At 46.7% G+C, this 144,179-nt stretch overlaps 1 protein-coding gene across 5 annotated transcripts; it reads left to right on the top strand.

Annotated features, from left to right (window-relative positions):
* Positions 1 to 47,345: 47,345 nt before the first annotated feature.
* Positions 47,346 to 132,201, top strand: LOC146835324 (uncharacterized). Of its 5 annotated transcripts, none has more exons than XM_085602903.1 (4): positions 47,346 to 47,563; positions 89,405 to 89,533; positions 100,288 to 100,361; positions 124,068 to 132,201. In XM_085602903.1, the coding sequence occupies exon 4, from the start codon at positions 124,729 to 124,731 to the stop codon at positions 126,115 to 126,117; it is 1,389 nt and encodes a 462-aa protein (XP_085459029.1). In that variant the 5' UTR covers positions 47,346 to 47,563; positions 89,405 to 89,533; positions 100,288 to 100,361; positions 124,068 to 124,728; the 3' UTR covers positions 126,118 to 132,201. The 5 variants fall into 5 exon arrangements, with proteins under 5 accessions (XP_085459029.1, XP_085459030.1, XP_085459031.1 ...); XM_085602905.1 differs by lacking the exon at positions 89,405 to 89,533 and adding an exon at positions 84,023 to 84,139 and having other exon boundaries at positions 47,364 to 47,563; XM_085602906.1 differs by lacking the exon at positions 89,405 to 89,533 and adding an exon at positions 84,023 to 84,158 and having other exon boundaries at positions 47,364 to 47,563.
* The last annotated feature ends 11,978 nt before the right edge of the window (positions 132,202 to 144,179 follow it).

The following is a 144,179-nucleotide window of genomic DNA, read 5'->3' as shown; positions in this document are numbered from 1 at the left end:
CTTCTGTATATTGTAATACTTTCTTGTTTAACGATTTGTGCTCCTGTGCTCATAAAGAATCTAGGGGATACTTTGAGTAATAAATACATATGTATTTTGAATATATATCTGTGTGGTGTCCTTTCATTGGTATAAAGGGGGGTTACAATTGGTAAAACAGCTTGCTTCACATGCCTAAACGAGTTTAGCCTCAAAGACTGCTTAGCCTACGCTACCACTAGGGCAGCTGGTCCGAAAAGGTTGACTTACAACCACACCATAAGGGTTGCTTGGCATGGTACAAGGTGGTCACTTTAACTAGTGAACATCATATACCAGGCCAACTTCTCACATGGACTGTGACAGCGGACCTTTTAAAATGTTTGTAAATCATAACTTTACTTTTACAGGATTGCTTACCTATCGTCCTCCCGGGCCCTCTAAAAAGTTTAGGGATTTACTCATTAATTTCATTTCTATACTGGCTACGAAATCTGCTAACTTAAATATCTTAGGGGATCTCAATCTCCATCTTGAGGACAATCTAAACGGGGAGACTGCCGATTTTGTAGCAGATCTCGCTGCATGCCAACTATTACAATTTATCCCTAGCTCTACTCATCAGGCGGGGCACCTCCTAGATCCAGTCTCTTTTAATATACTGTCTCTCAGAGCCCTGCCCCCCTTCCCATGGCCTGGACCGACCACTTTCTCATTTCGATAGCGCTTCCTTATGAGAATTTGTCTCCTCGCACACCCCCTGAGCCTCTGCTAAAACACCCTTGGCACAAGTTAAATGTAATTCTTCTAGCTGATACTCTATGTTCCCAAACGCCCAACAGCCTGATGATGTAAAGGTAGCTAATAGTTGTGTTCATGAGTGTCTCTCACAGGCCCTTGATGAACAATAAACATATCCCTGCTAAATTTACATCGCGGCGCAGAACCTACACAAATCCCTGGTTTCAGAGACGTTTTAATGCATGGGCCAAGTGGGCTCTGGCCCCAGGCCCCAGCCTTTCAGGGGGCCCCCTGGCAGTCCTCTCCATTCTCCAGACTTTTGCCCTCATGACCTTGCAAATTTCTTAAACAGATTGTTTTAAATACTGTTTTCCTTTACTTTATTTTTTATGTAGCTGGTGTGTGAGAGTCTAGTACAGCCATTTTGCAGAGAAATTTTGTGTTTGTTTCATGCAATATACATAAAAAAAAGTTTCTTTTATATCAAACAAGGCCTAACATATAAGAAATGGGAGGGCATCACAGGGATTATTTGCAGTAATATTGGTGAGCTGCTGGTGTGGTACAATATTTAAAACACACATAACTATCCCTGAATATTGGCTGTAAACACATTTAGGGCCTTATTTATGAGAAGTGATGTATCGCTGTGTGAAAACAGGGATGCGTCAATTCTTAGTGCGCCCTCCTTGCGACATGATGGATGCATCATAGTTACTGTATGACGCATCATGTCGCAAGGAGTTACAGATACGTCAGTATTTCTGACGTATCTGTAAGCGCAACAGTGATGCATTGCTGGGGTGTGTTTCAAAATAGATACAAATCCAGCGATGTGTCTTTTCACATGGGACAGCCCCACGTGAAAGAGAATGCATCAGTCTTACACCTGCCGTGAGGCAGGGGTAAGATATTGACGCAATGGGGTCCAAGAAGCGGCGCACTGAGTTCTCATAGATTTCAATGCGCCACTTCTGCAAGGCTTCTTGCGGGGTAACACCCACCCTGCATACATTATACCTGGCGCAGGTATAATGCGGTGCAGGGGTTTACAAAGTGACGCATCTGCCTAGATGCGTTACTTTGTAAATAGTGTGCAACATGCACATTTTTTACGCTGCCGGTGCGTCACAAAAAGTGACAGTAGGAGGAAAACATTCATGAAAGACCCATCAGTTATTAAAAAGCCAGGTTTTTAAGTTCTTCCTGAAAGAGAGTAGGTCTGTGGTTAGTCTCAGAAACTCAGTGAGTCTTTTCCACAATTTTGCGCCTAGAAAGGCGAGGAATCTGCCTCCAGTGCAGGCATGGCATATTTTAGGCACGATGGCCAGGTTGGCATTGGAAGATCTTAGGGGTCTAGATGTTGTGTAGGGATTAGCGCGCTTATTTAGTTAGCTGGCTCTTAAGCCATGGAAAGCTTTAAAGAAGATGGTCATCGCTATGAAGTCGATCTGTTCTTTATGCGGAGCCAGTGTAGAGACTTAAGAATAGGGGTCATACTAGATCTGGGTTTAGGTCTCAGGATGGCTCTGGCTGCCGCATTTTGTACCACTTGTAGGCGCTGGATTATGGATTTGGGAAGACCGAGGTACAAGCTGATGACATAGTCAAGCTTTGATGTAATCAGAGCCTGCTCCACAATCTTTCTACTCTCAAGCGGTAACAGTGGCAGGAATTTTGTTGGCATCCGGAGCATGCCAAAGCAAGCGCAAGTTTTTGACTTTCTCCTTTTCTGCGGGCGGGGGTGGCTGATCTTTTTGTCACCAAGAGCGTTTCTGGATTACCAAAGAAAACAACTTCAGTTTTGTCAGGATTGCACTTCAGCTGATTGATCTTAAGCCAGTTAAAAACCTTTGTGAGGAAAGTCCTAATCATTGCTGTGAGAAAGTGGCTCTGTATATACTGTTCCCTAATAGGTACAGGGTGTACAGAGTCCACACTCCCCCAGAGGCTGATAGAGGTCAAAGTTAGGTATGACCTTACTCTCTAAAGTGCTAGCTTGGTCGAGCAGTAAGGCAGTACCAGAGGACAGTGTAAAGCATTTGTTGTACACACTCAGTCAGCAAATGGTTTCACACACTCAATAACTGAACTCTAGGCCAATGGTTTATATATATAAAATATATGCTTGTTTTATTTTTAGAACGACAAAGGGGGTAAAATATACTTTCTCAGAATGAGAGGTTGAATATAAATACTTTTGTCTTGAGCAATAAATTTGTGTAAACAGTCACAGTTGGTTGCAATAAACAATCCTATTTTCTAAACATAACAATGCATTGAGCTCAATGGTAAATTCAGGTTATTTGTAATAAAATACTTTTCAGATTACTTTTGGAATTCCAGGTCTGGCTCCTAGATCCAGCCTTGGGTCAGTATTCAGAATCAAGTGATGAAAGTCGACTTAATAACTGTAATTATTTTTAAATAATATTTAGCTATTTCAAAAGTTAGCACTTCGAAAATATTTCAAAGAAAACATTCAATGGATCTCTATGGCAAGAAATTCAAATTGCAGGTAGAGTACTTTATCGTTACTTTAGTAATCCAGGACTGGGCACCTAGACCCAGGACTGGGGTCCTTATCAAAAACAGGTAAGTAATTTCGTTTGCAGAAATGGTACGATTTTAAAAGAATATTTCAAATTTGCAAAAATAGACACTTAGAAGAAATTTCACAGAAAAGCAGACAATGGTTTCCTATGGGAGAAAAATGAGTTAGAGGTAAGTATAGTTGTGAACACTTTTCAGGGTCAGGGCTGGGCACCAAGATCCAGCACTGGGAGCTCACCTAGGAGCAGGTGAGTAAATTCGTTTTTGTCACTTGGCTGATTTTTGGTGAATATTTGCAGTTTTGAAAAGTTTACACTTAGAAGATTTTTGAAGAAAAAGCCAGTCAATGTTACCCTATGAGGAAAATGAAGTTAGCGGTTTAAGGGTAAGTACTCGACTGGCAGAGTTGAAATTCCGGGCATGGACTCAGGGGTCCCCCAGTGTCAGGTAGGTACAGTTGGTTCACCCTCAGCGGTTTCAGGACGGCCGGGTGCAGAGAGAGTTAGGCCCAATGTTATCCTATGAGGGATAGGGGGGCCTTGGTTGGTGGCTGCTGTCTGGCAAGCCACGCGGCTGTAGGAGCTGGGCTCCTGGTCACTTACTCAGGGCAAGTGGGGAAGTAGATTAGTGTAGGGAGTGCACTGCCAGGGCCACTCGGGCGGCTGGGTGCAGGGTGCTTTTGAGCCTTCGGGCACTCAATGGAAATCAATGGGAATGTTCCGGTTTGGAAAAAGGCTGCAGGCTCGGGGACGAGAATGTTTCAGGTGCCACCACCACTTCGAGAGGTAAGTTGGGTAGTTGTAGGTTAGGTGGGTACCCCGGGATTGGGCACAGGGGGCCGCAGGGCGCCGGGTGCAGGGGTGCCTTTTGACGTCGGGAATCTTACCCTCTGGTTGATCGCGGTTGGGGTGGCACTCGGTTCTGAGGCTGCAGGCTTCTTCCGGGATGTCGAGGGGGGTCCTTGGGTGCCGGACTCGGGGTCACAGTTGCCGTGGGGTCGTTCTCAGGGTCTTTGTCCACTCCGGCACTGGCCAGGCTTGGCTGGTGCAGAGTGTGTTGGGTCCGCGGTTCTGGGCTGCTGCCAGGGGTTAAAAATAGGTTTCTTGAGTAGAGCCTCTACTCAAGGGAGTCCCAGGGGCTTAGAGCCAAAAGGTAGCCAGGTCCTCCGGGGTTGGTGAGGTTGCTGGCCACGAGAGATGCCGCTCTGGTGCAGGTTCGAGAGTCGACAGGCCGGTAGGGCTGGGGCCAAAGCAATTGGTGTCTTCTTCTCTTTTTAGCAGCTGCAGGGCAGGTCCTTGTTCTTCTTGCTCTTCTTGTAGTTTTCTATCTGGAATCTGAGGAAGGAAGGTTCAGGGTGCCCCTAAATACTAGATTTAGGGGCGTTACAGGTAGGTGAAGGCCAGGGACCAATGGGTCCTGGTCCTGGGGTGGGTACACCCCCTATCCTGCCTCTCTCCTGTGGGAGGGGGGCAGTAGCCTAATCCTGATAGGGTAGGGCCTCCCATCTTCAAGATGGCGAGAGCCCGGAGATGTGCTTCACCTCGCCTCCCCCACCTGAGGGGTGGGGTGGGCATGCTGGCACATCCCCTGTCCTTGTATGGGGTTTCCGGCCAAGCTTCCCGCCAGAGTGGGGGGTTGCAGTGGCCTGGGGAAACTCCAAATGGCGGCCTGCCTTTGAAGCTTCCCTTTGCTCATCCTGGGGGAGGAGATTTCTCACCTCACCCAGGATGTGCATTGTTGCAGGCCCGGGAGAGCAGGGGCTCTCCCACCCAGGGGTCCAGCAACGTGTCTGCTGTGTGGCAGCCTGGGCAGCCTCAGAGCAGACGTGGATTGTAAGTTAGCTGTAAGGGGGCATCTCTAAGATGCCCTCTGGGGTGCTTAGTACATTAAATCCTACACTGGCATCAGTGTGGGTTCAATGTGCTGAGAAGTTTGATACCAAACTTCCCAGGCTTCAGTGTTGCCAATATGGTGCTGTGGAGCACGTGTTTGACAAGCTCTCAGCACCATGTACTCTTAAATGACAGCACTGCACTTACAGTGCCCAGGAATGGACCCGGGTACTGTAGGGGCACAGGGCTCCTGCTCCTGTGCCCACACCATAGGCGTAATGCACCCAGCTAGAGGGGTGGCTGACATATGCCTTGGCAGTGTAGGTGATGGGCATGGTACACCGTGATGTGTGCCATGTCGACTCTTTGTTTTGTCCTGCACCCAGACACTCAGCCTGCAAGGGCAGTGTGTGTGTAAGGGTACAGGGCCTCTGAGGGTGGCACAATGAGTGCTGCAGCCCTTAGAGGCCTTCCCTGGCCACAAGGCCCTGGGTACCTAGGGTACCATTTACTAGGGGCTGACATGTGGCTAGGGTTTGCCAATTTGGAGTTTGTGTGGTTTAAGGAAGGAACATAGGCCCTGGGCACCTGATTGGCAGGAACCCAGGGTACACTCAATCGAAGTACATTCAGCAATTTAGCAAAAAGTGGGGGCATACCATGCAAGAAAGATGGCACTTTCTCACAATTGCCCGTCAAAGTTGGTTCCTTTTTCACATGTAAAACTCAGCTGAGTGTCATCAGCACAGGAAACTATTTTGACGCCCTCTTCCTCTACCAGAAACTCAAGGGGAACAGATATATATTAAAAAGGGTAGGACTGAGAATGGAGCCCTGAGAGACACCTACATTCATGGCCGGAACTGGGGATAAGAAAGGGGGGAGCCAGATGTCCTGAGATCTATTTGCCAAGAAGGATGACATCCATGTTAAGGCGGTCCCCCCAGGCCGATGCTAGCAAGTCTCTCCAGGAGCCTCTCATGTGGGACTGTATTGAAGGCCGCCGACAGATCGAGCAGTATCAGAACAGCCTTGCCTCCCTGGTCCAGCTTACCCTTGAGAAATTCAGTCACTTCCAGCAAAGCGGACTCCGTACTGTAAATAGCCCTAAAACCGGATTGGGACTCAGGAAGGAGCTTCCCATCTTCAATGTGTTTTTGGAGGGCCTTGTTTACATGCTGCTCTAATACTTTGGAGAGAGCAGGAAGAAGGGAGATTGGCCTGTAGTTGTCAGGGTCCGTCAGTTTGGCGTTAGCCTTTTTTATCAGTATAAGAATCTTAGCATTCTTCCATAATTTCAGCATGTTCCCTGAGGAGAGGGAAGCATTAAAGAGCTGGTTTACCATGGGGTTCATGGTGGGAGCTAATAGGTTCAGGATATTCGCTGGACATGGGTCGATAGGAGAGCCAGACTTAATGCTTTGGAGAAGGGTCAGTGATTCTTCAAGTTGAAACTCAGGGAAAGCTAGTAAAGATGGAGGATCCCAGAGGTGAAATTTGTTATTAGAACTAAGGTAGAAGGTCAGTTCTTCCTCTGAGATGTTAGTGAATGCTTGTTTGATCACGAGAGAGCTTTTTGTGGAAGAATTGAGCTATTTGCTTAGACCATTCTTCTGTGCATGGCCCTTCCTTTGTCCCGGCTTTCGGGGCGGTAAAGGATTTAACTATGCTAAAGATTTCCTTACTCTTATTTTGGGCATTTTCTATCTTGGATTGAAAGAAGTTTTTCTTGGCTGCCTTCACGAGAATGTAATGAGCTTTTAAGTTGTCTTTATACACCTTCCTGTCCTAAGGTGCATAGGATTTACGCCATTTCCGTTCCATTTTTCTACAATTGTTTTTGCTACATCTAAGGGAACCGTAAAACTATGGAGCTGGTGGGGCCCACCTCTTTGAGGAGTGGGAAACCACCGATACCGCTGCACCGATGTTGGTTCGGAGCCATGAATCTATTGAGAGGGCGTCCGAGTCGGGGCAGCCAGACAGCTCCGGTGAGGAATAACTGAGGGCGTCTGCTAACATTGGGATGGATATTTTATGGAATGTCCTGTAATTAGGGACCCTCTGCCCTGCGTTAGCCCGAAGGGCAGTGGCAGAGTTGGGAATGATGAATTTTAATAGGTGGTGGTCAGACCAGGTAATGAGAAGAAGTAAGCTTACTGATCTGTCAAAGTTGTGAAAAATGTGGTCGAGGGTATGGACCTTCTCATGGGTGGCTGAAGAAATACATGGAAACATGTTGCAGGCCTGCAGCGTCTCCAATAAGGGAAATTGTTTGAGGGTCTTTTCTATTATCCATATGTATATTGAGATCTCCCACAACAAGGCAGTTGTTGTATTTTAAGGCCAGGGAGGTGGTGGATGTATTAAGCGTAGTAATAAAATTTCCAATTGCACTGGGAGGTCTGTAAATCAGAAAACCAGCTATGCTATGATGGGGGGATAAGGTTTGATCGGAAGCCTAAGGACTCTGCGCCCTCAATGTTTTCCATCGGGATGGGAGAGCAGTCTAGTTTTTTTTTGTAAATTATGGGGACACCGCCCCCCTTCCCACTCGGTCGTTCCCTCCTAAGGATTTTATAACCTGTAGGGATGGCGGAGGTGATAGTAGGGTTGGTGGTTTCAGACAGCCAGGTCTCAGTGAGAAATAAGAGATAAGGCTGTTCATCTAAAAGTAGGTCATAAATGTGTGATTCATGAATTTGCATGGAGCGACAATTTAAAAGTGTGGCCTTTAAGTCCTCTGTTTTCTTATTGTTTTTACACTTATTGTTGCGTGGGAGGATCTTGGGTACACGTTTCCTTGGCTGGAGGAGACCAGTTGCACTTATTGCGTTGAAAGTCTACCTCCAAGCTCGGATCAGCCGCTGTACACTGACATAATGGTAGCCGCCTAAGGCTAAGCGGTTTTTCCCTAATGTAATATAGTGGAAGAAACTCACTGGGGGGGAACTGGGCAGCATGGCTGGCGCCGGACGCCTCCAGGATGCTGACGGGCGTCTGTGTGCATCGGGAAAATTTAGGCTAATGCCTATGATGCAAACTGGATCGCTAATGCAGCTGAGGAAGCGGAAACTGTGACGGCGGAAGTGAGGGGCCCAATAGTAGCCCCAGCCCTCCGCTCAATCGGTGTATCAGCCGCGGCGGACAAGGACTGGAGGAAAAGCGAGATGCGAATCGGAGCAGCTAAGGAGGTGTAGGCAAGCAGAATCAAGTAAAGTGCAAGTGCGCATAGGTAGGAGAAATTGTTAAAAAGCACAGAGTAATTCAGCCACATATATACAAGTTAAAAAGTATTAAAAACCTAGTAGCAGGGCAGGGAACACTAAATCCTACCGCTGTCAGCTGCGCGCATCTGTTTACATCGGGGAAAATATAGCCTAATGCCCATGATGCAAACTAGATCGCTAACGCAGCTGAGGAAGCGGAAACTGCGTGGGAAACAGGGGCTCAATTTGTATCATAAATTCAAAGCTGTTCTGCACAGGGGCCCCCAAATATGTTTGGCCCAGGGCCCCCAAAATCCTTAAGATGTCTCTGCCTGGTTTAATAAAAACCCAACCCAGATGAAAAAAGACTTGAAAGTTCTTGAACAGGCCTGGAGATGCAAATACGATCCTGTCCTCAAAACACAATATCGTCCTGCTGTCAAGACCTATCATAAGTCTATACGCAAGTCACGTGCCGACTAAATTGCGGAAAAAATAAAGAACAGCACCAACCCCGCTAAAAGCATTTTTTCTTTGATAAACTATATCAAAAATCCTCCATCAGCAAGGGCCTCCACTATTCTTTCCAACTCTCAATGTGAGGCCTTAGCTACTTTTTTTGTTAAAAAAGTTAAGGAAATCTACAAATCTTTTCCGCCCACTGCTAAGAGTGAAGAGCGTACTGATCGCATCAGTCCTTCGGGCACTTTTTTATTTTCCTTCCCGGCACTTTCCCGTGAGACATTAAGGACTCTCTGCCATAAAATTAAATCGGGATCCCCAGCTGATCCTTTCAAGGCTGATCAGCTTTTACAATTCCTACCTCTATTTCTACCCACGCTTTGTGAATTGATAAACCTGTCCCTGACTTCCGCAGTTGTTCCTTCTTCATGGAAACATGCTAAGGTTATTCCCTTGCTAAAACAACCTACCTTAGACACTTCTAAACCTGAAAGCTTTTGCCGATCTCACGCCTCCCTTTCGCTGTTAAAGTCACAGAGTCCTACATCAACTCTATCCTTACTAAACTTATAGAGGCTAATAACATTCTTGAACCAGCGCAGAACAGTTTCAGACCTGGCCACAGCACTGAATCAGCGCTACTGGCAGTGACTGAAATCCTCGGAACACCTTAGACGAAGGCCATACCTCTGCACTGATTCTCCTTGATCTGAATGCTGCCTTCGACACTGTATCTCATAAATTCCTACTGCAGCGCTTACAGGAGATAGGCTTATGAGACACTGCTCTTAACTGGTTTGGGTCTTTTCTATGTGACAGATCCTTTCAAGTAATTTCGGCAACTTATAGTTCCCAGAAGCATCTCGTCCATCATGGGAATCCCCAGGGTTGCTCTTAGTGTGCCCGAAGCTGGCATCATATTGGCTGGAGGTGGTCACCATACTCAGAACCGCAACTGGGATCACTTTCCCAGATTCCCCCACCATTTGCCTATTGGGGCTGACCCATCGTCCCGAAGTGCAGAAAGTACAGTTTCGCTATATGCTAATGGCCAAACGCACTCTCACAATGAGATGGAAGTCCATTACACCCCCAAAACTCTGTAGCTGGCTTGGGGAGGAAGCCAGGGGTCTACACAAGAAGTTAATCTCCCTTGAATGGGATACCATTTTAGAAGCGCTCAAAGCCCTTGTGCAGCCGCCGGTCCCTCTAGCGCAGGCGCAATAGACACCCGACTACCCAACCCCGCACTGGACAATACGATACATGAGTGATAGGCCCTGCTGATCTATTACTACACAACTTGAAATGGTAACTATGAATATTGGAGCTTTGTTGGTTATGGAGAGGGCGGTTAATGGAGTATTTCACTGTAAAGTGCAATGTGGAACGGGGCCAGGAAAAGTTGGGTTATGGGGGAGGGAGGGATAGCCTTTATTTACTATATTGCATAAACCTGTTTGTTAGATGTTATTGGCATTAAAGCGCAGACTGTAAGATACCACTTAAGGCTCCCCCTAGGGACCATAGACTGCCATCTACGGCTGAGCAACGAACTGTTATGCCTTATTGTATTTTGTGTGTATCTCTGTTAGCGTAACTGCCTATTGGATTCTTGGATTATATTGCGTATATACATGTACACTTTGTAAGGGCTTATATGGTATGGCTGCTGATTGTAACCCGACAAAAGAAAGAATGAAAAATCTAATAAAATATGTTCTAAAAAAAAAAATGGGGTTCCCCAGGGTTCGGCTTTGAGCCCTACACTTTTTAATATCTATGTTCAACCCCTGGCGGAAGTGGCAAAAAGCAGGGGCATTTCAATGGTCTCATACGCTGACGAAACTCAGCTGGTTATTTCGCTATCCAATACTTCTGATCAACATGTCACTAAGTTTCGAAATGACATGGTGGCTATTGCGGAATGAATGACAGATAACTGTTTGCAGCTGAATGCAAGTAAATCGGAGATCCTCCTCGTAGGTAGGGATACACAATCTTTGGAGTGACCAGCGGTTGCCGGTTGCGCTGGGAGTCTCTCTAACCCCTAAGGATACTGTAAACAACGTGGGCGTGTGGCTAGATAGTGCACTTACCTTTCAGGCACAGACAAAATCTGTGGCAGGCTGTTGCTTTGGGCTCTTACGCAGAGACATCTTAAGGATTTTGGGGGCCCTGGGCCAAACATATTTGGGGGCCCCTGTGCAGAACAGCTTTGAATTTATGATACAAATTGAGCCCCTGTTTCCCACGCAGTTTCCGCTTCCTCAGCTGCGTTAGCGATCTAGTTTGCATCATGGGCATTAGGCTATATTTTCCCCGATGTAAACAGATGCGCGCAGCTGACAGCGGTAGGATTTAGTGTTCCCTGCCCTGCTACTAGGTTTTTAATACTTTTTAACTTGTATATATGTGGCTGAATTACTCTGTGCTTTTTAACAATTTCTCCTACCTATGCGCACTTGCACTTTACTTGATTCTGCTTGCCTACACCTCCTTAGCTGCTCCGATTCGCATCTCGCTTTTCCTCCAGTCCTTGTCCGCCGCGGCTGATACACCGATTGAGCGGAGGGCTGGGGCTACTATTGGGCCCCTCACTTCCGCCGTCACAGTTTCCGCTTCCTCAGCTGCATTAGCGATCCAGTTTGCATCATAGGCATTAGCCTAAATTTTCCCGATGCACACAGACGCCCGTCAGCATCCTGGAGGCGTCCGGCGCCAGCCATGCTGCCCAGTTCCCCCCCAGTGAGTTTCTTCCACTATATTACATTAGGGAAAAACCGCTTAGCCTTAGGCGGCTACCATTATGTCAGTGTACAGCGGCTGATCCGAGCTTGGAGGTAGACTTTCAACGCAATAAGTGCAACTGGTCTCCTCCAGCCAAGGAAACGTGTACCCAAGATCCTCCCACGCAACAATAAGTGTAAAAACAATAAGAAAACAGAGGACTTAAAGGCCACACTTTTAAATTGTCGCTCCATGCAAATTCATGAATCACACATTTATGACCTACTTTTAGATGAACAGCCTTATCTCTTATTTCTCACTGAGACCTGGCTGTCTGAAACCACCAACCCTACTATCACCTCCGCCATCCCTACAGGTTATAAAATCCTTAGGAGGGAACGACCGAGTGGGAAGGGGGGCGGTGTCCCCATAATTTACAAAAAAAAACTAGACTGCTCTCCCATCCCGATGGAAAACATTGAGGGCGCAGAGTCCTTAGGCTTCCGATCAAACCTTATCCCCCCATCATAGCATAGCTGGTTTTCTGATTTACAGACCTCCCAGTGCAATTGGAAATTTTATTACTACGCTTAATACATCCACCACCTCCCTGGCCTTAAAATACAACAACTGCCTTGTTGTGGGAGATCTCAATATACATATGGATAATAGAAAAGACCCTCAAACAATTTCCCTTATTGGAGACGCTGCAGGCCTGCAACATGTTTCCATGTATTTCTTCAGCCACCCATGAGAAGGTCCATACCCTCGACCACATTTTTCACAACTTTGACAGATCAGTAAGCTTACTTCTTCTCATTACCTGGTCTGACCACCACCTATTAAAATTCATCATTCCCAACTCTGCCACTGCCCTTCGGGCTAACGCAGGGCAGAGGGTCCCTAATTACAGGACATTCCATAAAATATCCATCCCAATGTTAGCAGACGCCCTCAGTTATTCCTCACCGGAGCTGTCTGGCTGCCCCGACTCGGACGCCCTCTCAATAGATTCATGGCTCCGAACCAACATTGGTGCAGCGGTATCGGTGGTTTCCCACTCCTCAAAGAGGTGGGCCCCACCAGCTCCATAGTTTTACGGTTCCCTTAGATGTAGCAAAAACAATTGTAGAAAAATGGAACGGAAATGGCGTAAATCCTATGCACCTTAGGACAGGAAGGTGTATAAAGACAACTTAAAAGCTCATTACATTCTCGTGAAGGCAGCCAAGAAAAACTTCTTTCAATCCAAGATAGAAAATGCCCAAAATAAGAGTAAGGAAATCTTTAGCATAGTTAAATCCTTTACCGCCCCGAAAGCCGGGACAAAGGAAGGGCCATGCACAGAAGAATGGTCTAAGCAAATAGCTCAATTCTTCCACAAAAAGCTCTCTCGTGATCAAACAAGCATTCACTAACATCTCAGAGGAAGAACTGACCTTCTACCTTAGTTCTAATAACAAATTTCACCTCTGGGATCCTCCATCTTTACTAGCTTTCCCTGAGTTTCAACTTGAAGAATCACTGACCCTTCTCCAAAGCATTAAGTCTGGCTCTCCTATCGACCCATGTCCAGCGAATATCCTGAACCTATTAGCTCCCACCATGAACCCCATGGTAAACCAGCTCTTTAATGCTTCCCTCTCCTCAGGGAACATGCTGAAATTATGGAAGAATGCTAAGATTCTTATACTGATAAAAAAGGCTAACGCCAAACTGACGGACCCTGACAACTACAGGCCAATCTCCCTTCTTCCTGCTCTCTCCAAAGTATTAGAGCAGCATGTAAACAAGGCCCTCCAAAAACACATTGAAGATGGGAAGCTCCTTCCTGAGTCCCAATCCGGTTTTAGGGCTATTTACAGTACGGAGTCCGCTTTGCTGGAAGTGACTGAATTTCTCAAGGGTAAGCTGGACCAGGGAGGCAAGGCTGTTCTGATACTGCTCGATCTGTCGGCGGCCTTCAATACAGTCCCACATGAGAGGCTCCTGGAGAGACTTGCTAGCATCGGCCTGGGGGGACCGCCTTAACATGGATGTCATCCTTCTTGGCAAATAGATCTCAGGACATCTGGCTCCCCCCTTTCTTATCCCCAGTTCCGGCCATGAATGTAGGTGTCTCTCAGGGCTCCATTCTCAGTCCTACCCTTTTTAATATATATCTGTTCCCCTTGAGTTTCTGGTAGAGGAAGAGGGCGTCAAAATAGTTTCCTGTGCTGATGACACTCAGCTGAGTTTTACATGTGAAAAAGGAACCAACTTTGACGGGCAATTGTGAGAAAGTGCCATCTTTCTTGCATGGTATGCCCCCACTTTTTGCTAAATTGCTGAATGTACTTCGATTGAGTGTACCCTGGGTTCCTGCCAATCAGGTGCCCAGGGCCTATGTTCCTTCCTTAAACCACACAAACTCCAAATTGGCAAACCCTAGCCACATGTCAGCCCCTAGTAAATGGTACCCTAGGTACCCAGGGCCTTGTGGCCAGGGAAGGCCTCTAAGGGCTGCAGCACTCATTGTGCCACCCTCAGAGGCCCTGTACCCTTACACACACACTGCCCTTGCAGGCTGAGTGTCTGGGTGCAGGACAAAACAAAGAGTCGACATGGCACACATCACGGTGTACCATGCCCATCACCTACACTGCCAAGGCATATGTCAGCCACCCCTCTAGCTGGGTGCATTACGCCTATGGTGTGGGCACAGGAGCAGGAGCCCTGTGCCCCTACAGTACCCGGGTCCATTCCTGGGCACTGTAAGTGCAGTGCTGTCATTTAAGAGTACATGGTGCTGAGAGCTTGTCAAACACGTGCTCCACAGCACCATATTGGCAACACTGAAGCCTGGGAAGTTTGGTATCAAACTTCTCAGCACATTGAACCCACACTGATGCCAGTGTAGGATTTAATGTACTAAGCACCCCAGAGGGCATCTTAGAGATGCCCCCTTACAGCTAACTTACAATCCACGTCTGCTCTGAGGCTGCCCAGGCTGCCACACAGCAGACACGTTGCTGGACCCCTGGGTGGGAGAGCCCCTGCTCTCCCGGGCCTGCAACAATGCACATCCTGGGTGAGGTGAGAAATCTCCTCCCCCAGGATGAGCAAAGGGAAGCTTCAAAGGCAGGCCGCCATTTGGAGTTTCCCCAGGCCACTGCAACCCCCCACTCTGGCGGGAAGCTTGGCCGGAAACCCCATACAAGGACAGGGGATGTGCCAGCATGCCCACCCCACCCCTCAGGTGGGGGAGGCGAGGTGAAGCACATCTCCGGGCTCTCGCCATCTTGAAGATGGGAGGCCCTACCCTATCAGGATTAGGCTACTGCCCCCCTCCCACAGGAGAGAGGCAGGATAGGGGGTGTACCCACCCCAGGACCAGGACCCATTGGTCCCTGGCCTTCACCTACCTGTAACGCCCCTAAATCTAGTATTTAGGGGCACCCTGAACCTTCCTTCCTCAGATTCCAGATAGAAAACTACAAGAAGAGCAAGAAGAACAAGGACCTGCCCTGCAGCTGCTAAAAAGAGAAGAAGACACCAATTGCTTTGGCCCCAGCCCTACCGGCCTGTCGACTCTCGAACCTGCACCAGAGCGGCATCTCTCGTGGCCAGCAACCTCACCAACCCCGGAGGACCTGGCTACCTTTTGGCTCTAAGCCCCTGGGACTCCCTTGAGTAGAGGCTCTACTCAAGAAACCTATTTTTAACCCCTGGCAGCAGCCCAGAACCGCGGACCCAACACACTCTGCACCAGCCAAGCCTGGCCAGTGCCGGAGTGGACAAAGACCCTGAGAACGACCCCACGGCAACTGTGACCCCGAGTCCGGCACCCAAGGACCCCCCTCGACATCCCGGAAGAAGCCTGCAGCCTCAGAACCGAGTGCCACCCCAACCGCGATCAACCAGAGGGTAAGATTCCCGACGTCAAAAGGCACCCCTGCACCCGGCGCCCTGCGGCCCCCTGTGCCCAATCCCGGGGTACCCACCTAACCTACAACTACCCAACTTACCTCTCGAAGTGGTGGTGGCACCTGAAACATTCTCGTCCCCGAGCCTGCAGCCTTTTTCCAAACCGGAACATTCCCATTGATTTCCATTGAGTGCCCGAAGGCTCAAAAGCACCCTGCACCCAGCCGCCCGAGTGGCCCTGGCAGTGCACTCCCTACACTAATCTACTTCCCCACTTGCCCTGAGTAAGTGACCAGGAGCCCAGCTCCTACAGCCGCGTGGCTTGCCAGACAGCAGCCACCAACCAAGGCCCCCCTATCCCTCATAGGATAACATTGGGCCTAACTCTCTCTGCACCCGGCCGTCCTGAAACCGCTGAGGGTGAACCAACTGTACCTACCTGACACTGGGGGACCCCTGAGTCCATGCCCGGAATTTCAACTCTGCCAGTCGAGTACTTACCCTTAAACCGCTAACTTCATTTTCCTCATAGGGTAACATTGACTGGCTTTTTCTTCAAAAATCTTCTAAGTGTAAACTTTTCAAAACTGCAAATATTCACCAAAAATCAGCCAAGTGACAAAAACGAATTTACTCACCTGCTCCTAGGTGAGCTCCCAGTGCTGGATCTTGGTGCCCAGCCCTGACCCTGAAAAGTGTTCACAACTATACTTACCTCTAACTCATTTTTCTCCCATAGGAAACCATTGTCTGCTTTTCTGTGAAATTTCTTCTAAGTGTCTATTTTTGCAAATTTGAAATATTCTTTTAAAATCGTACCATTTCTGCAAACGAAATTACTTACCTGTTTTTGATAAGGACCCCAGTCCTGGGTCTAGGTGCCCAGTCCTGGATTACTAAAGTAACGATAAAGTACTCTACCTGCAATTTGAATTTCTTGCCATAGAGATCCATTGAATGTTTTCTTTGAAATATTTTCGAAGTGCTAACTTTTGAAATAGCTAAATATTATTTAAAAATAATTACAGTTATTAAGTCGACTTTCATCACTTGATTCTGAATACTGACCCAAGGCTGGATCTAGGAGCCAGACCTGGAATTCCAAAAGTAATCTGAAAAGTATTTTATTACAAATAACCTGAATTTACCATTGAGCTCAATGCATTGTTATGTTTAGAAAATAGGATTGTTTATTGCAACCAACTGTGACTGTTTACACAAATTTATTGCTCAAGACAAAAGTATTTATATTCAACCTCTCATTCTGAGAAAGTATATTTTACCCCCTTTGTCGTTCTAAAAATAAAACAAGCATATATTTTATATATATAAACCATTGGCCTAGAGTTCAGTTATTGAGTGTGTGAAACCATTTGCTGACTGAGTGTGTACAACAAATGCTTTACACTGTCCTCTGGTACTGCCTTACTGCTCGACCAAGCTAGCACTTTAGAGAGTAAGGTCATACCTAACTTTGACCTCTATCAGCCTCTGGGGGAGTGTGGACTCTGTACACCCTGTACCTATTAGGGAACAGTATATACAGAGCCACTTTCTCACAGCAATGATTAGGACTTTCCTCACAAAGGTTTTTAACTGGCTTAAGATCAATCAGCTGAAGTGCAATCCTGACAAAACTGAAGTTGTTTTCTTTGGTAATCCAGAAACGCTCTTGGTGACAAAAAGATCAGCCACCCCCGCCCGCAGAAAAGGAGAAAGTCAAAAACTTGCGCTTGCTTTGGCATGCTCCGGATGCCAACAAAATTCCTGCCACTGTTACCGCTTGAGAGTAGAAAGATTGTGGAGCAGGCTCTGATTACATCAAAGCTTGACTATGTCATCAGCTTGTACCTCGGTCTTCCCAAATCCATAATCCAGCGCCTACAAGTGGTACAAAATGCGGCAGCCAGAGCCATCCTGAGACCTAAACCCAGATCTAGTATGACCCCTATTCTTAAGTCTCTACACTGGCTCCGCATAAAGAACAGATCGACTTCATAGCGATGACCATCTTCTTTAAAGCTTTCCATGGCTTAAGAGCCAGCTAACTAAATAAGCGCGCTAATCCCTACACAACATCTAGACCCCTAAGATCTTCCAATGCCAACCTGGCCATCGTGCCTAAAATATGCCATGCCTGCACTGGAGGCAGATTCCTCGCCTTTCTAGGCGCAAAATTGTGGAAAAGACTCCCTGAGTTTCTGAGACTAACCACAGACCTACTCTCTTTCAGGAAGAACTTAAAAACCTGGCTTTTTAATAACTGATGGGTCTTTCATGAATGTTTTCCTCCTACTGTCACTTTTTGTGACGCACCGGCAGCGTAAAAAATGTGCATGTTGCACACTATTTACAAAGTAACGCATCTAGGCAGATGCGTCACTTTGTAAACCCCTGCACCGCATTATACCTGCGCCAGGTATAATGTATGCAGGGTGGGTGTTACCCCGCAAGAAGCCTTGCAGAAGTGGCGCATTGAAATCTATGAGAACTCAGTGCGCCGCTTCTTGGACCCCATTGCGTCAATATCTTACCCCTGCCTCACGGCAGGTGTAAGACTGATGCATTCTCTTTCACGTGGGGCTGTCCCATGTGAAAAGACACATCGCTGGATTTGTATCTATTTTGAAACACACCCCAGCAATGCATCACTGTTGCGCTTACAGATACGTCAGAAATACTGACGTATCTGTAACTCCTTGCGACATGATGCGTCATACAGTAACTATGATGCATCCATCATGTCGCAAGGAGGGCGCACTAAGAATTGACGCATCCCTGTTTTCACACAGCGATACATCACTTCTCATAAATAAGGCCCTAAATGTGTTTACAGCCAATATTCAGGGATAGTTATGTGTGTTTTAAATATTGTACCACACCAGCAGCTCACCAATATTACTGCAAATAATCCCTGTGATGCCCTCCCATTTCTTATATGTTAGGCCTTGTTTGATATAAAAGAAACTTTTTTTTATGTATATTGCATGAAACAAACACAAAATTTCTCTGCAAAATGGCTGTACTAGACTCTCACACACCAGCTACATAAAAAATAAAGTAAAGGAAAACAGTATTTAAAACAATCTGTTTAAGAAATTTGCAAGGTCATGAGGGCAAAAGTCTGGAGAATGGAGAGGACTGCCAGGGGGCCCCCTGAAAGGCTGGGGCCTGGGGCCAGAGCCCACTTGGCCCATGCATTAAAACGTCTCTGCTCTTACGAGGCCTGAAGCCGCTACTCTGGTTTGTTGACATTGAAACACGCCAAGTCATCATCCAGTCTACTATCCTTTCTAGACTGCATTACTGTAACGCTCTGTATCTAGGTGCAAATAAGGTAGGTATCATTAGATTACAGAGGCTGCAAAATGCCGCTTCCCGAACCCTCTTCGCCCTCCCGAGATCCTGCACCATGTCCAAATATATACACAGACTACATTGGCTTCCGGTGGAAAAAAGAAGTAAGTTCAAATCACAGACTTTTTTATACTCAGGCCCCTTCCATTTTAGCCAATCTCCTCATCCCCTATGTTCCGGAACGCACCCTTCGCACCAAAATTTGGTGTGCATCCCCTCTGTCAGAAGAGCTCGAATCGGTGGTCGCTCCTTCCGCGCTCTGGCTGCTTCTCTCTGGAACACTCTTCCAAGCACTATCAGGAACCTACAAGATGATAAAGTTTTTAGGAGGGCAGTTAAGACCTGGCTCTTCCCTCGATTGTTCCTCTGTTACCATCTCGCCCCTTTTTGGTCTTTAACTGCAGATTTAGCGCTGGGACGCCCCGTCACTGGGCAGCCATGCGCTTTATAAATCTGCTAACATTACATAGCATAACAGGGTGCAAATTCGGCGTTAGGCACCCAATGCTTCTCAATGGGGAATCTCGATCACACAACGAAGGCTGCACGCTTGGACGAGGAAGCTGGATGAAGGTGACCAACAGGTGGGCAGGTAAGTAGAGATGTTGATTTATGCCTGGGCACAGTCTGCAAAATCGGGGGGCGGAGGATGCAGGGGTGCCTTTGGTGTTGGATTTTCTTTATCGAAGCCAGTCGCGGTCCGGGTATGCCTTCGTATTGAGGCTGCAGGCTTCTCAGTGGAGTCCAGGAGAGGTCAGCCACTAACTGTTCGAGATCAGGATCGCTGAAGAGACTTCACCAGACAGGTGAGGCACTCAGACTCGGGCCAAGGACGTCGGGTGCAGATTGGGCAGGACTCACGGTGCAAAAAGGAAACGGGAGTCCTTGATATTGGTTTCTTGTGGACAGGGCCGCTGTCCTCTGGAGATCTGGTCTTTGGTGAAGAGCAGGCAGTCCTCCACAGGTATCTGGAGGACGCTGGCTGCGGACAGACGTCGTCTTCTTTGCAGCTGGAGACAGGCCAGTAGAGCTGGTGTCAAGTCAGTGGGCATCTTCAGGCTATGCTGCACAGCATCTTCTACGTCCTTCTTCTTGTCACGGGAAACTGAGGATCAAGATTCAGGGGTGCACCCTAAATACTGAATTTAGGAACGTTACAGGTACGGCAGGTAGTAGCCAATGGGCAACTTGCCTTTAGGGTGACTTGCCTTTGTATGTCACCTCCCTTTGGGGAGGGGTCGTCCCCTAACTTGCTAAAATCCTTCATTCCAAGATGGAGGATTTCCTAAGGAAGGGGTCACTTCAGCTCTGGACACCTTATGGGCGGCCCTGGCTGAGAGGGGGCACACCTCTCCTGACTTCTAATTTTCCTGCCGACCTTGCCGCCAAAAGTGGGGCTTGGTCGGGGGGGAGGGCATTTTCACTGGCTAGGGAGGCCCTGGCTACCATTACAAAGGGCAGGAAGCCTTTGAGGCTCACCACCCTGAATGCTATCCCTTCTAGGGAGTAGGTGTGAAGAACCTCCACCCATGCAGGCTTTGTTCCTGACTCACAAGGGCCCAAGGGCTCTAACCTCAGGGAGTCAGAAACATGCATGAGTGTGGCAGGCTGGTGCAGACCAGTCAGCTGTACACTAGTGTGTTGGTCATTTTTCAGGGGGCATCTCTAAGATGCCCCATGAGTGCATTTTACAATAAATCCACACTGGCATCAGTGTGGGTTTATTGTGCGGAGATGTTTGGTACCAAACTTCTTATCTTTCAGTGAAACTATCATGGAGCTGTGGAGTTCGTAAAATCAGACTTCCAGCCCATGTACTCAATATGACCTCAGTGCACTTACAATGTCTAAGAATGGGCTTAGACACTGTGGGGTCATATTGCTCATGCAACTATGCCCTCACCTGTAATATAGTGCACCCTGCCTTAGGGATGTGAGGCCTGCTAGAGGGGTGACTTACCTATAGCACAGGCAGTGTTTGTGGTCATGGCACACAGGCATGTGTGCCATGTCGATTCTTCAATTTTGTCTGGACCAAAACACGCAGGCCGCAATGGCAGTGTGTGTGTATGTGTGTTAGGTGAGGGGTCTCTGAGTGGGCTTCAATACATGCTGCAACCCGCTCTGGCCACAAGGTCCTTGTTACCACAGGTACCTTTTACAAGGGACTTATATGTGTGCCAGAAGTGTGCTGATTGTGGAAACAAAGGTACAGTTTTGGGAAAGAACACAGGCCCTGGGAACCTGATTGGTTGGACCCAGGGCACGTTCAGTCAAAGTGCATCTGATATCAAGCAAAAAGTGTGGGGGTCACCATGCAGAAAGGGGCACTTTCCTACACTATGCAGTTGCCAAAGTATAAGAATGTATTACGTTTCAGTGATACCAATACAGTATAAAGACCCTAAAAATAAAGATACAAAGCTTTTTTTATGTATGAGTGGCTGGTGTTTAGAATGATTGAGTATGGGGGATGTGTGAAAGAATGAGTAGATGTGTGCTTTTTTAGAGACCTGCATTCAAAGTTATTTTGGCTTGTTTCATGAACTGTAGAAATGTATGGTTTGCTATTTGAATGTTAATGTATCAATCATGTATTGAATACATAAAAGACCAAAATTAAGACAGACTCATCCTGGGCCTTGATTGTAGGAAGCTGGCCCTCTATATAGTGTACCAAAAAGAGGTGCACTGTACAGAGAGTCCAGGTATCCCTTATTAGTGCACAGCGGCTTGCTTTAACAATCCTAGCGTGCTCTATTTTGTGGCAGTGTGGTCGAGCAGCGTTAGGCTAATCAGAGGGGAGCATTGCATTTGCTGCATACACAGTCAATAAAAATTCTACACCACTCAACTCTACGCTAGTCACCTTTATCCCACTCCACTACATTTCACTGTGTGCTATTCCACTGTAGGCTACTTCACTATACCCCACTCCATTGTACACTTCTCCTCACTACGCCACTACACTGTATACACGGCTCAACTATACGCTATTTCAGTGTATGCTACTATACTGTATGATATTCCACTGTAGGCCACTCCCCTTTCCACCTTTCCACTGTACATTATTCCACTTCCTGACCCTCCATTCTGTGCCAGTCCACTCTATGCCACTCCCCTGTATGCTTCTGTACTTTACGGTATTCCACTGTACACCACTCCGCTATAGAGCACTCAACTGTTCATTGTTCCACTGTACACCACCCCACTTTACGCCACTGCACTTATGGCCACTCCACTGTATGCCACTACACTCTACAACACTGCACTCTAAGCTATTCCACTGTATGAAACTCCTCTACACCACTCCACTTTATGCCCCTCCACTCTATGCTATTGCACGGGATGCCACTCCACATCACCCCACTGCACGCCACTCTATGGCACTCGAGTGTATGCTGCACCACTCTACGCCACTCCACTGTACATTATTCAATGTATGCTACTATACTGTACGCTATTCCACTGTATGTCACCCCACTCTAAACCACTCCCCTTTACAACACTTAACGCGATTCCACTGTACTCCACTCTACCCCACTCCAAACTACTATTTTCTATGCCACTCCCATGTACAATAATCTAATGTATGCTACTCCACTCTACCCCTCTCCACACTCCACTATTCTACTGCAAGCAATTCCATTCTATGACCCTACACTAGCCATTTACACTCTATGCCACTCTACTCCATGCCACTTCATTGTACAACAGTGGACTGTACGCTATTAAAATGTATGCCCCTCCACTCTATAGCACTCCATTGTAGCAATTCCACACTATGCTATTACTCTATATGCCACAATAGTATATCCCACTCCAAAGTAAAACACTCCACACTACGGTATTCCACTCTACATCACTACACTGTGCACCACACCACTCAGTGCCACTCCGGTCTATATTATTCCACTCTACATCACTATACTGTACCTCACTCCGCCCTACTACAATCCTGTGTACACTATTCCACTATGTGCCACTCTACATTACTCCACTCCACGGTGTTCCACTCAACCCCACTCCACCATATGCCATCCCCTCTACTGCACTCCAGTGTACACTATTCCACTGTATGCTACTCCATTCCACTCCACTGTATGCTATTTCAGTGTATGCTACTATACTGTACTCTATTCCACTTTTTGCCACTCCCCTCTACACCACTCCACTGCACCATGCTACCCCACTGCAGTTAACGCAACTCTACTGTATGACACTATTATCTACAACACTGTACTTTACAATGTACCACTGTACGTAACTCCACTTTTGTAATGTATGCCACACCATACTCCACTGTATAACACAACACTGTCCGACAATGTACTTCTCTCAATGCCGCTGTACAGCAGTGTAATTCATGCTATAGCACTTTACAATACTCTATGCAACTCCCTCTACGCTGCTCCACCCCAGTTAATATACTCTATTCTGAGACACTACTGCACTGTACTCCACTCTAAGCCACTTTGATATAAGCTACTCTATGCCACTCAATTCTACAACACTCTATCCCAATCCATTCTACCATACTGTCCTGCACGCACTGCACTCAACAATAGAAAACAACACTCCTCTCCACTGTTCGAACACCTCTCCACTCTACAACACTTTACTCCACCTTATACAACGCCACTAACTGTATGTAAATCAATCCCACTGTGTTCTAGAATACGCTACTCCACTCTATGCTGCGCCACTCCACTGGACTCTATTACACTCCACTCCACTGCACAACATTTTACCTCACTCTAGCACTGTACAAAACTCCACTGTACACCAGTCCACTGTGGCACACACTACTCCACTGTATGCAAGATTCAACTACACACAGTGCTACTATACCACACTGCACTCCACTCAACCCTCAATTCCAGTGCATGCCCCTCCACCCAGTTTACAACACTCTAAGACACACTTTATGCTGTTGAAAATCCCACTCCAATTTATAACAATTTACTCAACTCTACAATATGCCTTTCCACTCTAGTGTACTCTACGCCACTGTACTATATGCATGCCACTATACTATATAACAATTTACTCCACTGTACGCTATGCCAGTCCACTCAACTCTACGATACTCCATCCTATCCCATTCCAATGTACACCACTCCACTCTACGCTATTCCACTGTACCACATTCCATTCTACTCCATGACACTACATGCCAGTACACTGTACAACACTCTCTCTCACTCTACCATAATCCACTTATTAGCACTTCACTTGACAACAGTAAACTGTATGATTTGAAACAAATTTCTTGTTAAAAATAAAGCACCATTGAAATTCATTCAAAGAGACAACCTTTTCTTATAGTTAGGAAAGCTTTAGTCATTCTATACAAATCAAACTTAAAATGCACAAACATTACAAAGTCTTAAGTTATAGTTATACCGTACATTTATAATTTACAGACCACCTTTAAATTAATATACATTTATTTATTCTTTATCTGCAAACCAAACTTAAACTATACAAATTTATATTTCTAAACGTGTATCTTTAATTTATAATTTACATAACAACTTCAAATTATTACAAATCGCGCACCTCCATAGACGGTGTATTCAGCTCTGTAATCACACTAAAGTAACAATAACTTGTGCCTTCTCCATGCACTACTTCTACTGTTTTATATTATCTAACTTATATTATCTAAAATATTAGTATTTACAAGAACAGTTATGACATCGTAATCAAATCTTTTGTGAGAACAGAGTGCATGGTAGAGTGGCAAGTCATAGTTGAGTAGTGTGGCTACTGAATGCACACTGTATGGAGGTGCACGAGTTATAATAATTTGTAATATATGTTGTTCATAATAACGTTCTCCAGTTAGGGTTTATTTTTCCCAGATGTAAGTCCCCTGACAATTAACCATAGTGTCTCATGCTTTTTAGGTCTTGCTTGATGGTGCTGCTGTTTGTTTACCTGTTGTTATCAAGTTGTGCATAGATTGAGCTTTGACTCCACCCAGAAGAGAATTTCGTGTTATTATTCTTCCTCCTATGGAATATTTGCTTTCCAATGCATGATGGACTATTTCCCATCTGAATAGTATACTGAATTATTGCATTATTGTTTTAATCTCATAGATGCATGGTTTACAGAAAACAATAATTATTTTGTCTTTACCCTACAGCAGGATTTTCTTTACTGTGTTAGCCGGGACACAAAATGCAAGTGTGACCTATTAGCTTTGCCAAAGATTGTTGTGATTTGGTGTAAATTTGTTGGGTAGTTTTTAAGAAATTAAAATTCAAAAGTTAGTTATATCTGAACAGTTGGCCTGGTGGGAGCCCCGCTGTACTGGGAAATTTTAAACAAAAGAAGAAAATAATTCTAATTGGCTCTGAGTGCTTTTTTTTTCCTGTTGGTCAACTTGAGACTGGTACCATGAGAGTGAGCGGTGTGACTTGGTGGGCGCAACATCAAGAAAAATATTGTGCAGAATGTATGACCTGGGTGATAAGGCCGGGAAACTGATAGCATGGTTGGACAAAAAAGAGTTGGCGTCCAGGTTGGTACCAGAGCTAATAGATAAAGATGGCCATTCCATTACTGATCCCCAAACCATCGCTAACTTATTTGCTTCTCACTATAGCGACATTTACCGCACAAGTACATCCTATACCGAAGATGATTCCCAGTCACTACTCAAAGACGTTACATTTCCCACTCTATCGGCAGAGGAACGGAGACTATTAGAGAGTGACTTTACCAACTACAAAATTGCACTAGCGATCAGGAGTCTCCAATCAGGCAAGGCTCTGGGTACCATCGGCCTACCTATTGAGCTTTACTAACTAAGGCCAGACAAGCTAGCCCCGCACATGCGGAACATGTTCGAGGACAGCAAGAAGCAAGGGACACTTCCACTGGATCAGAGGGTAGCCACACTGATTACTATCCACAAGAAGGGCAAGCCCAGGATGGACTGTGCCTCTTATAGGCCTATCTTCCTACTTAATGCAAAGCCCAAAATCCTATCCAAGCTCCTAGCAAACCGCCTCGTCAAAGTAATAAGCGGGTTGGTACACCCGGACCAGTCGGGTTTCATGCCCCAGCGCAATACTGCGCAGAATTTGCGAAGAGTACATGGTATGATGGGGAGGATCGCCACAATCCAGGAGAAGGCAATTATAGTTTCACTGGATACATCTATGGCATTCAACACCATCGAATGGCCATACCTCTTTGCCGTCCCAACAAAGATGGGGTTTGGGCCTAGTTTTATTCAATGGATCAGACTCCTCTACTTGGAGCCCCTGGCACAGGTTGTAGTTAACAATAAAAAATCTGAAGTGTTTGCCCTGAGTCGGGGGACCCGCCTGGATTGTCCACTGTCTCCGATCCTTTTTGCCCTTGCCCTGGAATCCCTCAGCGGCATGGGTTCAAAGGGATCCAGTGATACATGGCCTGCGGTGGGCAGCAACATGGAAGGACCGCATCTCACTATATGCGGATGATATTCTTCTGTTCTTAGCCTCCCCAAAAGTGTCATTGGGAAGGGTGCTCGACATTTTTGCAAGCTTTAGTAGATACTCTGGGTATTCCATCAACTGGAGTAAATCTCTCCTATATGTCATCAGCGGGGATCCACCCACCCCACCCCAGGGCTGCCCTATACAAATTACCACAGTAGGCTTTAAAAAAATGGGAATTTTCGTCACGTTGGACCAGAAACTCCGATACGACTGCAACCTGCTCCCACCACTACAAAGATTAACGCGAGATATAATAAACTGGAAGGCGCTCCCTCTCTCACTGCTGGGCTGGGCGGCACTTTTAAAATGATGTCCCTGCCTCGATTTCTTTATGCATTGCAAAACTACCCCGTCCCTGCACGTTATTTCAGGGAAATAGAGGGCCTGCAGAGGGACTTGCTGTGGAACGGTAAACCTCGTATAGCACTGACCAAACTCACCCTCAACTGGTATGACGGAGGGATCAGTCTTCCCGATCTCAAGAAATACTATTGGGCGGCCCACCTCGCTGCCATTAATCATGGCACCTACCGCCGCGCAGATGACCCGGGATATGCCATGGACTGGTGGCTCCTTCCGGGGGGGAACTATAACAGGGCCCTTTATTCTAAACCCAAGCGGTACCCCCTAACTGGGCCAACTAGACATTCGGTTCAGGTCTGGCACGCAGCAACTAAAAGTCTGGGGTGGGAACGGAAACTGACATTGGCAACACCCCTCTGGGATTCCGAGAAATGAGGGAATCTGTGGACATCAAAAGGGTTCGATAAATGGGATCTCATTTGAATCTCGAAAATAGGGGACATGTGGGTGCAGGGCGACGTGGTGACATTTGCCTCCCTGCAACAGGAACACAAATTCGCTAACCCAGAATACTTTAGATACCTGTAAGTTCGCCACACACTACAGACACACCTGCCAAAAGGTTCCTCCCCTCCAGAATCTTCTCCCCTCGAAGATAGGCTGCTTGACGGATTGACCAGAGAAAGCCATCTCCCTGACCTATAAGAAATTGATAAATAACATTGCGGACCCTCTCCAGCACACCAGAATGAAGTGAGAAAGGGATGGTCTAGAGTTGGATGATGAAGAGTGGCAGGAGGCAGTGGCCTCCCCAAGGGAAGTGGCAATCTCGGCCAGACTGATGCTCGTCCAGCTCAAAATACTGCGCAGAGTGTATATCGTTGGACCCTGTCTGGTCCGCATGGGGAGAGCGGAAGGGGGGATCGCAGACGACAATGTGGCGTACTGGCGCAAAATACATAATGTCCTTAGTGAAGTGCTAGAACTGGTCATCCGCCCTGAAGTGAAGAAATGCCCTTTGAATGTATGGGAACCCACAGACCTGAACAGTAAGATCTGGGTCACCCTAGGCCTCATGATAGTAAAGAGAAACATTGCGCAGTTGTGGGGAGCTGCATGTTCACCCACCATAGACGACTGGATGAAAAAAATGGAATGCTGTATGTTCCGAGAAAAGACAGTATATCTAGCGCGGGCTGCCCCAAAAAGTGGTCCTTAATCTGGGATGCCTGGAACACCTACTGTGGAAATATCTGTAGCCCCTCATGTAGTTCCCTTCCTGATGATTTGCCCTCACCGTAAATGATGTACCCCAGACCACTCCACTCCACTGCCCTGTTCCTGTTGCTAATGTGATTACCACTGTACTATTGAATGAATTCCTCTTACCTGTAATGATCTTTAATGAATAGAATTATTAAAAAAAAGACAAATATTGTGGCTGCCCTAACAGGACATGGAGATTTAGTCCCTGTGTCCTGCATTTCACACAAAAAATAGTACATAAGGAGGCAGAGTAGGCATACCCTAACCCCCCTGTTTGGGGCCACGTTGATTAAAAAAAAAGAAATTCGGGCCATCATTTGAGATGTCATCAGTGATGTCATTTAACATGTTGTGAGTGATATAATATGTGAGGTCTTAACCTGTGATTGACGGGGATGCAAGTTATAGTGAGCTAAGTACACTACACCTGGTGAATGTCAGTGGTTTTTGAGTTTAGAATGTAACATTATAACTGACACTATCATCTAACCATAGCTTTAAGCTTTGGTTTTTGCACAGTGATCATTCGAGCATTCAAAGTCTACAGTAGTTCGATGTACAATACTCCAGTCACTGTTGATGTTCAAATTCTTCTTATTTACACCTCCACTCTAGCCACATGTGCTTTATTCTTGATACAACTTCATCGGGGCTAGAAAACCATGCAACATGTACAAAAGTTCGGAACAAAATCTACCAAAAAATAGCAGAGTAATCATAACCAAAAACAGTCACCGGTATATCCTTACCAAAAGACCATCTCCAGGAGCATTTATCAGTTAATTTCGGTTATTAAGTTCCAAAGCACCTACTAGGTGTACCAATGTCACCATGTGTTCACTAGTCAGGTAGTAGAACCATAAGTAGAAACAAAAATCACCAGAAATATGTCACAACAAACAGGTTCTTTCTCGTCAAGAACTCTGTTGCCTCAAGAAGAAAAAAGCCACCCCAAAAAGTATATAACACCTAGAGCCCATGGGCATGAGGAACACAGCAAGTTATCCAGCATACGTGTGGAAAACTACCTACAAAACATCCACCTGGTTCAATCCTAATCAATTCTATGCAAAATCCATCCGAAAAATCTGTATACTATTCAGAAACTTTCAATATTATAAAACAAATATTTTATGTCATGAAATACACATTCACACTTAAAGCTCCACTCCTGAATGAATGTAATCACTCTCACAATCTCTCTCTCTCTCTCTCTCTCTATATATATATATATATATATATATATCCATATGCAAGTTTGACGAGAAGGGAGCCCAGCCTGGCAGGTCGGGGCTTGTAGGCGACGTCACCGCCAATACACACCAGACGACTTCCACGCAGCTTACAGCGAGAAAACAAGCCCTCCAGTCGGACATCGGGTAAATGTATTTATTTCTCCAACAGGCAAAGCATTACCGGTTTCGACCCTCACGTGGGTCTTCATCATATGCAAATGCGAGGGGCAGTCACATCGAGGTTTAAATACACTTGAGTCTTAAACAGTGAAGAAGGACTACGGGTGCTATTTACAATAAAACCACATTTTATACACATCAAAAGACGGGTTCGTTTTGTTTGTAGTACTCTTGAAATACTGTGGCTAATGCCCTACATTGTATAATGTTCGAGTTGCACCCTGATTCGAAATTCTGTATTGGTTCGGACTACAATGTCCATCATGCCTTGTTTGTGTGTTTTCGAAGCTCCGTAATGTCCCTCTTACAAAACCTTCAATTCTTTTGCCTCAGTGAGTTAGAATGAAAAACAGACGTCACATCTGGCCTCAAAAGGAACAGTTCCATGTCGGGCTAAGTGGCTATTATCTCTCACCTTCCCTCAAAGGCACTGCTCATCGCGTGTTCATTGTCCAGATCAACAATGTAACAGCCTGCTGGAAAGTTATCTTCATCCGACTGTGTAGGAGTCAATGACTCTCACAAACCCTGGCTGCACTTCAAATGCCGAGAAATCTTCGGCCCGCAGGTTTCCCAGAAAATCAGTGGCAAAGCCTCCCGTGTTCTCCAGTGGCACCAACTTAGCTAAATCCTTCCGAACAAGACTCTACAAGCCCCGACCTGCCAGGCTGGGCTCCCTTCTCGTCAAACTTGCATATGGATTTATAGCCAATGGGAGCCCGCCGGCTGCACAGAGTCTTGTTCGGAAGGATTTAGCTAAGTTGGTGCCACTGGAGAACACGGGAGGCTTTGCCACTGATTTTCTGGGAAACCTGCGGGCCGAAGATTTCTCGGCATTTGAAGTGCAGCCAGGGTTTGTGAGAGTCATTGACTCCTACACAGTCGGATGAAGATAACTTTCCAGCAGGCTGTTACATTGTTGATCTGGACAATGAACACGCGATGAGCAGTGCCTTTGAGGGAAGGTGAGAGATAATAGCCACTTAGCCCGACATGGAACTGTTCCTTTTGAGGCCAGATGTGACGTCTGTTTTTCATTCTAACTCACTGAGGCAAAAGAATTGAAGGTTTTGTAAGAGGGACATTACGGAGCTTCGAAAACACACAAACAAGGCATGATGGACATTGTAGTCCGAACCAATACAGAATTTCGAATCAGGGTGCAACTCGAACATTATACAATGTAGGGCATTAGCCACAGTATTTCAAGAGTACTACAAACAAAACGAACCCGTCTTTTGATGTGTATAAAATGTGGTTTTATTGTAAATAGCACCCGTAGTCCTTCTTCACTGTTTAAGACTCAAGTGTATTTAAACCTCGATGTGACTGCCCCTCGCATTTGCATATGATGAAGACCCACGTGAGGGTCGAAACCGGTAATGCTTTGCCTGTTGGAGAAATAAATACATTTACCCGATGTCCGACTGGAGGGCTTGTTTTCTCGCTGTAAGCTGCGTGGAAGTCGTCTGGTATATATATATATATATATATATATATATATATATATATATATATATATATATATTTTTTTTTTTTCTCCAATTTGCTCCCGCTGCTTTGAAGAAGCACATGACAGTCAGGTAAGTGAATAAACACTTTATTGCATAGATGAAGATGGCATCTCACTCGTTGTGTTCAAACCTCAGCCTACGCGTTTCGGAGCTATCAGCTCCTTCTTCTTGGGCTGTTGAAGGGTGCGGGGTCAGCTGATATCAAAACGTCCCGTGATTCACTGACCTTATAGTAGTGAGTGAATCTCGTTTCGGCTATAGTAGCGCTGTGGATCTTGGGACTCGTAGTTTTTTGCCGCTTTTCCACCCACAGTGGGTCCCACACTTCTCCAACTATTAAGAGGGGGAAACAGAGGTTCTGTGCAATCCTCTGCACTAAGGCGCTCCAGTGCGCCCCGGGTGAGTAATGACATCTCCATTAGTATAATGCCCCTGCTGCGCCGGCTAAAACAAGGAAGATTCCTGTTTTCACGGCCCCGGATTTGTTTGGCTCCTGCCTTTTTCCTTCCGTTGGTGCTTCTTCTACGACCGAAGCCGTCGTGTTGCAGGGTGCGGGGTCAGCTGATATCAAAAAGTCCCGTGACTTTTTGATATCAGCTGACCCCGCACTCTTCAACATCCCAAGAAGAAGGAGCTGATAGCTCCGAAACGCGTAGGCTGAGGTTCGAACACAACGAGTGAGATGCCATCTTCATCTATGCAATAAAGTGTTTATTCACTTACCTGACTGTCGAGTGCTTCTTCAAAGCAGCGGGAGCAAATTGGAGAAAAAAATGCAACACGACGGCTTCGGTCGTAGAAGAAGCACCAACGGAAGGAAAAAGGCAGGAGCCAAACAAATCCAGGGCAGTGAAGACAGGAATCTTCCTTGTTTTAGCCGGCGCAGCAGGGGCATTATACTAATGGAGATGTCATTACTCACCCGGGGCGCACTGGAGCGCCTTAGTGCAGAGGATTGCACAGAACCTCTGTTTCCCCCTCTTAATAGTTGGAGAAGTGTGGGACCCACTGTGGGTGGAAAAGCGGCAAAAAATTACGAGTCCCAAGATCCACAGCGCTACTATAGCCGAAACGAGATTCACTCACTACTATAAGGACAGTGAATCACGGGACTTTTTGATATCAGCTGACCCCGCACTCTTCAACAGCCCAAGAAGAAGGAGCTGATAGCTCCGAAACGCGTAGGCTGAGGTTTGAACACAACGAGTGAGATGCCATCTTCATCTATGCAATAAAGTGTTTATTCACTTACCTGACTGTCGAGTGCTTCTTCAAAGCAGCGGGAACAAATTGGAGAAAAAAATGCAACACGACGGCTTCGGTCGTAGAAGAAGCACCAACGGAAGGAAAAAGGCAGGAGCCGAACAAATCCGGGGCCGTGAAGACAGGAATCTTCCTTGTTTTAGCCGGCGCAGCAGGGGCATTATACTAATGGAGATGTCATTACTCACCCGGGGCGCACTGGAGCGCCTTAGTGCAGAGGATAGCACAGATCCTCTGTTTCCCCCTCTTAATAGTTGGAGAAGTGTGGGACCCACTGTGGGTGGAAAAGCGGCAAAAAACTACGAGTCCCAAGATCCACAGCGCTACTATAGCCGAAACGAGATTCACTCACTACTATAAGGACAGTGAATCACGGAACTTTTTGATATCAGCTGACCCCGCACTCTTCAACAGCCCAAGAAGAAGGAGCTGATAGCTACGAAACGTGTAGGCTGAGGTTTGAACACAACGAGTGAGATGCCATCTTCATCTATGCAATAAAGTGTTTATTCTCTTACCTGACTGTCGAGTGCTTCTTCAAAGCAGCGGGAGCAAATTGGAGAAAAAAAAAAAAATATATATATATATATATATATATATATATACATATATATATATATATATATATATATATAGGTATATATGTATGTATATATGTATATGTAAATATATAATACATAAATACCATCTGGGCTACTCACGCAAAACTGGGCTACTCATGCAAAACAAATATTATGTAACCCTGTGTTTGACTATTAGCATACATCGTAAAAAATACTCACCAGAGCCGGCACACTGGAAGCCCATAAAGATGGAAATCATGCAGGGAATGCTGGGAGCTGATACTGTTGTGGACTCAGTAAATGGCCTATGAACAAGGAGCTTGTGGCTCCGAAACGTGTCAGGCAGATGAAATGTTCGGGAGGAAACTGCCAGTTCTTTAAATAAATGGTTCTGTTAACCGTCCTTTGTGGAGTGTGTCCTCATTGCAAGGCATCAAATGGAAACATAAATACACGGCAGGTCCAGCTGTGGAGGATTCGCACCGCCTGGAAAATTGTATATGGGTCCGCAGGGTCACTGAACTGTTCTGACCCGGTGGGCGGCACAGAGGACAAATTAATTGGAAACTGGTCATTTCATCTCCTAAGGCCCACTGGAGGGCTGTGTTTAAAGAAATCATGAACAGTTGCAAATTATGGTAAACGTCCATTTGTTCGTGGTCATTACACCACGTACCATTACTACGCAAGCGTTACAACGCATGCATTGTAATAACGCGTAGCCTTTTCTACGTATGTTATTACTTCGTATGCGCTGTTACAGCGCATGCGTTGTAATGCGTGTATGGATGACGGGAGTCAGGGTATGGATTGGCAAGGTGGCAGCGATGATGAGGAGGCAGCAATGACGGCACACGCACTGAATTGCAGTGAGGAGCTTCGGGCACCCACCGAGGAGAGAAAGGTAAGAGTGACTGTTTATTTTTGAAGGGTTTGTGTTTGAGGAGTAGTGTTTTTAGTTTAAGGGTAGTGTTATGGGTTGTGTAGTGTAGTGTTTGTGTGTAGGGACACAAGTGGGGGATAGGGGAGGGTTGTGCAGGGGTTAGTGTTTTAAGGATTAGTGTAATGTTGTGGTGTTTGTGTCGTGCAGGGTAGTGTTTAAGTATAGGGAGCGGATTGGGGTAGGGGCATGGTCGTGCTTGGGGTAGTGTTTTAGGGTTTAGGGAAGTGTTGTATTGTTTGTGTAGTGTAGGGTAGTGATTTTAGGGTTTAGGGTAGTGTCAGGGGGTTGTGTAGGGAAGTGTTTGCGTGTTGGGGCAGGACTGGGAGTAGGGACAGGGTTGTGCTTCGGGTAGTGTTTTAGGGTTTAGAGTAGGGTTGTAGTGTTTGTGTAGTGTAGGGTAGTGTTTTAGGGTTTAGGGTTCTGTCGGGGGGTTGTGCATGGTAGTGTTTCAGTGTAGGGGATGGACTGAGGGTTGGTACATGGTCGTGCTGGGGGTAGTGTTTTAGGGTTAAGGGTAGTGTTGTAGTGTTTGTGTAGTGTAGGGTAGTGTTTTCGGGTTTAGGGAAGTGCCAGGGGTCATGCAGGGTAGTGTTTCAGTGTAGGGGACGGACTGGGGGTAGGGTCGTGCTGTGGGTAGTGTTTTAGGGTTTAGGGTAGTGTTTACTTATTATGCAGTGTTCACTGTTATCACGGATAGAGTCACTTTGTTACAGGAAATTTATTAAAATGTGGTAGGGAGTGTTCTCTATTCCGGGGGCATTTCTTAAACAAGCATTTACAATGCAATGGTCTCGGCATTGTTAAAGTTAGAGCTATTGGCATTGCTCATGACATTATTTTTGTTTATGTTTTTGTTTTTAAAACATTTAAAGAAACGGCATTGTTATTTACAATGTTAATAGCTTAATCACTCTCAAATGCGAGACCTATTGCATTTGCACCCACACACAGAGCCACACACACAAAGCCACCCACACACACAGAGCAACCCACACCCAAATAGCGCCCCCCACAGAGCCACCTACACACACACACACACACAGTTACCCACACACAGACAGAGCCACCACGCTTAGAGTCACCTACAAAAAGAGCCACCCACACACACACAGAGGCACCCATGTTAAGCAAATATTCATTTTGGAATTCTGAACATATGTTATATATTTGCATGAAGTTTATTTCACGATTTATGTGTCAAACATTTTCTTGATTCAACTCCACGCCAGACCCAAGGCTGAGCTCTGGTGCGACTCTCCCTGTTAACTGGTTGCCTCGTCCGCCTCTACTACACGCACACACACACCCCAGGGCAGATTATTGCGGTACACATGTCTAGTGACTGTGTGCTGCTACACACATGACAATACACTTACTCCCTATCCTGGAGTTGACAATGCGTAGGTTACGCTACGCAGACACACACGGTGGGCGCGCGCGCACACGATGCTGCCACGAGAGTTCAGCGCAGGGCTACAAGCGGATATTAACTACAGCCCCCGGCAACTCCAGCACCGGATGGAAGCAAAGTAAAGACGCCAGAAGAGTGCGAGTCCGGGGAGGCAGCGGGCAAGGGTAGTCCTGCTGTGCGCCAGCGTGCCCAAGGAAAGCCGCGGACACCTCCTGACCTTCTAGCGCTGCTTGCCCCTTCAGGGAGCTTGAGGGATGCTCTGCGTGGGGATGGAACGGACCCCACGCTGATTTAATGGCTCGAGCAGGGGAACATTGGGCAGGCTACGGCGGCCCCTTACCTCTCGGTCTTTGGTTCCCTTCGTCTTAGCAGTCCCCCTGCTCGCCTCGCAGTCTCCCGTGCTCCATGGCGGCTCCGCTCACACAGGCAGCCGGAGGGCTGGCGGCGCCCCCTCAGCAGCGCGAAAAACAAGTTAATGCATTATTATTGTACGCAGCATGCCTTTTGTAGAAGGAATTAAGCCAGTATATTTACTGTCCCTGTCACGTCCGTAAATGTGGAACTAGTAGATGTGTAGCGAATGTTTGTTTCCTTTAACAGTAGAATATTACAATCAACTTGATTCATTTTCGTGAGGTGTCTTACTGTTTAATTGGTTGTATTGGGACATATTTTATTTTTAAATATAATTCCAATCTTTCATATTTTAAAATGTGCAGTTGTCAATAGTGTAAAGTTGCTCAGAAATCACACGAGGCACGTTGTTGGGTTACCGCTATGTTTATTTAACATTCAAATGAGCATGTACCGAGGAGCGTCGGCCGGCACTCTCTCGTCTTCGCCCGGCGCGCTGATCTGCGCGCGCACCCCGGCGCCGACGGGGCCGCCTGCATCACGTCAACGTGACGTGAGCAACTAGACCGCTACATATCTCCCCCTTTTACCAAACCAAAGATCAGTCACTTACAGTTCGCAGGTTAGTTCGAAGTCCTGGAACCTGGAAGGCCTTACAACTCGTCTTCCACTCCTGGTCACCTTACCAATGTCCCCTCGAGCCCCTTGACTCTGCGTTTCCTCGATTTCTGTTCCTCCACTCATCGCTCCTTCGCTGTTCATATTGCCTCTCGGCCTGTCCATCTCTGCCACTGGAGCCTCACCCCTTAACACACCTTCTTGCTCCTCTCCTGCGCCTGCTTCTTCCATTAGTTCACTTCCACCTTCCTTGTTCTCTTCCTCCCCGTCTTCCGTGGCTTCACCTTCCGGATCCCACTGTTCCCATCTCAATATCTTGTTGCACCGGGCCATGCGGTCCTGCGACCACACGTTCCCATCACTGAGCAGGGCCGCTCGATCATAAACTTCCTTAACCTGCATCGGCTTGCTGTACTTGCTGTCTCCCTTTCTTTGTAGGGTCGCCAGCTTCACTCTCACCCATTCTCCTCTCTCTAAGTGAGTGTCCTTCACATTCCTCCTCTTGTTGTAGTTGTCGGTGTAGGTGGCTTGTGCTCTCTCCAGATTTGCTCTTACTACCGCCGGAGACCATTCGCTGGTCACCACCTTCTCCTTCCAGATTCTGTTGTCGTGCGTGAAGGGTTCACGTCCTCTCAATATTTGAAACGGGCTATACCCCGTGCTTGTGGGCGTTATTCTGTAGGCCCATACCATGTTCTCCAACGCTTTCTTCCAGTCTTTATTACAGGTGATGGCCGCTTGTATGGCCCCCATCACCACTCTGTTAAATCGTTCCACCAGACCGTTGCCTGCCGGATGGTATATGGCCGTGTGCTTTACGGAGATGCCATTTCTTCCCATGAATTGTTTCCATCTTTCCGACGTGAACTGTGGTCCATTGTCACTTAAGATGGACTTGGGAATACCTTCTCGGGTGAATGTTTCCGATAGAAACTCCAGGATGTTCTCCGTGTCCATGGATTCGCTCACCTTTATTTCTGGCCATTTGGAATAACGGTCGATGAGGACACACACGTACTTCTGTATGCTCTGGTCATCCAGCACCGGTCCCAGAATGTCTATTGACAACTCCTCCCACGGGTTTGAGGGAGTGTCGAATTTCCCAAGGGCTGGACGTAGTGGTCTCAATGTTTTGTCGGCCCCTTGACATTGGGGACACTCTCTGACATACCTCTCTGCTCTTACGTCCATACCCGGCCACCAGTAGTTCTGTTTCGACCTGGCTTTGAGTTTCCCTATGCCAAGGTGGCCTTCGTGTAATAAGTCCAGCAGCTTGTCGATAAGATTCGTGGGGGGAATTACTCTGTCTCCCCGGTAGATGAATATGCCCTTGTCTCCTACTGTCAGTTCTTCTTTCACTTCATAAAATGGTTTGAGGTTGGTTTTCACCTTTTTCTTATCAGGCCACCCTTGTGTGATGTGCGCTTTTACTTCCATAAGGTCAGAGTCTTCTTCATAGGCTTCCGTCCACTCTTGTATGCTGATTATCTTCTCTTGGTCCTCTATGAGAGCTACCATCTCTCCTTTGTCCGCTGGGTCTTCTTCTCCCGGCTCCATGGCCGCCGCTCGACTCAAGTAGTCCGCCACTCGGTTCTTGTTTCCAGGGATGTACTCCACATCATATCTGAATTCCAACAGTTTTAAGGACATCTTCGATATCCGGGGTGTGGCGCTGGCGTGCCCGCTCGAAGTTAGTACCTTCACTAACGGCTTGTGGTCCGTCTTGAGCTGGAATCGGGTACCCCATAGAAACTGCCGGAACCTCGTCATGGCCCACACAACCGCCAACATCTCCTTCTCTATGACGCTGTACTTGCCTTCCGTATCCGTCAGTGCTCTGGAGGCGAAACTTATTGTCTCCATGTCCCCTCTTCCTCGGTCTTGCATGAGTACAGCGCCTAACCCCTTGTCGCTGGCGTCGGTGATGAGTATGGTTGCGCCTTGTGGGTCGTACCCCTTGAGCGGTATGGCTTCTAGGATTCCCTTTTTGATGACTTCAAATTCCGCTTGGGCTTCCGGTGTCCACTGGAACACCGTGCTCTCTCTTGTCAGCCTCCTCATGTTGTAGGTCTTGGATGCGAAATGTACCACGAATTTGCTATAGTACTCCGCCATCCCCAGGAACGATCTGACTTCCTCCTTGTTCTTGGGGGGCGGTGCTTCCGCGATGGCTTTCACGTTCCCCGTCTTGGGCGTGATCCCCTGTCGCCCAATTTCATGGCCTAAATAGGTTACCGATTGCAGTCCCAACCGACACTTCGACCATTCTGCCGTGAGGCCTTTGGCTTCCAGTGTTTGTAGTACTTTATCTAGTTTCCGGTCATGATCTCTCCTATCTCTCCCCATCACTAGGATATCGTCCTGGAAGTACTGTACGTCTTTGCAGTCTCTGAACAATTGGTGCATCATCTTCTGAAAGACGGCTGCCGCCGAGGCTAGCCCGAACGGCATGCGACAAAATCTGTAGCACCCAAACGGGGTGATGAACGATGTCAGGCTTTTGCTGTCCGGGTGTAGAGCTACCTGGTGGTATGCTGATGTAAGGTCAATGGTGGAGTACCACTGAACTCCTCTGGTTCTTGCCAACATCTCCTCTATCTTGGGAAGGGGAAATTTCTCCACCACTATGTTTTTGTTGAGTTCTCTCAGGTCCACACAGAGCCTGACCTTCCCGTTGGGTTTCATCACGACCACCAAGGGCGCCAGCCATTCGGCGCAGGTAATGGGTTCTATGATGCCCTTCTTCTCCAGATCTTGGAGTTCTGTCTGGACGGCTTCCCTTACTGCAATGGGCACATTCCTCACTTTATGTGCCACTGGTGTGGCTCCGTCCTTGAGCACTATTTTATGTTGAAATTTCTCCATTTTTCCTACAGTGCCCCCAAACACTTTGGGGTAGTTCTTCTTCCATCTGTTCATGTCCGGCCATTCCTCCTGTTCTGTGAGTAGAATTTGCTCCTTCCCTCCTGGGTCGAGTTTTATGCCTAGGTCGCCTTGGTCTAACCATCCTAGGACGGAGGGTCCTTTCTCGGCCACATACAGTTTGCACCGCGCTGATCGGCCTCTGAACTCGAACAGTAGGCGTCGGAAGCCCAGCATGGGAATGCGATCCCCATTATAGGTAACCGGTCGTATGTCTAGTTTCTCCAGTTCAGGGCCCAACTTGGATTGGAACTGTTCTTCCCACACTGCCCTCTGTATAATGGTAAATGGGGATCCGGTGTCTGCCACTACTGAGATGGTGATGCCGCCCATGGACATCTCTAGGACTGGTTTGGTTGATCTCTCGGCGTCTACGCTCAATACCTGATCGTATATACATAAGACGGTGACCACTTCTTCCTCTGTGGCTTCCTCCAGGTCTTCTGCGCTTTGGTCAACATATTTCACCATTCCTTTCTGTTGTTTCTTCCGACACACCTTCTCGTAGTGACCCATGATACCGCAGTGCAGGCATTTGGCTCGGAATGCCGGGCAACGTCTGTCGTGGGCTTCGTGGGACCAACTCCCACACCTGTAGCACGTTTTCTTGTACTCACTGTCTGCTTGTTTCCCTTGCCATCTGCTAGTTCCTTTGGCCATGGGTTGTTTGTGTTTCGGGTCCTTGCGGTGGTCTCCCTCCTGTATCCTGTTCACCATGGTTGGGGTGACCGCCTCTTTTTTGGTAGCATCGGCGCACCTCTTTGAGAGTTCTGCCCTCTTCACTATGACCATTACTTCCTTGAGTGTGGTGTCCCCACTCGCCCACAGCTTGTCTTGCACGTTTGCGCTGGTGGTGTGCATGATCACCTGGTCTTTTATGAATTCATCTTCCCACAGTGCGTACTTACACGGGGCTGCTAGCTTTCTCAACGCTGCTACATACTCTTCGATGGATTCCCCCACCTTTTGTTTCCTTTGCTGGAAGTTATATCTATCCACTGAAACACAGATGGTGGGGCGGTATCGTTCATCTAGGGCCTCCACTGCATGCGCATACACATCGTCGTCTGTGTCTTCTCTCTTCGTTGGTACTAGGCTCTTGTATATTCTCAGACCTTCTGGGCCTAGATTTAGTAGCAGTATGCGTTTTTTTCTCTGAGGAGTGAACTGCTCTTCATTTTCGTCCTCCAGGACCCCTATGAAATTGTCTATATATTCCTTCCAGTCCTCCCATTTCATCAGTGGGTCTCCGGGTTTCGTTAGGAATTGCACTGGTGCAATCGCGTACCCTGCCGGGGTACTCATCTTCACTTCCTTGGCGCTCGTTCCGTCGGTGGCTTTGCTCGGGGGGCTGCCTGGGGTGTTGTTGTTGTTTCCTGTGTGCTTGATTCTCTGGGGGCTTTTGTTACTAGACCCCACCTCCTCCTCTTTGGTAGCCAGCGCAGCGCTCCCTGTGCGTGGATTTGTGTGAAGGTGGCGTGTGTGCTCTTGGCCGTTTGTGGGTAGCGTCATCCCTGTGGCCTATCTGCAGCTCGTGTGCTGTACTGTGGCACTGCCACGCTCCTCGGTTGCTCCGTACCTCGGATCGTCCGACGTGGTTGACTAGGACGTTTTCCGTGACTCCCCCCGCTCCAGGCAGGCCTGTCTGGTGTTCCGTTTTGGCCTGGTGACCTGCTTGCGTGTCTTCCTTCGCCTCGTGGGGGCCACGTGGAGTGTTGCCCTCTCCTGTGCTCCCGCGTCGGTCAGGTCTCAGTCCCGACCTCGTCGCCACTGTAAAGTTGCTCAGAAATCACACGAGGCACGTTGTTGGGTTACCGCTATGTTTATTTAACATTCAAATGAGCATGTACCGAGGAGCGTCGGCCGGCACTCTCTCGTCTTCGCCCGGCGCGCTGATCTGCGCGCGCACCCCGGCGCCGACGGGGCCGCCTGCGTCACGTCAACGTGACGTGAGCAACTAGACCGCTACAAATAGGAAATTCTAAAATCTAACAATCGCGTACTAGTGCTCTGAGCGTCCCTCTTTAACCACATTAGAAAGCTGTGTGGCGGTGAGGTGAGTGATGGTTTGTGGTGAGTAGTAGCTGTTAGGCAACGATGTGAGTTTTGACTGCATGGCGGTGAGGTGGGCTGGCTGTGTGTAAGTGAGGTGCGTGGTGACTGCAATACAAAGTGGGGCGAGTGGGGTCTGCGACGGCGTGCCACTGAAATGAGTAATGGATGTGTGCAGGTAAGGTGAGTGAAGACTCTGTGGTGGTAAGATGAGTAAAGACTAGGGCGGTGATGTGAGTGAGGGCTGCATGGCAGGGATGCCAGTGGTGGCTCCGAAGGAGTGAGCTTAGATAGTTGTAGGACAGATTTTTGTTGTTTCTGTTTTATATAGCACTAACTCGACATCGGAGTGCATTACAGACGTACACATTCATGTTTTTCAGGCAAGTTGAGATTACGTGATTTGCCCAGAATCACAGGATGCTTGAGCTTTCACCAGACTCGAACCTGGTTTCCCAGGGTCAAAGTCGGCCGCTCTAGCCGTTAAGTCACACCCTCAGTGTGGTGAGTGGAGGTGTACGGTAACCGGTGGCTACATGGCAGTAAGGAGAATAAGGACTGTGTGTCAGTGAGGTGATTGATGATTGCGTGGCTGTGAGGTGAATGCTCCGCCGGGAGTAGTGGGGTGAATGTTAGCCGTGTGTCAGTTAAGTGAGTGGCGGCTGTGTGTCAGATAGGTGAGTGGCGACTGTGTGACAGTGAGGTGAGTGGCGGCTGTGTGTCAGATAGGTGAGGGGCGACTGTGTGACAGTGAGGTGAGTGGCGGCTGTGTGTCAGATAGGTGAGAGGCGACTGTGTGATAGTGAGGTGAGTGGCGGCCAGGCAGTGCTCATCTGTGTACGGAGCTTCGCATCTGCTTTGCTGGGGCTGCTGGGCCTTGGCAATCCGCATCTAGGGGTACACAGTGCGTGCCAGGGTCAGAGGCATAGCCTGAGGCTGTGGAGTGGGAGGCCGCGAGCCAAGTGCCAGCTTATAGCGTCCCTGCCCCCTCTGACGCAGGCTGCCCCCAGAGGCACTCCCCTGCAGATGGGATGTGTCTGCGCGTACAGACAGGCTGGGGGGCTCTGCCGGAAGCAATCCAGCTCGTCTCCACGAGTTCCATAGCCATTCTGAAAGTAAACCCCCAGGCTCTCGATCATGCCCTCCGTGGCCAGCGCCCCGGGGACGAGGTGACCACAGCTCTGTCTAATGATCCGCGCCGGAGCCGCCTCGCAGTGCAGGACAGGAGTGAGCAATCACACCGGAGAGGACACTAAGTTCACAGGGCATCGCACGCATCTAGCGCTTGCTCAGTTTACTTAAGGCTTGTCACTATTTACCCACCAGTGCAGGCCAGAGCAAAGCCTTCTAAACGTTTTGTTTGCGCTTTTGAGGCACACTTATGTGGGACACGTACAGCTGGAAAACAAGCACACCACCGCCTTTCTCCGAGGCAAAGCAGAAATGCCTCGGAGAAACGCAGCGGCGGTTTCGGATTCGGGGGCGTGTTTCTTTTTCTCTCCTCTTGCCATTGGCTGGAGGAGAGAAAAACCGCATTTGTGAGGCATCCTGGATTGGATATGCCATTTTTAGGTCGAGCTTCGATCGGCCTGTTATGTCTCTTCTGTGGGATTTGGCAAACCCACCGATTGCCATTGGTTACTATCTTTGGAATTCAGAAATGCTGGCTTCTTATTGGTGCATTTCTGTAAAAGTCCCTCCTTTGTGTGTTTAGCTCTCTTTCCGGCGATTTCAATCAGAGAGCATTTTGGTTGCCCAGGAGCGGTCTTTTGGGACTGTTCTTCGGTCTGCAACCAGGAGAAGCTGAACTGTCATTCAAACAACCAGCCAGATACAGAAGCGGCAGTCTGAGCACGTAGCTGGTCACAGTTCTCCAGATACTAGAATAATCCAGGGTGTAAAGGGATGCGAGCACGACACGCTTTCATCACATGCACCTGCTGCTGGCTTTCGTGGTCATCAGCAATTCAAATGTAAGTACTCAACGTTTTTTTAACTTACAGTAGAATTTAGCTCGTTAGCAGTGCCAGATGACACAAATGTACAGACGTGGAAAGAAATGGAAGGAACTTTGTGGATACTTATGTCACCCTCCTGCAGTTGGAAGAAAATGATGCAGCAGTGATGGCACACATGTACAGATATGGGAGGAAGCAAAATTAACTATTTTGATTTTTCTATCACTCGGTGTAAAGCAAACAAAAAGATGAAGCCTTTTGTCTATAAACTGTAAGAGTGAAGCCGAAAAGAAGTTCACGAAAACTCGCTGCGAAATGGTTCTCTCTCTCTTCCAACTACAAACTGTTTACCGGCAATCTAGAGTTACTTTAATTTGGAGCTCTTTATCACTCTTCCCTTTTCTCCTCTCCCCTGCATGAAGGTTCTTGCGATGTCACCATCTCACCACCATTGGATCTAAAGCGTAGAGAAGGCCGTTTTGACTCAATTTTGTCTGTAGTCATGCAACAAGCACTTCATTTTTGTTTATTTACATTATTTACGTTAATGCACAAATCATCACCATAGCTAACTTAGTACATGAAATATGGGGTTCGTCCGAAAACCAGTCTGAATTTAGCACTTGCAATTGCCAAAGCCAAAGGAGGCACCACAATTGGACCAGATAAATATTTACTCTGCAAGGTAGCCCCGCCGAGAACATGTTGGAAGAAGCATGGCCAAGCAGTGCATTATTATTATTTATTTATTTTTTAATTTTATTTATAGGTTTTATATAGCGCTAGCTAGACCCGAAGGTATCAGAGCGCTTTACATATAATTCCAGGCCGTTCCATAGAAGTACATATCAGTATACAGATCAAAACATAAAGGTGCATCCAAATAAACATATCAAGGAAATCGTTATGCAGTCAAGGTGGTTACAGGACATTGTAACAGTACAAGTTTATGGTGTGAATGACAAAAAGGAAGCTGAAAACATCAAAGCTTAGTTAGATTGAGTATAAAAGTATTTGTTAAGCAGAAGGTATTTAAGGTCCCGTTTGAAGCATGGAAAGGATGGGTTACAGCGAGGATCTCTTGGGAGTGTATTCTAGATCCTAGGAGCATTTCCGGAGAATGAGCGAGTCTGTAAGGATTTCTTTTCCAGTTTGGGAGGGATGAGAAGAAGTGAGTTGCAGCTTCTCAGAGCACTGGCTCTTCCTGCTTTGGAGAGTTTGGAACCTAGGTAGTTTGGGTTATGGGTGTGAAGGACTTTGTGGGTGATGCAAGCAGTCTGGAAAATACATCTACCTTTGATGGGAAGCGCTGAGGTTCTTGAAAGCCGGCGTAATGTGCTCAAATCGTTTAACACCTGTTAGTAGCTGGGCAGCCATGTAGAGAACTGTTGTAAGGGGGGCAAGGTGCCATTTCGGAGTTCCTTTGAGGAAGGCGTTGCCATAATTCAGTTTTGCACTACCATCTTAAAATCATCTGGTGGAATAAAAGGTTTGATTTTCTTGATATTTTTAAGAGTGTACAGCGCTCCTTTGACTAAGTTGTTGGTGTGGTCTTTCATTGACAGGTTCTTGTCCAGAGTTAAGGGCGTCCAAGTTAGTGAGCCAATCTTGGATTGGAAGAGGTTTTTTGGTGGGAGAAAAGTAGTATTTCCATTTTGTTGAGGTTCAACTTTAAGTGGTTGGTGTTAAGCCAAGATTGTATCTTGATTAATGTATCATTCAGATGAATGATGTCACTCGGTGATTTAATATTGTAGTAAAGTTGGGTGTCATCGGCATAAAGGTGATATTTTAACCCTGCTTGGTTCAAGATAAGAGTAAGGGGTCCCATGAAGAGCTTGAAAAGAGAAGGGGAGAGAATTGATCCTTGGGGTACATTATGGGGAACTGGTGTTGGTTTTGAGAGATAGTTGTTGATTTTAATTTGTTGCGAGCGATGTTGTAGGTACGAAGTGAACCAACTAAGGACTTTGCCATTGATACTACTGCGGTTCTTGAGGGTCTCAATTGAAGCTGGGTGGTTAACAGTATCAAAAGCTGTGGATAAGTCAAGTAGGATTAGGAGACATGTGTCACCTTCATCCAAGGATCTGCAAATGCCATCCGCGATATTTAGCACAGCAGTTTCTGTGCTACAGCCTTTCCTGAATCCTGACTGGAAGGTGTCAAGGAGATGGAATTGCTCAATATGATGACTGACTTATAGAAGGACGCATTTCTCCAATGTTTTGGCTAGGAACGGGAAGTTGGTGATAGGTCGGAGGCTATTGAAGTCATTGGGGTTAGTCCCTGATTTTTTCAGTATGGGTGAGATGTGGCCTAGTTGGAGGGAGTCAGGTACAAGACCTGAGGAGAAAGAAGAGTTGATGAGTTTTGTCCAGAATGGGGCAATGATATGGTTGAGGCTTTGTACTAATGTGGATGGGAGGAGATCATTTGAGTGGGAAGTGGGCTTCAAGTTTGCAATTATATTGTAGACTTTACTCTCTGTCATGGGTTTGAAGTCAGACCAATTAGCATCATTTTTCAATTGACTGAGATAGGAGTTGACTATAGTTTTTCTTGGGTCCATTTAGTCAATTGCAAAATCTGGGGTGGGAGCAACCATTGGGGAAAGTAAGTCAACGGGATGGATTGGTAAGGAAGACGGATTTTCAACTAGGCTGATGAAGTGCTCAAATTTTGCTACTTCTCAGTAAAGAAGTTGGCAATATCTTCACAACGTTCGTAAGTGGCTGTTGTTTCGTGAGGGGATGTAAGGGAAGTTTGCCGTTTGATCAGGTTGAAGAGCGCCCTGTGTCTGTTCTTAGCTCGATCAAGTTGGTTACGAAAGAAGGTGGCTTTTTCTCTAAAGATGTGTTTCTTATAAGAAAGCCATGCAGATCTTAGGAGTGTGAGGTGCATTGTAGAGGGGTACTGTCTCCATATTTTTTCTGGCTGTCTTAACTGACTCCTTTCATTGTTGCCATTGGTGTTGAACCACGATTTCGATTGTAATTTTCTAGATTGTTTTAGTTTGAGCGGCGCCACTTGGTCGAAAACATCAGTCATCGTTGTGTTGTAGTGGGTGGTGAGGTCATCAGCGGTGATATTGAGAGGTTGATAATGTAGTTGGGACCCTGGATTCCAATTCAGTTATAGGGATTTGTTTGATATTCCTAGCACAAACGTGTATGTTTGTTGGAAGGGACTGTGTGAGATCTGAGGTGGGTCTTGATCTTGAACAGTATGAGATGGTGGTCGGACCAGTCGATAGGTTTGATGGATTGAAGGGAGATCAGCTTCTTTTTGCTGATTATAGCATCTAGAGTGCACTTTTGCAATGGGTTGGTTCATTGCAGAATTAAAGCACACTTTTCAAAAGGGCTAAAAAGCCACACGTTTTATAGGTATTCCCAAGAGTATTTCTTATATTTGTGCCTGCTACACAGTTATGGAACTGGATTTCTACATGGAAGATATTAATATTGTGAGCTCAAAACATAAATCTGAATGAGTAGCAGCACCATATTGCTAAACACCAGTAGTGTTCCATTAGAAACATTCTTTCTCGGTCCAGCGACATTGCTCAAGCACCAATAAATAATTACAATAAAGACCGTCTTTTTTAATGGGCGAGTTGGGCATGGGCCCAGGGCACCAATTTTTAGAGGGCCCAGTGATCTGTCTGCACGAAGGGTTTGCATGCAGCAGTCTTCTTCTGACTGGGCTCCAGTTATTATTCACTAACTGCTTTTCTCTTTTTTTTTTGTTTTAATATGCTACAGGCACCATGTTTAGCACCTATTAACTCCTGCAATAACCTGTGAAGTTGGCCACCCAGTCAACCCTTTCCTCCCTCCCAACATGAAGTACTCAAGCCGCTTGTTTGGAGTATTTAAAGTAACGAGCTGTAAAGCAGAGCACAGAGGGCACACCCCTTTTATACCTCGATGAACTTTTTTGCAATTTTTATTTAGCGAAAACTAGCTTAGGTACATTACGTGACTTGCCCAGAATCACAAGGCTTTGAGCTGAAGCCAGGACTTGTTTTTAAACGTCCTGTTACTCTCGTCCTCCCCTCCTGTTTTCACTGCCTGTGATTGCTTGTAACATCCTATGTAGAGGTCTGTGGTGCACGCATTGATTTACCACAAACGTTGATGTCTTTTATGGCTAATGTAATGTATAATGTGCTGCATGGATAAACACTTATAAGGTCCCAAAAACAAGACCTATTGGATATGCCACTGCTTTTTGTATTGTGCGCCTTAAGACCGCCCAAGTCTCGGACTAGCGTTCTGTTACCATCTCAGCTGGTTTTTAGATGGCAACCCTATCTGTCGCATCTTAAAATTCAGGCCTTTCCTGCACACAAAATGCTTGTTTGTGTGAAATGCATTCACGACTGGAGACTGTAAGCAGATGTTCTGTTAGTGACCAGCAGAGGACGCGCCTCACCTGCTAATGAAATCTCCTGAGCCCATTGTATCAAAGGGAGAAGGGCTTCCTCTTCCTGGTCAGCAGCGGCAGAGACAGCACCAGTGGTGTTGATCTTGACATCATTTCAGGTCTCTCTTCAGCCTGCTACAGAGGAAGAACCCCCTGCTTGTCTGTGCGGGTATCTTCAATTTCAGACCCTCACAGGCGCCCTTGAGGCCCCAAATCTGCACCTGCCCCACTTAAGCCCCAGGAGACGAGAGCCGAGGATTATCTGCATAGGTTTCTGCTCAGGTAGGAGATTGTCAGCACCTTCTGCTGTGTTTGCAGAAATAGACTGAATAATTCTGGAGGAAATCTCTGCCAGGAGCCGACTGAGCTGGGCTCTTCTATCCGGAGACCTCTGGGGGGCTTTCCAACCGGCCCTGGGGGTGTTTGTGTTCATCCTTTGTGTTAAAGAGGGGAATCTGTGCACACTGCAATTCATCTTCCTGCGTTGTGAGAAAAATGTGCACATACATTGCAATGCATCTTACTGCACTCTGGCTGATCTGTGCACACAGCACTGCTTTATACAGCACTGTGAGGAATCTGTGCATGCTACTCTGCATATTACTGCACTGTGAAGAATCTGTACATGCTGCACTGCTTTTTAATGCACACGCCAAGCACACAGCTCTGTCTCGTATGCACTATGAGAAATCTGTGCACACTGCACTGCTTTTTACTGTACTATGAGTAGTCTCTGCACTGCTTTTTACTGCACTGTGAAGAATCTGTGCATGCTGCACTGCATTATACTACAATATGAGGAATCTGTGCACACTGCACTACACTTTACTGCGCTGTGAGAAATCTGTGCTCATTGCACTGAATCTTACTGCACTCTGGCGGATCTGTGCACACAGCACTGCTGTGAGGAATATGTGCATGCTGCTTTGCATATTACTGCATTGTGAAGAATCTGCACGCTGTACTGATTTTTACTGCACTATGAGGAATCTGTGCACACTGCACTGCTACTTACTGCAATATGAGGCGTCTCTGCACTGCTTTTTACTGTATTATGAGAAACCTGTGCACACTCCACTGCTGTTTACTACACCGTAAGAAATCTGTGCACGCTGCACTGCATCATATTACAATATGAGGGACCTGTGCACACTGCACTGAATCTTAATACACCGAGAAATCCAAACAATAAGCACTGCTTTATACTACACTATGAAAACTCTCTACACACTGCATCTTAATACACTAATTAATCCGTTCACACCACACTTTTTTTCTGTGTGATGGGAACATATGGGCTGCACTGCTTTTTGCTGCACTGACATCTGTGCACACTGCACTGCTGTTTGCTGCGCTTTGTGTACTCACTGCATTGCATTTACTAGCATGTGATGAAGCATTGCATGCTGCTGTTTGCTGCACTGTGCGAAATAAGTGCATACTGCTCTACTGTTTATGACCCCTTGAGAAATAAGGGCACGCTGCACTGCTTTTTACTACACTAGGAGAAATCAATGTACACTTTAGAGCTGTTTACTGCACTATGGGGAATCTATACACACTACGCTGCTGTTCAGCATGAGACATGTGCTCAGTGGATTGTACATTCTGAATTGCTGTTTAATGCACTTTGAGAAATCTTTTAACACTACTCAGATTTTTTTGCACAATAAGAAACGTGTGCATACCTCATTGCTTTTCTGCTATACTGTTAGAACACTATTAGCGCCCTGCACTGCTTTTTGCTGTACTACGACAAATCATGAAACATATGTGCACTGCATTGCTTTTTACTGCACTTGGAGGTATTTGCAGCTTAAACAGGAAATCTGTGCACAGTGCACTGCTTTTTAATACACTAAGAAATCTGTGCACGCTATACTGCTTTTTAATATACTTTGAGAAATGTGTGCACACTGCACTGCTTTATACTGCACTGTGAGAAATCTGTGCACACTGACTGCTCCGTGTGGAGAATTTACAGTGCACTGGTTTTTTATAATCCAATAAGGGAGGACTTCCAAAAGAAGAAATGTGTGCATGCTGCATTCATTTTTACTATACTATGAGAAATGTTTACAGAAAAGGTAATCTGTACACAGTGCACTGCTTTATGCTCACTTTATATGTGGAGCTTGCAAAAGAGGAAGTATCTGCTGTAGGTCAGTCCAAATTTACCTTAAAGCGACGTGTCATCAGGTGCTCTCGTCCCTCCAGTTTAGGGTGGCCCCATCTGCTTCTGTATTTCAAAAGGTCATGACGAAAATGTTCAAGAACATCTCAAATGTAGCAATATTTCAGGATGACATCTTGATATTTGCTGATACGAAAGACGTGTTGAAAGAGTGCTGTCCACCTTGGAATCCAGTGGGCTTACTATCGGAGAAGACAAATGTATCTATGGAGTAAATTAAGTTGAGTACCTAGGCCATGTGTTGACATCTGATGGGGTTAAACCCAAACTGAGCTTTCTTGATGCCATTGTAAATGCACCGCATCTGACTGATAAAGACCAACTGTGGTCTTTTTATAGGTCTGTGTGAATTCTATGGAAAGTTTTATAAAAAAAATTGCAGACCTGCCTAAATGCTTTAGGCAACAGTTAAAAACAGATGTAGAAATTGAATGGTCTGCAATATGTCAACAAAGTTTTGATCACATACAACAAAGTATTATCTCTGCTCCCGCACTACAGTCGTGTGTGGAAAGATAAAAAAATGTTGTGACTGTGGATGCTAGTGCGTATGGCATGGGGCCCGTTTTGCCACAGATAACGGATGGCAAGAAATTCTCTATTGGGTTTGCTTCCAGAAGAACAAAAGAATTTCAAACAAGATATTCTGTAATAGAAAAAGAAATGATGACGTGTTTGGGGTGTTGACAAGTTTAAATATGGCTGGGAAGAAACTTTTGTTTAAGGACAGATCACAGACCACTCGTTGATATTTTGTCTGGAACAAAATTAAGAACACCATGGCCAGATTATCTATCAAATTATTAGTTATGTTTAAGTGTGATATACATTGCAGGAAGAAAGAACATTATAACAGACGTTCTGTCTCAGTTACCAGTTGAAGAGATTTGTGTGAGGTGGATGTACAGGAAGAAATTGAGGACTGTATCATTGCCAGAGTTCAAAATCTGGTCATTTGCTCCGATATGATGGGATTGTGTGATTGGTTGAGGGAAGGTGCTGAATTGATAAAGGTCATGAATTTTGTGAAATTTGGGTGGCCAAGGTAAAAAACTTTGCAGTCTTACTGGAAAGTGGTGGATGAGTTAAGTTTGGAAGGAGGATTATTGGTAAGAGGTGATAAGTTGACATACGACGTATGTCTGAGTTTACTACCCACCCACCCTCCCCTCCCCTGCCTCACCCCACCGCCCCGCAGCATGCCCTATGGATGCCACCACTGCAGCTCAAGTAGGCCATCTGGGTATAAGTGCCACTAAGCATAGGATAAGAAATGATTTCTGGTGGCCGGAGTGGATGTAGAGGTAAAAGGATTAGAGGGAAATTTTGCACAATGCTGTTTGTTTATTTATTTAGAGATTTATATTTAGGTCAGCCTATACCCGAAGGTATCATCTCGCTTTACAAGTAGTGCACATAGGATAATATGAGATACATGTGAGGTTACTTGTAGGTCAAATGCAGTTAACGGGAGGTATATGCAAAACATTGTTAAAATAGTGAGAACTCATAAGCGGAGTACATAACAATACAGCAAAAGGTAATGCTGTTACACAATGCAGCAAAAAGGTAATGACTTTATTGCTAAAGTAGGGACTGACTGGGTCAGGAGACTACAACGGAGTCTGTAGAGTAGGGCAAGGTCTTTGAGAAATGTAGATAACTTGTATGAGAGTTGAAGCAATTGTTAAGTATCAGAGAATTAAGGTCTCATTTAAAGCAAGAACAGAAGGGTTGCATCATAGAAGAAATGAGTTGGAACTTCTCAGTGCCTGGCATCTAACTGCTTTGGAAAGTTAGGTTTCTTTGTATGAAGGGCTTTGTGGTGATACAGGCGATCGGGAAGTTGCATCTTCCTTCAATGGGAAGCCAGATGAGACTCTTAAGTGAAGTTGAGATGTGATCAAACCGCTTTATTCCTCTGAGTCGTCTGGCTGCCACATTAAGAGTGGCTTTCAGGGGTGCAAGGTGAAGTTTGGAGTACCAGTGATGATGGCGAGTTTAAAGAGGATGAGCAATTGCACTACAGCCTTAACGTCATTGGGGGGGGGATAAAAGGTTTGATTTATTTGAGGTGTTTTAGTGTGAAAGGGGCTCTTTTAGCTTAATTGTTGTTGTGCTCCTTCATTAGCATGTTTCTGTCAAGGGTGATACCCAAGGATTTTACGGAGTTGGAAAGTGAAAGAGAGCAGTTTAGAGGGTTCAAGTTCTTGAGCCATTCTTGGATTGGTAGAGGATTGTTTGTAGGGGACAGGAGTAGCAGTTCAGTCTTGCTGAGGATCAGTTTCAGGCAGTTGGAACTTAACCAGTTTTGTATTTTGTTTAGTGTGGCTTTCAGGTGGAGGATGTCTCTAGGTGACGTTATTTTGTAGTAGAATTGTTTGTCGTCTGCATATAGGTGATATTTGACCTCTGCTTGTTTCAGAAGAATTGTGAGGGGTTCCTTGAAGAGATTAAATGGAGCAGGAGAAAGGATTGAACTTTGAGGAACACCTTGTGGTGCTGGAACAGGCTTCGAGAGACAACTGTTGATTTTTATTTATTGAGAACGATGTTGCAGGTAGGATGTGAACCATTTTAACACTGTGCTATTGATACCAGTGAGAGTCTTGAGTAAAGCTGCAAGGTTTACCTATCAAAAGCCGCTGGTAGGTCGAGTAGGATAAGGAGGCATGAGTCACCTTCAGCTAAGGATTTGTGAATGTCATCAGAAATATTGAGCATAGCCGTTTCAGTGCTGCAGCCTCTCCTGAAGCACAATTGGAATGTGTCATGAAGGTTGAATTCATCTATATGCTGGGTGAGTTGTATCAGGACACATTTATGTTAGTTTTAGCTAGGAATGGAAGGTTTGTGATTGGACTGAGGTTTTTGAAGTCATTATGGTCATTACCGGTTTTTATAAGGAGGGGTATGACTTGTCCTATTGGAGGGAATTGGGAACGCTGCCAGGAAAGAGAGAGGCATTTATGATTTAAGTAAGAAAAGGAGAGATGTTATTGTTAAGGTTCTGTTCTAAGGTGGAGGGGAGAGGGTCAGTAGTGTTGGTTGTGGGCTTCAAGTTTGCGATTCTTTTGATCTTCTGTCATCAGTTTGAAATCTGTCCTTTTAGCATTGTTTTTTAGTTGGAGGAGATCAATGTTGGTATTGGTACTTCTTGGTTCCCTCCTAGTCATTTGTTGAGTTTTGGGGGTAGTTTCCATGGAAATTTGCATATCAGTGGAGTAATCAGGATGGGTGATAGTCTTGAGTCTGGGATAAGCGATCGTTCAATTTTTGCAACTTTGTCAGAGAGGAAGATGGCTATTTCTACACAGCGTTTGTTAGTGGCTATTGTTTTGTGTTGGGGGTAAGGGTTCATTTGTTGTTTAATTATATTGAAGAGCTCCCTTGGTCTGTTCTTCGCACGGTCATGTTGGTTGTGAAAGAAAGTGACTTTTTCCTTAAAGATGTGTTTTTTTGTAGGAGAGACGTGAGGAGTGCGAAATGTGCCTGTGCGCGGTTCTGTCTCCATAACCTATCGGTCAGTCTTGGGTGTCTTCTCTCATTGTTAAGGTCTGAGTTGAACCAGGATCTGGACTTCAACTTTTCTAGAACTCTTTAGTTTGAGAGGGAACACTTGGTCAAGAACATCAGTCGTCACTGAGCTATAGAGGGTGGTGAGGTCATCTACAAAGCGACGGTGAGGTTGAGAGTGTAGATGAGCATTTATCATGAATTCTAGATCCGTTAGTGGGATTTGTTTGAAGTTCCTTGTCCAGTACATTAGTTTATTGGCTGATGCTGAGCATGGACTGGGGTTTGCCTTGAAATAGAACAGTATTAGGTGGTCGTTTGACCAGTCGATGGGTATGATGGATTGAAGGAAGACAAGATCGTATCCAGCAATTATTGCATCTATCACAGAGCCTTTATTGTGGGTCTGTTCATTGCAGAGTTGTTTAAGGTCGTTTAATTTGAGAAGGTATATGAGATTACTGACAGTGGTGTCTTCTGTCGACCCAGTGCAGATTGAAGTCACCTAGAAGTATATCTTTGATGTCAGTAAGGGAGAACTTTGTTATTAGGCCAGTTATTTCTTCAGTGAAGAATAAGCGATCACCATGGGGTATATAGATAGTGTGGAGTATGATAGGGGTGGGGCCTTTTATCGTGAGTTCAACTCCAAGATATTATAAGATTGAGTAGTCCATGGTTTCTAGTGTGTTCAGTCTAATTTAAACTTTGTGGATGATCGCTAGCCCACCCCCTATTTGTTTAGGTCTGGCTCATCTAATGGTAGAATGGCTAGGGAGAGTAAGCAAGTCTAGCATGGAGGTTGAGTGTTTGTTAAGCCAGGTTTCCGGTAAGAATGTGATGTCAATGCCGTCAGCGAGAATAGTTTCGGATATTTCTGTAGCATGTTTAACTGCTGATCTGCAGCTAAGAAGCATGCAGGAAAGGGAGTTCAGGTTGTTAAGGGTAGTGTGTAGTGTCTGAATCGTGGTGTATTGAGCGGGTGGTCTGGGCGGTATATTAACTCGAGGGATTCTATTTGTGCTCATGATTACTGGGATTGAGGACGGAGATTTGTGGTCCACTTGTTGAGTGTTTGTGTTGTATGATTTAAAAATAGATTCCACTTCAAGTGGGGATAGGGAGTTCGGTCGGGTCTGTGGTACAAGCGGCTCAGGGGGATGGAGGTCATGCAGAAGTGGCGGCTGACATAAGAAGATATTTTAAGGGGAGTCCATTTCTCTATCATCGGAGTAGGGTTGCGTATTAATTTGGACTGGTTCGCAAGATCGCTTTTTACCTGAGAGAGGTCTTTAGCTAGAGAATCAATTTTTTTTCTATTTGGTTGAAAAATTGGGTAAATATGTCGGGAAGGGATCCTGTTCTATATGGGGGAGGACAGGCGGTAGGTCTCATGTCTAGAGAGGGCGGGTGGAGTTTAGTTGAGAGGAGGGCAGTGTCATTAAAGCTGGAACTGGGGAGGGAAGGTTTGGGTTGGCAGGGTTCCATATTGGGTGTAGGGGTTGTGAGTAAGGTGGGTTCAATGGTGAGAGAGCTAGGCTTGGGATTGGTGCTATTGTGACCAGTTAGTGCATTGTAGAGCTCCGTGTTGTTGTGACTGTGCCCTAGTGTTGGTATAGTGGTGGGCATACAGGTGCTCTCTTGCATAGGGAGTGTGACCGGAGGTGCAGTAGAGGTACATATCATTGGTGTCCTGGGGGACAAAACAATATTAATATAGTGAGGCGAGAAGAGACGGGAAGTGTTGGTCAAAAATAGATAGATAATGGTTGGTCGCTTGAATTAGCATGTTAACCTTCCTGTAGATGGTTATGTAGATCTCCCCTCTGTAACTCTGGGAAGGAGCAGTGGTGAGTTTAGTGCCACAGTGAATTTTGACTGTTTTTGTAATTTGTAGGTGGAGGAGGAAGGTTTTCTCCATTTAGAAGGGGGTTTTGAGTAGAAAATGAAGTTGTCATTTTAATGCCTTTGTTTGTGCTATAGTAGGTATCACCAATTAGTTTCTCTGGAAGTTGTTTAAGTAGGTTGTGTTCAAACTCTTTTCTAGCATTCTTTGAGAGATGTATTGGATATTTTATGCTCCAGAAGTTTGGGCCATATCTCTCAAGTGTGGTGACGTGGGGTCTAAGGTGTGGGTTAGTCACCACTGCTGTAACCAGACCTCTGGGGCAAGGTCTGAGTGGGCAGCATAAGAGCAGACAAAGGTTGGTTCACGAGACAGTAGATTCTGACTAGGGATTCATATGCGTGTCTATTAACTTGTCAGATTAAATATGGAAGGGATCAGCAGTTTCTATATGAATGCTTGCCACATAGGTGTAATCCGTTTAGTGAAAGGGGTGGATAGCAATGTGTAATGAGGAGTTAGATATTATCTGCGGGAAATATACTGATTACCCCTTGATTTGCCCTATGTTGGTAATACCCCTCTTAGTGTAGAGGGGCAGCCATCAGGAGACTTTTGGCTGGTTGGAGAGAAGAGGGCTTAGGGGCATTGTTGCTTCCCGTGACACGATGTGGCACTTTCCGTGATGGAGAGGGGATCCCCGAGTCAGGAGGCATTTTCAAGGTTTAGAGTTCTGCTCGCTGGTAGGAGCTTCGGTGGATTCAGCAGCAATCGCGTCTCAGCATGCAGCCACTGGAGAATAACTGATTGTGGAAGAGGGATAGAAGTGTACTGAGAACTGATGCTAGGCACTGTCCTGAGTGGTAGTAGAAGAGGCTGCAATGTTAGTGTAGGCATAATTAGATTTGTTTAGAGAATGGATTAGAGCGATACCATTCCAAGATTGCTGCTCCTTTGTGGAGTCTTATGGTTTAAGATAGAGTCCTACTGGTTTTTTAGATTTGTAAAGCGCATTATACCCAAGGGTGTCAAAGTGTTAGCTGATTAAAAGCCACTGCCGGAGAGAGGACCATAAATAGCATAACGGAAGGGAGAAAAGCCGGGTCTTCAGTTGCTTGCGGAAGGCGGTGTGGAAGGAAAGACTAGCAATATGGGTGGGAAGAGTAGTTCATAGCTTGGCAGCAGCTACCCAAAAGGATCGCCCACCCCACCTGGCTTTACAAAATCCAATCTTATTAGAAAAGACCCACGAATACCAATTTTACTCTTTACCAAATATTCGCATAGAAATTCAAATAGAAATCCTCCGCCAGGAAGACCGATAGTCTCTGGTATCGATTCCATTTTGGAAGCGTTATCACAATTCACAGATTGGTTCCAATCACAGATGGTCAATCATTGAGAAACTGACCCCGGGCCACAACACTGTCAAAAGACTCCTGGAGAAGGAACAAAGAACAAAACAGGCTATGGACCAATATAATAGGACCAAATAATGCCATTCCATGGCACCAGCTAAATCTATAACTCTCATGAACCTGTCACACGTAATACACACACACTATCAATGTCACAATACTAATTTAAAAAAAAGTATGCCCCATGAAACGGGTGAAAAGGGGGCTACATTTAGTCTGATAGCCCACATATATCATGTATAAGCCCCCCGTTTTATCCAAAACGATCTAGCATGCCTCTTGTGACCAATAAATACTTTACCAGGAAATAAGACACATTAGCGTCTTACAAAGTTTGAAACTACTTCCTAAACGTCCTCCCATTACATTACACCAAGTTTAAAAACTATCTCTGAAACGTCTACCTATCATATGGCGCTAAAACAGCGTTAGGAGTGTCTCTCTAATCTACTGCATGCTGTAGGACTCCATAAACCATAATGTTCGGCCATGGCCTATTGACAACACATCTTGATGAAAGTCTGCAAGCCCGTATGTCGGGCGATGCCATGACGTGTGCTACACCCAAGAGTGTCGGGCACACAATCATGACACTAACTACAGGGTGAAGCACGGCAACATTAACTGATCCCAGCTGTGCTCAATATCCTTAAAATTGGGTCACCCCCACCTACTCTTTCATTGATAAGAGCAGTGAGTCATAAATGCAAGCGTAATCACGCCACGTGGGTCACATGGCTGGAAATTGAGCGCGAGTAGGCGAGCACCGGGCAGATCTAATGAGTCCCGCACACACAGCACACTACCAGCCAAGGGGAGCGGTCACGCCAGACAGTTTTGCTGCGGGTGGGAACCCTTGATGCAGGAAGTATGACCAGTCTACAGGCTATCGACTGGAATGAAGACTGAAAATAACGCTGTCACAAATGACAGACTATCCGAATTGGCGCTCTTAACCTTATGCGCTCTGTCTCTTCTTCCCTTCGATTTTACCTTCACCCCAGAGTTTGACCACAGGGCCAACCCCTCTGCCCCCTGAAAAGTATATTTTATTTAGAGCTGGGGTAAGTCAACAATTGAATGCATTTATATGTGTGTTTGATAATGTCTCCACGTGTTAGCGCTGGGAAACCCTAGGTGGGTAGCTCTGCGCTCTACAAAACTAACCTAACATAACATAACGTGTGTGTTTGTAATTTTGCATGTCACTGCTATTCAGCCTCCAATGGTCACTGTCCCTCTGAGTTTCTGTGTCTTTTTAGTGGTTACATTGAAAACCTCACGCTATTTCTCGCTTGTTTTTATGGCATTTGCTGAAGCCTATTTATGAGATTAGTCCGAAACGTGGACTCACAAAAAGTACAAAGTAAAATATGAAATGCTTAGCCTGTAGAGAAATTGGCACTCAAGCGAAACATGACAAAAATATAGATGACTTTTATCTGTCACTGTGTCATGATAAAGGAGTCTCGGGCAACCTGAAACCGTAATCATGCTACTGTTCTTTCTGTTCACAGGAAAATCCTTTACACAGCAAGGACATTGTTCTTGTTTGCATGCTGAAGTTGACCTTTAGCATAATATGCATCCACCTGTATAAGTTACAAGGTGACGTTACTGGGGGATCTCTTCTCTAGTACTGCCCTGAAGAATCACCAGGACCTATATGGGCCAACAGAGTAGGGCAGAAACATGTTGGCACTTTTACCTTAAGGTCATAGGACCACAATATCCTGGCTGCTCCTTCCCATTGCTTTTTTATTTAAAAGTCTTTTTATTAACAAACAAACATACAAAAATCCATTGTCGTAGATAGTTATTACATTTAACACCATCAGCAGTTTCAGGTCAGGGATACAGTGCCCATCACAGAAAGAAACCCCCGCTCCCTCAGTTGTTTTTAAAACTGTTTCTACTTTGTTCCTCAACACTTGTGTCTTCGTGGACCTAGGATCTATATTTGTGCCATGGAATCCATATTGTCTCCCATTTTTTAAGGCACCTCCTACTTTTGTATACAACTTTTTCTGCCAGGATGCACCTGTCTGGGTCTTGCTTCCAGTTGGTGAGCTTTGCTGGTTCTTGTGCCCCCCAAAGCAGGCTATGTTTTGCTTTGCCCCTCCGGATGCTAATGCCAACCAGGTTTTCATGTGAGATGGCCAGTTGTTCTACCCTGTGAAGCCCAGCAAGTGCCAGCGAGCATCTAGGGGTTCCTGTGTGCCTAGTACTTCGGACATTACTCCAATGATACGGACCCAGAACCGTTGTATCTTAGGGCATTCCCAGATAATGTGGAAAAAAGTACCAGTCTCAATGGATCCCGTGATGTAATGGTCCAAGTCTGACCAGCACAGTCTATGGTGGAGCGTCCGTGGGATGCAGGATCTATGCAGGATTCTCAGCGGAATCAATCTAAATCTTACCCGTATGGCAATTTCTCTGGGGCTCTGAATTGCTTCCTGCCAATCGTCCTCTATTAGTGCTAGGTCAGATTCTCAATTTATATTCAGCCTTGAGTTTCGCAAAAGTTAGCATTTTCCCACCTCGCCATACATCTCCAACGGTGTCTAAACCTATCAAGCTCTATTTGCGTAATCCCTGCAGGTGCCCTATGTCACCCAGTTCATCGCTCTCCCAAAGTGGTGTCTGCTGAGCCAGCCTCAAGTCCCACGCCAGCAGTCAAGTAGCGGAGTGCCATTCTCTTCTGACCTTGTGTGTGTGTGCGATGGCAATTCTTTCCCTCGTTGTTTCCAGTAGAGTGCCGCTAAGTGCCCTCCGCTTCCCATCGCATGTCTGTCGATCCTGTATGCAGGCTCTGTCTGCAACTCAAAAACCCAACCATTGATGTCGATCAGTTGAGACGCTAAGTAATAACTCCCAATGTCCTGAAAAACTTCCGGCCCATCTCTCTCCTCCCCTTTGCGGCCAAAGTCACCGAGAGACTCGTAAACGCCCAGCTGACCGCCTTCATAGAAGAAAACTCCATCCTGGACGCCTCCCAGTCTGGGTTCCGCAGCAACCACAGCACCGAGACCACCCTCCTCGCCCGCCACTGATGACATCCACATGCTACTTGACCAGGGACACACCACGGCCCTCATCCTTCTAGACCTCTCCGCAGCCTTCGACACCGTCTCTCATCGCACTCTCGCAGCCCGACTGCACTATGCAGGAATACAAGGAGCCGCCCTCGACTGGATCCAATCCTTCCTCTCCGGCAGAACCCAGAGGATCCGACTCCCTCCCTTCCTCTCCAAACCCACGGAAATCAACTGCAGAGTACCCCAGGGATCATCACTCAGCCCCACGTTTTTCAACATCTACATGGCAACCCCTTGCCGCCATCGTCAGACAGCATGGGCTCAGCATCGTATCCTACGCCGACGACACCCAACTCATCCTCTCGCTCACACAGAACCCCGAAGACACCAGACTCTCTTTCCAGGAAGGTATGAAGAACGTGGCAGCCAGGATGAAGGACAGCTGCCTGAAGCTAAACTCAGAGAAGACCGAGGTCCTCCTCCTCGGTCCCTGCACCTCTGCCTGGGACACAACCTGGTGGCCGTCCGCCCTAGGGAGCCCACCCCTACAGACCATGCTCAGACCCTCTGCATCATCTTTGACTCCTCCCTCTCCATGAACCGCCAGATCGACACTGTTGTCTCCATTAGTTTCAACTGCTGCCGCATCCTCCGTAAGACCTTCAAGTGGATCCCCCCCAGACTGCAAAAGGACCGTCAACCACGCACTCATTACTAGCCGACTGGACTACGCAATGCCCTCTACGCCGGAATCAACAAGACTCTCCTGCACAGGCTCCAGATCATCCAGAACGCCGCAGCCAGACTCACCCTCGGGACCCCGTGCCATGAGCACATGACCCAACACTTACGAGGCCTCCACTGGCTCCCCGTCGAGAAGAGGGTCACCTTCAAACTCCTCACCCATGCCCACCAATCCCTCCAGAACATCGGACCCATTTCCTCAACGAGAGAGTATCCTTCCACGTACCAAAAAGGAACCTGGCAGAGGTCCCCCACATTCGCAGAAACAGAACCAGCGGGAGAGCTTTCTCCTACATCGCAGCCAAAACCTGGAACGAGTTCCCTGTGAACATCAGATGCTCCCTGACCCTGCACAGGTTCAGGAAGAACCTCAAGACCTGGCTCTTCAACTGATCCGGAGCCGCCCCCGCGCCTTGAGACCGTCACGGGTTAGTAGCGTGCTTTACAAACGCCTGATTGATTGATTGAATGTCCGGGACTGCTAGTCCGACACCCTGACACTCCGCAAAGGTAGTTTGCGCAAATCTATTCGGGGCCTGCCTCTCTCCCACAGAAGGTTTCATTGCTCCCCCTCCATAACTTTGAAGATGGAATCGGGAATTCTGCATGGGGTGTTTTGCAGGACACAGAGTATGAGTGGTAGAGCCATCATTTTGAATAATGACACTCTGCCCATGTGGTAGATCGGCAAATTCCACTAGTGTTTTATGTCTCCACGCAGTCTCTCCCCTTCCCATAGCTTTTAATCTTCTCTGCTCCCCCACTAATAAAGGGATACCATGGGGTGAGAGTGGGATTTTTATTAAATGTAAAACCCCAGACGAAAAAATCAAGTCTTCTCTAAAGAGCTCCCTGGAAAATGGTTGAGCCCACTCTGACCTTTAGGAGTCAGGGTGAACCCAATGATGAAGCATGCCACTACTAGAGTGGGTGAGGGTTATACATAAAAAGAGATTTTCTCCTCTTCCCTCCTCTAAGTGCAGTTTTCTTTCTCTCTCTCTCCTTAATCATAGCTACTTGGAAGGGAGGGTACGTTTTTGAGTTTAGACTGTGAAGTAGCTATCCGAGATTTAGTGTGGGCTTATAGATTTGCACCTCATTTCATCGCCGGTAAAGCACCATTTAAACTCATGAAAGGGGGGAAAGTGGTGTCCTTGTTGTGTCTTTTTAAGTCTCGCCTAGGCAGCTCTTCTGTCTCTTCGAGACATGCTGTATTCAGGTATGAACTTTGAGCTCCGCCCATTTTCTGCCCATCTTTTCAATTGGCTTCTGTTACTGTCCTTTGTAAGTGGTGGCATTTTGATTCGTTAATACGCTTAGTAGTCCCTCCTTACTATCTCCTTTTCGCCTGTTGTAACCTTGCATTAGGTCTGCCCCTGTTACATGTGTTGTTACTCTAGATGTTTTAATTACAACCTGTGAGCATTATTTTCTTCAATCACTTTCTCCTGCCACTTTCTCCTGCCTGCTGGCATGCCTCAGCTGCAATAATGGCAGCCGCGCCTTTCTTTTCTTGTTTGCGGCTCACCAAACTCAATTTTGCCACTGCACACATATATATATGTTTTAAAGCAGCATGCCGCACTTCATCTTCAATAATGGCAACCACGCCTTTCTTTTCTTCGGCACAGCCACACTGCTTTAAAAAACATTTTTGTTGAGGGCGTGGCTAAGCACGCCAAGATGGCGGTCGTGCTCACCTAGAGCTCCACGTCGCTGCCCTACCATCGGCGTTAATCCACACCGGTGGGGCCTGCCATACCACTAGAAAAGAAGTGGAAATGCAGTGGATGGCGGCGGAGCGGCCGAAAACAGCCGCAATCACTGAGTAGAGGTCCCCACAGCATGCCGAGACATTCCATCCCGGAGCACGACCACGTCCAAAATGTCAGCGCGGGCTACGAGGGTTACGTAGCCGGATGGAGAAGCGTCACAGCTCGCGGAGAGAAGATCAAACCGGGGACCCAGCGGCAATAGGGACGACTGACTAGAGCTGAGAGCCGCCGCTGCAGACCAGACAGAAGAAGATCAGCGAGCAGGTACCGAGATGGCGGCCAGGGCCAAAGCTGCCCCTTCTTTCTTCTTACTCCCTTCCTTGCACTATTCGCATCATCCGCGTTTGGTTCAAGCCTTGCTGATCCACCTACATTCTCCTCCTCCATCCCCTGGCATTCAACACCTTCATTCAGTAACCTGGTCCTGATGATGATCCTAAATCGTTAGGATTGAAACGCCGTCGACATACCAGTGCAACCTCCGGTGCCCTTTACCATGGTTCACTAAAATGCCTAAAATCTGTAAAATTCCTGCAAATAATTCCCTGTGAACCAGAAGTTCCTTTTGTATTTATTTGTCACGTTTTCACTCTGCACCTTCGCTGTTTTCACTTGTCACTTGCGCTGTCGACCTTTGAGTGTCACAAGCCCTTGTGTGCACAAAGTTTTTTCGGGTTACTTATGTATTAATTGCTTACAGTGCGGTTTCAACTGTTCCCAATTTTCCCGTACTCTTCCCACTCTTGCTTGTCCTGCGAAATTTCTTGAATTCATCCAAATACATGCCGCCTTTGGCACATTCAAAGGAACTATGAGTCTCCCTACCTTCTTTTCTTGTAATGTTTTGTGCATGCCTAATTACCAGTCTTTTCAATAATACCGGTTGAGATATTGTTTTTTTATACTCCCTCACCCAGATCTCAACTAGGCCTATGGGTTTACTCCTGTTTATACCAGAGGAACAACAGGCATAGAGCCCCACGCCAGGAAATAAAAACACCAATCCCAGCGCCACGAACTAAACCACAGTGGGAACCCCCCGAAACTTGAATACCTACCAGTTACATCTCATAAGGCAGCTATAAAAACACAAAACGAAGATCCACCATTTAAGCAACACATAATGGGGAGGCTACGTTCAAACGCGTGGCAACAGGCGCTGCCAGCAACGCAAAATCCATCGCTGTCCACCAGAAACCAACATGCGAAGGAGGATGCGGTGCCCACGCTCTCAATGTCGGACAAACACAATACGGTGCTCGCTGCAATTGAACACTCTAGCGTTACCATGGAGGATAAGTTTGGGGCTTTAGCCACAGATCTCAATCTACTACTGGATGACCACCGTAAATTAGCAGACAAGGTAGCAGATGGGGAAAAAACTGCTACTACCCTGCAACCTATGGCCAAAGCACACCAGTAGATCCTGGGGGAGCTTCGGAGGTGAGTCACTCTTCTCGGGGGACGAACCAATGACCGGGAGGGTCACTCCTGAAGGAGCAACATCTGGGTAATCAATCTTCTAGAAGGAATGGAAGGATCTGACCCAATCAATTTTCTAGAGACATGGCTCAGATCGTTCACACCTGCCTCAGAACTAACTGCCTTCTTCTCGGTGAAATGGGCACATCGGGTCCCGGCGAGACGCTCACCCCCGGGATCACCCCTACAATATAGGGACGCAGTGCTACGGGCCACTAGACAGGGGGACCCCTCCAAGTGGAAGACAAACAAGTAATAATGTTTCGAGATTATTCCAGGGCAGTGCAGCGGCAATGAATGTCCTTCCTCGAAATAAAGCGCTTCCTCCGCCAAGAGGGAATACAATACTCCCTACTCTTCCCAGCTCAGCTCAAAATTTTACATGACGGAGTTACCACATTTTTCACGAACCCAAAAACTGCCTACGACTGGCTGGAAATCCAATAACAAGGCAATGCACCAAGGGAAACTGCACGTAGCGAACAGGGACAGAGGAACAATCGACGATGGGAGCAGGAGTCGCGCCTGCGACCCACGCCACAACCACGGGGAGTGATAACCAGTCCTCCCAATCTGGAGCAAATCCTAGCGGAACGAAAAAGGCCATGCAGGAGGCCGCAGAACTGGCCCCGCTTCAGAAGCCTCGGACAGTGAGAGAGGCCCCCACATCTTCACAACAGAAGATGAATCAAGCGACACTGGTGCAGCCAGAGGAGTCGGTGACTCCACTGCAAGTAACTCCCCAAACCACAGATACACTGATCTAATGGACAACTGTCATGGATTTGAAAATGTACCTAAACCACAGATACACTGATCTAATGGACAACTGTCATGGATTTGAAAACGTACCTACCTACACTATGTAACACCCTCCACTCAGTCTAAAGATACACAGAACACAGCCTGACCAATTTTGAAAAACACATAGCATACACCTTTAAATATAAGAGGTCCCACCGAGCACAGAGATTTTCTAAAGGACCAACGCATATAGCGAGCTCTTTGGATACGACAACACAACCCCCCCCTAAGTACACTAGTGTGATCGCACCATGTTTAGTTTGGACGTACTGCCGGTTGTGGTGCGTCCACAGAATTGGGATCTTTTTCCCACCACAGTTATTACCCACCTCAATGCTCCCCTCCCATCCTGTGACAGGATACCCCAATTGGGTTGCAGCGGCAATAATAAATGACAGGCAGACAGGGCAGGGGCCCCTTTCACGGAGGACCTCTGCGGATATCCCACATACCCACCACACCCACTCCACTATGGCGTCGATAACAGATATCCGTTTTCTCACCCTTAATATACGAGGGATGCATGCAAACCCTACGCAGTCTACTTTTACATCAAAAGACAGCAAGCACAGATCACCCTGCTGCAAGAGTCACACCGACAGACCTAGAACGATTACACAGACATTGGCAAGGCACTCTCTGCGCTACTACGTAGTCAGCCTACGCGCGAGGGACGATGGTGTGGCTTAGCCCAGGGGTGGCATTTTAGGAGGTCAGCAGGGAAAGACGATGTGCACTCATAGAAGGGCTTTTGGATGGCCAACTGATACTAGTAGGTAGCATTTGCGCACCAAACAATGAACAGGGAAAATTCTGCGACTCCCTGTCGGTAGTCCTGGCACAATTCTCAACGATACCTTGGATTTTGGGAGGAGATTATAACCCTAGACAGGTCTTATCCACCTGCCATGCACACAATGGCTCACCCACAAACAGGCCGATTTAGGACTTGGGTGAAACACTAGTCCTTAGTAGACGCATGGAGGGAGCGACATCCATCAACCAAACTATGCTCCTTCCTATCCACCCCCCACAACCTACATGTGCGCCTTGACCGTTTCTTCTGCTCCCCGTCAATCATCCGTATGACACAGCACACCGACTACCTGAAAAGAGTCATATCCGATCACGATGCACATCTACTGACTATTAGACGGCGACCCCTCCCACCCCGGTCTCCACTTGGAAGCTCCCTCGCAATTGCCTTGACGAATAGGTGTTCCGCCACAAACAAGAGGACAGCATTCGAGGTTACTTTGCAGTGAACACCCACAATACGTCCTCCTCCTGGAGATGGACGCCTTATTTTATTTTAAAGAGTTTTATATAGCGCAAACTTGACCCGAATCGGGTATAAAAGCGCTCTACATAGCACCAGTTGCGTTACAAGAGTACACATTCATTTTTTGTTAGGCACGGGGAGATTAGGTGATTTGCCCAGAATCACCGGATGATCAGCGTCGTTGCCGAGACTCGAACCTAGCTCCCCAGATTCGAGGACGACCACCCAAGCCGTTAGGCCAACTCCTCTCTTCAAAGTGGTTATCAGAGCAACATGTGTCAGACAGATAATAAAGGTTTGATGGACATTAGACCGACAGTTATAGGAAACAGAAAACAAACTGGCGACCCTAACTAAAGACATGGATGCTGGAAGGGCGTCACCAACTCAAAAGGCAGAAGTCAAAACGGCATACACCAAAGTACTAGCAGACCTCCGCAGATATAACTTCAGGGCATACGCAGCACGGGCGCATAGAGAGGAAAACCAAGCGGGAGCATTGTAAAGCTGGTTGGTCCAACAAGACCGGGACATCCAACCCATTACATCACAACAGGGGAGGTAGCCCAGAGACGTTTTAATGCATGGGCCAAGTGGGCTCTGGCCCCAGGCCCCAGCCTTTCAGGGGGCCCCCTGGCAGTCCTCTCCATTCTCCAGACTTTTGCCCTCATGACCTTGCAAATTTCTTAAACAGATTGTTTTAAATACTGTTTTCCTTTACTTTATTTTTTATGTAGCTGGTGTGTGAGAGTCTAGTACAGCCATTTTGCAGAGAAATTTTGTGTTTGTTTCATGCAATATACATAAAAAAAAGTTTCTTTTATATCAAACAAGGCCTAACATATAAGAAATGGGAGGGCATCACAGGGATTATTTGCAGTAATATTGGTGAGCTGCTGGTGTGGTACAATATTTAAAACACACATAACTATCCCTGAATATTGGCTGTAAACACATTTAGGGCCTTATTTATGAGAAGTGATGTATCGCTGTGTGAAAACAGGGATGCGTCAATTCTTAGTGCGCCCTCCTTGCGACATGATGGATGCATCATAGTTACTGTATGACGCATCATGTCGCAAGGAGTTACAGATACGTCAGTATTTCTGACGTATCTGTAAGCGCAACAGTGATGCATTGCTGGGGTGTGTTTCAAAATAGATACAAATCCAGCGATGTGTCTTTTCACATGGGACAGCCCCACGTGAAAGAGAATGCATCAGTCTTACACCTGCCGTGAGGCAGGGGTAAGATATTGACGCAATGGGGTCCAAGAAGCGGCGCACTGAGTTCTCATAGATTTCAATGCGCCACTTCTGCAAGGCTTCTTGCGGGGTAACACCCACCCTGCATACATTATACCTGGCGCAGGTATAATGCGGTGCAGGGGTTTACAAAGTGACGCATCTGCCTAGATGCGTTACTTTGTAAATAGTGTGCAACATGCACATTTTTTACGCTGCCGGTGCGTCACAAAAAGTGACAGTAGGAGGAAAACATTCATGAAAGACCCATCAGTTATTAAAAAGCCAGGTTTTTAAGTTCTTCCTGAAAGAGAGTAGGTCTGTGGTTAGTCTCAGAAACTCAGGGAGTCTTTTCCACAATTTTGCGCCTAGAAAGGCGAGGAATCTGCCTCCAGTGCAGGCATGGCATATTTTAGGCACGATGGCCAGGTTGGCATTGGAAGATCTTAGGGGTCTAGATGTTGTGTAGGGATTAGCGCGCTTATTTAGTTAGCTGGCTCTTAAGCCATGGAAAGCTTTAAAGAAGATGGTCATCGCTATGAAGTCGATCTGTTCTTTATGCGGAGCCAGTGTAGAGACTTAAGAATAGGGGTCATACTAGATCTGGGTTTAGGTCTCAGGATGGCTCTGGCTGCCGCATTTTGTACCACTTGTAGGCGCTGGATTATGGATTTGGGAAGACCGAGGTACAAGCTGATGACATAGTCAAGCTTTGATGTAATCAGAGCCTGCTCCACAATCTTTCTACTCTCAAGCGGTAACAGTGGCAGGAATTTTGTTGGCATCCGGAGCATGCCAAAGCAAGCGCAAGTTTTTGACTTTCTCCTTTTCTGCGGGCGGGGGTGGCTGATCTTTTTGTCACCAAGAGCGTTTCTGGATTACCAAAGAAAACAACTTCAGTTTTGTCAGGATTGCACTTCAGCTGATTGATCTTAAGCCAGTTAAAAACCTTTGTGAGGAAAGTCCTAATCATTGCTGTGAGAAAGTGGCTCTGTATATACTGTTCCCTAATAGGTACAGGGTGTACAGAGTCCACACTCCCCCAGAGGCTGATAGAGGTCAAAGTTAGGTATGACCTTACTCTCTAAAGTGCTAGCTTGGTCGAGCAGTAAGGCAGTACCAGAGGACAGTGTAAAGCATTTGTTGTACACACTCAGTCAGCAAATGGTTTCACACACTCAATAACTGAACTCTAGGCCAATGGTTTATATATATAAAATATATGCTTGTTTTATTTTTAGAACGACAAAGGGGGTAAAATATACTTTCTCAGAATGAGAGGTTGAATATAAATACTTTTGTCTTGAGCAATAAATTTGTGTAAACAGTCACAGTTGGTTGCAATAAACAATCCTATTTTCTAAACATAACAATGCATTGAGCTCAATGGTAAATTCAGGTTATTTGTAATAAAATACTTTTCAGATTACTTTTGGAATTCCAGGTCTGGCTCCTAGATCCAGCCTTGGGTCAGTATTCAGAATCAAGTGATGAAAGTCGACTTAATAACTGTAATTATTTTTAAATAATATTTAGCTATTTCAAAAGTTAGCACTTCGAAAATATTTCAAAGAAAACATTCAATGGATCTCTATGGCAAGAAATTCAAATTGCAGGTAGAGTACTTTATCGTTACTTTAGTAATCCAGGACTGGGCACCTAGACCCAGGACTGGGGTCCTTATCAAAAACAGGTAAGTAATTTCGTTTGCAGAAATGGTACGATTTTAAAAGAATATTTCAAATTTGCAAAAATAGACACTTAGAAGAAATTTCACAGAAAAGCAGACAATGGTTTCCTATGGGAGAAAAATGAGTTAGAGGTAAGTATAGTTGTGAACACTTTTCAGGGTCAGGGCTGGGCACCAAGATCCAGCACTGGGAGCTCACCTAGGAGCAGGTGAGTAAATTCGTTTTTGTCACTTGGCTGATTTTTGGTGAATATTTGCAGTTTTGAAAAGTTTACACTTAGAAGATTTTTGAAGAAAAAGCCAGTCAATGTTACCCTATGAGGAAAATGAAGTTAGCGGTTTAAGGGTAAGTACTCGACTGGCAGAGTTGAAATTCCGGGCATGGACTCAGGGGTCCCCCAGTGTCAGGTAGGTACAGTTGGTTCACCCTCAGCGGTTTCAGGACGGCCGGGTGCAGAGAGAGTTAGGCCCAATGTTATCCTATGAGGGATAGGGGGGCCTTGGTTGGTGGCTGCTGTCTGGCAAGCCACGCGGCTGTAGGAGCTGGGCTCCTGGTCACTTACTCAGGGCAAGTGGGGAAGTAGATTAGTGTAGGGAGTGCACTGCCAGGGCCACTCGGGCGGCTGGGTGCAGGGTGCTTTTGAGCCTTCGGGCACTCAATGGAAATCAATGGGAATGTTCCGGTTTGGAAAAAGGCTGCAGGCTCGGGGACGAGAATGTTTCAGGTGCCACCACCACTTCGAGAGGTAAGTTGGGTAGTTGTAGGTTAGGTGGGTACCCCGGGATTGGGCACAGGGGGCCGCAGGGCGCCGGGTGCAGGGGTGCCTTTTGACGTCGGGAATCTTACCCTCTGGTTGATCGCGGTTGGGGTGGCACTCGGTTCTGAGGCTGCAGGCTTCTTCCGGGATGTCGAGGGGGGTCCTTGGGTGCCGGACTCGGGGTCACAGTTGCCGTGGGGTCGTTCTCAGGGTCTTTGTCCACTCCGGCACTGGCCAGGCTTGGCTGGTGCAGAGTGTGTTGGGTCCGCGGTTCTGGGCTGCTGCCAGGGGTTAAAAATAGGTTTCTTGAGTAGAGCCTCTACTCAAGGGAGTCCCAGGGGCTTAGAGCCAAAAGGTAGCCAGGTCCTCCGGGGTTGGTGAGGTTGCTGGCCACGAGAGATGCCGCTCTGGTGCAGGTTCGAGAGTCGACAGGCCGGTAGGGCTGGGGCCAAAGCAATTGGTGTCTTCTTCTCTTTTTAGCAGCTGCAGGGCAGGTCCTTGTTCTTCTTGCTCTTCTTGTAGTTTTCTATCTGGAATCTGAGGAAGGAAGGTTCAGGGTGCCCCTAAATACTAGATTTAGGGGCGTTACAGGTAGGTGAAGGCCAGGGACCAATGGGTCCTGGTCCTGGGGTGGGTACACCCCCTATCCTGCCTCTCTCCTGTGGGAGGGGGGCAGTAGCCTAATCCTGATAGGGTAGGGCCTCCCATCTTCAAGATGGCGAGAGCCCGGAGATGTGCTTCACCTCGCCTCCCCCACCTGAGGGGTGGGGTGGGCATGCTGGCACATCCCCTGTCCTTGTATGGGGTTTCCGGCCAAGCTTCCCGCCAGAGTGGGGGGTTGCAGTGGCCTGGGGAAACTCCAAATGGCGGCCTGCCTTTGAAGCTTCCCTTTGCTCATCCTGGGGGAGGAGATTTCTCACCTCACCCAGGATGTGCATTGTTGCAGGCCCGGGAGAGCAGGGGCTCTCCCACCCAGGGGTCCAGCAACGTGTCTGCTGTGTGGCAGCCTGGGCAGCCTCAGAGCAGACGTGGATTGTAAGTTAGCTGTAAGGGGGCATCTCTAAGATGCCCTCTGGGGTGCTTAGTACATTAAATCCTACACTGGCATCAGTGTGGGTTCAATGTGCTGAGAAGTTTGATACCAAACTTCCCAGGCTTCAGTGTTGCCAATATGGTGCTGTGGAGCACGTGTTTGACAAGCTCTCAGCACCATGTACTCTTAAATGACAGCACTGCACTTACAGTGCCCAGGAATGGACCCGGGTACTGTAGGGGCACAGGGCTCCTGCTCCTGTGCCCACACCATAGGCGTAATGCACCCAGCTAGAGGGGTGGCTGACATATGCCTTGGCAGTGTAGGTGATGGGCATGGTACACCGTGATGTGTGCCATGTCGACTCTTTGTTTTGTCCTGCACCCAGACACTCAGCCTGCAAGGGCAGTGTGTGTGTAAGGGTACAGGGCCTCTGAGGGTGGCACAATGAGTGCTGCAGCCCTTAGAGGCCTTCCCTGGCCACAAGGCCCTGGGTACCTAGGGTACCATTTACTAGGGGCTGACATGTGGCTAGGGTTTGCCAATTTGGAGTTTGTGTGGTTTAAGGAAGGAACATAGGCCCTGGGCACCTGATTGGCAGGAACCCAGGGTACACTCAATCGAAGTACATTCAGCAATTTAGCAAAAAGTGGGGGCATACCATGCAAGAAAGATGGCACTTTCTCACAATTGCCCGTCAAAGTTGGTTCCTTTTTCACATGTAAAACTCAGCTGAGTGTCATCAGCACAGGAAACTATTTTGACGCCCTCTTCCTCTACCAGAAACTCAAGGGGAACAGATATATATTAAAAAGGGTAGGACTGAGAATGGAGCCCTGAGAGACACCTACATTCATGGCCGGAACTGGGGATAAGAAAGGGGGGAGCCAGATGTCCTGAGATCTATTTGCCAAGAAGGATGACATCCATGTTAAGGCGGTCCCCCCAGGCCGATGCTAGCAAGTCTCTCCAGGAGCCTCTCATGTGGGACTGTATTGAAGGCCGCCGACAGATCGAGCAGTATCAGAACAGCCTTGCCTCCCTGGTCCAGCTTACCCTTGAGAAATTCAGTCACTTCCAGCAAAGCGGACTCCGTACTGTAAATAGCCCTAAAACCGGATTGGGACTCAGGAAGGAGCTTCCCATCTTCAATGTGTTTTTGGAGGGCCTTGTTTACATGCTGCTCTAATACTTTGGAGAGAGCAGGAAGAAGGGAGATTGGCCTGTAGTTGTCAGGGTCCGTCAGTTTGGCGTTAGCCTTTTTTATCAGTATAAGAATCTTAGCATTCTTCCATAATTTCAGCATGTTCCCTGAGGAGAGGGAAGCATTAAAGAGCTGGTTTACCATGGGGTTCATGGTGGGAGCTAATAGGTTCAGGATATTCGCTGGACATGGGTCGATAGGAGAGCCAGACTTAATGCTTTGGAGAAGGGTCAGTGATTCTTCAAGTTGAAACTCAGGGAAAGCTAGTAAAGATGGAGGATCCCAGAGGTGAAATTTGTTATTAGAACTAAGGTAGAAGGTCAGTTCTTCCTCTGAGATGTTAGTGAATGCTTGTTTGATCACGAGAGAGCTTTTTGTGGAAGAATTGAGCTATTTGCTTAGACCATTCTTCTGTGCATGGCCCTTCCTTTGTCCCGGCTTTCGGGGCGGTAAAGGATTTAACTATGCTAAAGATTTCCTTACTCTTATTTTGGGCATTTTCTATCTTGGATTGAAAGAAGTTTTTCTTGGCTGCCATCACGAGAATGTAATGAGCTTTTAAGTTGTCTTTATACACCTTCCTGTCCTAAGGTGCATAGGATTTACGCCATTTCCGTTCCATTTTTCTACAATTGTTTTTGCTACATCTAAGGGAACCGTAAAACTATGGAGCTGGTGGGGCCCACCTCTTTGAGGAGTGGGAAACCACCGATACCGCTGCACCGATGTTGGTTCGGAGCCATGAATCTATTGAGAGGGCGTCCGAGTCGGGGCAGCCAGACAGCTCCGGTGAGGAATAACTGAGGGCGTCTGCTAACATTGGGATGGATATTTTATGGAATGTCCTGTAATTAGGGACCCTCTGCCCTGCGTTAGCCCGAAGGGCAGTGGCAGAGTTGGGAATGATGAATTTTAATAGGTGGTGGTCAGACCAGGTAATGAGAAGAAGTAAGCTTACTGATCTGTCAAAGTTGTGAAAAATGTGGTCGAGGGTATGGACCTTCTCATGGGTGGCTGAAGAAATACATGGAAACATGTTGCAGGCCTGCAGCGTCTCCAATAAGGGAAATTGTTTGAGGGTCTTTTCTATTATCCATATGTATATTGAGATCTCCCACAACAAGGCAGTTGTTGTATTTTAAGGCCAGGGAGGTGGTGGATGTATTAAGCGTAGTAATAAAATTTCCAATTGCACTGGGAGGTCTGTAAATCAGAAAACCAGCTATGCTATGATGGGGGGATAAGGTTTGATCGGAAGCCTAAGGACTCTGCGCCCTCAATGTTTTCCATCGGGATGGGAGAGCAGTCTAGTTTTTTTTTGTAAATTATGGGGACACCGCCCCCCTTCCCACTCGGTCGTTCCCTCCTAAGGATTTTATAACCTGTAGGGATGGCGGAGGTGATAGTAGGGTTGGTGGTTTCAGACAGCCAGGTCTCAGTGAGAAATAAGAGATAAGGCTGTTCATCTAAAAGTAGGTCATAAATGTGTGATTCATGAATTTGCATGGAGCGACAATTTAAAAGTGTGGCCTTTAAGTCCTCTGTTTTCTTATTGTTTTTACACTTATTGTTGCGTGGGAGGATCTTGGGTACACGTTTCCTTGGCTGGAGGAGACCAGTTGCACTTATTGCGTTGAAAGTCTACCTCCAAGCTCGGATCAGCCGCTGTACACTGACATAATGGTAGCCGCCTAAGGCTAAGCGGTTTTTCCCTAATGTAATATAGTGGAAGAAACTCACTGGGGGGGAACTGGGCAGCATGGCTGGCGCCGGACGCCTCCAGGATGCTGACGGGCGTCTGTGTGCATCGGGAAAATTTAGGCTAATGCCTATGATGCAAACTGGATCGCTAATGCAGCTGAGGAAGCGGAAACTGTGACGGCGGAAGTGAGGGGCCCAATAGTAGCCCCAGCCCTCCGCTCAATCGGTGTATCAGCCGCGGCGGACAAGGACTGGAGGAAAAGCGAGATGCGAATCGGAGCAGCTAAGGAGGTGTAGGCAAGCAGAATCAAGTAAAGTGCAAGTGCGCATAGGTAGGAGAAATTGTTAAAAAGCACAGAGTAATTCAGCCACATATATACAAGTTAAAAAGTATTAAAAACCTAGTAGCAGGGCAGGGAACACTAAATCCTACCGCTGTCAGCTGCGCGCATCTGTTTACATCGGGGAAAATATAGCCTAATGCCCATGATGCAAACTAGATCGCTAACGCAGCTGAGGAAGCGGAAACTGCGTGGGAAACAGGGGCTCAATTTGTATCATAAATTCAAAGCTGTTCTGCACAGGGGCCCCCAAATATGTTTGGCCCAGGGCCCCCAAAATCCTTAAGATGTCTCTGAGGTAGCCCACTCTCAGGCGCAGTTCCTGCAGCTCTTTCATGACTCCTACGCTAAGATATATACGGGAACCCAGAACAAGACTGCCAGGAGAGAGTGGACAGTTTCCTAGCCCCCTTAGCCATCCCCAGAGTCCAGGCAGTGGAAAGAGAATCCCTAGATGCAGTAATCACGACGGCAGACGTAAAACACGTGCTACAAAACATGGCACGTAACAAGGCCCCAGGCCTCAACGGACTGCCCCTAGAATATTATAGCACATTTTCTACTGAGGTAGCGCCTCGGTTGGAGGAAATCAATAAAGCAGCGCTCAAAGAACGGGAACACCTACGAGAATCTCTTTTGGTGTCATTTCTCAAGCCCGACAAAGACCTGGCACTACCAGCCTCATATCTGCCGATAACACTGCTCTCAGCAGACTGTAAGATCCTAGGCAAGATCCTAGCAGATCGCTTCGCCCAAATCCTCCCAACCGTAGTACATCCAGACCAATGGGGCTTCGTGCCAAAACATTTGCAGGCTGTTCCAGGACCCGGTACGGGCCGCTTCCCCCAGCCGGTGTGCCTGGTCCAGGACCTGGAAAAAGCCTTTGACACCCTGACACGGCCATATCTTTTCTCGGTCCTGCAGCGTGTTGGGATCGGACCCAGACTGTTAGCGTACACAAAACTACTATATACCAACCTTACGTCCTGAATGCGCCTGGGTCGATACATATCAGCACCCTTCCAAGTACAACGTGGCACAAGACAGGGATGCCCACTCGCTTCTCTCCTCTTTGCCTTAGCAATAGAGCCCCAGGCAATCCTCCTATGCCGAGAGGGGGAAAACTGGGAAATCCCACTAGCAGGTGTCTCTCACAGCGTGTCTCTATATGCAGGCGACTTACTACTGTACGTGCAAGATGTGACGATGGACCTGGACCCCCTATGGCAACATTTACGGATTTTGTAGCTGCAGCAGGATTGCAAGTTTATTGGGCGAAATCCAGTATATATCCCCTGAACTCAGACCTATGCCCTAGAGAGGTACAGTTCGGAGACATTAAGCTCGCCTGGAGAGACCAAGCTACACGTTACCTAGGGGTACAACTGTTATCACACCCCAGCAGACTTTTACGAAGGGAATCACCGGCAGGCACTGACGGGCATACGAAGCTCAGTAGGATTCTGGAAGACCCTCCCATTGGCCCTTATAGGTAGAATAGCCATAGCAAAGATGATTATAGTACTTAGACTACAATACCATTTTGGTAACATTCTAGTCATTCCCCCAGATCCTTTTTTCGAGAACTGGACTCTCTGCTTGGCTCCCTCATATGGGGTAATTGCCGCCAAAGAGTGGCCCTTGCAAAGATGCAACTACCTATAGACTCGGCGGACTAAGGGCCCCATCCTTCGAGACGTATTTTCTGGCGGCTCAACTTCAGTGGTTGTCCCGATGGACAGTGGGACGACACCTGGAGGAAACCAGTTTGGAAGCAGGACCACTGCTGGTATTGGCGGTATGCCGCTTACTGTTACCAGGAACCTGACCCAACCCAACGTATCCCATACAGGTAGAGATAGCCCCTAGATGTATGATAAGAATCCACGGTGTATCCCGAGAAACCCCACTCTATTCTCCTCTGTTGCCCTTGGCCGGTTTGCCCAGGTGTCAAAACCATTACAGAGCTCAAGTCCTGCAGAAGTGGACGGACCACTCGCTAATTGAGACGAAGCCCTTTTTCACAGACGGGCAACTCCTCCCATTCAATTGGTTGGCAGAGGAGAGCGGTCTCATATGAGTACAGTTCCTTCTCCATAGGCAGATAATCTCAGACTGCCGTAAACTGTGAGACATGTCCGAGGGAGAACCGGCGATGCATCCGGTACTTCACACAACGCTACACATGGGTTGCGGACGACACCTGATAACCAGGCTGTACAATGCCATATGCGAATTTACAGCCACACCATTAAGGTCACTACGGCATAAATAGGGGGAGGAATTCGAGCGCCCATTACATGATAAGGAATGGGAACAGGCCCTAGAGTACCCAAAGAAAGTCTCTCGTATTTCACGGTTTAAAAACATCCAATTTTTTATACTGCATAGAGCCTACCTATCACCAGCATGCCTCCAGAGATTCTACCCCACCACACACTTCTCCTGCACACGGTGTAGTAATGCAACATTCCATCATATATTCTGGAGCTGCCCCAACCTGGTACCATATTGGAATGCAGTACACTACATGATACAGGAAGTCACAGGGCTCACAACCATTAACACTTGGGAAGCCTGTGCACTGGGATTGTTTTGCCGCCGAAAACGACTTAAAACCAGAACACAATTCGTGTCACTGGCCATACTACTAGCAAATCAAGTGATAGCCATGCACTGGCAGGCCCCAACAGGACTCCCGATTCCAGCTTGGATAGGAGCAGTTAATAAATGGGACGCAGTAGAAGAAGATGCCATTAGGCAGGAAGAAGTAAGAGGGGTGCGCAAGCTCCACTTATCCATGGAATGGGCCGGACTCCTGCACAGCTTCCGACACAAGGCGCCACAACACCTAGGCACACTACCACCCACAGGAGAGCAGAGACAGACCCCGACATACGAGACCCACACGGAATCCCCAACATCACAGGACCCCCTAACATACAATGAGCAAACAAGAATCCTTCCAACAAGGATAGGCTCACCACGGCCCCAAGCCAAACAAGCATTGGGAATGCAATAGGTCCTGCATTTGCTTGAGTTAGAGCTATTGGCGTATAAATGATATTGTTTTACCCATGAGTTATGGAGTATATGTATGTGGTGTGTAGTTGAATTATATAGGCTGGATTGGAATTGTTGTGGAATTGTGTGGTGTGGAATTGTGTGGGGCGGAGTGCATTTTGTAGCCGAAATATGTGGCATGGTGTGCAGTGGAATTATGTGGAGAGTAATTATGTGGTATTGAGTGTACTGCTAATATGTGGAGTGGGATTATGTTAAGTAGTGTAATTATGTAGAATGTTTTTTTTGTGTTGTGGAGTGGTATGTACTGGAGTTTAATTATTTGGTGAGCTGTTGAATTTTGTGGCATGATGTAGAAATGTGTGGGTTGGATGTATGTGGTGTGTTGTGGAATTGTGTTGTTGATGTGAATTATGTGGCTTGGTGTAGAATTATGTGGTGTGGTGTGGTTTGGAAATGTGTCCAGAATGCACTGCAGCAGCTTGCAGCCCCTCTATGTAAAGTAGTGGGCCCCATATAAATGAATTAAAAAGACACAGATCATGAAGGAGTAGAAACCAGTCCTCCTGTTACCTGAAGCTGAGCAAATCTAAGCTAAACGTATGCTTATGTTTTGTTTTAAATATGCAAATTGCGTTGGAAGCCAACACAGGTGGTCTCCTTGTTTCCCAAATTTAAGTTTCAGCAGCCCTTGGACTGTTAAATTAAGATTTAAGCACCTACACTTTTAATAGTTGCTGAAAATAGAGCACTTCCCTAATAAATGCCATTGAATAAACAGATATAATTCTGAGCAGGGAGTAATTCCTTCTTTGCCCCAAAACTGTAACTTGATGCACTCCCCCCTCTGGTGTACTGTGACGTCAGTATCATTCGTTAGTAATCTGTTCATGGTCCCTTAGGTTAAGAAAGCCAAGGTTCTCCACTCAAACACAATGACCAGCCAACTATAGTATAGTTCCCATTGGTTATTTGTAGGAGTAATGTGTACTACAAGAAAGCTTTAAGCACTAGCCAATCCGACTGTTTTGGTATTATTCCTGCAGAATTAATGCAATGGCATGTTCGCAGAAATATCATTTAAGCATGCCAGCTTGAGATTGTAAAGACTGCATGCTCTGAGGCAGAAGCAAAAGTTACACCTCAGCCCCTAACCGCATTACCGTTTCCGTTCTTTGCCCTATAGCGCATATGTAAACACTACTATGCTTGAAATCGGGTGAGATGCAATCAATACAAAAGAGTAAATGCAACCCCTTCATTTAAAGGTTGCACAGATGTGGACGCTTGATTCCCACTGTGTTTAGTAGTGATTACGGTGTCTTGCACTTTTGCCCTGAAAATGAACCTGCTTTTAAAACTTGAGTAAATATTTAAGATATTTATTTAAAGGGCGATAAATTTGAGGTTTAATAATATATATAGACCTATAAAACGAGTTTTGCTTTTCAGTCTCTTTTATTCTGTTGTTTCAATGCCTTTTTAGGTCTCGCCTGCGAACGCAGCGCAAAGCGCTGCTGTCCACAGCGAGATCTATTGTTACTGACTTGCCTCGGAAGTGGGACAGGAGATGGGCACGCGCAAGGCTTTTGGCGGAATTGAGCCGGTGTACGTGCACGTGAACACGCACGTGCACACACGCAATGTGCACATCTCCTGTCCCGCTTCCGATAACATGCCAGCCCCGTTGGAGGCTCCGTGTGGGCTATTGTTGGCGTAAAGTGTAATTCTGAGCAACAATAGCCCACACGGAGCCCCCCCCAGCCCTTCTTTACTCACCGGGCTGCTCTTCTGGGGGGGGGGGCTCCTCCTCACGGCTGCAGCACTTCTGTTGCGGGGCTTCCCTGCACTCCTGGGAGCCCCGCGCTGCTGTGGTCATCCTCGGCCGCCACATTCTTCACCCGGGCCCCCTCCTGGGACCCGGGGCTTCTCTTCACTCCGGCCACCACCGCGGGGCTCTCCCTTCAACATGGGAGCCCCGCGTTAGCATGGCACGCTGGTTTCTGTTTTTTGCCGGAGCAGGCCCCGCCCACGTCCCGGGCAAGGGCGCCTGACTTCCGGCTTGTTCTAATGGTGACCACGTATTGCGGCTTTCCTCTCTTCAAAGCATTGCAAATTGGAGTTATTACGATACGGTATTCTTTTGTCAATACTGTTCGTTTGCTTCAGCATTACACTGTTCGCTCATTAAGATTTATTATTCACTGTAATTTCCTGATCTTTTTCAGATTTTACGGCTGAGCAGTTGAGAGAATTGGGAACCAGTGCTGCCCCTCCCCCGCGCCATTAGCACTCTGTTCTGCATTCTAATTAGCAATAGCAAGCATCTACCCGAACTAGCTTACCTGTGTCTCCCTGAAGACCGCTACCGCAAAAGACTCTTGCCTCAACAGACAGTGCGATAAGTTAGCTGCCTCCACCAGCTTCAGTAATCGATTGCTTTTCAGTTATGGTGTGACAGCCGCGGTGCGTCCATTGGGGCGTAGGGGCGTAGCCCCACTAGCCACATCGCCCCCTAAATTCGTGCAAGTGAAGCAAATGAAGCAGCCAATTTCACAACTCCGCAGTCTCGCGCTGCTGGGACACGCACGCGGCAATCCACTGAAGGGGGAGGAGTGGGGCGGGGCTGCGGCAGCACTCAACACAGTTTGAGTGACAGACTGTCACTGATAGCGGCGAGTGCGCATGTTTGGGTTTGGGCTGTAACCAGCCCGTACATGCGCACTGTGTGAGCCACTACCATGCTCAGTAAGCGAGCGGGGGTGGGGGGGAACCCGAGAGGCCGTCGCAGCTCCCCAGTCTATTAGGGGCGGGCCGTATTCGTGCCCTAGCCAATCCTGGCGCTGCTAATGCAGCGTCCGGATTGGCTGCGACTGCGAGTGAGACACTTGCCGCGCAGTTTGAAGTTGTTCCTGCTCCTGACCGGCCCAGAGTAGACCTGTTCCTGCAATCCTAGTCCGGCCGAGGAACTAGAGACAGACAGAGGTGGCGCGGGATCGGGATCAGGTACGTTTTTAGATTTTTATGTTACCCCCCCCCCCTCTCCGAGAATTGCGAGCCGCGATTGATCAGTCCCCTAAAAAAACAGACACTCCTGAAACCTAATACGATTCCAAATGCATGACACTTTGCCTTGTTAACCACCCTCATTGTATATGTAAGGTTCCATCCTTGGCGACTAAACTAGTTGCTGATGGGAGCAAAAATAAATATATGAATAAACGACCCTCGCGGTGCTTACAGTAGATGAAGATTTGGAGAAATAAAATTAAATATGAAAACAAACGAGGACATTTTCTACTTTAAAAAAAACAAGGCAGAGGTTTTCCCTCAAACTAGAGCGAGCGGTCCCGCGAGCCTCTAACCGATTTCCTAAGAGCTTGTCCAGACGAAGCGATAATAAATGCAAACCCTGTGAACTGGAAGCCAGCCCTCTCTGCAGAATCAATAGGACATGCATAAAAATCATTAGTACATTAAGTGGGGGTGGGGGGTAGCTGGAGGGCTCCCCGGCCCAGCAGGGGTGGGAGACAGGGTCTGCTTTCCCCATCGCACCTGTCACTTTACATCAGCACTTGTTTCATTTTCCGCCCTAGTCCACCCCAGAGGTGGGCACAAAATGGATCTGTTGACGAGGGGCCCGACTCGAGCTGGAAAAGTCTGCCCTTTCTGCTGGGCTGTACCAAGAGCAGACCGAATCACGGGGGCACTCGGGACATTCCCGCCTTTGAAAGACCTGTGAAGATGGCGACAATTCAGACACGGCATGGGACAAGCCCTAGCCCACCTCTTCCCGCCTTCCAGAAGCAGCGATGCACTAGGACTAGTTATGTGAGGGCACTAGGTTGCGTCATGGATAGATTCACAGTTGATAGGTTACATGTATTAGAAACACTGCCCCAGTGTTTCCAAACTCCAGAAGCATCGGCGCAATGAGATGCGCAGATTGTGACGTCACGTGCAATCTATGGAAAAGTCATACTAAGAGTTGGTCCCATACTACTTACACACATTTCGAACAATAATCAGATGAACTCGTTCCACTGTGGATTCCGTCCTTAAAGCAACACAGATACAGAAATCCACCCCTCCCTCAGTTCATGATAAGATCCGCTGGACTTATACACTTTCAAAGTAATCGTCCACAAGACTTTTTTCAGCAATGTTTTGCTCCAGAATTGAGTTAGAAGGCACAAAAAAGTAACACGGTGGCCAACCCTTCTCCAGACACGCGCCCTTCCAGAGGCACCTCTTTTGTTACTGACATTTCTTCTTGGCGCTGTAATAATCACTTTGATAATCACCAGCGGACAGTTATTTACTGGACGGATCTCTGAAAAGCGAAAGGCCTGCCGGGATTGAAACCTGTGACGTGGTAGTTACACACAGGCCGCAGCAGCACGTACCCACCACTGACACACACTCTCAACACAAAGAACAGAAACTGGAAACAGAGAAGGATGACGGGGGCAGTTTTCATTTTTTTTTTTTATTGGGTCAGTGAGAAAACAAAAGGGATGTTGTGGGGGATGGGAGCTGTCAGCGCTGACCCCTTCCCCCCCTACAGCGAGCTCTTGGAGGCTCAGATGGATTTACCCCCCTCGTTGTTGTGCCCTGCAGACATAATTTTAGGAAGGCCCCCCGCCCCCCTCCGCCCCTCATTTCCCTCCGAGAAGTGTCAGGCCAGGGGGGGCTCTTGGGTTGAACCTCCACCCGTAGCATCTCCTTGCACTCTGCCTACCCCATGCATATTGTAAATCCTGCCGTTACTCATTACTTCCGCTGGTAGGACTGCTCGGCGGGCACGTGTACCTGCTGCGCAGGTCTTCACATCTTGCAACCACACTGAGGCCTACTCGACAGTCAAGCTTGATAAAACGAATACTTTTGAGAGCATAATGGCAACGTTTGCTGTTAATTCTGACTGTTTTGTCTTGTAGGGTTAATCTCTATTCCAAGGGCTTTGGCTTTTTGTTGTGTCTTCCCTGTGCCTGTGTTTCCACAGCGACAAGGCAGCGTTGAATGCTAGCGTCCACAAGATAGGTCACAGTTTGGAAATGGAAACCTGAACGGTTTGGTGGACTTTCCAATTTCTTAATATGTTTGTATGCTTCGTTCGAAATATTTACATATATATTAATATTGGAGCTACTCCTCGGTTTCTAGGCCCTGCCAGTGGTGACAAAGGGAGTTAGACATTCAGCAGTTGATCCAGTCACACAGTGTTGATGGAGGTCAGAAGCCAGGCTTAGATCACCGTTCTCCAGTGTCCACATTAAAAATGTATCCACTAAATACTGATCTGCCGTTTGTACTCCACAATATACACAGGTCCTGGGTTTACTATATTTGCTACTTGCTGGGGTACCTGTGCCAACTTTCACAAGAAAATAATATTTTGTGCGGAAAGTTAATGCAAGTGCAGTGAGAAAATTGCTATTGAAGGTGGAGCACTACACCCCCACGTTACCAAAGCAAAGCGGGGGGAGGGTTGAGGGGGGCACAGGGCAGGAGTAGCGCAATCACGCATAGGTCTTCATGAAAAGCTATGTGTACTAAATAAGCATGACCTACGGGTGAAATTATTTTCCCAAATCCACCCCGGTGCAAGCAAGGGAAAAGCGGAATATCGTGTGACCTTTTTCTGTAAATATTTCATTTTTTACGCAGCTTAACCTTGGGTGGTGTTCCTCTCTTTGAGATTAGAACTGAAGAGTGTAACTCAAGTGTCAGTCTCATGCAAGCCACCGCTGGCTATTCATTTGCGCCATAGGGAAATGCTTAGGTTGTGAATGTGTAATAGTCACTCACACCTGCCTTCGAAATTATAAACAGGTGGCAGTTGAGAGCTCTCGTAGCAGATGCAATAAGTTGTATTTAGGATCAAATGTGAATGCAACACAGCACGTGCATCTTTGTTAATGAGACATCCAATTACAAACTAGAACACCAGCATCCTACCCAACAGTAAAAGAGGATGTGGCGCTATGTCTAGAGCTGCCAGCGATGGAGGTGGGAAACAGGGTTCGTTCGAGTCTCGGCGTCGGGTCAGCATTCTGTGATTCTGGCCAACTCACTTTATCTAATTTCTGGTTGCTTGCAGTGTATATGTAGTGGGAGCATGGGATTGTGGTACTGCTATCGACTAGCTCACAGCCTGTATTTTTGCTAATCTAACGTATGGCAGGAAGAGAACAGACACTAATCAAATTAAAACTTGGAATGAGATTTTCAGCACCAGTGTCGAGGCAATTAAATTATTAACATCCCAGGGCATCCTCACACATTCAGTGTGATGACAGTAAATTGTTTTCTGCCCAGAACTGTTTGCTCAGATACTGCATATGTATGTAACATTAACAAATGCTGGTTTTGTTTTATGTTGAAGCACCATGCCAACTAACGTTTAATTGCTTGACACTCAACACAAATATTCCGAGGGTTCTGGGAGCAGAGATGGGACTCCATTTGAAATCTTCCTTCACAGAGGAGCACCGTGTGCTTTTGGTAATCATAAAGACAGTAAAATCAGGCAGTAAGTTTTCCGGCAGCACGACCATGTCGTTCAGACTAGAAATAAATAATGTAAGTTTGAAGGCTGCACTAATATATGCTGCCATTTATAGGCGGCCGCCATTATCTGCCATGTTGCGATTATGCCACAAAAGCAAGCAAGACCGGTTTTTATAATATATACATTTGAAGCAGCAACGAAGGGCCTTGTAAAGTACAGTCCCAAATCAAAAGCCCCTTCTGTCTGACGGCCCTGTGTAAAATGCATGCTGTCTCTTTAAATAAGTGTCCCCTTTACAATTATGTTTTTCTATTAGATGTTATCTCTGATTTGAGGCTGGCGCTTCCCTAACGGTAGCTAAGGTATCCATTTTAGGGTGCAGCAAAAAGCAACAAACGTTACACAAAATTGCCATTTTCTAAAGCAGGGGTCCAGGAGAGCCGGATCCATCATCACAGATTCAAAATATCTAATTAGTATGTAAATGAGTAGCATTTAGATTAATTCTACCGACATTTATTTTATCCTGAAAATCTGGCGTGGATTTGGCCCTCCTGGAACTATGTTGGACACATCTACTCTTAGAGCTGAGATTTCCATGAGTCTTATAGTCTGAATTCAGCACCTGAGCATAATAGGACAGAATGTATGAAGCTCTGTGGTAATACTGAATAAGCAGCTACCTATGTTATGCCATCTATTAATGTAATAACTGCACTTTCACAATTGCTTTATTAACCTTCCTGCTTTCTCAAATTTGCTTGAAAATGCACGATTTTTCTTCTTTTTTTTCAAAATTTTCTTGGGGGGGGTAACCCCCCCAAACCTCCCTTTTGGGGTTCGAGGTCGCTCGCTGCGCTCGCTCGCTACGGTGCTGTATGCTAATTCGTTTGCGCCCCACCACTTTAAAATCTCACCCACCGCCCCTGTGTGGACTAATCCATTTCCAGATGTGCCAAATTGGTTGGGTAGTCTAATTCCATGTGTGGAACACCAAGGCAGGGTTCAACTGACAAAGCACCCCCAATGTTTGCAAGCCTGACACAGCCGCGCTCTTTTCACAGTCAACGGATGCACAGGAGCCTGCCTAATTTACATTTTCTATCTCTCTCGCCTTTCCTTACCCCTAGACTCCTCTCCAGAAGACCATGCAGAAAGACTGGTGGATTATCGTCTGAGCCCAGAGCCTCGTTCTCCTTGCAGGAACAGGCACATCCCTGACACAAATTCCTAAAAGTGTCCTAATGGTACGGAGCTCCCAAAAAGGTCATTAAACTGCCCTCTCAAGCCGCTATCATCCTTCCATATTGTTATCACACCTTCTCCTAACTGACACTAACTTTGAGTTAAGCTGAGTTGAGCACATCTGTATAGCACATTATGGTTATCTTGAGAAATTTCTGAAATGGTTCCTGGTCCTCTAAAAAACACCATTATCAACCACCACCTGAAAAAAAACTGCTCATCTGAAAATACTGACCAAATACTGTCTATTTGCAACCTTTCTTACATTAACAAAATCAGGAAAAGGGAAATGACGAGAACTTCATGAGTACATGGGGCTGAGGGAAAAATACTGGCCAATCACTGCATTTCTCCAACCTCCATTACTTCAGGAGAATCACAACAAGCATTTGCAATGCAATAGGTCTCCCATTTGCGAGAGTTTAAGCTATTTGCATTGTAAATAACAATGCCTTTTATTTATTGGTTTTAAAAATAAATACATAAATAAAAGACATTGTAATTTACAATGCCAATAGCTGAAACTCTTGCAAATGCGAGACCTATTGCATTGCAAATGCTTGTTTAAACTTACTGTTGTCCCGAATGGATGGTAACTTTTCAGCATTTTTCCACTTGTCTGACACATAGTTTCTGTTCCTAGGCTCATGTTTTCACCAGTTTTCCTACAAAGTTACCGTAGACTTAATGACTGGAGGACGGGGTAGTGTGTGGGGCGAAGCGGACAGCCCATGGAAAAACGTCCGGGGCTGTGAAATGAGAGCGTTAGAAGCCTGTTAGCCACGCTAATAAAACAGAGGGCAAGTTCTGGGAGGGATTTAGCCCCTTATGCTCTGGTTTCTCTAGTGGTCGAACCTCTTCTAAAATAACAAGCATTGTCATAGCCAATAGGTCTCGCCTTTGGGACCTTATAATTATTTTGTTATGCTTTACATTATTGTGGGTGAAAGCTTTAACACATTTAGTAGGCATACAGTATAGCACAGTCTTAATCATAGGTGGATCAGTTTTCAAAATGTTGACACGTAGATAAAGAGAAACAGCCATGAAGCAAACAGCCGACACGTGCTTCGTCGTTTATATGACTTTCTCAAGGCTCGAGTTAATGTCCAAATGCAGAGAAATCATCAGTTTAGGGCACCCTTGTCTTATCTTGTGTATAGGTTCCAGGATGTTTTCCAAAAAATCCGTAAGAGATCAAAGTTGGCTTGCCAAAGTATAAAGGTAGTCAATCCTGGTAGCAGGTGAGCTAAAAAGCTCGTTATAATAGATGAGCAGAGGCAATGTTTCATGCCTCTAGGAGTACGGAAGTCTTCCGCAGTAGTCCAAATCCGCATGGAGGGGACGCGCCTTTTAATGAAAGCGGCAAGGAAACCTGACCCAAAACAGATGGCCCCTGCTCGCTGCTGCTGGCTCCCAAGATCATGGTGTGTTTTCGTAAACTTAAGCCATCTGCTGAGCGACAGCGGTGTTTAGTAACATGCAAATATGTTGCTAATAAAGGTGGAGTAGTGCCACTGGCCCCATTTATGAACTGCCCTATGGCATGGTATATGTTTTACCCGCAAATTTGCATGTTTTAATACCTTTTGCTGATGAGTGCTCCGGCAGACACCTGTTGAAAGTAAGCCCCTGAATGGCTATAGTGGCGCTGCCAGGAGTGCTGGGGCTTCTTGTTTGCCTTAGTAACGTGGATATTGCAAGGGGGGTTGGGGGTGGGGGAGGTGGGTATGTTGCTGATTAAAACACGGTGTTTAATAATGTGCAAATATGTAGCTACTAAAGGTGGTGTAGTGCCACTGGGCCCATTTATGAACTGCCCTATGGCATGGTATATGTTTTACCTGCAAATTTGCATGTTTTAATACCTTTTGTCGATGAGTGTTCCGGCAGACACCTGTTGAAATTAAGCCCCTGTATGGCTATAGTTGCGCTGCCAGGAGTGCTGGGGCTTCTTGTTTGCCTTAGTAAGGTGGATATTTTTACAAGAAGTAAAATAACCAAACATGCAACGAAAGACAAACACCTTGTCTCACGGCCCAGAAGTGGCCGAAGGCGGGGTGGAGACTGTATAGTACAAACACCTTGTGTCATGGCCCAAAATAACAAGCATTTACAATGCAACGGTCTCGGCATTGTTAAAGTTAGAGCTATTGGCATTGCTCATGACAATGCCGTTTCTTTAAATGTTTTAAAAACAAAAACATAAACAAAAATAATGTCATGAGCAATGCCAATAGCTCTAACTTTACCAGTTAGAAAGTATAACTGCTTGATCCGATACAGTACATCAATGCAGTGTAATGCAATGTAGCCAACAGAGCGAAAGATCTGGTCGAGTTTCCTTTGCAGTTAATGTGTATTCAGTGGGTACAGATCGACTAGCCCGCGCCCTAAGCACACACGCAAGGATGTGGCAGCCTTCCATTGCTTGCTGATTCAAGGCGAGTATGTACACTACACCGCTTTCAAATGTCACTGTTCGACTTCACCCAGTGTGGACTTCGAAAATCCCAAATGAGCAGGGGGCATTGGTCCCGCACCCCCGCTCGTGGAATCCATCACTGTAAAACCGCAGGCATGTGGACATCGACTCCCTCCCCCCCCCCTCCCCCCGCTAGCATCGTGGCTTATCGAGTGAAAGCATAAATGCGTTAAAAAGTAACCAAATGACATAAAACCACTCATCCCTGAAAGCACACACTATTAAAACTGTCCTGCAATGAGCGTAAACACGTTCACTCTCAAATGTTTAGGGATCGCTTAAAAACAAATACAACTAACAACTTTGCAAATGAAACTTCATAAATGAAAAAGAAACAGAAAGCCGCAGTTACCAGCACATTTCAAATCGTCACGACTACCTGGTTTACAGAGATTCTCCGTTGGCCCAAAATTTAGTTAAAAAATGAAACTGCCATGAAGATCGGAGTCCTGGTATGGAAGTGGTGTTTCAGATCGCCAGAATTGCCACCAAGCTTCTGAATGACATTCTGGTACAAATTATAGGAACAGGAAAGGGGAACATGGCGGCCGCTAACTAGTAACGGTCGCGAGCTCTCCCGCCTGGATGGTGGTCGTGCACAGTTAGGAGCAACAGTTTTGTGCTTACCGCAGAGGATTTCCTGGAGCGAAAGAGCAAGGAGTTTGAGGGACCGTGAATTTCTTTGTTTACGGCAGTTCTTCGGTGGTTTCGGCTGCTTTGTGCTTCCCTTCCCGTGTTGGTCCCAATGTTTCATGGTGGTGGTGGAGAGCCGCTGCAAGGACGCTGGGAGGTGTGTGGGCCAGCAGCAGTCAGGAGGAGTCGCCGCGCTGCAGCATGGTCTGGATTCCCGTCCAGGAGCTTTGACGTGTCGGGGATATTCAACGGCATTCCAGATATAAAAGCAAAATTTCTCGAGAATACCACCAAGAAATACACCAATGAAAACCCAGAGCGGGATTTCACCTCAAAGGAGCAGGAGCTGGGAGATGTAAGCAGAGAAACAACGCCGATGACCCCGGTAAGGAGATAGGGGCAGGCTTCACCGGACGAGGGTGTTTTTGGAAAGGGATGGAATTCTCTGAAAAATAATCACCTTCTGAAAGGATCACTGCTCGGCGGTTTTACAACTATGCACGCCCACGTACACGGTTCACTGGAGTTTGGGACAACCACACCGAGGGCTCCTGCACCGTGTGACCTTCCCGCCAGGATCTATATGAGGTACATTTCTCAAGCACTACTAAGCCGAGGGCACCGGAAGACAACACCGCCTTTCTCCGAGGCAGAGCAGAAATGCCTCGGAGAAAGGCAGCGTCCTTTTCGGATTCGGGGGCGTGTTTTGCTGTTGTCTCCTCCTTGAGACTTCTTGCAAAAAACACGCCCCCCGATCCGAAAAGGACGGGGCCTAATCTGAATGACTGACCTCTTCTCCAATGGCTGGCCAGCATTCAAGAGGCCAGCCAATGGAGAACAGGGGAGAAGAGGGGCGGGTTCAAGCCCCTCTTCTCCAAGTCATTAAATCTCGGAGCGAGACTGCGCAAGCGCAGCCTTCGCAGCCGAGACCTAAAAATAACCATACAATTAACATCTGCTCCGGAAATGTATCGAGATAAGAGCACAAGACAAGCAGGAAACAAAAAACGTGGTGTGTGTTTGTAAACTAAACTTAAGCCATATGCTGAGCGAGAGCTGATGCGAACAGAAATGTGGAGGTGTGGTGTGTCCCTTGCCCGGGGTGGAGGGGACGCGCCTAATAATGAAAGTGGCATGGAAACCTGAGCCAAAACAGATGGCCCCTGCGCGCCGATGATGGCTCCCGAGAGCAAAACGCTCTGGGAGTAAACATTTCCCAAAAAGCTGGAACATCCACACGCCTTTGGTCAGTTGCATGCTAAAGCCAGACGCAAAGGCCAATAACTTCTGAGCACCACATGCACAAGCTTCTACAAAAGCTGAAGTGATTCCAAGAGGCCGATTTCCTAGAGCAAACCACGGTGCCAGTCTTCATAAAACATTTGAAAATTCACCAGGCTATAAATTATGCCCACAAACAGGAAACACACTGATCTGCCGTTCAGCATAAGCGCTGATGCCTAAGGCGCTGCTCCGAAACCTGCGGCCTGTGAACTAAAACACCCGGGGCTGTCAGAAGAGAGCAATAGAAGAAGGGATGCCTGTTAACCACATAAATAAAACAGAGGTAGGGTTCTGGCACGGATATAACCCCTGGTTTCCCTAGTGGTAAAGCCTCAACTATTGGAAACAAAATGTAAATGTGTAACATGACGCTATATGATGAAAATATAACATAAGCAATGATAAAACAACAAAAATGTAAAATAGTATAATAAAAAAAAAATGTATGTTGAAAAAATAGAGTTGGGTGAGCCACGCAGAAAAAAAGAAAGGTGCGCGGCTCTTTTTTCCCTTTCCCACACTGGGCAGAAGAGTGAAAGTCTACTCTTGCAGCTGCTGCCAGACCGTATCCCTCTACTATGTATGTCACATCCGCAGTCTTGTTTCTGTTTTTAAAATGGCAGACAAACGTATGCTGATGCTATTAGCACACATGTCCAATAAGCCTTCTGCAACTCACACACCGATAGATGCTGCTGGGATGCGTTGCAGTGCGAACAGAATTTCTCTCCAGGAAAGGATTTAAGTAATTCATTTTACATGCACCTCATTGCTCTGTTTGTTGAACTGTAGTCTGCTTCTTTCCAAGATGGCATCCTTGCGAGCCTCATTGCGGAAATACAATATGTCAGTCTTATTTTTATAGGGACAGAACTTCGGCTTGGAACATCATTTCTGGCTAAATGATTTCACCAACGTTTTGGCCCAGTTCGCAGCCTTTGTGCATACTTCTACTGTCCTGAATGCGCGTACTGGATGCAGGTGAAAACTCAAGGTAGGATGGCTTACAGGAGAGACCATTGGCACTTAAAGCAGGTGAATACTCAAGGTGTTCAGTGAACATGATGCATGCATTGAACACATTACCACCTGAAACCCCTCATGTGTTCAGTGATCATGATGCAAGCATTGAACACATTACCACCTGAAACCCCTCATGTGTTCAGTGATCATGATGCATGCATGGAGCACATTACCGCCTGCACCCCCTTATGTGTTCAGTGATCATGATGCATGATTGAACACATTACCACCGAAACCCCTCATGTGTTCAGTGATCATATTTCATGCATGGAGCACATTACCGCCCACACCCCCTTATGTGTTCAGTGATCATGATGCATGCATTGAACACATTACCACCTGAAAGCCCTCATATGTTCAGTAATGATGATGCATGATTGGAGAACCTTGCCGGCGAAACCCCTTGTGTTTAGTGATCATGATGAATGCATGGAGCACCCACTGCCTGAAACCCCTCGTTTATCCAGTATACAAATATACATATGTGATAATGCAGCATGCATTAAAGAGCTTAGCGCCCTGTACCGGAACCCCTCGTGTGTTCAGTGATCATGATGCATGCATTGAACACATTACCACCTGAAATCCCTCATATGTTCAGTGATCATGATGCATGCATGGAGCACCTTATTGCCGAAACCCTTCGTGTTTAGTGATCATGATACATGCATGGAGCACCACTGTCTGAAACCCCTCGTTTATCCAGTTCACAAATATACATATGTGATAATGCAGCATGCATTAAAGAGCTTAGCGCCCTGTACCGGAACCCCTCGTGTGTTCAGTGATCATGATGCATGCACGGAGCACACTACCGCCCGCACCCCCTTATGCGTTCAGTGATCATGATGCATGCATTGAACACATTACCACCTGAAACCCCTCATATGTTCAGTGATCATGATGCATGCATGGAGCACCTTATTGCCGAAACCCTTCGTGTTTAGTGATCATGATACATGCATGGAGCACCACTGTCTGAAACCCCTCGTTTATCCAGTTCACAAATATACATATGTGATAATGCAGCATGCATTAAAGAGCTTAGCGCCCTGTACCGGAACCCCTCGTGTGTTCAGTGATCATGATGCATGCACGGAGCACACTACCGCCCGCACCCCCTTATGCGTTCAGTGATCATGATGCATGCATTGAACACATTACCACCTGAAACCCCTCATATGTTCAGTGATCATGATGCATGCATGGAGCACCTTATTGCCGAAACCCTTCGTGTTTAGTGATCATGATACATGCATGGAGCACCACTGTCTGAAACCCCTCGTTTATCCAGTTCACAAATATACATATGTGATAATGCAGCATGCATTAAAGAGCTTAGCGCCCTGTACCCCTCGTGTCTTCAGTAATTATGATTCATGTATGGAGCACCATACCGGCCGGAACCCCACGAGTGATCATGATGCACGCATGAATCTAATTGACAATTCGCTGCACTAACCGGAGATGTGCTTTGATCTAAATGTAAAAAGGGCAAAATATTCACTTAATGAAACAAAATAATGAAATTATACAATATGATAAGGATGATGACAGTTCATATTGCTAACAATTGTGTGCATGACAAATGAATACAATGGCAGCGAGCCGACAACCTGCGATGGAGGAAAAGACGACACACAGGATCAGCTCAGTCTTCCATCCTTCTCTGTTTTTTGGGAGCTTTATAGAGCGCGAACTAGGCCCGAAGGTATCAGAGCGCTTTACATGAGCACCAGTTGCGTTAGAGACGGACACATTCATTTTTTGTTAGGCACAGGGAGATTAAGCGATTTACTCAGAATCATAGGATGTTGAGCGTCCCTGCCGAGAACCGAACCAGATTCCCCAGCTTCGAAGTCGACTGCCCTAGCCATTAGCCCACATCCTCTCCCTTTCTAGGGTTTATCACCAATACATCGCCAGCTCCACAAGCCTAATTTACTAAAAATGAGGCTGAATTGGTCTTTCATCCTTCCAATGTAAATTTGAACTATCCATGATATCTTCTAAGGAGACTTTGGGGATGCAGCAACAGTTTGCATTCAAAACACATCAGAACGGGGTGTATGCATCCTGAAATGAATTTTTACGGATTGATTCCATAACCCCCTTTTATAAATCAGCCCCCTTTAAAAGATATGACTTGGCCTGATATTTAGCTTATCAAGTTTCATTACTGTGTATCATTTTCCCCACAAGTGCCATCACATACATCCACTTCACACCAAAACACATAAGAAAAAAAACATTGACATTACAACGTCAGTAGCTCTAACTCTAAAAACAATGCGAGACCCTATCTCAAAGAAATGTGAGACCCCATCGCATTGGTAATGCTTGGTGGAAGATGAAGGTGAAGGGTCAAGGCTGTGATGTCTCTACAGCAGGTAATGATGCCAAGAAATTAAGTGACAAACAGTGTTGCTCGGTGTCAGAGGGACATGTGGTGTGAGGACAAATATGAGCTGGAGGTCACATTCGAGGTGGGTGATTTGGTATGTGTCAAAGATGCCATTTTGTTAAGAACGAGATCTTCGAAATGTAGAGATCCTGTTAGAGGCATCGAAGTTAGAGGCAATGCTATTCGTGTTTCTAATGAGCAATGGTGGACTATGGCAAGAGTTGCTAGAATTGGAAAATGTGATAATGAGTGAAAACAAAAATGTCTGTAAGTGACGAGCAAGTCTTGGTTGCAGGGAATGGTCAGAGTTCTTGGTTAAGGAGTACTTGTGTTATCAAAGTACCTAAAAGATACACTCCTCTTACATGTTGAGTAGCATCCAGTTCGTTTTTCATATTTACTTTCAGTATTATTTTTCTCTGGTTATGTGTTGATCTCTTGTCCTGTTTTGTGTGCATTTGTTTGTGTGCGGTAGTGTCTCTGTGGTTCTGTGTGGGTGTATGTGGTGTTAAAAAGAAAAGGGGGTAAGATGTGTGGCATCTGCAGATATGATGTCTTTACTGTTTATTGTTATATGATGTAATAAGGCAGTGTACAGCTATTGGCTATGTTAGTGTTCTGTTATGGAATTTCTTATGTGATGGTTTAAATAGTGTTACAGTTGCAAGGATCTGCTGGCCCCACCTTGTGAATTGGCATGATTTCCACATGGTTTCTAGGCCTCTATGTTCCGGCAGTTCTCGTCTGTCCTCCCCTATGCCTTCCATGTTTGCTACCACTGCACCATACAGTAAAGTGGTGGGAGGGTAGAGAATATTTGTTTATAAGATCCATTAGGTCCTTCAGTTTTCCACCTGCGTATCAGTTCCCTAGCACTTTCATACCCCTTCTTTCACATAACCCAGACCAATATCCCTCATGCTGAAGTTGTAATGATGCCGACAGGGAGAGGTCCTTTGCATACAGGACCCTCATGTGTGTTCTCTGCACGGCCTAGGCCCATACAAACTTCAGGGTATTCAACAGGAGACCAGAATATTCAACACCTGTTTGAGCATTCAGGCTAGTCAGTGTGGCTAGTAGCATGGTACTGGCGGGTATCAATCGCACGCCAGTCACTGTTCCTTTCCTCACCCCTTACACCCTTCTTGACAATGTCTCCAGTAAGCTGCCCATTCCAGTTGTGCTGCCAGGTAATAAAGCTACAGGTCGGGGGCCACCAACCCACCTCCATCAGTGGGGAGCTGCAGTTTGGTTAAAGTCGGGCTACGACATCCCTTGCCTTACATGAGGTTTATCAATTGCTTTTCATTTCCCGAAAGATGGATTTTTGGAGCCAAATTGGGTGAGCTGCAAAGTAATAAAAGAGACCGGGAATTAAAACCATCTTCAACAGTATGACCCTGCCCATGACTGATAGAGGTAGTGTTGGCCGGAAATTTGAGGAAGTCCGCAGGGAAGTCAGTGCCAGTTGAAGAGTGCCCTCAAGGAGATCAGCCAAGTTGTGGTAAATACGAATGCCCAGGTACCAAAATGAGACTGGTACCCAGCACAGATCCTGCCCCATTTCTCGTGAAATTGCGCCCATTGTCGGAGCATGTATCGTGAATGCATTTGATTTATCCCAATTCATATGGATTCCGACGTCTGGCTAAAATCATCCAAAATGCTTATCGCGCCCTCCACATCTGAGAGTTCCCCTCTGTGGTACACTAATAGATCGTCCACGTATGAGGAGATATAGATGGGGTGTTGATCCATCACTATTCCTTGATAATGATAGGCGGTGCAGAGCATCAGGGCCTGCGGTTCAACAGCCATGGCAAATAACACCAGCGACAGCGGGCAACCCAGTCTGTTGCCGGTCTCTAGCATACGGGGTGCTGATATGACTCCCCGGTTCGGACCTGAGACATTAGGGCAGAATATAGCAGACATTATCAGGTGAGGAAGCCATTCCCTAGTCCCATGCTGACCAGTGCAGTGTAAAGAAGTCCCAGCGCAGAGTCAAAAGCTTTTTCTGTCCTTGTCAATTGCTAGTGCTTTTGGATAGTCCATTAATGGGGTATGGAGCATTTGGTGAATGTTAGGGATCTTACTCCGAGTAGGTATAGAACTTGTATGATGAGTGTGAATAAGATCACCAAGGTGGGGGGCCCAGTAACCAAAATGTTACTAAGTATTTTATAATCCACATTTAATATGGAGAGGGGTCTATAGGATGTTACCATATCACTCTACCCTTTTTGTGGATGGGAACAAACAGGTACTCTCCCATCATTGGTGGGAGCTCTGCTGCTGTTCTTGCTGCATTATACAATGTAGTCAAGATTGGGGGAAGCATGTCTACATAACATGCATACAATTTTAGGGGCAAACCATATGTGGCTGGTACCTTGCCCAAGATTTTAATCTCCCCCCTCACTTCCTGGATCGTGATATCACCTCCAAGGGATGCAGCCACTTCCGATGACATTTGCTTCATACTTGCTGACAGAACATAATCCTGCATGGGCTGGGTGGGGACCACATCAGAGCACCCATAGATGTTAGAATAATATACAACTAAGACTGTTTCAATTTCGGCCTACCTGTAAACCAGGTCACCCTCCCCTTTTGCACATCTGCAGTATTTGGAAACCTTGACCATCAGGATTGGCCAGCCCCGCTAGTAATCTGCTGGTTTTATCACAATCTGTGTGTGCTCTAATAATATATGCTCGATAATCGTAATCCTGGAGTCGCTCCACTAGTTCGAGGAGGTTTTCTCTTTCTACTCTGTCTGTCATGAGGTCCCTGTTCACCCTCTGTCGGTAGTTCCAGTTTCATAAAGAGGTACTCCTAGTGGTTGATCTCAGGATGAAGCTGGGCCCAGGTCCCTACTACTGCTCAGATACTATGACCGTGTACCACTAGTTTGAATGCCCCCCACTCCACTAGTGGGGAGGAAGTCGCACCCGTATTCTCCATGAAGTAATTACTTATCGGGGGGGGGGGGGGGTGGGGGGGGGGTGTGATCTATCTAAAGTCAGCCACGCAGTTAAAATCCCCTCCAAGTAACACAGGGTAACCGTGTATTCCGGTGAGGAGAGGCGTTGGGGAGAATAGGAATGACTGTTTGGTCCACATTGGGGGCATAAATGTTCACAAAGGCTATACTTTGCCATCCAATTTGCCCGCTAATATCACAATGACCATCTTGATCTGTGATCTCTATCTGCAAGAGAAACGGGGTCCCAGGAAGGATCCAAACCAGCACCCCCTGCCCTTAGCAAATGGTGAGTATGAGGTGTTTTTCACCCTGCATCGCTTCTGCAGCGCTAGACCCTCCTCTTTTGTTAAGTGAGTCTCACAAATTCAGTTTTATTTAAGGTATCTGTGAGGGATGATGCAGATATATCATCTGCGGTCCTCGTGGCCCCACCCATAGTTGTTGTTCCAGAAGTATCCAAATGGTGCGTTCCAGATCTGTGGCAAAATGATATACTTGCTGTGAGAGCTGAGGCGCCATATGATCTATTTCCATCTTTGGGAGTCTCAGTCAACCTGAAGTAGCGGCTTGGAGTTTGGACAGGGCCAGCCTGGTGTCTCACCTTGCCAGAAGTATGTTTAAATGGCTGGGTCTATTGGGCATAGTTCTGATGCGGGCCGGGGCCAGTATAGACAGCATGCCAAAAATGCAGTTAAACTGTGGAGTTACAACCATGTTCTTAGTTTGGACTCGTCCCTAATACGATAATTGTGGCTTGCTCCATTTAGTGAACTCCCTGTGCACTTGATTAGTTAGTAGTCATACTGTCTATGATCATCGCTGGAAAATCGGTAATAATCAATGTGATATTTCATCTTGGTGGGGATTTACCAAAATGGATGTGCATGGAGGGCTTTGCTTGTGATATAGATCACCATGGGTGAGACTTCACTTTTGGTCCAGTTCACTTAGTACGTGGAAAACGCTGTAAAAACTGATATGATGAACATCAGTGCTGGCATCGAAAGCCCATTAGATGGCAGGGATTTTTTTATAATTTAATAAAAGAGGGGCGTGGGCTGCCCAGAATGAGCATGCCAATGCCCCCACTCCCCCATAAAAAAAAAACTGCACAGTCGTTCTGCCCCCCCAGGGGAAATATCGCGGAAATACCCTCCGATCTGCCCCTCCCCCCAGGATGGGCAGAAAGCCCTCTAGGCACCAGCCAGGGACTATTTTCTTTCCTTGTGTAAGGATGGGAGTTGCACTGAAAGGGCATGCCGATGCCCCTAACCCCCTCCCCACAAAATGGGCACAGTCTTTCTGCCCCCAAGGGAAGATATGGGCAACAGCCTCTGATCTGCACTCGTATGGGGGGGCAGAAAACCCCCTAGACAACAGGGACTATTTTTACTTTGTGTAGGGGTGGGGCTGCACAGAATGGGCATGTCGATGCCCCCGCCCCCTAAAAAAAAGAATGGCCACAGTCCTTCTGCCCCACCCGCGGGGTAGAGCATGGTTATTACACCCGATCTGCCTCCTTCCCCGGGTGGGGGCAAAAAGCCAACTAGCCACCAGGGATTTGCTTATGGGCATGTAGAGAGCGGCCCCAAAGTCAAGGGTCACTCCCCATTTTTGTAGGCACACATTTTTGCCATTTCTGCCCCACTTAGGGCCCGATCAGTGATATTTTTAGGCTCATCTGCCCCCCTTGGGAGCAGAAAACCAATAGATAACAGGTGGCGCGTGTGTGTGTGTGTGTGTGTGTGTGTGTGTGTGTGTGTGTGTGTGTGTGTGTGTGTGTGTGTGTGTGTGTGTGTGTGTGTGTGTGTGTGTGTGTGTGTGTGTGTGTGTGTGTGTGTGTGTGTGTGTGTGTGTGTGTGTGTGTGTGTACTGGAGTTCGGTTGACGGTCTGAATTTATTGACGTTTGGCTGGCTGTGTGTGTACTGGAATTTAGCTTGTGGTATGTCTGGACTTGCGCTTGGCTGGCGGGTTGTGTGGACTAGTGCTTGGTGGTGGTGTGTGTGAACTGGCTTTTGTCTGGCGGTGAGTGTGGACTGGCGCTTGGCTGGCAGTGCGCGTGGATGGCGCTTGGCTGGCGGTGTGCATGGATGGCTGGTGGTGTGCGTGGACTGGCACTTGGCTGGCGGTGTGGCTTGTGTGGATCCCCCAGCGTTTTTTACCCAGAATCCTCTGCAAACCTCAAATTTTGCTAATAAGTCACATTTTCTTCCCATGTCTGTGTGGGAAATTTGAAGGATCACTGCGCCAACACAAATATCCTACCACTCTGTGTTCCCCTTGATCTCCTAATAAAAATTGTGCCTCACTTGTGTCGGTGCCCAAAGCAGAGTCGACCTAAAAACATAATTTAAAAAAAAGCTGCTCTTAGGGACACGCGTTGGTTCCCCCTCAGTTTTTCATTTTATATGTTTTTAGGCTGACTCTGCTTTGCGCACCCACACAATAGAGGTATAATTTTTATCAGGAGACAGAGGGGAACACTGGGTGGTAGCAAATTTTTGCACTCCCGCTGATCCCACACAGAAATGTGAGGAAAATGTAAAGCCAAGCCTGTGTAAGAGTGATCCCAACTGCCTGCACGAGGGGTTCCCCCCCTGTGTTGTGATATGCCCGGAGGGCGACTGTACCTGTATTGCTTCTTTGTATTAATAAAGACTTGTTGAAAACTAAAAAAAAAAAAAAAAAAAAAATGTAAAGCCAAGCCCGGTAGCAAAAACTCAGATATCCCCCTAAGTATCACAAAACAGTCTGTTTTTGAAAAGAGGACTCCTGGGTTTTGGTCCCGAGCTTGGCAGCCATCTAAGGATATATACCCAATGCAGACATTTCTGATAACTAGACACCCGAGGGAGTCCAGGGAGGTGTGACTTGCTTGGATCCCCCAATGTTTTGTTATCCAGAATCCCCTGCAGACCTCAAATTTGGCTAAAACAAATCACATTTTCCTTACATTTCTGTGTGGGAAAGCTGTAGGATCAAGGAAATAGCGTTTCTCTTGTGAGCAAACGTCCCTTACGTGCACAGCCTTAGTATCCAAGAAAGATAGGACTTCTCAAATTCGTATATATACAAGCTGTAGGATCACCAGGTCATCACAAATGTTCTACTACCCAACGTTCCCCCCAGGTCTCCCGATAAAAATACTACCTCACTTGTGTAGGAAAATTTTGAAATCTCCACAGTACATTTTGGGCCATTTCCTGTCACAGGCACTAGGCCGACCCACACAAGTCAGGTACCATTTTTATCAGGAGTCTTGGGGGAATGCTGGGTGGGTGGAAGTTTGTGGCTCCCTGCAGATTCCACAGAAATGTAAGAAAAATGTATTTTTTTTTTGTTTACAAAGTTTGAGGTTTGCAAGGTAGTCTGAATAACAGAACCTGTTGGGAGCCACACAAGTCACAGCATGCTGGATTCCCCTGGGTGTCTAGTTTTAAAAAATGTACAGGTTTGCTAGGTTTCCCTAGGTGCCGGCTGAGGTAGGGTCCAAAATCCACAGCTGGGCACATTGCAAAAAATAGGATCAGCTTTTACTGGAAAAATGTGGTAGGTCCGTGTTGCGTTTTGGGCAGTTTCCTGCAGCGGGCACTAGGCCTACCCACACAAGTGAGGTACCCTTTTTATCGGGAGACTTGGGGGAATGCTGTATGTGTGGAAGTTTGTGACTCCCCATAGATTCCAGAACTTTCCATCACAGAAATGTTTGAGGTTTGCAAGCAATTCTGGGCAACAGAACCCAGGTGAGAGCGACAAAAGTAAACCCATCCTGGATTCACCTGGGAATTAGGTGGAAAAATGTGATGTGTTCACGTTGCTGCTCGAGCCATTTCTTGTCGCGGAAACTAGACCTACCCACACAAGTGAGGTACCATTTTTATCAAAAGACTTGGGGGAATGCTGCGTGGGTGGAAGTTTGTGGCTCCCCGCAAATTTGAGAACTTTCCATCACAGAAATGTGAGGTAAATGAGGTACCATTTATATATTGAGAGACTTGGGGGAACACAGAATAAAAGAACAAGTATTATTACCAATTGACTTTCTATACATTTGAGCCTTCGACAGTGTGTAAAAGAGGCCTCATTTTGAAAAATGCCCTCTAATTCACATGCTAGTATGCACAAATTGGGAGATTTGCAAACAACCCCAGCTTCTAAACTCCATATGTTGTTCCCATTTCAGAAATACATAGGTTTCCTTGGTACCTATTTTTCACTCTTTATATTTTACCAAATGATTTGCTGTACACCCGGCGCACAATGAACAAGCATTGCAAGGTGCAGCACAGTTATTCGCTCTGAGTACCTCAGGTTCGTGGTGAACCTACAAGTCCTATATATCCCCACAACCAGAAGAGTGCAACGGATGTAACAGTATATTGCTGTAAAACAATCTGCTGTACTTAGAAAAAGTTACAGGTGGAAACGCACAAACAGCAGCTTTTTTCAACTCAATTTCAATAATATTTTATTTGAACTGTTACTTTTTATAGGAAAACCTTGAAGGATCTACACAAATAACCTCTTGCTGAATTCAGACTTTTTACTACTTCACAGGAATGCAGAGCTTTCCTTAATCCATTGCCGGTTTCACACCCATTTCTACCACTAACTGGAAGGAAGTTGAGAGCACCAAAAATAGAAAAAATAGGTTACGTCCCACTAAAATGCCAAAACTGTTTCGTTTTCTGACAAAGGCCTGCCTGTTCGAAAAAGCTGGGAAGATGGTGACTTTAGCACCGCAAGCCCTTCATTGATACCATTTGCAGGGAAAAAAACTGACACTTTCTTCTGCAGCACTTCTTCCCATTATTCCCCCCCCCAAAAAAACCAATGTTGCTGTAGTTTGGCTAATTTCTTGATCCCCTCTTGGGAAATACATAAACCATGGGTACCTTTACAATCCGCAGGATGTTGGAAGAAAAGGACGCTCATTTGGCATGGATGCCTTATGTGGACTAAAAGTTACAGGGGCCTAAGCGCGAACTAGGCCAAATAGACAAAAAAGGCTTAGCAAAGGAGCGGAAAAGGCCTAGCAGCAAAGGGGTTAATCCTTCCATGCATGCAGCACATCCTTTTCTCAGATAATGCACATTGAAAACAAAATGGCTTTTCTGTTTTCAGTGTCTATGGGTTCTAGATTGTTTTTCTTTCAGTGTGTCACAAAAAGTTTTAAACATTTTTGACTGTTTTTTCTCTGTAAACATTCATGAGGCTGGTATTTATCTAAAGAATGTTTTATTTATTTCCTTCTCTTGTTTGTCCCTATTGCCATTTCTAATATCCATTTACCTTCTCCTAACTCTCTTTTTGAATTTGCTCTTTCAGGTAACGTTTCATTGTTTTGCTCACCTGTCTCATTGCCCATCGATCTCTTTCCAACAGTCACGTGCACAATGGAGGTATGTTTGCATCTAATTATCTCAATAATATTTAATTGCAGCAGGTGAAGGGTTAATGGTTGGCATTTAACACCCCTTCCTATTCCTCTATTCTTCAGACAAACAGTAAAGATTGGCTGAAATGGGTGCTCAGTGTGTGTTATTGTAAGTCAGCTTCATATTACCCAGTTCTTTATCTCGAAATACTGCTAGAAATGTATGATTCCTGCCTAATTTAGGCTTGCACCAGCTCCACCTGGTCATAGATTAGAAGCTGCTAAGGAATTAACACACATGCTGTTAGTTACAGGCGCTTCGGTCACATTGCAGTAACAAACCTTTATCCTGCTGCTTCACCTATCTCGTTGACTCTGGCTAGGTTTGTACTATTCAAATACCACATGCATAGCATCTTTGTAAAGGAAGAACACTTTGGTGGCAGCAAACTGTGTTGCTGTATGAGCCGTGCCTGTGTGATTTTTCTGTGTATCTGAAAAGCTGTGCTAAGCATGTGGTCCTTTGTTATTCAAAAGCTGTGTAGGGACTGTGTACTTGCCCGACGTGTGAGAGTCGCAGAAGTCACTTTATCTTTGTGTTATGTGCAGGGTGCACTGTTCTGGTGCATTTTCCATCTTGTGGAAAGAATGAGCACACCTCTGTATGTTCCCATTAAATGTGGCCAGAGTGGTTTGTACAGGTGATATTGCAAAGCGTGAAAAGGAGGAGAGTAATATGAAAGTCATGGGAATTACGTGTTTGGGAAATCTTGTTCACAGGCTTGGGCTGGAAAGGAAATGTTGACAGCAGAACATTGCAAGTGAGGTGCAGGTGAATTAATATAAGAACCGGTCTTACCTTGATGGTTGAAAGCGTGGAGAGCAGTCAAGGTGTAGGAGATCTGGACAGAGACATTTGACTTGAGATCTTTTTAAGAGAGTGTTTCAGGTGCTGAGCATGGTTCAGGAGTGGAAGGGTGCTAACAGGCTTGGCTTTGGTGCACCATTGGTGCACCCTCTAGTCAGATGCACCACAGCTTTCAACTATTAGCCCACAAGGCTAGTGGCTATCTCAACAAGCACTAAAGTTAGAGGTGGGACAACTAAACAACACACTGTATCCCAACTCAGACTCCTGCTCTACCCTGGTGGATAATACTGAAACTAAAACTAGTTAAAAAATATTTGAAAAAAGTAAAACCGCAAAGTAAATGTAATCAGTAAACCTCTGCTCTACAGAATATTGTGGAAGTAGTGAATGAAGCCAGGTACCTCAGTGAACAATGATATTTGATGTATGGTGCAACATTCTAATGTGCACCCTATTGTCTTGATTCATCTCTTTCTCCAAGAGCAATTCTTGTTTTAACAGAATCTTGACCATAATCATCTACCTAAAGCTGTAACAAGTATATGTGTGGTATGTACACACCCATTTCTTACTAAATTGCTCCATGAACACCAATACATTTGCCACCTTTGCAGAAATACATAAGATATGACCTGTTCAAAAGAACTTTTATTTAAATATCTGTGTATGGCTGCATGAACAAGAAATGGATTTCTCCAGACCCACCTCTAGCAAGAGAAAAACATGATAAACCTCATAATCTCTATGCTGTACGACCGACCTTGATTGTTGTTCTAGTCTCTACTTCACATACAATATAGATAAGTGTACCTTACATTTGTTGTTTATATCCGGATTGAAACCCACCATGCATAGAAGCAATTCCGTTCAAGGTGGTTACCAACACCCCATTAAGTTCGATGCCAATGTCCATGTACGTGGTTAACTCATTACTTTACTACCACTGTACTCTCTGGTCTATTTTCGCTGTAACAATCTCATTGAGACACCTTGACTTACTTTCTTTTACTACTTTGAATCAAAATGGAAGAACTTTTACCTTTGAAACTCACCTCAATTGGCTCCTCCTGCAATATAACCCTCTTTGTACTACCTGAAAGGACACATTAATGAAGCACCTCATTCAGGCAGTCATTCGATCCTCTAAGACACGTCAGTAAAACAAGTACTTTCTAAAGTAATGGGAAACGCAGTTATCCACGCTCAATCTTACACCCCATTGAATCTAGGCTAGAGGGCGGCATTTAATAATGTCTTTGGATATATGAATACTATTATAATACAACCCATCTAACTGCATCTTTAGTTAAAACTTTAGATGTATATATGTCTGTAGCTAGCCTTATTTCACAGTTAGCCATATTCCATACGCAGATGGTTTTGTCAAGCAAATCAAATAATTTTCATATTGTCTTTCTATTGAATTCAATGTTGAAAAAGTTGCTATCTACAATATATAGTTTGCACTGAGCTGGAGGATGAGCACTCTACTTCATCGCCTCCTCTGCGTTCAATGGTTCGGGGAGGAGGGTGGGAGGAAGCGGCAAGTGGTTGGGAAGGGGGCTGTGATGTTTCATTTTCTTCATATTACTTTCATCCACATGTTTTTCCGTTTTAATTTCACTTTATTTCTTTCACAAAAACACGTCACATGCACAACATTATTAAATAACCCCATTTACGCCTATTCACTCACATGGGAGGGCCATAGCCCTTTAGCTTGCCTCCTACCCTTAGATATTGCACATCACAGACACTGTTCTTATCAACACTACCTCTTCCAGGATTTTGGCAAACTGCTATTTCAACTACAAGGTTAAGGAATCGCTCTTCTCATTATATATTACAACTTATTGATACATATATATTGATATATATATATATATATATTATATATATCTGGAATAAAATATCAGACCAGATTAGTCATATACCCTCCAATGAACTCCTAATTGTAGGTGGCAACTTCAGTCTCCCACTAGACAACTGTTATTTGCCAATCTACCTATAATTACCATCCACCTAAATGTCACAAAATCTTTTTTTTTTAAATGCTCTAAATATGATCCTAAAGACACCTCGTGGTTACAACATCCTGACTCCAGAGATGACACTTTCTTTTCTGCTCCGCATATCTCTTCCACTAGAATTGAATACATCCTCATTTCTGGGTGGCACACCCATCTAATAGACCAAACAAATATATCACCAAGACTAATCTCTGACCATTCTTGCATTAAAACACTTTTAGCTGGAACAAACTCCAAAACCCCAACTAGAAGATGGCATTTCAACAACGATCTTGTAGCAAATCCACACAACATTAGGAACATTGAAGAAACTGTATCAAATTTCAGTGTTGATAACACCTCAACATATATAAACACAAAACTTTATGGGATGCTCTCAAATATACACTAAGAGGAACCCTCATCCATATGAAAGCAAAAATCAACAAAACAAAGAATGCCGCACTTATAAAGCTAGAAGAAAAAAATCAAGCAGCTTGCATTAGCACACATTAAAAATCTAAATAAAACTGCTCTCTTCCTACTCACACAGAAAAAATATGATTCCAGCTAAATTCTTAGTGAAAAAGCTGGAGTGTGGATTAATAAATGTAATGGCCACAAACTTTAGAAGACAATAAAGAAGGCAAAATGTTGGCCTTATACCTTAAACACAATTAGAACCAAAGAAAAAATAACAGTAATCAAAGATAGCAAAAATGAAATTTGCAGGAAATCCTACACCCCTTCAGACAATTTTATAAGAAGGTATATTCTGAAGAACAAGTGACTAGAATGGAGCAATGTAGGAACTACCTAAATAAACAGCATATACCTCGTGTATCAGAAGAAAATAAAATGTCCCTATCCAAACCAATCTCTCTGACTGAGATCGCTGAAGTAATTGGTACACTCAAAGAAAACAAGGCTCCTGGCCCGGACGACTTTACAGACAAATTTTGCAAAACATTCACCCAGTCACTTCAACCAACTATGTTACATCTATTTAACCACATTGCAACCTCTGGAACTATGAACGGTACCACGGCGGAAGCCAACGTAGTAGTGATACCCAAAGAAAGGAAGTACCTTACACTCCCCAAACATTACAGACCCATTTCTCTGATAAACCTAGATTACAAAATATATATTCAATTCAAAAAACTTGATTCGATCATAACTTAATGATCATAAAAGTACATACATACATAGGTATAAAAACATGAGGATTCAGCAAATTTTAGATTAATCACATGTCATGAAAAATGGTGCTTTTCCTCAGACATATCGATTTTAAAATATATACAGCAGTAAAATAGCAGATGTCCTGTGAATTAAGTCCAAATAAAAGTCCCATGGCTGAAACAATATTGAATACATTATATTTTTTAAAGAGTGGTTTCAGATATACTTTTCGAAGATGGAGATAAAGAGGGCATAACAATAAAAAATGCTCCGTACTTTGTTTAGTAGTCCCGTCACACGGACAGGGGGCGGTAGTATAACTCTTCATTACAGGATACGCAACAAGCAGATGAACAGTCCCCATCCGGAGTCTTGTCAACACAAATTGGTGGGAACGAATAGTAACCAATTTAAGGTATCCTGGAGGCCCCATTTCTTCCTTATTATATTTGTCATAAAAGACATGTGAGGAGAACTGGACAGTAGCTGCGTTACGCTTCATCATGCTAACCCTCAAAAATTCATGTTTAATCTCAGTCTTCGTGATATCTAGAACACAAGAAGGGTTATCACAAACCCTAAAATTAAAAAGAACATCAAATGTTCTGATAATATAGTTAAGCCACGGGATGCGGGAACATTTATCCAAGTGAAGACAATCAGAGATTATCTTTCTTGTAAAACCAGTCTGTTCCTTCGACCAAATAGATCTCCATACTAACAGGGGTCTTAGTCTGATCAAGTCAGATAGATGTTCTAAACCAGACTCTTGATGGATCAACTTTGTTGAGGAAGAAGATGGCAAACAAAGGAGTTTTTTGATAAATTTGTTTTCCTCTACCTGGAGCATGTTGTTATTACAATGGCCCCACACTCCTGAACCATATAGGGCCAGAGCAACACATTTATGTCGATATAGATACAACATGTCTAATATCCGTCTTGAGCCTAGCTTGGACGCAAACCTAAATAAGCCAACAGAGCACTTGGCCATTTTGGCTCTTACATTTATCATTTCGGAGGTCCACATCCCCCCACTATTAAAAGTGATACCCAAATAACAAAATTTGTCCACCACTGTTATGGTTTGGTCCATAACTGTAAAGGGCCTTAAGTTCTTAATTTTCTTCCCACAGGGCATTATAAAAGTTTTTGAATTATTAATTTTTAATTTTCTCCCCTTAATAAAATCTGCAAATTTATTCATTAGTTTTTGCAACCCTAAGGGGGTTTGTGAGAGCAGAACCGCGTCATCCGCATAAAGCAAAATTGGGATGGACAAGCCACCAGCAGTCGGTGCATCTGCACTAGTGGACCGTAGTTCCGACTCAATTGCATTAATAAAAAGGGAGAAAAGGAGAGGTGCAAGGACGCATCCCTGCCTAATACCGGATCCTATTTTAACACTGGGGGTGCACTCCCCCAATTGCCCATATCGTATCTTAGCTGTCAGATTCCTATAAAGTTGGGCCAGGAAATAAATAATATCTTGAGGGGCACCCATGTCCAACAAGGTTGACCACAGAAGTCCATGGTCAACCAAGTCGAAGGCACTGGACAGATCGGCAAAACAAAGAAACAACGAGCCTTGTTTGGCTCGTGTATATTTACATATAATAAGGTCTAGGTTAATGCACTGTTCTATAGTGCCCAACCCCTTGCGAAATCCATACTGTGAATCTGCAAGGATCCCTTTATCTTCTGCCCACTCCTCCAGACGACTCAATAATACTCTACTCATAATTTTTAGGGAAGCAGTAAGGAGGGAGATCGGGCGATAGTTTTTTGCCTCACCCCTCTCCCCTTTTTTATATACCGGAATAATAATTGCTTCCCCCCAGGTCTGTGGAGCCGCAATCGTCGCAGCTGCATTAAAAACCTTTGTTAACAATGGGCTCCAAATGGAAATCTCGGCTTTATAAAGGTCAACGGGTACCCCGTCCGGGCCCGGCGCCATTCCCCCCTTACTAGCCCGAATGGCTGCATCTACCTCTAGGACAGTGATATTGAGAGGTATGGGGATTAAAGCCATGGTTTCATTATCCCCCCCCTACAGCTAGTCCTTCGGGGTTAAAAATACTAGTAAAATGAGACACCCATTGTTCCTCAGATACCTGGGCTGACATTACCGGGGCTTCTTCATTTTGGAGGAAGGGACTATTTACCGTGGACCAGAAAAGCTTGGTATCCTTAAGGTCCACTGCCTTGGTCATATTATTCCAAGCCTCTTCCCTTAATTCCTGTTTCCTATCCCTCAGATGAATTGTGTATTCCCTTCTGAGGGTATTAACTGCTTCCTTGTCTCTGGGTTTTCCCTTGAGAGCAACTTTGAGTCTTTGTAAGGATTTGGTACATTCTCTGTTAAACCATCCCCCATTAATCCTAGGGCCCTTTTTTTTTCTTCCAGTTAAAATTTCAGCAACATTTTTATTAATAATGTCGAAACTAACTAGAATATCAACATTATTCTTTCCGGGTTCAAGACAGCATTCCACCTCGTCTATACAGGCAGACACGATAGTACAAAGTAATTGTTCCTCGTTTTGCCTACCCCATTTGATTCTAGGGCCATTAGGTCTATGTGGGACTATATCTGTCACTACACCATGTAACGCCTTTTCTTTGTCCCCCCACAAAGAAAGATACATTGTTAAACAGTTATGATCACTTAGGGCCGGATCTACTATTACAGGTAAGGAACACAGAGCTGTAATACTGGTAGAGACAATGAGGTAATCGATAACCGTGGCACAGTTCCTACCAATAAAGGTTGGTACCGAATTACCCTCACTGTCTACCCTAGGTAACATAATACATAAATCCATTTTAAGCATAAAAGTGTTAAGGGAATCCCCATAAACCGAATGCATAAAGTGGGTCTGATCTTCCCCCACGTCGTCCCCATGCCCACACACCCTATTGCCACCCAATGGGCACATGTAAATGTTAAAATCTCCGCCCCACAAAATATCAAAATGCACGTCACTGCACCCATATAGTCTTTCCACCTCCGCTTCAAGTTCATCAACCATATCTGCATTTGAGTGGTTAAAGGCATTGTTGTAGTGATTTATAACTAAAACATTTCGCCCATTCCTATTTTGTAACCACAACAACTGAGAGTGTAGACCGACTGTCCGGTGGATTTTTACTCGAACCGGTAGCCTCACAGAAAGCAGTATCACCATTCCACCGCTGGCTCTCCCCATGTTGGATGGTTGGGCATGGCAATTATAGGCAACATACCCGTCAAGATAGACATCTTCGGCCGCCCAAGTCTCCTGGAGACACAGGATATCAAATTGGGTTATAAATTCTGACCATCCTAGACATTCTAACTTGTTATTCCATCCAGCAATATTCCAGCTCGCCATCTTATATCCCCGTTCCATTAAACTAACAGCCTCAGTGGATGGTGGGGATAAGGTGTGGACATGGGTTAATTCCCCTGGCACGGGATCTACAGATAGTAAGGTCTGGCTTGTACTTCCATTGGCCGGGGAAAAAGCATCGAAATTGCAGTGAAGCTGGGCAAGATTACATGTACTGCCCCCAGAACTACATGTAGCATTGTCTCCATTGGGTGTATTAATATCTATTGAACCTTTTTCCCCCGTTCCTCCACCCGTGTCTCCCCCTATATCACCACGGAATTCCTTCTCCCCCTTCCCTGTGGCTCGATGGCATCAATCGCAGTCTTCCAGGCCACTAAACACCTCAAACCTGTTGGTGGTATCTAGGGGTGTAAAGGGTTTGAGATGGTCCATTCTCCTATGTGTTAGGGGGTTATATCTTGGGCCTATAGTATTCCACCCATACAACTCTACAGCTAATGGTAATTGCCTATCGCTAAATATAGGGCCATTATTGTAGACAGGTGGACGATATGGGTTTGGAAGCATTTGCCTCAATAATGGTGGGGGGGGAGCTCGCTGTGATTGATGATTTGGTGGGAACACCACTGAGCGAGGGTAAAAATATGTTAGGGGACGGGGGGTAATAGGTTTACTATCGTGGTCTGACGGCCAATTAAGGATAAAATGGACGGCATTCTGATCTCTAAAATTAATGACCACTATGTCTCCCTCAATATCTTTGGGTCTTCCTACCAGCCAAGGAAGGCGGCGGACATGTATAATTTCTCCATTGATATTATTTGCAATAGGTCTGTGTAGACTTAACCAGTGTGATATTTTATTTTTCAACTGGGTAAAGCTCTCCCGTTTGTCCTTCTCCAGCTCTGGTACCCCAGTAAGGACTACTACAAGGGGTACTGCTTCTGGTGGAAGTTCTGGAAGGGGACCCTTGTTATAATTATCTCGGGCCAGTCGCTCGTTACCTCTCTCTCTATTTATATTCCCTAGGGCTTGACCAAAGTTATTCCGCTGTCCATTGGACATTTCAGCCTGTACTGATGTGGGTTTACTGTTAGGTCCAACAGGATTACTCCCTGATGTACTTCCACTCATACTAATTGAGGGTTGAGGCCGAATAGTAGTCTGATCAGGGGGAGGTAGCGTTATTGTAGCGGATGTACCTGATGAAGAAGGTACCATTGGGACTTGTATAGAGGGGTTAAACGACACTTTATTAGTTACAAGCTTTTTCTCCAATTCTTGTTCTATCTTCCCAAGTCTGTCTTCTAGTTTGTTAAGTCTTTCTATGATAGCCAGGGAATAGGTCCTCATTATGGACTCTATGCTCTCAATCAAGGCCCTGTCTGAAGATTCCTGTAACTTCCCCACCGTTGGGGGGCTATCGGTGATGGAAATAACAGGGGCAGTAAAGGGAGTTACACATGAATGCGTAGGAGATATTGCTTTCCTTCCATCATCTGTTACTTTAACCAGTCCTCCTCTAGTACTAACACCCTTTTTCGTACCAAAGTCTGCATGATTAAGTTTCCTCTTTGAAAGGTTATTTTTACGCCGTTTAGCCGGAGGGGGGCCATGGATTTTAACTTGCGTAACTTTTTTAACCCTACTGTTGACTTCTTTTGTTTGTTTAGGGATTGGGGTAATTTGTGCTTTAGTTATAACAATAGATTTAGTGGTACTGGGAGTGATGACTGTGGTTACCTGGTTACTGGTAGTGCCTAAAGGTTCAGAATCTCTCGTGGATGTACCTTCTCTAAATATTAGAGGGATACTGTCCTGCGAGGTAGTGCAAATATCACCCATAGAGCTCATTAGCGCTGGTGACACCGGCAATGGTCTATTCTTTAGACTATCAATCGACCGCCGTCGTTCAGCCCGAAGTTCTTCAAGGGTAGGGGGAATTGGGGAATCCAAGAGGGTTTTCTTAAAATACTTATCTAATTTCCCATCTACCAGACCCACCGACTTTGCAGGGCCAGGTAACTCCGGGGTTAAAATTTCAATGGACATAATGTTCATACAATGAACCCCACAAACACTTACACAATAGTTCTATGTTGATCAGTATTCGGGCAGGGGTTCTGGCCCAGTCCAGTCTCTGTGGGTCTATGAGGGTCTTAGAGGGTCCGCCCTTAGTCCGGGCTTTGTCCCGGGTGATGTCCCGCACACGCGTCCCGCTGACGCGTAGTGGCCTCAGGTCTTATGCTAATCGTAGATAGAGGGGGCGGAGACACGGGAAGAGGCGGCAGGTGTGCTCGATGCAACACGCACAGCCTGCTGGACCTCGCAGTCCCGTCCTCCTCCACCGCACTCCCCCAGTCTATTTTCGAAATCCACAGGGGCTCCCCGCATACAGGTCCAGTGAGACTAGTGCCCAGCAGGGCTCCACACGGCTTCAGTCAAAAGGGCTGGAACAAGGCAAGGACTCCTCGGCGAGCGGCGCCCGCGAAGCGGGGGCCGCGAGCGGTTATCACCGGTCAGCAGGGGGCGGAGACACGGGAAGAGGCGGCAGGTGTGCTCGATGCAACACGCACAGCCTGCTGGACCTCGCAGTCCCGTCCTCCTCCACCGCACTCCCCCAGTCTATTTTCGAAATCCACAGGGGCTCCCCGCATACAGGTCCAGTGAGACTAGTGCCCAGCAGGGCTCCACACGGCTTCAGTCAAAAGGGCTGGAACAAGGCAAGGACTCCTCCTAAAAATAGCAGCCAGGCACCTAAATCTTTATCTACCGCAATTGATAAGTAACACACAAGTCAGATTCTTTAAAAAAAGTATGTCCAACGATAACACCCGCCTCCTGTGCCAAGTTCTAGAAGAGGCAAAATCATCCACATCGCCCTCTATAGCGATCGCACTTGATACTGAAAAAGCGTTTGATAGAGTATCATGGACCTTTCTCGAACAATCCCTTAAACCTTCAACCTAGGAGAGGAATTTATAAGTGATTATGGCTTTATATAGCAACTAAAGTGCCTGTAATCTGCCCTAACAGTTCCCTGTCACACCCACTTAAATTAGAAAAGGTACCTGACAAGGCTTCCCGCTTTCCCCTTCTCTCTTCCTGTTGGTGTCTGAGCAACTCCTTCAAAACATACAATGCAACCCCAATATAACTGGAAAGTTGTGAAACTGGCTGCTTATGCAGACAACAATTTAATAGTCACGGACCCAAGCGCTTCTATCCAAGCTCTCATGGAAACCATGGAACATTACTCCAAAGTCTCTGGATATAAATTTAATAGAGACAAATCGGAAGTTAAATACCTCATCCCCCATGGCACGAAGGAACTATTAGGAGATTCAGGCTTGACCTGCTAACCCAACTACATCAAATATTTGGGTATTGAATTAGGATCTGACTTGATAAACACCATAAAACATAATGAAATAAAAAATAGAACCAAGCAAGACTTGGCACAGGTAAGTAAAGTATACTCTAAAATGCAAGATTTTACAAGGAAATGCAGTTGTGGTTGAATATGCAATCGCTACAGGTTGGTATTGGTTCAAAAAGCAGTTTAAATTACACAGTAATTACTTTTGGAATACTTTTGGATTACTTTTAGATTACATCTACCACTCAGGGTGATATGCCTAGATACCTCGCCAGGGATCTCACAATACAGGGTAAGTAAGACTTTTGAGGTTTGCAGTTTAGTTACTTTTCTTTTCTTACAAAGTTCTGCTTGACACAGAACATTTTCAGGAACAAAACTCCTAACATGGGTTCCTACGGGAAAAATTGTTAGCAGTTTCTCAGGTAAGTAAATGACTGCATCCGGCCACCCCTGTGCCGCTGGTGGTGCAGAGTGCCAAGGCGATGTCGGGGACCCAGTGAATATCACAGCAAGATCTTTGGTTCGGCAAAGAAACTGCAGGCTCTGGCAGATAAACTTCCTGTAGGCGACCACCAGCTGGAGAGGTAAGTTGGGATCTTGGGTGATGCCTGGACACTGCCGGTTAGGCCACACAAGGCCGTGGGGCGTCGGGTGTATTGGTGTCTTTAGGCATCGGGTTCTTCTTAATAGCTCAGGTCGCGGTAGGGGGTAGCCTTCAGGTTGAGGCTGCAGGTGTAGTCTTGGAGATTGAGGGAGGTTAGGGAATCACCAAATCCCAGGTTAGGATCACTGGGGTGACCTCCTCTTGGTGTTGGCCCACTCGAACTTGGACCGCGGGCGTCGGGTGCAGAATGGTGCAGAACTGCTGAGCCACCTGGATCCGGGTTCTGGTCTTGGAATCTTTCTTGAGCAAATCCGGTGTACACAGAAGACAGAGTCTGTAAGGTGAGTGCAGGGCAGGTCGTCCAGGCTCCCAGAGGGGGGTGCTGGCTGCTGGACACATCCGGTTTCTTTACTGTAGGCAGGTCGAGTTTGGGACAGGTCGATAGGGCACGGGCGGAAGCAGTAAGTGTCCTCTTCTTCCTGTGTCTGCACGGCTCTTTGGTCCTTCTTGTTCATCCTCCAATCTGAGGAGGCAAGGTTCGGGGTTGCCCCTAAAATTTAGGGGTGTTACAGGGGTGTGCAGGTTGGGACCAATGGTCCCTTCCTTGGGGTGAGTACACCCCCTATTATGCCACCCTCCTGTGGGAAGGGGGCATGAGCCTCTCCCTAATTAGTTGGGTCCCCTAATCTCCAACATGGAGGGGACTGTGGTGTGTGTTTAACCTTGCCTCCCCGACCTGAGGGGTGGAGTTGGCAAAGGTGGGCAAACCTCTCCTCCTAGTTCAGCTTTCCCATCGATTCTCCCACCCAAATTGGGGGTGAGAACCGGTGGGAGCCAGTTGCTGGGGGCAGCAAAAGTCAGGCACAGTGTACAAAGGCGGCAGGCCTTTGAAGCTTCCCTTTTCGTGGATCCAACCCATCCTGGGGAAGGAGCTGTGACACCTCTGCCCAGGATGGGCTTTGTTTCTGGACCCATAGGGCGGAGACTCTCTACCCACAGGTCCAGATACCTGTCTGGGGTGGCAGCTGGTGAACAGCCACTCAGAAACCACTCCAGGACTGGTAGTTTTCAGAGGACATCTCTAAGATGCTGTCTGTGTGCATTTTACATTAAATCCGACACTGGCATCAGTGTGGGTTTAATGTGCTGAAAAGTTTGCTACCAAACTTCCCAGGTTTCAGTGAAGCCATTATGGGACTGGTGAGTTTGTAATGACCAACTCCCAGACCATAAACTATGTATGGCTTCAATGCACTTACAATGTCTAAGAATGGACTTAGACACTGTAGGGGTACAGGGCTCATGCCAATCTACCCTCACCTTTGGTCTAGTGCACCCTGCTAGAGGGGTGGCTTACGTAGGCAACAGGCAGCGGATTGTAGGAATGCACACAGGGATGTGTGCCATGTTGACTCTTCATTTTTCTCAGCTCCAAAACATGCAACCTGCAAAGGCAGTGTGTGGGTGTTAAGTTACAGGACCTCTAAGAGTGACACAATAGGTGCTGCAGCCCTTACAGGCCTTCTCTGCTCACAGTGACCTTGGTTCCCATTGTACCTTTTACCAGGGGCTTACCTGTGGCCAGAGATGCCAAGTGGGGGTACAAAGGCACAGCTTTGGGAAAGACACAGGCCCCAGGAACCTGATTAGCAGGGACCCAGGGCACACCAAGTCAAAGTGCATCATGTGTCAAGCAAAAGTGGGGGGCTCTTTCCTACAGAAAGGTAAAAAAACTAGAATATCCGTGAAAAACTCTGCCTAGCCAATATTGTAGGTGGCGTCAATTTAGCAAATTTTCAGAGATTACCAGACAGCTTTCTTAGCTAAACAAGGTATCTACTGGTTCCAAGAACCTAATAACTACACCCCAAGTTGTTAGAGGTTGAAAACTAGACCCTGTTACTCAACTTTAAACCAACATGCAAGCATACACCACTTCTAAATACATTCTAAAAAATACTAGGAATGCCCTATTAACTTTTGATTTAAAAAAACGACCTTCAGAGATGAATTTCTCCTCTTTAGCCTTTCTCTTGCACAACCCAAACATCACATAAGATGGCCGGACCCTCACTTGGAATCATGGATCACCAGAGGCATCTTCTTTCCTCAATAACTCGGATCCAGAAACTCTTCTCAAACTTACAAACACAATACCAGTTAGATCAAGAATTCTATAATTTTTTTAAACTAAAGAAGGCTATTACCAAATCTAAATGCCATTATAGAGAACCGTCTGAACCAACACTCCTTCATAAATGTGACATACTAGGCAATCAGGTGTCCAAATTATATCACTTATTGCAACCCAAGACGTCGAGAATGAATAAATGAACAACAGAATATAGGGATACTCCTTCTTCTACACCCACATCTGAGACCAACTAGACAACATATGGAAATCTGTCACCTCACATAAGATCTCATCAGTACCATCTCAAACTAATTTCTGGCCAATACAGAATGTTTTTGGGACACCTTCTCACCTGCACACAGTAAACATTTTAGAGGACCCTGTCTGTTGGAATTGCTATGAAAAAAACAGAGACCTTTCTCACCTCATTTTGAACTGCAAATCGGTAGGCCCCTTTCAGGATAAGGTTTTCTCCTTTATCACAAATTTATTTACTATAGCTCCTAAGAAAGAATTCTCATATCTCATTGAAGGCTTCCTTGACCCGAACATTAGATGCCCTGTAGACCGCCGTCTACTTGATCTTTTACTGACATCTGATGTTAAGACTACACACAAGGCTTCCTTTCAAGCCTGGCTTAGTTGGGTATCACATATCGGGGGGCTGATAATATTCCTTTGCAACACTCCGCATGGAAGGGGCGCTTGAGGGCGCAAAACAAGATGGCCGCACCCGCGTGAGGCTCTTGTAGTTCGGGCACTAATCCTCCTCTAATCCTTGCCATCCTGGCACTCTAATTCAGCAAAAGTGGCCATATCCGTGTAAGGGACGTATGGCAGTGAGCTGGAGGCAAGAGCGAGCGGATTGCTTACCCTGAAGTGCTCTTTCCTGGGAGGCAGCCTTGCGGGCCTGCGCTGGTCATCATGGCGGCTGGTCGGGTTGCCTGAGCCGGGGTAAGAGTGCTGACCGGCTGGGGCGACGCTGCTGTGGCCGTGTGGGGCGGGTGGGTGCGGGCGGCGCGTGCTGGTGTGCGGCGGCCTAGTCCCGCTACCCGTTACTGAGAGTGACTGTCGCTCCTCACTGGAGACCGGGGCAGCCTTCGGCTCAGCGCCTGCACCGCGTTCGAGACAACTGCAGCGGTGAGCGGTTCAGGCTGCAGCCGACCACCGAATAGGGGAGGAGGAGCTGACATGAGGGCTGCGATGGAGGCCTATTGATGGGCCGCCGCTGCTGCTAGGCTCTACGGCCTAATTTCTTCACCCCCTAACGCTGGGATAGTTTTGCGGCCCTGCCTCTTGCCGCGCCTCCAAGCCCGCATCCTGAGGGGTCAGAGCAGCGGTGACGGTCCGCAGGGATACCGGCTCGGGGGCCCAAAATACCGCCCTCTGCCTGGGCCACGGCCTCCGGTTAGACTGTCTGCACAGGCTCGCGCCCACCCTCAGCCCAGCTATACACGGAGGCAACACTGTCCGGGTTGGGATACCCATCACGTGGAAGGGGATAGTGAGGGAGCACACGGTGTGGTCTTGGGAGTGTGCGGACCTTCCTGCAGCGCCCCTGGGAGAGGGGGTCGCCTGCATTGCGGGTTTCATCTAGTGGCTCCACTACACTTCGATTGATTGGTGAGTCCCCCTGTGCCCTGCTCAATCTCCATTCCTTCCGGAGGGCCACAATGGGGAAACCGGATGGCAAGCAGGCGAAGCTCACCTTCGATACCCGTAAGACGTCTCGTTCCCAAACAGGCCCGGATGAGGATCCTATTGAGACCCCGTCCACGGCGCAATGGAAGGAATTGCTTCTTGTCATGCAGGAGAGTCTGACGTCGATCGCATCTAAAATGGATTCCATGTCGGCCAGGATGGACGGTTTGAAGTGCAGGGTGGACAAACACGAGGACCGCCTCGCCGAGGCAGAGAGACGAATATCCGACCTGGAGGATACATCCAATGCCACCTCCGCCTGCGCCCTTGAAATGGACAAAATGTTGAAAGTGATCGCCGCAAAAAAAGAGGAGTTGGAATCGTGCTCCCGTAGGAACAACCTCCGCATTTTGGGCGTACCGGAATCCACGGACACTGGAAGGATGGAGGAGTATGTGGAGCGCTTGCTCATCGCACTTTTTGGCAGAGAGAAATTCTCGGCGGTATTTGTGGTGGAGAGGGCGCACCGGTCGCTGGCAAGCCGCCCCCCGCCTGGAGCTCCCTCACGACCCATAATAGCCAAAGTGCTGAACTACCGGGATCGCGACACAGTCCTTCGACTGTCCAGAGAGAAAGGCCGTCTCACGCATGAGGGAGCAGAGATCTCCATATATCCAGACTTCACTATGGCTGTACAGGAGCAGAGGCGCAAGTTTCTCCAGGTCAAGAAGAAGCTACAACAGCTTAACATCCCTTACGCCATGCTATTCCCGGCGCGCCTGAGGGTGACTTCCCAAAGGAAGATGCATTTTTTTACTAACCCGCAGCATGCTCAGGACTTCATCAAGGCTCTGCCCAAAATGCCCGAACACCGCCAGTGCGGCAAGAGGAGAACGGTAGAGGCGCGTCAGACATTGAACGACGGGACTCACAGTAAAGGGTTACTAGATAGTGCCCTGCGGCTGGCCCTGCGCGGCCCCATTGCCTCTTGCACCCCGATTTTACCCTATTGAACTGACGCGATCAGGCCTATGAAATGCATCAAATTCACTTCCAAAATGGACCTCAGATACTATGCCTGAATACCTTCGCACATGCGAGGAACACCTGGATGCCCTCTGGCCGCCGCCCACCAGGTGACCCCTTTTGTTTGAACTTGAAATAACATGGAAGTAATGTCATTTCATTGTCTCCTGTTGGGACCGGGTTGTGGGAGATTGCTAGGCAGGGGGGGAGGGATGTCGCACAGCTGATTGGGTTTGCTGTTATGGGTGGCGGAGGGAACGGGGTGGGGGGTGTTATTGTTTTACTGTCTATACCACTGTCATGGCTCCACATGTGACTACATTACTACACAGTTACGCCCACAATGACCTATGAACGCATTATCTTTAATCTGAATGGCAGAGTCCGACCCCAAGGCACTCCAGTTTAATTTTTTTACGGGGAATGTGAGAGGCTTGGGTAACCCCCGTAAGCGCCGGCATATCCTTGCATACTTGGATCGTCACAATGTCCAGTGTGCGATGCTGCAGGAAACTCATCTATCTCCTAGTTTACCCCCCACGTTTGCAACATGATGGGCCAATCATAGAGGTTTCTCGTGTTTTCCTTCATACGTACGGGGCACTTCCATTCTGCTGAAACGCACACCCCCGTACACCCCCATGGGCTCTTATGCAGATCCACAAGGCAGATTCAATATAATGTGGGGAAGGCTCACAGCGCAATCCATTACTATGGTGTCATGCTTTGGTCCTAATTCGGATGACCCAGAGTTTTTCCGGGTGCTGTGGGGGAAAATACAAAATTAGGGCACCACACACTTATTATGGGGAGGCGATTTTAACGTGGTACTTAATCCTAGCATGGGCAGGTCGCACCCGCAACCACACCACTACACACCTGCGCAAATGGCCCTTAACAATATGGTCGAAGGAGGCGACCTAGTAGATCCATGGAGACTTCGCCACCCACTGACACCTCAGGGTTCTTGCTATTCCTCCGCTCACGGTTCCTGGTCGCGCATAGATTATTGGTTGCTGGATCGGGGTCTGGCAACGTGGGCATCACATATAGCTTATCTACCCCGCACATACTCGGATCACTCTCCTGTGCTGTTGTCTCTTACCCCATCACAGGGTGGGTCCCCTTACCTATCATTGCGGCTCCATCCACTGTCGCTGCTGGACCCGGTGTTTAAGACCGAGTTGGAGCAAGAGATATCGGACTACTTCCTTCACAACACTGGCTCTGTCCCTCAATACTCTACACTATAGGAAGCTTTCAAAGCTACCATACGCGGTATTTGCATAGCCAAGAGTGGAGGGGTATTAAAAGATATTCGCAATACGCTCCGCAAGACAGGACTAGCAATCAAACAAATTGAGTCAGAGATCCAAATCACACCATCTCCGGCGGCACTGGCACTATTGCGTACACTGCTCACAGATTATCAAGAAACTGCTGAGCGGTAAATATCACATAGCTCGCCAGTACGGAGAGGGGCGGGCCCTGGCCTCCTCCATTCGACCTCCACGCTTTACAAATACTGTCTTAGAAATAGAGCATGAGGAAGGGCAGACGCATAGGGACTCCTCGGCCATCCTTGCCGCGTTTAAGCGTTGCTACAAAACTTTATACACTACTCACCGCCATGCCCCAGTAGACTTTAAATCATTTTTTTGAAGACACCGCCATAGCCTGGCTGGGGAATGGCCAATGTGAGTTCCTGCTCGCACACCACGAAGATGAGGAGATAATATCCGCTATTATGCAGTTACATTCTGGCAAAGCTCCGGGGCCAGATGGCCTACCAGTCGAGTTTTATAAAATGTATCGACACTTACTCATCCCCGTACTGCGGCACGTGTTCGAGGAGGCTAGAGAAACTGGGATTCAACCTGTTAGACCTGTCAGCCCTTTGGGTGGTCCCTCCTCATCATTATTTATTTTGTACCACTTTTGCCTCAAACCCTGTTATAATTTTTCCTTTTTGGGAACCACCAGACTTTTTAGTGTTGATGCAGGGTCAGGGAGCCATTTTCCCTACCCCTGGAACTTCTGTCTGAGGGCCTGAGACACAAAATGGAGGCCACCTGTGACATCATCAGAACCCACTGGAGATTTCTAGAACCTTCTGCAACATTCTGGAACCCTGTGACAGTTGGAGGCAGTTTAGAATGTTGGGAGGCCATCTCAGTGTGGCAGTTGGCACTTGACTGGAGAGGAGAGAGGACAGAGATTCAGAAGGAGGAAGGAGTGAGGCAGCAGGGGTGGAAACCAGTGCTTGGAGTGGGGTCCAGAAACCCACCCTTGATGCTAGTCCCTACTGACCAAGCCCAGCCTAGAGCCCTGTGTGGGACCAAGACCAGAAAAACCATCTTAAGGACCTAAATATTGTGAAGAGGCCTTAAAGAAGACGACCCACAAGTTCCTGACCTGTACAGCAGTATCCTCCTGGAGTCCTGACGTCGAGAAGCCTGGAGACCTGGAGCCCGAGGTGGAGAAGCGGCGCTGACGGAAAGCAGACGTCGTACCCGGAGCCGCCAGAGGTCGATAGAGGGCGCCGACGGAGGTCGTGGAGAGTTACCGGAGGTCGAGTAGGAAGTCACCTGAGGTCGAGGTGAGGCGTCGACGGGGGAGTGAAATCCGCCCTCCGGAGTCGCCGGAAACCAAGGTGAAGCGCGCAGGAGATCGGGAGTGGAGGTCGCACTCCGGAGTCGCCTGAGGTCGAGGTGAAGCGCGCAGGAGGGCGGGAGTGGAGATCGCACTCCGGAGTCGCCGGAACCCGAGGTGGAGCCGACGGAGGTCGGGAGTGGAGGTCGCACTCCGGAGACACCCGGAAGCGGGGAGACCGTGACCCTGTGACGCCGGAACACGACATCGAGCCAAGGCCGCCCAGCGACATCGATCCGGAGCCGCCTCACGGCACCGACCCGGCGTCAGGTAAAGCAGATCGACGCGACATCGAACCGAGGCCGCCCAGCGACATCGAACCGGAACCGCCAGACGGCATCGACACGGCGTCAAGTGGAACAGATCGACGCGACATCGAACCGGAGCCGTCCAGCGACGCCGACCCGGCGCCGAGCGGAGCCGATCATCGTGAAAAGGGCAGTAAGTGGTAGAAAGGGCATCTGAGGCCCTGTGGAGCCCTAAAGGACCATTCTAGGGGCTAGAGGGGTGTTAGAACCAGCCTGGGAGTGCCAGGGGTGAACTGAGACTGGTGTAGTGACCTCTGTGAGGGGTTGTGTATTGTGGGAGAGCAAGATCCGTAGGTTACCCTTAGTCTACCTCAGTGCAGGCCCAGCCTTGACCAATCTAGGTGGGACACCCCCCATGTCATCCAAATGACCACAAGCTGTACTTGGGCATAGTAAAGCCAGACTACCTCATAAATGTGATCTGATTTGCAATTGTTATTGAATGCTTATATTATTTATTGAAGGAGTTTTATTTATGGTCTGACTGTATTTATTCCTGCATAGTATTTATTGTCTGACAGTATTTAATTGCCCTCTGTGTTTATTGCACCTATATTTATTCCTTGCTTATTTATGACCTGATCCTATTTATTGAAACCCCACTGTGGTATTATTTATTTGACCTACCCTTTTAAAGGAGAATCTTATGGTACTGTATTTATTTTATGAACCCTGCAACTAAGAGAAAATAAGATAAAGACAAACTACTTTCTTTCATAATTTTTACGGTGTAGTGTCGTTTTTGGAACGGATGAACGCATGGTTATTGTGAGGGTGTGACGTACGCTTCACACGGTGCCTGACCCCCAACCGCTCGAGCCAAGCTACCGTTGTGCTTGGAAACCTGGTGACTGCTGACCCGGTTGCCCGGTTTCCAACACAACCCCATACAATGCGCCAGGCGCTCATTATTTCCTTACCCAAACCTGGTAAAGAACCCACGCACCTAGAGTCATACATGCCCCTTTCCTTTAGAAATGTGGACGCTAAAATCCTGGCCAAACTAGTTGCAAATCGTATCAGCCCTTATGCCAGCACTGGTTCTTCCCGATCATTCTGGCTTCATCCCACACAGGAGTACTGCTCATAACTGGCGCACGTTGTTCACGCTGCTACAAGACATAGATCCCGCAGAAGATGCGGCTGCCATAATCCTGGATGCCACCAAGGCATTTGACTCCCTGGAATGGGATTACCTATCCTTTGTCCTGGTGAGAATGGGATTTCCCCCCCCTTTCCTGGATTATTTAGTTATACACAGGACTCTGAGTCTCCGTGATGGTCAATGGCCTACGCTCTTCCTCCTTCCCATTGGCACGCGGCACCCGACAGGGTTGTCCCCTTTCCCCCCTCCTATTTGCTTTAACAGTTGAACCCCTTGCCGCGAAAATAAGACAACATTATCGAACACACGCTATCATCTACCCAGAGAGACAGATACTCATCTCATTATATGCTGATGACCTCACACTCTATCTGCGACACCCAAGCATTAGCTTAAATCCCATCTTACGCTTATTCCTTCAGTTTGGCCAACTGTCAGGGATCAACCTAAACTGGTCTAAGTCGCAGATATTTCCCCTCACAGACTCCAACATGCGGCTTGTATCAGATTATCCCCTTACCTGGTGTGCCGACTCACTCAACTATCTTGGGATCACTGTCTCTCGTACCCGGGAGGAGCTCATGAGGGCCAACTATGGACGGGTGTTAGATTACATCACTGATAAAGTTACAGGATGGATTGCGCTGCCCCTATCCATGGCCGGTAGAGCAGCAATTATCAAGATGATCATTCTACCTAAGCTCCTTTACTTATTCGTCAACATCCCCTCTGCCCCTAGCCGTCACTTTTTCTCGGCTATTAAGTCCCAGTGTATCCGACTTGTATGGGGTGGTTTCTCTGTACCGTATATTGAGTTATATTATATCTGCGCTCAGGCACAATTCGCTGCCCACTGGATGAAACCCCCCCCCCCTTCATGCCTCACTTGGCGATAGAATGCGGATACATGACTCCCACCCCCAGTACTGCTTATCTAAGTGCCCCTGGGGTTCCTAGACATCTCGTAGCCACCACCGTCCAGTGCACTGTCAGTGCATGGCGCAATCTGGCCATGGTTACCCAATGCACTCTATTGTATTCTCTGCTCCTGCCCCTTATTGGACGTCAGGATCTCCCGGTTACACGTGAAGGCGGATGCTGTCGGCTCTTTAGAAAACTCTCCCTAATCACCTGGGGGCAATTGTATGCCAATGGGAAATTCTGTACTAGTGATGAATTCTTTAAAGAGGTGAACCCCACCCCATTAGTCCGCTTCTACTATATAAGACTTCGGCAAAATGTGAAGGTGGCCACACCCGACTTTCCCCACGAACCACCTACGATGCCTGCGCTGCATGTCTTGTTGCAGCAGGATACCCCCGCACATATGCTCTAACTCCTATATCGCACTGTACAAACCAACAGAGAATACGACCTACCTTCAGCCCAAACCAAATGGGAGGACGAACTGGGTCCCCCTATCACCGAAAAACAGTGGGCATACTGTTGCAAACTGATAGGGGAGATTTCTGCCAGCAGCAGGCTTAGAATTACACACTACAAATATCTCCATTGCTTATATTATACGCCGGCATGGATGTACAGGCTCAAAATTTGTGACAATGACCACTGTGCCCGATGCGGCAGGGAAGGGGCCGACTTTACGCACCTGGCCTGGGATTGCCCTTTAATACAGCAGTTTTGGGCAGAAGTACTTCCTGCGTTAGACCTTATGACAGGCCTACACATCCCTGCAGATCCCCTTACCGCCCTGTTAGGGTACACAGAACCCATAGCTGCCAAAATGCGCAAGTATACATCATTGGCGCTACTGCTCACTAAAAGAAGAATTGTTTGTAAATGGGGCAGGGGTAGAGCGCCAAAATTTATGGAGTGGATTCGAGACCTCACTTACTGTCAAGAGCAATCACACCTGTACGCAGATCTTCAACCCCCATCATCCCGCCCTAAAGATATATGGGTCCCTCTGCAGACTTACTTACTAGAACATGCCGCTAACACGGACATTACCATGGAAACCCCTTGCAGAGGGGTAACATCCCCGGACGAACCCACTTAGCTGGGCCGTGCACACTGCAGACTGGAAGGTACTGCCCACAACAATTCACTAATGCACGCTCAATAGGTCACAACATCCTATCAGACTAGCTACACCTTGATGGGATACCGTGAATCAGTGGAGCCGAGCACAATTTATGACTTTGTTGGTTGACTGTGTTTAGTACTCCGTGTGTACAACGCTAATTCTACCGTTAAAGTTACAAGTTCCTCCCAACGCGGCCGGCCCGATGGGGTTGTAGGTGGCTTGCTGTGTATTCCCCTAACCCCTAGCATTACGTTAACTGCACACCTGCATTGTCGCATTGCCGGCCCCGACGAGGTTGTAGGCCAGATGCTGAATTGTACACTTCTTGACGGAGTAGAATAAACTTCATAAAAAAAAAAAACACTCCCCATGGTAACCACAACAAGGAGCTATATGGGAATACTTAAAAACTACTTCACCACCAACAAACCCCCTCGATCTAGACAAATTATGTAGGCTGATGTTGTGTACCAATGACACTTACGATATTACAGTTGTCATATGTTATTTGTAACTCTTAAATGTGATACTTTATGCATATAAGGCTACGGCGTTATCAAAATGTAACATGTAAGGAGGCTAAATCCTTTCTTATGAGCAAACTACTCCCATAACTAACAGCAGACAATACTAGGGCTCTTTCTGAGAACAACAGACAATCTTTCGAACTTCTGCATTCAACTGTTCCAGTAGGCTACAGTAAGCAGGATTATTGTCCTGCTAATCTCAGAACAATGAAACTGGGGATAGCGCAAGCCAGTTTGCTTTCAACGATTTAACTCTATCACCTATAATCAGCTCTGTTTGGTACATTAAGTCACTGCTCTAGATGACAGGGACGTTGTCTAATGACAGGTACTTCTATCAAGCCACATTTGTATTTGACTGGACATGTAATACTGTAACTAGTGTGGATTCCTCGTAATCTTTAGTAATTGTATTATTTTTAAATTTACGTATGACATGACATGTACTACTATAACTTGAGTTAATTCATAGTAAGCTTCAATATGTATACTATTAGTAAGTTTAAGCATATTCCACTGTTGGATGGCTACATATACCTCGTAATGTGCTTAAAGGACTTGTATATCTTCGGAATTTGAATGCTGTTGAACTGTAAAGCTCTCTGACACCCAAGCTTGAGTCTTGTTCGTGCAATAGAAAATACTGAATAAATAAATAAATGACATGTAAGATGTAAGTGTTTTATGTTATGACATTATCAGTGACCGTATCAATGACAGCTGTGATGTTTGCATTAAGTGACGTTGTGAATTAGCAATGACCTTTATACCTTATCAGTTCCTTTCCACCCATTTGTTTCTTCAGTCTACTTCATTAAAAATTATTTTGAATTAAAAAGAAAATGTGTACGCATATTCCATAATGTTTCCATGTAAGTAATTTTAAATCTCTTTACATCCAACAGAAAACAATCCTTGAATGTACAAAATGTTTAAGGATAATGAAGATAATCCTGTAGATCTGGAAAAACAGTCCGAAATATTGAGCGCTTGTATTCAGAAAAACACAAGTGCAGTCAGCGACAGACAAACCAGAACATAAACTGACAGATCCTGTAAGAAGCGTCATGGGCAATTAAATGATTCTACGAGTCTGAGCTCTGCACCTCCATGCCACAAAACTAAGAAATGACCTTTAAAAAATGACAACAACACTAATAATCCCCCTCTTGGGTAAACATGTCCAATACCAGCTTTCATTGTGGGATTGGTATGATGTGATTACAGTACTGCTTTCCTTTCTAAAGTGATATCAGACCACCATTCAGTGCTAGATGTGTATTCTAAACTCTTTCAGGCCATTCCACAGCAGCCAGAGAAAAGCACAATGGAGTGAAGCCAAACAACTGAAGGGTAAAGGAAAGAGGCATTCTGCTATCTAAAATACAGCGTACTGTCCCAATTTGCACCGACCAGAAGGAGCATGGATCTTTACCCACGACTGTGCAGAACCATTATCCAGTTTAAAGACACAATCACCCACAAACAAGCCTTAAACAGATTATGTGTGGCAAGTATTTAGTGACCTTTGTCCTTTATTGTTAAATCGGAAAGCAAACATGCAAAATGCCACACACATACAGGGAATGTGAGAATAATAAAAGTGCTTTATCAGTGATTTTGGCTCATCGAGAAACACAGTCATGGGATATAGACAAATATATACCAGACTCCGAGACGCTAACCAAAAAAGAAGTATCAGACACATGCAGCAAGAGCTTTAGTTTGTCATCAATATTAAAACGCCATCTGCAAACACACAGAGGAGACAAACAGTTCAAATGCACTGAATGTGAAAAGAGCTTTAGTCAAACTGCACTCCTTAAAGAGCATCAGCGAACACACACAGGGGAAAAGCCATTCAAGTGTAGTAAATGTGAGAAGATCTTTAAACATTTATTAAGCCTAAAACACCATCAGAGAACACACATCTGGGAAAGACCATATAATTGCAGTGAATGTGTGAAGAGGTTTAGTCGATTATCAGACCTACAAAGACATCAGCGAACACACACAGGAGAAAACCTATATCATTGCAGTGAATGTGTGAAGAGCTTTAGTCAATCATCAGACCTACGAAGACATCAGCGAACACACACAGGGGAAAAACCATATCATTGCAGTGAATGTGTGAAGAGGTTTAGTCGATTAGCACACCTAAAAGAACATGAGAGTACACACACAGGGGAAAAGCCATATCATTGCAGTGAATGTGTGAAGCGGTTTACTCGATTATCAAACCTACAAACACATCAGCGAACACACACAGGGGAAAAGCCATATCGTTGCAGTGAATGTGTGAAGAGCTTTTGTCAATTTTCACACCTACAAAAACATCAGCAAACACACAAGGGAAAACCATATAATTGCAGTGAATCTATAAAGAGGTTTAGTCGATTATCAGACCTAAAACACCATCAGAGAACACACACATGGGAAAACCTATATCATTGCAGTGAATGTGTAAAGAGCTTTACTCGATTATCAGACCTACAAAGACATCAGCGAACACACACAGGAGAAAAGCCATATCAGTGCAGCAAATGTGTGAAGCGGTTTAGTCACTTATCAGCCCTAAAAAGACATCAGCGAACACACACAGAGGAAAAGCCACATCATTGTAGTGAATGTGTGAAGAGGTTTAGTCGATTATTTGACCTAAAACAGCATCAGCGAACACACACAGGGGAAAATCTATATCATTGCAGTGAATGTGTGAAGAGCTTTACTCGATTATCAGACCTACAAAGACATCACCGAACACACACAGGGGAAAGGCCATATAATTGCGGCAAATGTGTGAAGCGGTTTAGTCAATTATCAAACCTAAAACAGCATCAGCGAACCCACACAGAGGAAAACCTATATCATTGCAGTGAATGTGTGAAGAGCTTTACTCGATTATTAGACCTACAAACACATCAGCAAAAACACACCATCACTGAACACACATAGAAATAAACATAGAGATGCAGTGAAACTTTTAATAATTTGAATTACATGAACAATAATACTGATCCATGCGTGGACATACACCAAAGCAAAAAAGGGCAGTTTTTGTGGGATGAAGGTTTATAGAAAATGATAACATTGCAATTATGTGGGACATTCAAACACCAGCTGTTACAAAGTAGATGATAAAAGACTGCGTTAATAGGAAGGATTCATAAAAGTGTCTATTCCCTGCTGTTGATCATTTTCCCACATCTAGGAAAAACATGAAATATAAGGAAACTTGTTGGGAGACTAGCACAATGTGTACTATATGGGAAGAAACACTATTGATTTTTATTCCGCGAAAGAGTTCTAATGAAAAAAAATCAGGGAGTCCTGATCATGCTACCTGGAAAAGCAACACTATAAACAATGCTTGGACAAACGGGCATTTTCAGCAAATGTTAGAGATGAGTTATAAAACATATAAACCCAACACACCCAAACGATTTAACAAGCTCTCACTGAAGAATATTCATTCCTGGTTGTGGTGTTTGGTCATTTTATGCAACCGTGAGGATTCTGTGACATCAGCCAGAGAAAAATGTAAACATGCAGGAGAAGTGAAAGTAGGAAAATGTGAGCTGCAGCTCTTTGGGTTAATCCTTGCAGTGCATGACATTTGCCTCTGGAGCCTTGATGTGGAAGAAATGAGGCTCATTGCTAACATCGTTCAATCAAATCCTAGGAGACACAGGAGTTGAAACATCTAGCACCATATGTACGTATTCTAGGGTTTGCGATTACCTAATAGCGATTTCTAGCGATTCGCTGGACGGTAATTGCAAACAGCCATGTACAAATGGGAGTTCAACACATTTAGCAATTTCTAGTGAGTCGCGAATAGACAAACCTCATAAATATTCATGAGGTAAGTTTCCGTTTGCGATCCATTGGGAATCCTAAACATCATAGGAATGGTGGTCTGTTGGGGTTAGCAGACCACCATGTGTGTGATTGCTTTTAAATAAAGCAATTTGTTTTGGAAATGCACCCCGTATTCTGGAAAGGAAAACAGGACGCGCTTCTAAATGTAAAATGAACAGGTTTTTTTTCATTTTTTAAGAGTGCTACAGACCACTGCCTGCTCTTAGAAGATGTTTTCCCCTATATTCACAAAGAGGAAAGGGTTTCTTGGGGCCTGTTCCGATTATGCAAATGGATTACCACCAACTCATAGTGGACGGTAAAATGCGAATGTTACCGCATTTCGGTTGCAAAAACATTCACACATACCACCTCGAGTTGCTTTTAGGGAGGGATGCCCTAATTCGGTAATAGATTACTGAATTACAAATTCAGCATTTGTACTTACAAAAGAGACCTTGAACCAACCATGTTATCGGTACCAATGCTGTACGTCACTCCTTCTATGAGACTTCACTCTGCACCACTCCCTGATACTCTGCCACTCCACTCTTTGACACTCTACTCTGATACTTTGCTCCACTCTACGCAACTCAACTCTACGTCCTTCCACTCTGACACTCTACTCCATCCATGACACTCCACAACACTGCACGCTACTCCTTGACACTCCTCTCCTCGCCACTCAATTCTACTGTACGCCACTTCACGCGGCTCCTTTACACTCCACTCTACGCCACTTTACGACACTCCATTTCATGCCACTCTCCTTTACCCTACTAACTTTTAGCCATGCTGAACAGCAGCCACTCTAGTGTACAACATTGCTTAAACAAATTGCTAAAGCCAATAGCTCTTGCACAGGCGAGACCTATTGGCTTTGCCAATGCTTGCTTAAGATTCCTATTTAGTGCTACTTTATTTACTTGGTGTTAGATGGTGTTTCATCTAGAACAATGGTGTCTGTGATGGATGTGGAACGAAGGAGCCGAGTACATTGAGTTTCTCAGAAAGCTACGAGCACCATGTAAGAGTGAACAGTTATAAAGCTAAGGTTATTTAAGGGCTGGATTTTAGTCAAAGTGTATATGCAACAATCATATCTAGAATTTCGGTGTACCTATGTCTAGGACTAACTTGGGGACATATTATCAAGGAACGGCGATAACATTATCGCCGCTTTAGCGGCAGGAAACTGCAGCTATAGCGGCGATAATGGGCTTGATAAAATGCCCCTGAGAATTCCCATAGAAGCCCAGGTTCTGGTGTGAACCTGGGTTTCTATGGGAATTCTCAAGGGCATATTATCAAGCCCACTATCGCCGCTTTATCAGCAGTTTCCTGCCGCTAAAGCGGCGATAATGTTATCGCCGTTCCTTGATAATATGGCCTTGAGTGTTTTAAGCTTTTTTCTCATAGTATGGAAGGCTGTTTCTCAAAGCATCTGTAAGAACATACAGTGATAACATTTGAGCAAAGGCAATCTATGGAGCCACTCCACTGGTGTTCTGAGTAGGCCCTGTTTGAGCTATAGTCGTACATAACTTGTAAAAGAGAATTCTTTGGGGGATAATAATTCTGTAGTGCTATGGGACCTTAACTTTACATGTATAATTGACTGTAATGGAACTAAAAGCCCTCCTGTACTAGGCCAAGATATAGTAGTAATCTGTACTGATGTATGTGTTTGTTACATTACAAACTCTGCTGAGATTCTGAAGAATGTTCCCTGAATTATTTTGAGAATCTTTGTTGTCATTGAGTGTATATGATTGGCACAAGGATCATGATGATCTCTCCGTTTAATCTGCTCAAATATGTGTATGTAATGATGTTCACATTTCCTCATTTTCATTCCAATACTTCTACGGTCAGGGCACCATATCTAAAAACAAGCATTGGCATAACCAATAGTTCTTTGCTGTGTGCATGAATCACAGCCGTAGAGGTGGGAGGTAAAGTGATTGAAAGAAGGAAAAGAGAAGCGGATAGGAAAGCAAAAGAGAAGGAAGGACAGGAGTAGACGGAAGGGGAATGAAGAAAACAAGAAACGTTAAAAATAAAGTGGCGGGGGCAGGGAAGGGGGCAAGGTAGTAATGAGCCGTGGAATGAGAGCTGAGGCAAGAGGGGAAACATCAGGGCCATGTGGAAGATTAGGATGTGGAAGGGCACAAGTTTGGGAAGGAGGAGAGGAAATACAAGGTTTGAAAGGGTTCAGGAGCAGACAGAGGTAGGCCAAGGGAGATGGCAAGACTGAGCAGAACGATGAAGAGGGGACAGAGAGGAAGGTAACATGTGGAAGGGGTCGGCGTATGAAACAGACCGGAGGAAGGCACGAGAGAGAGAGGCAACAGTGCAGAAGGGGGACGAGAAAAGATCTCGGATTGAATGGAGGCGTCAGACCTTTTTAGAAGCAGTAACAGCAATAAAAGCAGCAACAAAACTCAGCAACCACAGACTGTAGCATTAAACATAGAAACCACGGTCCACAGGAGTGAGATTTGAGGAATTTAATCTGGAAGTCAATAATTTGTCAAAAACCCACAACAATTCGTTGATGTTAGACTAAACCAAAGCGAATGTTGTCCCAGACCAGTCAAGTAGAAACCTCTCCACAGAGACATTAATTCAACAAAATTTAGAAGCAGTCGAGGTGATGTCACATACTCCAGTCCACATGGCACGTGAACCATAGTCACACCTTCACCCCCTCAACACAACCTATTTGCAGTAGAAGGGCGAGGGGAAAGGAATGTGGTGGATAGTACAAAATTAAATGCATTTTAGGGCCGTTTTGCCTTCTGGATGCCTGAAACTAGGGGTAGCAAGGGCAGTGTCAGTGGTACTAAAGATCAGACCATAGATAACTGTTGTTGCCCTGGCTCCACCTTACCGACGTCCAAGCTGAGAGCCTGGGTGAGACCACAGCCACTGAGTGAGATCTGATGTGCTCGAGGTATGGAAAACATGTATCTAAGAGCTTAAACAATTTTATCACAATTCAGAGGAACTGGCAACAGAAACAGACCACCCAGTATACATGGTTGCCAATCTTAATCTGTGGCCTCCATGGACCCAGGGCAATATCTGGTTCCATCCGGTCTTCCATCCCTGCTCTCTCTAGGTTGTGTCCGTTGGTGTTCAGTGGCTTTGGAACACACCTTTTACATGCGGTGCTTTAGCACTCTTTAATTACTGGATTCAGCCTACTGTGTCTTGCTGAGCACCTGGCTGCTTGCGACAGCTGTAACAGAAGTGAGCGCCCAGCCAACCAGGAGATAAATGCACACTGCTTAGAGTAACACGCAATCATAAACATCACAAATTACTCATGGTAACATGGATTATGTTTCAATTGCAATACAATGTGCCTGCTGAAAAACCCACATGGGAAGTTATATACAAAAAAGACAAAACAAGCGTCGGCTCTTGCCTTGTAAACACAACACCTCTGTGTTAGGCCAAATGAGCAAGGGTAACCCATTCGTGGTGGAATCGCGCAGCCTTTGGTCAAGTGCCTCTGGGGCAGCAGCGTGAAGTTCTCTGCTGCCCCAAAAGCGATGTGTAGGGTCCAGGGCAATGCCGGACATGCGAGCACCTGTTAAGGCAGCCATGGCATCCTTGGTGTGCCCCAGAGCTAGCAGCCACAACCATTTTGAACTAACAGGGGAAGCGGCGACTCTTGCCGGGCTCCCAGCAGTTCATCTTCTCCCGACGTTCACTCTAATGGTTTACGGTATGGCGGGACCGGTCCCGCACTTAAATAAATAAGAAAGAAGTCCCGTAACAATGGATTAAAATAGTCGCTGGGTATGTTTAGAAGCAGTTGGTCGCTGTTCTTGGTGAGGGCTAAACTCTGAAAGAGGCATGACTCGTGCATGCCATAGACAAATGGGGAGAACGGATAATGGAGCAACGATGGAGACAGAAAATGGGAAGCCTGTGGGCGAGCTGTAAACCCACAAAGTAGATACAGCATGTCTCTCTTCGAGAAAGTGCATACGTGCCGTCTGGAGCCAAGACCTAATTAATACAATGTAATACAATTACTAGAGTGAGGCGGACGCATTTGGTAATTTTAGAGAACCAAAATATCTGTAACAAGGAATTGAGATGTAATAATGATTGAATTTGTTTTTGTATTGGTAAACCTTTTTATGCCCCTTGTTCTCCTTAAGATGCTAGTAAAAATGCGTGTAAAGTTGGTGTGAGATAAAGGCTAGTACACTAGGTGTACATTTAGTAGAGTAGGACGAGGTCACTTTAGGATTCTGGAAATTAAACCTTTAGCAGCTGTTAAACGCTAGAACAACAATAGCACATCTATGGAGCCGGAGTTCGGTCCATCCTGCCACGTTTGCTGTGGACATTTTTGTGAACCAATGACATTCAAGTAAAGAAAGACAGCTTCCTATCGAATCGGCTACCCACTCTGTATGACATGGTGGGTATTCATTGAGAACTGACTTCCCAACCTAAGCTGAGGGCACTGGGGATGTTCCAACTAATTTAAAGGTGGTTTGGTTGAGCAATAAGGTAACGGTCACTATCTTTCACTGCAATGTACAGAATAAAGAGGTTGTCAATTTCTGTGACGTCTAGTTGCTGACTCTGAGGTAACAGATAAAAGGTTAACAGGGCGGCAATTTGCCAACAATTATGTGCTGAGCTACATTTTAAATGTATAAGGTCCCTTAGAATAAAAATATTTTTTTTAAGAAAGCTAGTGTGAGAATCTAACTTTCCTCCTAACCTCACATGATCCGAACATTCTGTAGTAATTAGCTAAAAGTATGAAACAAACTAAAATTAGAGAGTTTTAGGTCAAAAAGTTACTTCATTAGCCTAAGAATTTCTGTCCCCCATAAGTTGGAGGATGCTTCTGGTAACACCTTTCTGTAGGTTTCCTTTAACTATTGTTGTGGTTAACTATGGAATCTTCTTAGTCAGTCTGTGCATCTTTGAATGTTGATCAAATGTATAATCATTTTTAGATGTGGGATGTATCTTATACTTTTGATGCACCAGTTCCTTGTTTCCTACCAGTGCTTAAGAATTGATTAGTTAATGTTAAAATGCATTGTTGTCATTGACTTATTCTTCTGTACTAATACTGTATCAATTCTGAGGAATATTCATTAATTCCAAAATAAATTTTGATTGATTCTTTCACTCACATTTTTTCAGCACTTCTGTGATTCTTTTTTATTTATGAAGAGAGAATGCTTGAAATGTATTTTTAGGGTCTTATTCATTGGGGAGGTGTGAGGGGCCCAATGCAACACTATCGGTTAGTCGAAGCTTAAACGGCAGGGCACAGACTCAAAGCTGGAGGATTTCAATGTCGGACTTGTTTATCAACACTTAATCATCGCCACTGATCGCAATACGTGACTGGATCAGACTCCCTCCTACCATATCCAGATGGGCTGCTAGCTGGGTATATTCAACACAGGTTTGCAAATCAAGGTTTTGTGATGTAAATCATGAAAGTAATGGAAACATGTAAGCATTACAAAGGAACGGTGGGGGCGATGTCAAGTATGACAACTGTTACTACTGCTAGCAAGAGCGTGTACATTTATTTGCCAACAACGCCCTTTTGTGAAAAAGGTCAGCCATGCCTTGATTCTCTCCCTGTTAAACCCAACCTATTTTACACTCTTTCCAGCAGCACCTGTAGACAGCTGGCAAGTGAACTTTAAACACTGTCTTACAAACCCATCCTATTCTACACCCTCTCCAGCAGCACCTGTAGACGGCTGGTGAGTGAACACTAAACACTCTCTCACAAACCCAACCTATTCTACTCCCTCTCCAGCAGCACCTGTGGAAGACTGGTGGTGAACAGTAGAACCATCCAACCTATTTTACACTCTCTCCAGCAGGACCTGTAGGAGACTGGTGGTGAACAATCGACCCATCACAAACCAAACCTATTATATCCCCTCTCCAGCAGCACCTGTAGACAGCTGGCGAGTGAACACTTTCTCACAAACCCAACCTATTCTAGACTCTCCAGCGGCACCTGTAGACGGCTAGTAAGTGAACACTCTCTCACAAACACAACCTATTTTAGACTCTCTCCAGCAGCACCTGTATGAGACTGGTGATGAACAGTAGACCCATCACAAACTCAACCTATTCTAGACTATCTCCAACAGCACCTGTAGCTGGCTAGAGAAGTGAACACTCTCACAAACCCAACCTATTTTACACTCTCTCCAGTAGCACCTGAAGACGGCTGGTAAGTGAACACCGAATATTCTCTTACAAACCCAACCTATTCTAGACTCTATCCAGCAGCACCTGTAGACGTCTGGTGAGTGAACACCGAACACACTCTCACAAAGCCAACCTATTCTCCACTGTCTCCAGCAGGACCTGTAGGAGACTGGTGTTGAACAGTAGACTGATCACAAACCCAGCCTATTCTAGACTCTTCAGAGCAGCACCTGTAGGAGACTGGTGGGTCAACACTTCACGCAAATACAACAAAACTAGGGCTGCTGATCGACCCCAATCAGAGGCTCATAGCGGCTGGTCCTTGAGATCCACAACAGCTAGTTTGGTCCCATGTGTAGGCAGAAACTTCACTGGTTCCTTCTAGAAATGCTGAGTGTTCACAAAGGACAGCCAGATCTTGTTCTGGAGGAGCGTGGGGGTTGAGTGCTTATGACTCTGGGTTACTCAGCCCCTTTAAAATAATTTATTGATAGTACACATCACTAGTACAGCGGTTGGTGTCTAACTCTTGAAGGGGGAAGGATAACGTTCCCTAAACTGCTGCAGTTAGAGCTGACCCTAGGAAGCCACCCAAACTTCAAGCAACTTGGTTTCCCTTGGTTCTTTTGGTAGGACACCACCAGAGCCTCCTTTAGGCTTACTTCAGGAAGCAGTGGGTTTGGAGCTCAACATAAGGTATGATTTGAGTAACCAGATGACTCCATGTCAGTTGGAAACAACATTTCCATTTCTGGATTATGTTTTACCATATTGATGCATTCTGTGAGCTGTAGTCTTACCAAATGAACCAGCACACCTGATAACAATGATATGTAAAAGCAAAGTCCAGGAATGGGAAGGTGGTGTCTCTGTGACATGGAACCATCTGGTTACCATACGTACGACAAAGTAAACTTTATGCAGCATATTTTGTGCTCTGTTAGAGCTGTTACTTTTAAAAACAATACCTATATACATATAGGAGGGGCTGGTAGAATCAGAAATAACATAAAAATAAAATTCTGGTGGCCAGCCATCATGGCTGTGAGGTCGTAACTTCATTTGGCTCCACGGCGAGCACCGTGGGAAAGGATAATAGTCCTGCTCGGTCCTGGGCAGAAGACTAACGGATTGTCGGGACAAAGCTCGTAATATGAGGAGGACACTCAGACGCTTTTGGAGGCAGAAGGAGACTTAATAGCAGCCTTTCGTGGTCGAGAGGAGCGGCCAACCCAATATGGCGGCCGCTCCCGCAGAGGACTGCCCATAGTTTACAAGAGAACACTCCCAGAGGTGGGGACCCGACAGCGGACGGCACCCGGAGCACTAATTAATGCAATTGGAGAACAGGTGCCCCGCCATCACTGTCAACCCCACGGTATGCGGCGGACCCTGGTGAGACGTAAAGAAAGAAGTGCCGGAGAAATGGCAGCCTCTTCTGAAGGCTCCTGCACAGCCCCCCTGGGCCGAGAGCTCACTGGAGCTGTGGAGAGAGCCCGCTGACCTAGAGAAAGGTCTCCAAGGAATGCACTCGTGGGAGAGCTGCGACCGTCTAAATCGGAGGCTCAGAGGTGGTAAGAGAAGCCCCCCCACACCACACAAGCCAAAAGAGAGACACACTGCGGGCTAACACTGGGGCTGGGGGAGAGACAAGCGAAGCACCCATGTTATCCCCACCAGGATTACTCACGTGTTTTGGGGAAATGAAGAGGTTTGGAGGGGTTGCCAGGGCCTATGCCTGACCCTAAGATGGCACCCATCGCCTGTTATTAGTGAGATCAGCGAAGCCAGTACAAAACCCAGGGCCAGGGCCTGCACACTATTGGCGTCTAGGAAGCCTGGTGGGAAAAACAGATAATAAGACAGGCATCCCTGGAACAAGTGAAAGGGGGAAGATCAGTGAGAACCCTTGAACCGCAGAGTGCAGAGGGTCATTACAGCATCTCCTCTACGACGCCACCACTCTCCCTCACTCAAACACTCAAGCCAGGTGCCAAGAGGCGCAGGTTGGGGCGTAGGACCTGCCTCTATGCCACCCAAAAAAGGACACCCCAGTAAGGTCTCCAGCTATTTTGGGCCAGTCAAATCAAGTGAAGAACAAGCGGAAGAGGGTACCCAGGAGACGGGAAGAATGGTGCTTACCCGAGAGGACCTACGCGCTACTCTGAAAAAAATTCAAAAGGGAGCTATGGGAAGACATCAAGGCAGACCTGGGGCTTCCTTAGAGTCCTTCAAGACAGAAATGGGGACTAAACTAATTGCAATCCAGGCGGATGTGGACTCAATAGGGACACGCACCCTGGACTTGGAGGCGAAATGCAAGGACTGGAGGGCCGACTCCAACTGCTAGATGAGGGTGCAGAATCCCTCTCTGTTATGTAATGTAATGTAATGTAAAAGGGTACTTGTGAAGCGCATGGCTACTCCACAGTGTCTCCCAACGCTAAGGACCACAAGACAGAGGAAAAACATAGAAAAAGAAAAAACCAACCATGTTACGGAAAAGCACTATCAACTGTTATTGCTGAAACAACTAGGGGCCGTGATAAAATTATCGCCGCTTTAACAGCCGTTTTCAGACGAAAAGCAGCGATAATTTTATCGCCCTATCAGCAAAGACACGCTATCGCGTGTTTTCATGCCTCTGCGCCCGTTTCCTCAACGCCCAGCTTTGCATCGCTAATGAGATGCAAAGTGTCGTAACAAACAGAAATTACCAGGAAAATGTCGCTAAGCGACATTACTCCTATTACCAATCTGCACGCTAACCTGCACAGCGATAAGAAAAGTAGCGCTAACCGCACTTATCTCTACTTTACTTACGCCTGCTTTCCTTCTGACTTAGCAATGATAGCCTATGTGAGGTGGATTGTGTGGATGAATCCACCCTGCCCTATCATCAACATATCGCCTATCGATGTGCGATTATCGCTGGATAATCACACATTTTGCAGCTATCGCTGGATTTATTATCGCATTGGAGATAAGCGTTGCTGATAGTGCGCTATCTCTGCAATAAAATCCAGCGATAGCCGGCGATAATTATCCTAGCGCTAAGCACGCTTAGCGATAATTATCGCCGGCTGTTGTTGATATGCCCCCAGGTCTTCAACGGTTTCCAAAAAGAGAGCAAATCCTGGACCTGCTTAAGCGGCAAAGGGTGGCAAGCACTTGAAACGAGCGGCCGCCTAATAGGGAGCGGGAAAACGTAGGACGCCATAAGAAGTTGTTGTGAAGATCTGAGGGCTCTTTGCGGCACATAATGCTGGATCCTATTTCTGATATAAATAGCGCCAGTATCATGGAAGGTCTTGAAATCCATAACCAAAGCTTTAAATTGAATCCTTTTACGAACTGGCAGCCAGTGTAGGGACTTCAAATGAGTGGACTTTCGTGCTCTAGTCCCTACCATAAGAATAGCTGTAGCCGCCACGTTTTGAACCACCTGCAGACAGTTCAATAAGTACTCAGGGAGGCCAAGGTACATGACGTTAACATAGTCAAGCCGAGATACAATCAGGGCCTGGACTACCGTTTTCTTGTCAGCATCCTGCAGCAGGGGAAGAAAGTTTTTAAACATTTTTAGCAGGCCAAAGCAGGTGCCGGCCACTGTTTGTACCTGAGCCTTCATTGATAGTTGGGCATCTAACTTTACCCCAAGTTCTTAACAATGCTCACTGAAGCAGCCGGGGTAGGCCCGTCATGAGGCCACCACTGATGCCATACTTTGCACGGAGGGGGGGCGAAAAAATGACCTACGATTTTACTGGATTACATTTTAATTGGTTTTGTTTCAGCTAGGAAAAAACCTCTGTCAGGCAAGTGTTGATTTCCCCACCTCTGAAATCAGTGCCCTTATCGCAGGTGAACAGCAGTTGAGTATCAACTGCATATGAAACTATTTTCGCGCCTTGAGTCTCGGCTAACAGCGCGAGGGGTGCCATATACACATTAAAGAGTAACGTACTTGAGATAGATCCTTGTGGAACTCCAACCTTCATAGAGGGAATGGGGGCTGCAAAGGGAGGGGACCAAATTGTTTGTTGACGGTCACTAAGGAAGGATGAAAAGCCCTTGAACACTGTGCCCCCAACGCCACACTCAATGAGTCTCTGAAAGAGCCGGTCATGGGGCACGGTGTCTAAGGCTGCAGAAAGGTCCAGCAGTATCAGCACTGCTTTTCCCCCTTTGTCAAGAGTCTCCTTAATGGCTTCCAAGACCTCCAGTAGGGCAGATTTGGTGCTAAAGTAAGCTCTGAAGCCCAGTTGTGCTCAGCGCTGCTCAAGTGCGAAGACCTAGAGAACCGCTCCCAAAGGGATAACATTAGAGTGCAGGGCCTGGAGGAAGGGAAAGAAGGAATGGACCTGGATACATACATGGTGGGCCTCTTCACTTGCATCCTAGGTGAGGGTGCGAGCGAAATACGACTGGAGCACATGCATAGGGACCTACAAGGGGGAAATAAGCACCCGAGAGATGTCTTGACTAAATTCGCTTCCTTTAAGGTCAAAGAACTGGTGCTCTGGAAAGCACGGGACAGGGAGATGATAGACTACCAGGGAGCAACATGCGCTCTTTTCCAGGATGACGCCCAGCCACGCTGATGAAGCATCAACAGTTCCGACTGATCACTTTGACTCTAAGGGAGCGCCACCTAAAATACCGATGGAGTTATCCGTTTGGTCTTGCCTTCTCCCTCAATAACAAACAGTAGCATTTTACGGAGGTGGAGGTGGCGGCGGCCCTCCTTGGTAGGGGGAGAACGTCACCACAAAGGGGGACATCGCCAAGAGAAGTACCCAACGAGCGGCCCCTTGGATGAGGCGCTCCTGGTCCCTGGCAGATGCCTAAGAAAGAAAGCAAGAAGCCGGCATGGTGACGACATACACGCAAATAATATCACACACACAACAACAACACCGCTCAACCTGCTGAAGGCCTCATTTACCTGAGGTGATCAGATGCTCTGAGGAGCTACCTTGTGGTGCCTGGACGCCACTATGAGGAAGACAAAGATGATGGAGGGGTCTCTCCCTTTCTCTCTTGTCATAGCCATGACATGCACAACCGCCACTTATTTGTCTGGAGCCATGACGGGAACACTCCAGAGAACTCTCGCGGGGCTCTGGGAGCGGGAATGGTCTTGCCCAGTAGTCATCCGAAGATGAAGTCCAACAGGACTCTGCGGACTCCTCAACTGTTCAGGTTTTTTGTTTGTTTAACTATGTTGAGTCATGTTTTACCCAGGGTGCGCAACTTGAAAGCAATGGAGGGGTTCTGTGGGAGGGGATGGGGGCTCCCAGTGACGCGCATATCTGAAATAAACACATAGTGATCGATTCCTTACCTTAGAATTATCCCCAGGCATCAGACTGGATCCGCAAAGTTTTTCAGCAGTACCCCTGCGCGCTGGAAGGTGGCGTTGTGGTCACCGAGATGACGTTGCGGCAGCTACTTTGACGCCGCCCTTGCGCGCTGACATCAGTTCTTTCTCTTTCTGCGCTAGCAAGCGCAGATCCGGAGAGAGCGGTACCCCCATTCACTTTTTGACTGAGTTTTTCAAGGCCTTTTTGTCGATTTTTTTCGAGTCGATCGACTCCTGGTGCCGTAGGGATGCCTGGTTTCAAGTCCTGCGGGGACTGTCACTGAATGATGTCGGTGACGGACCCGCACTGCGTGTGTCTCTACTGCCTGGGGCGCGACCACGACCTCCAGTCGTGCCCCGACTGCCGTGCCATTGCGCCGAAGACTTTGCGGGTGCGGTCCTGAAAGTTGCTTGAAGTTTGGCAGTCTGCTCAAGGTTCCTGTCCCGTGGGAGGTCGAGGAACCGGTCGCAGAGCCATCGCCATCGTTCTTCGGGACCGAAGTCTTCACACTCGGGGTCAGTTAAGGCGAAGCATCACAAGAAGTCAAAGAAGCGTCATCGCACACCGGCTTCCCCTTGCGCAACATGGCTGCGGGTCGTGCCTCTCCAGGCGGAGCCTACGGTGTCGCCGTCGGCCTACCCGCCCTTCCCGGGTCCGTCGGCGACTCCAGCATAGCTGCAGGAATTTCTGTCAGCCATTGCCCGCCTCTTTGGGCTCCGTCGGCGTGCCTTTGGGCCCCGTGCGCCTGACTGGGGGTCCTCGCCCTTCACTGTCGGTGGCATCGGTTCCGGCATTGCTGTCGGCTCGAGCGCCACAGGGATCCAGGCCTGGATTCCGGTCGACGCTGGTTGACCTCGTGACACCTACACCGAAGTCGACCCCACCGGCACCACTCCCGATGTCGTCCATGCCCCCGGACGACGCCGTCCCCAGTTTCAGCCCTGACGTGAACGCGGTGCCGGAACGGCATCGCTCGACTCCGATTCCGACGCCAATGGGGCCTTTCTACCCCTATGTCCAGCTTCCGTATTTTTGGCATGTTCCACAGCCTTCGGAGCAAGGGGAGGGGTCTGATGACCCTCTCACAGCACAGTGCGAGTATGACGCGGACTGGGTTGAGGATTTGGGGGATGTCAGTGGTCTTGACACCTCTCCTGACCATGGCATGCTAACTCTTCCTACCATGGCTACGGCGGAGGGTGCGAGTTAAGCAGCGGTGTTGGGTAGGGCCGCCGAGTCTCTCCACCTCGAACTCCATGCAGTGGCCGTCAGGACTAACCTCCTGACAGAAGTGCTTCAGCCGGCGGCTACCTCTGCGGAGCCACTGCTGCACTTGAATGATGCAATTTTGGACGTTCTTTTGGGCACCTGGTCCAGGCCCAACACAGGGGCTCCTGTGGATAGGAACGTGGCCCGACGCCATCGCCCGACCCCGGGCAACCCCCTCTTTCTCTCCCAACACCCCACCCCTGAGAGCTTGGTTGTCCAAGCCTCTACATCCCAAAGCACCTTCCCTACCACACCTCTGTATAGGGAATCCAAGAGACTGGAACAGTATGGGAAGAAGATTTTTTCTTTTTCGCCAGTTTAGGGTTGCGGTCTGGGCACACCGCATGCCTCTTGGGCCGTTATTCTCACTCTGTGTGGTATATGGTGGCGCAGGTACTGCCTCAGTGTCCGGAGGAGGCCCAGACAGTGCTCTCAAAAGCTATTGCTGAAGGGAGAGATGCGGCAAAGTTCACAATACGATGTGGCCTTGACACGGCGATTCCCACGACAGTGGCGCTCTGCCGCCACGCCTGGCGGAGGATTACTGGCTTCTCGGGGGATGTCTAAAACACCCTGATGGACATGCCCTTTGAAGGCATTTGCCTTTTTGTCAACAAGGCAGGCAGTGCGTTGGAGCGTTTTAAGCACTCGCGGGCTACGGCCAAGTCCTTGGGCCTTTCAGCCACTCGCCCTCCTCCACCTTCTGCTTTTTGCTCCTTTCGTGGACACGGAAGGGGCGCGCCAACACGTTCACTTCAGAGGCACAGGCCGCAGCAGCAACAGTCTCAGCGTGGCTGCGGATGTGGGACCAGCGGAGGCGGGTAAGGGGGCCAGCGGGCAGGTCAGTCCACCTTCACCCCGACCACCACTGCCTCCAAACCTTCCTAGTCCGGTTTTTCAGGCCCATTAAAAGCCAGTGGGCAGCAGGATTCGCCATCACCTCCCCCCACTGGTGCACCATCACTATGGACAGGTGGGTTTTACAAATAGTCCGAAGGAGCTACTCCCTCCCCTTCAATACTACCCCTCCAGCCATGCCTTCCCAATACCACCGCATGTCAGGGATCACTTGGCACTTCAACAGGAAGTTGTGGCTCTCTTGGCCAAGGGGGCCATTGAGCGCGTTCCTGCGCCAGAAATAGGTTGTGGTTGTAATTCCCACTACTTTCTGGTGCCCAAGAATAACAAGGGCCTGCGTCCTATCTTAGACCCCCGGAATGTCAATCGCTTCCTCCGGAAGGAGAAGTTCAAGATGTTAACTCTGGCTCAGGTCTTGTCTGTCCTCAACCCTGGACACTGGATGGTAGCGTTGGATCTGCAGGACGCATATTTCCATATTCCCGTCCTGCCGGCCCACCATGCTCCCCTTTGGCCTTACCAGCGCCCCTCGGGTGTTCACGAAAGTGATGGCGGTGGTCGCAGCTCATCTGCGCAGATCAGGGGTTCCAGTCTTCCCCCATCTCGACGACTGGCTGTTGAAGGTGGGATCGCCCCAGGCAGTCCTCTCCCACCTTCAGACTACGGCCGACCTCCTGCATTTGCTGGGGTTGTCCATTAACGTGCCGAAGTCGCACCTGATTCCCTCTCAGAAGCTCCTCTTCATCGGAGCGGGTCTGGATACAACGCATTTTGGAGTCTATCCTCCAGAACAGCGAGTCCAGGATATTCAGGCTCTGATTCCAATCTTTCAGCCTCTATCCTGGGTTTCGGTCAGGATGACCCTAAGGCTGCTAGGCCTCATGGCCTCCTGTATCCTGCTGGTCGATCATGCCAGATGGCCTATGCGGGCTCTGCAGTGGAACCTGAAGTTCCAGTGGGCGCAGCATCAGGGGAACCTATCCGAGTCCATCCAGATCACGGAGGGCACTGCGAGACAGTTGCAGTGGTGGCTCACAAACCGGCATTAGGTCAGTGGCAGATCCCTCTCCCTTCCCCAACCGGAGCACACAGTGGTGACGGATGCATCCCTCCTGGGATGGGGCAGTCACATGGGAGAGGCGGAGATCAGCGGCGCCTGGTCTCCGGCAGAGTCCAGGCTCCATATCAACCTTCTGGAGCTTCGGGCGATCTGACTTGCACTGAAGACATTCCTTCCCTCTGTCAAGGAGAGAGTAGTGCAGGTGTTCACAGACAACACCACCGCCATGTGGTACTGCAACAAACAAGGCAGGGTGGGGTCGTGGACCCTATGTCAGGAGGCCCTGCGCCTCTGGGCATGGCTGGAATATCAGGGCATTTCCCTGGTGGTTCAACACCTGGCAGGTTCACAGATCGCCAGGACGGACAAACTCAGCCGCAGGTGCATGATGGATCACGAATGGGGTCTTCACTCGGATGTGGCGCAAGGTCTCTTAACAGTGGGAAGAGCCTTGGTTAGATCTACTCGCCACCAAAGAGAACGCGCAGTCCTGTGGGTTGGAATTTCCAAGGCGGGACTTGGTAGGCGACGCTTTTCGTCACAAGTGGAGTTGTGGTCTGTTGTACACCTTTCCGCCTATACCACTTCTGCCCAGAGTGCTGAAGATGATCAGTTGCGACCGGGCCCAACTCATTCTTGTGGCTCCGGACTGGACACGAAGAGTATGGTATCCCGAGCTACTCAGTATGACCATCGAACCCCTGATCCGACTGCTTCTTCGGTAAGGATGGGCGTAGTTGGCGTAGTACCACTACACGGAATTCTGCAGAATTGATCAATAACGCCGTGAATTCTGCCCCTCCATTTCGTCTCACCACAATTTATAAAACAGAAACCTCACAAGTAACTCTAATATTAAATGCATATAATCATCTCACAAAAGTGAAAATGAAAATACAGCAAGCAGTGAGAGAGGTGATGATTTTGATGTCCTCACTGACCTAGGGAGAGAACCAAGCAGATGCCTTGAACACAAAGGGCACATCACACTGAACAATTGGTGGTGGTCCCATCCTCCTAGGACCACCCCAAGAACAGTTATGGGCAAAAAAATACAATCCTAACCAAAGGCCCAGCGAAGCATTATGGGACAATATTCTAGGGTGCAGTGAATATTATAGTATCCAATATCAAAACATTCCTCAAGGAGCAGGCTCTCAGGCTCAGCTGAGAGCTAATACTATAATATTCACTAAACTCTAGAATCTTCCCCCATAATGCTTTGCTGGGCCTTTGGTTGGCATTGTATTTTTGCCCATAACTTTGCTTGGGGTGGCCCTAGGAGGATGGGACTACCACTGAATCGTTCAGCATGATATGCTCTTTGTGTTCAAGGCATCTGCTTGCCCTCCCCCTAGGTAAGGGGTGACCCCAAAATTATCACCTCTCTCATTGCCTGATGTTTTTCAAAGTAAATTTTTGTGAACTGGATATATGCTTTTGAGCAGGTAAAGGTGAAGTTGCTTTACAAAAAGGTTGTGGGTACAGTAGATAACTCCAATGCGTAAGGGAGTGGGAATTATTGCATGAATTCCGTGTTTTTAATGAAATGCGTAGTTATCAAATCTCCGCAACTTCCGCTGGCGGAGTGGAATTCATTGCCCCGGCTTACTCTTCGGGAGGATCTTCTGTTGCAGCACCAGGGGACGGTCCCCCACCCGAACCTGTCCAGTCTCCACCTCCTTCCGTGGAGATTGAGCGGCAGCAATTGATTCCTTTTGACTTACCTCCGAAAGTTTGTAATGTCATTCTGGCGGCCCTCCACTAAGTTGGTATATGCCTGCAGGTGGAACAAATTTGTGGCATGGTGCACAGCAAAGGCTGTGGATCCCCTTTCTGCCCCTCTTTCAGAAGTCTTTTTATTTCTTCTTTCTTTGACACAGCAGGGCTCTGCTCTGGGCACGATCATGGGCTACCTTTCTGCTATTTCAGCCTTTCTCAGGCTCCCGGATCAGCCCTCTCTTTTTAAATCCCTGGTTGTAAATAGATTTCTCAAAGGCATTACTCATCTTTTCCCTCCTACTCTTTTTGTAATGCTACAGTGGGACTTGAACCTGGTTCTTACATATTTAATGTGCTCTCCCTTTGAGCCTCTTCACAACTTTCCTCTTCATCTCCTGACTTTGAAGACTGCTTTCCTGGTTGCCATCACCTCTGCCAGGAGAGTGAGTGAGCACTAGGCTCTTTCTTGCAAACCTCCTTTTCTATCTGTCCATCCGGACAAGGTTGTGCTCAGGACAAGTCCATCCTTTCTGCCATAGGTTGTCACTGCCTTTCACATTGGGCAGATCACTTTGCCCACCTTCTTTCCGCCTCCGCATCCTTCCAGAGACGAGGAGAGGCTCCACAGTCTGGACCCAAAACATGCGCTCTCGTTT

The sequence above is a fragment of the Triturus cristatus genome, chromosome 4_2, assembly GCF_964204655.1.
Source record: "Triturus cristatus chromosome 4_2, aTriCri1.1, whole genome shotgun sequence".
In the NCBI taxonomy this organism is placed as follows: domain Eukaryota; kingdom Metazoa; phylum Chordata; class Amphibia; order Caudata; family Salamandridae; genus Triturus; species Triturus cristatus.
Note: the sequence above shows the minus strand (reverse complement) of the source record. Positions and strands in the feature narration are given on the sequence as shown.

What these genes read in the sequence shown, in the direction of transcription:
- LOC146835324 (XM_085602904.1), top strand. Translation starts at nt 124,729, where the DNA reads ATGCCACACACATACAGGGAATGTGAGAATAATAAAAGTGCTTTATCA.